Source organism: Pelodiscus sinensis, chromosome 4, assembly GCF_052426305.1.
Source record: "Pelodiscus sinensis isolate ZL-2025 chromosome 4, ASM5242630v1, whole genome shotgun sequence".
In the NCBI taxonomy this organism is placed as follows: Eukaryota; Metazoa; Chordata; order Testudines; family Trionychidae; genus Pelodiscus; species Pelodiscus sinensis.
The window spans coordinates 36649684-36793862 of NC_143055.1; the positions used below are offsets into that span (position 1 = coordinate 36649684).

Here is a 144179-nt window from a genome sequence, read left to right on the forward strand (position 1 = left end):
ATTATAAATAGCTTTATTAATGGCATTACCTGTTTTGGCTTGCTTGACTTTGGAACCTTAATAATGTTATCTTAACTGTGCTGTGTGAGCACTTGTTGCTGTGCCAGTCCTACCATCCCTTCACTAATCATTATCTTCCCTCTTTGGTCACTACTTAGTCCACTTTTTCTAAAATGATGTTAAGTCTACTTTTCAAAAGTTTCCAACTTGCTGCTGTGATTTGCTGACATTTTACCAGCAAGTCTTATTTTTGTACAACTTCTTCCTATAAGAACATGCTTATTTTTTTCTAGTGTTCTTGAAAAATCCAACCTTGTCTTGATTTTGCCTTTTTTCTCTAATGAGCTGTCATGTCCAGACTTCCTCCAGCAACAGTTTTATTTCTCCCCCTTCACCCATTTTTGCCATGGATCTTCACATGAACTCCAGTTCAACAACTTTCCCACCTTTCCCTTTTGCAAATCAATCAATTTGTTCCTTCAACTTCTACAGTTCTTTTTCAAATACAATTTTTTCAAGACTTCAGGCAATTATATTCTGAATTTGCAGCACCTTCCAGTTCCTTTGCTTAGCTTCTAGTTTTTTCTTCACAGTATAGTTTTTTCATGTATTCTTTTACACAAGTATATTCCTCAGAATTCTGCTGTTCCATCCAAGATTCCTCCCCTTCTCCTTTTTTCAGATCTGTTTTCAGATCACTGTAGACCAATCAGGATGTAGGATATCCTCACATCATATGAATGTGTTCAGATCACTCAATACTGACTTTTCACATGCCCCTGGCCTAACTGGGAGTTTGTAATTTTGTCTGTATGTTTTCATTGTCTTCTGAATAGGTGACTCTCTCTTTCCCTGACTTGGATTTGAATTTTATTATTCAGGATAGTTGACACTTTGTCTTGCACATTTTCATCCTTTACACATTTTGGGAAAGCTGAGTATGCTTCTGGGTAAAGGTACAGTCCATCACACATTTGGCAAGTGCTTTGAAAGCTAGTCATACTTCTTGGGACTATGACCTTATTTGCCTTTGGCGTGCACACAGGTTTAAAGTCATCCCTCACCCCACTGCTGCTAGAGTCCTCTAGGCATGTAACTCTTGCATTGCTCCAGCTCATTTACAGCTCAAAATATGTCTGACATGAGCTCTGGTTTACTAAGACCCTACACAGACTCTCTTAATAATGCACAATTTATATTTGATCTATACAGAGTCTCCTTAATAATGTACAATTTACATTTGTGTTTACCAATTCGTATAAGCTGATAAGGAAGCTGCTCAATGTTTACCTGGTTCTTGTCTCACTTGCCTGAAGATAATTGTCTCATGAGCCATGTTCTTACCTACAGAAAAGTGGTCAGCCTGAGCACAGAGGGCATTTTCAAGTGCATTTTTATTTCTGCCATGTTTTGTTGCTGAACAGTGACTCATAAATATCTTTTACATCATTGCCTAGATGGTTCTGCTGAAAACAAACTTGTCATATTGACTTCAAATTTTGAGTGCATCGAACATATTTCAGAATCTTCTTTACTGTTGCTTCCATGACTGTGCAACATCTCTGGCCTCGTAGGTAACATATTATGAGAACAGAGGCAATCCAAATACTGTTTCACATTTTATTTGTATTTACTTAGTTGTGGCTTTATTTCCCTCTCCTCAGATTTTATTTCAGTTTAACCTATTGCTGGTTTGTCCTCATAAATTTCCTGTAATTTTGTTACTGCAGAATTTATGAATTATTCCCTGCTAAGTATTTTCAAGTGCTTGAATGTGCCCATACCAACAATCTCACCAAAGATAACCAGTATCTTTTTGCAGTTGTAACAGAATATAGTTTTCTCCCTTTCTTCATTGTAGCCTGAACAAGTTTGTTCTCTTGCTAGTATTGGTACCCAATTGCAGATTAGTAGTATCTCATTGCACTGGTCTCATTCTAGTTTCCTTTGTACTTTAATTTCTTTTTCCATCTCCATCTATATCTTCACAACACAGATTCAGTTACAATCAGCTGAAATTTTTTTGAGGGAATATATCCAAACCCATATTAGTGTATTGTATTAGGTACACTGAGGCTGTAGTGGCAGGTCACTGCTAGTGTGGAGTTGACTAACTTCCAGCAATGCTGAGATTCATTTGGCATCATTTGGCTGTTAGGAAATAGCTCAGTTTCAGGTACACATTTATGGCAATGAAAAAGATTACTTATCCGAGAGCATTTTGGAAGGTCTGTCTAACTGTTGCTTCTGCAAGTTTGTCTTATTATAACTTTCTATGATATATCATCCCCAATCCTGTCACCTTACTGTTTGTTACATACAGGTCATAAGAAATTTATGCTATTGCAAGGATTCCTCAAGGATCGTCATGCTACTTAACACCATTACTAAGGAACAAAGTGAAGCATAAATTGTGTTTTTTCTTTCAAAAGTGACTGTAGAACTGGCACCTTACTCAACATAACTGCCATGACTGTATTTAGAATCAAATCTTCTACATTTTAGTGACTATAAGAGACACACTTACTGCTTTTTACTCCTGTCAGAACTATAAAGTCAATTGATCTAAGACTGATTGAACAGTTTAATCCTTTTTGCAAATTGTCATTTAAATCTTTCTCTTGGACCCTGCCAGAAGAGAGACAAGATTCCAGGAATGCAGTTTCATTAGTTTGCAATACTATGAAGTAACTCTTCAGGAAAATATACAGCAGTGCAGTAGCTGATTGGATGCAGATCACCTTTCCTTTGTAATTTATATCACCTGGTGGAGAGCTGCTGTCAGCCTTCCACCTAATTACCTTTTCCTAGTACCTTGGTTGGGACTCCACCAACCTCCCCTATGGATGAAGGAGAGAATTAAGTGGATGATGAAAAGGGCATTGTCTCTTTGCTGTGGCAGACTTCAGGAGCTCCAATCCTATTCCTCTAGGAAACACTTTCTGATAATCCACTTCCAAATATGGCTTATCAAGGAGCTGGACCTACTCTTGAGTAAGTACCTGCACTGGGCTCCTGCCATATGGAAATACTGTACATTTTAAGAACCTACACCCCCACCACCAGGTCATTGGTTCATAAGACAAAGTAAACAAATATGCCTACTCACCCACACTCTGCTCTGGCAGTGAGGGGGAAAACAAACTTCCCAGCCTGCAAAAAGGGACTAACAAGATATCCACAACAAGACTCACCAAAACTGCATTCTGTTCTAGTCCCAAAGTCTGGGGGGAGTGGGATTTTTATTCTTCTCATTGCTGAAAAACACTCCACATAGGGGGAAGAGAATATAAATACTCTATTTATGAGTGTAAGCCAATATGCTTTTTACGCTGCTCCTGGCTGATTGTCTGAGCAGAAAAGTGCCCCTCAGAAGTTACTTAAGAAAATTTCCCTCTCAGTTGGCCCCTCTTCCCACCTATTACAGTGTGCACCCAGTATTCATTTACAGTTCCTTAACACCAACACTGGGTCTGTGAAATGTTGGTGGGACTCACATGTCAAAATCCTCAGCAGATATGTAAGGTGGAAAGCTCCCTATGTCCTAGTCCACACAAAATAGTTCAAACTGTACTGCTAAACCTAGCTAAAGCCTTGGCCTCGATAGATAAATGGCATCTCTCCTAGTGCCCCAGATCTGGTATAATTGTGCATGCATTGAGATTTTTTGCTACTTTGACTATAGCAGTTTATGCAGCAAAGCTTAAGTGGAGATGAGACCATACTCATTTAATACCACATTTGTTGTAAACAGTTAATGCTTATTTCTGTTGTCAATAGATGATTAAAGGATCCCCAAAAGAGAGACATGGGCTCTTCCCCCACCCCTCCAAAATGTCCATCTATGCTTGTGTAAGCTTCTCTATCTGAAGGTCACATAGTTGGCAGTGGAACAGGATTTAGAGCAGTGGTGCCCAAGCTTTTGGGGCTGCCGGGCACCCGGGGGCGGGGCCGCGCATGCGCCGCACGCCTGGGATGCAAGAATGGCTCGGGCTGGCCCTGGTCACTACACGGGTGCACATAAATGCCCTGGCGGGCACCATGGTAAATACCATGGCATCCACGGGCACTGCGTCAGGAACCACTGGTTTAGAGCAATGTTTTCCAAATGGTGTTCTGCAGAACCATGAGGTTCTGGAAAGTGAAAATAAGGGTTCTACAAGAAAATTCCATTACAATAACATCTTATGATTTTAAAAAATAGTTAATATTTAATCATTTATGAATTTTATTGAAAACAATTTTCATTTGTGTGCCATGATAACTGTCCCTGTGAAATGCCAGCTTAGCTAGAGAGTGGGGACGATGATGTCACTACTCAGTGCTGTGTGCGCATTCAGTTAGTGGTGCAATTACCTGTTATAAACCACCGTAAATCCCTGTACTCACTCTCAGAGAGTGTGGGTCACATGGGTGATTGAGAACGAACATACTAGCACCGTGTTGGACAAAGTCAAATATTCAGCTGTCAATTCAGTTGCTTGTATGGGAGTGCACAGGCAGTGCTCTTACAAATACTTTACTTCAGTATAGTCCTGTGATTTCTTGTATTTAAAAATTTAACCATGACAAATATAAATTGACTATGATAGTTTCATCTATGTGCAATTAAACTAAATGTTAATCTCATGACCTTGTTTAGCATATGTTTATTATTATCCTTACTGATTTGTGGTCTACTTTTTAAGCTCAATATATAAGTCTGTTATTAGGGGTTCAGCAAAATTCTTGCAAGTTTAAAAGGGTTCTGTGGCCAAATAAAATTGGGAAACACTAGTTTAGAGAATCAAATGACAGTCATTCTACCAGGCAAACAGGTGGAAATAACGGACATTAACACCGATCTCTTCAGACTTAACTGCTCCCCTAAAACTATGCTTAGTGAGTTCAATGCAGGTTAAATCAGGGTCTAAATCTTCAAAGACTCTCCTGCAGAGAGGCGCTCTAAGGCACAAAGCTGTTGAGTGGAACAATGGAAATAGAGAACTTACTTGTATCAGTGCCCTGGGGGGGCAACATGAAGATGTCTATACTCTCAATGTATCATGCAAACAGGCTGTATTGTGTGTAGATGAATTGCTGGAGTGTATTATGACTTTCTGAGTATGACGAAAGTTTATTTTGAGGTTAAGACCTTAATTCTTTCTGCTAGGCAAAAACAAATTGTTTTTATTTTCAGTCTTCACATTTTAATTAGAGTAAGTCCTCCTGTATACACCAACCATTTACCAGAGCTACAACAATAAAAGTTCAAGTACAGAGATGTCTAAAAAGGGGGAAAGAACAAAGAGAAAAAAGGAACAATATAATCTACTTCATCTGTTCTTGGAAGTTAGGTTTCTACATCATTCTTCTACTTCTTCCTCCTTTTGGATATCACTCCAAGCAGTAGATAGGGATTCACAGGCTAACAAAGTTCAGAGAGTGCACCAAGTGCATTAATAGCTATTTGTTTTCTCCAGTAATTTTAGGCAATTATGAATAAAACCAATCAAAAAACTTGATGAGGCAGTCATTAAAACATTCCAGAATTATTTATTTAATATGCCATTTGGACCAAATTCACAGTACATTCAAGCCAATACAACCCTGCTGATTAAAATGGAGTTGAACCTGCTCATACCAGAAGTGAACAATAGACATCTTGCTATTCAAATCAATACAACAGATATCTTGCTAGGAATACATATTTAAAAGAAAGTTTTATAGATGAGAATTCTTTAAACTTAATTCTTTGAACATTAAACTTCATTTTCCAAAGCTTTGGGGATGTCACATGTGCTTCAGAAATATCCAGTGTTTTACACAATAGAAGGTACTTTGCACACTGTCTTGGAGCAATAAAATTATTAGTATCACTAGACAAAAAATTGACAATAGTTACTTAGCACCAAACAATGACTCACCAGGTGGTATGCTGACACTTCTCCTGTGGAGCTGTGACAGGGCACCTGCCCTGCACTGGCCCTTTAATACTCGGACTCCGGCCCTGAGCCGGGGCTAGCAGAGAGAAGGCCAGCGGGAGCTAATTAGGGCTAGAGAGGGCCCAGCTGGCAAAGATCCAGAGCTGCACGAATGGCTGGTAGAAGCCAGCTGAACCTATTAGGGCAGGGGAGAGCCCAGCTGGCAAAGATCCAGGAATGCATGCATGGCTGAGAGAAGCCAGCTGAACCCATTAGGGTGAGCAGGAGCACAGCTGGCTTGTGTGTATATATAGAGAAGCCCAGGTTGCTCAAGAGGAGAGAGGCCAGTGAGGGGCTGGCTGTGGAGGAAGCAGGAGCTCCCAGGAGGGAGACCTGCTGGGACTAGCCAGTTAGAGCTGGGAGAAGGCCGGCTAAGGCTACCCCGATGAGGGGCCGAAGGAAAGGCCCGGGCGTGGAGACAGGTGGTAGCCTGACTTAGGTAAGCAGGGCCACGGAGATAAGCCCAGATGCCTATGATGAGCAACCCATACAGACTGTATTCTGCCCTGAGATGGGCTATATGAAGACAGTCAGGGGGCACTGAGGTGCACGGGGTGCGGACCCCCTGACAGGAGCCTTCTCACGGACAGCTGTTCTAGTTCTGCCCTGGTCAGCTTCATCTTAGCCCTTTGGTAAGAACACTTATATTTCTTCCACTCCATCCTCCCTTCCAGAGTAACAGGCTAATGCCAGGTCTTCAGCCCAGTTTTTGGCTCAATAGCCACAATAGTCCACTGTATGAGGGGCTTTCAGATACCCTTCCTTAGTGCTCAGTAGGGAACCTCTAGCCCTCCTCCTTTAGTCTGAATTTGAACCCAGGGACCTATAAAAACTCCTAAAATCTGCTCCTGGATTCTCCTTGTGGCCTCCCCACACCATTTCCTACTTCTGTGAATCTCTAGGCCCTTTTCCAACTATTGTTTCTAAGTTGCTTTCCTCTGCAAGCTTTTCAACCTTTCCCATACTTTTCAGAGTTCTCTTTTGCTCTTGTACAGAACAATTACTCCCAGAGTTTTCTCCTATGGGGGCTTGCTTCTTGCCTGCCTATTCCAGGGTTGCCTTTCTGGTGCATGACACTCTTATCAAGGCTCTCAAGAGGAGCTTACATCATAGGTTTCTTTTCTCAGTGATTCTCCTAGCCCTATGCTAGAGTTACCATCTCAGAAGCATTAGCTTTACCCTGAAGTCCTTCCTCTTGGTCAGAAACACTCATCCTTCATTCACCAACCCAGCGTCTCCTCGACAGGGACTAATCTCAAACCAAGAGTGCTCTATCATATGATATACTAACTGCTCTCTAACTCCAGTTAATTCTCTCTCAACCCACCACACCTGGATTTTACTTAGAGGGAGATCCAGTTTTCACACTTTGCTAGAAATATAGAAATGTTTGACTCTAGATAGTAATCTAAGGGTATGTCTACACTAGCCCCGTAGTTCGATCTAGGTAGGCTAATGAGGGTGACCAAAATTGCAAATGAAGTACGGGATTTAAATATCCCGTGCTTCATTAGCATGTTCCCTGCCGGTCGCCATTTTAGAAATTGGCTAGCCCGAAGTAACTGCCCGCATCTACATGAAACGGGATTCCAAATTAAAGCCCTAAATCGAATTAGTTGGTAAAGAGAATTAGCTGGTATTCCTCTTGCAGTGAGGTTTACCAGCTAATTCAATTTAGGGCTTTAATTCAGAATTCTGTTTCACTGCCACGTGTAGATGCAGGCAGTTACTTCGGGCTAGTCAACTTCTAAAATAGCAACCAGCCGGGAACATGTTAATGAAGAGTGGGATATTTAAATTTTGGTCACCCTCATTTGCCTCCCTAGATTGAATTAGGGGGCTAGTGTAGACATACCCTTAGAGAATATTTTTGTTTGCACTCTTTCTAGAATATATATGGAAATTCACTTTTAGTTTACTTGTTGTCACATTAAAAAATTAGCTGTATCTTGGACATAGAACTAAGAGGCTAGTTCCAGTTCCATAACTAATTGTTTAATGCTCAGATCCTCAAAGGTATTTTGGAGCCTAACTACCACTGACTTGGAGTTAAGTTTCCCAATACCTTGGAGGATCTGCAGCTAGGAACTATGTATTGGCTGTGTTGCTCTCTGAACTACGCCTGCATATATAGATAGGGTGGCTTTCAGACTCAGATTACCAGTAGTATATGGGGCACCTAACATTGTTTATACCAATGGGAGTTATGCCTCTAAATAGCTGTGAAGATCTTGGCTTTAGTCTCCAAAGCAGTCAATCCAAATTAATGCATGTGTGTGGGGAGGTCTTCATGGTTCTATGGGTAAATTGGAGGACCTGCCTGGCAGATAATGCTCTTGCCTACTTTGTCCTTAAGTTCACAGCTAAATACATTTTTAAAAAATTACAAACTGATTTTTTTTTGCTTTTATGCTTTTGTTTTATTTTCTTTTGTAAGTCTCAGCTAGGGAAATCTACCCTTTTTTTAAATTAAGTCCAGAAGGAAACATTAGATCACTTGCAGAACCCAAGCCATACAACTTCATACAATCATGTCTGTATTAACCTATTAACTTGTGTGGGCTTATACTTCCTAACTTTCTTGATCTTTGACATTAGATAAACCCCTTGTCCTCAGTCATGTTTATTGTAGAGAGTTATATGTATTAGCCCTTTAAAATCTATTTCCCGTTTAGCCAAAATAGTCAAAATTGACAGATTCTGAAAGTAGTGTTAGCATTTGATTGGCTTTTTTGTTGTTTTTTTTTTCTTTTTCTTTTTCATAGTGGGTCAAAGTTCCAAGCATAAGATAGCACAATGGAAGTGTATGTAATAATCACAATTAAATGTAAACTAATATCAAAACAAGAGCAATTAAAAGTCCTTTAAATAACAGATAATGGGCATAGTATGGGTTACTGTGCATAAATTGTGTAAAGGGAGGGGCAAGAATCCATAGTCTAGGAAATTAAAGCTAATAGGAACAGAACACAAGCTTTTAAAATTATAACAAACAGCTAACGTAAAACCACTGCAGAGATTCATCATCAAAAAAGGGTGATCTTCAGGAAAAAGAGAGAGAGTATCCTGGAGATAGAAAAGCAACTGATTAGCTTCCACAGTGAAAAGCACTTTTGCTGATTCACATGATCCCGAATCTCAAATCTTATGGTACTTGATCATCTCCCTAAAGCTTGAGCACTTGGAATTATATGAATAGCTGATAGTCTGATGGCATGAACAAAAAAGAAGAAATCATGATTTTGATTGATAGGGATTAACAATACTGGGAAAACTTAAATGGAGGTAGCAGCCAAGATGGCAGATATCTGAGGGCCAAACAACCATCTCTCTCATTTGTCAGTAACAGTTTATCCCAGTGGTCTCAATCCTCCTTTTCCCCTTCCATGACAGCTGTGTAAATATTAAGGTAGCAATAGCCTCTATTGATCCAGTCATGAGAAGAAGGAAGATCCTAAGTCCCCAACCTAGGGACCCAAGATGCTGCAGACCCACTGCATACTACCTTAACCACTAACTTGATTGTTCTCTATATCAGTCTAGACATGTTTACGCAGTTATTAACATCAGTTATTTCAAAATAATGTAGTTCATGTCTACACAGCAAGGCAAATATTACAAAATACATTCAAAATAACAGGCTTCTTACTCCAACTTCTGTAAACCTCATTGTATGTTTACAGAGGGGTAAGGGAAGTCAGGGGAAAGAGTGCTCTTTTTTGAAATAACTGCTGTTTAGACAGTGCTAAAAGTCTAAATAAGCTATTTCTACTTAAGCTATGCAAATAGCATAGCTCAAGTTGTGTATCTTATTTTGAGTTTAGCCCTGCTATGTAGACATGTCCTCAGTCTGTTGCAGACACCTCTTCTATGGAAAGGGTTAAAGATCTGACTATTAATCTGTTTCTTCACATATCCTTTCTAGGATGAGCAGTTCGGTGCCCCCTTTCACCTCTAGTTTCTCTGCTCATATTATTGATGAGTGTCAGTTAGTGTCATTTACAATGGTGGTTCATTCTGATGAGGTATTTTGTTCACTAGACTGACACCACCTATGGGAAATCTGCTACCTCTAAGGCTGTGTCCAGACTCAGGGTTTTTTTCGGGAAAAGTAGTCTTTTTCCGAAAAAACTTCCCCTGCGTCCAGACTCAAGCCGCGTTCTTTCGAAATTAAATTGAAAGAACGCGGCTTTTCTTTCGATGGCGGTAAACCTCATTTCACGTGGAAGAACGCCTTCTTTCGAAAGTTCCTCTTTCGAAAGAAGGCGTTCTTCAATGTAAATAGGGCTTCTTCGAAAGAGAGCATCCAGACTCACTGGATGCTTTCTTTCGAAAAAGCAAGCCGCTTTTTCGAAAGTTCAACGTGCAGTCTAGACACTCTCTTTCGAAAGAGCCTCTTTCGAAAGAGGCTTGAAGTCTAGACATAGCCTAAATGTTTACTGCAAAAGAAGAAAAATGAGAAAGGTAAGTGACAAAGTTTAAACTCAGTTACACACAACAGCAAACTTTCCTGAAAATTCTGTAATGTAGAGCAAAGGTGTGATACTAAAATCTTTTCTTTATGGATGTCTTAATAGATTATATATAATGTGTGCAGTTGAAACACTAAAATAAGAATTTGCTTGTGGTGGAGGAGCTCACAACACCCAAGACTGATTTTGCATGTAAGATTAAGAAAAGGAGAAACGCTGCCATTTTCAAACCTGAATGCCTAAAGTAAGGCACTGAAGAAAATACACGTTTAAGTGCCTGACTAACTGCATTTACCATTGAAGACAAATATGCAGAACTGTCACGTAAGTCAGTGGTGCAGTGCCTCAGAAACTTGAGCCTCCTGCTTACATGCCAAAATATGGATTCCAGGACCCAGATATAGATACTCAAGTCTGAAAATTTTACGCTAATATAAGAAAAGTATTTTTAAAGTTTGAATGATGAAAAAACCCCAGGAATTAGTCACCACTTTATTTACATAGATTTAGACTAGTCTCTCCTTTATCTATATTTTAAATTTATATATATTTGTATTGTGTTTAAAGATCTTTAGGTATGTCTACACTACAGCGCTAATTCGAACTAACTTAGTTCGAATTAGCTAATTCGAACTAAGCTAATTTGAACTAACACATCCAGACTAAAAAACTAGTTCGAATTAGCGTTTTGATCATTCAAACTAGCATGTCCACACAGAGTGGACCTTGAACCGGGGTTAAGAATGGCCGGAAGCAGTGCCGGCAGGGCATCAGATGAGGACTTAGAGTGTGGAGCTGCTGTCTCAGGCTAGCTGAGGGCTGTGCTTAAAAGGACCCGACACCCACCCCGGACAGACAGTTCTCAGGGGTGCCCCGCTTGCAAAGCAGTCCTGGCTTGGATTGCCCGGAGTACCCACACTGGGCACATCACAGCACTCGGCCACCAGGGAAAGCTGGGGAGGGCTAGCCTCCCACTAGTTCGAATTAAGGGCCACACAGCTCTTAATTCGAACTAGTAAGTTTGAACTAGGCTTAGTCCTCGTACAATGAGGTTTACCTAGTTCGAACTAAGCGCTCCGCTAATTCGAATTAAGTTCGAACTAGCGGAGCGCTAGTGTAGTGCCTATGAAAGTTAATTCGAACTAACGTCTGTTAGTTCGAATTAACTTTGTACTGTAGACATACCCTTTTTGTATGTCACCTCAAATATTTTAAATAGAGAGGTGAACTCTTGTGCTAAAAATGAAATGTCGGGGATAACTTATTAATATTTCAATAAGTCCAATGAGTTTGCTGTTTGCTGCAAAGAAACAAAAATATAGATAATCCTTGCCTTGAAAGGTCTGCATTCTAATGACTCAATCCTATTCCCACTGATGTCAGTATCAAAGGTCTCATCAAATTTAGTGGCTCTGATTGAACTGTACATTCAGACATAACAAAACTCTAATCCTTCAACACATCTTATCATGTCTGACTTTAAAGTTGAGTGGTTCCACTTAATTCAATAGGGTATCCATACTCACATGCTTAAAGTTATCTATAGCTGCATTGCTGGATCAGAACCCAAGGAAGGATTAACAACAACTGGAAAATGTGGAAATTAGGAAAAATTATCCAATGATGAGCTTAGGCAAAAGTAAGCATGTCCAATTAGTTTTGTCAATCATCTTTGTTTGTCTGGGAAGAATTGGTGGCAAATGTAGGTTACAAAGAACTTATTTTGGTACTGAGAAACTTAGTATCCTGATGTTTTGAAAACCAACTATGACATGAAATTATACAAAATTTTAACTTAAAACAATTGGAATATAAAGCTAGAACTCAGAAGGTTGGATTGTATGCTCTAAAATTCAGCAAACACTAGAGAGTTCCTGAAATGCAGGGTCATGCAAGAGTCCAATTTCAGCCTTGTCTTTCAGGTTTTAAGTAATGTTTTGCATTCCTATGGAACTTCCCCATTATAATCATCAATTTTAGAAAATTGATACTCTAATAAAAAGAATACTCTTAATTTTCCCCTTTATCTTGTATATTTATCTACTTGTAAATAAACTTCAATTTTTTAAAAAGTACTGTTGATAAAGTCTTTGATAATATATATTTGTTCCTGTCAACTGAATCTAAAATTAGGATCCCGTCTAAAATGTAAATGGATACTTAGGTCACATTTAGGGAAGAGGGAATATTGTGATTTTCTGAAATGGATAGATCATTAATAAGAATATTATACATAGTATTTTAAACTCTAGTTATATATACACATATGTGTAATTTGTTTCTTGACAGGAAACAGTTTGATTGCATATTGAACTATGGGCACTGAGGTCATTTGTCTTTTATTGTAATGAAAATAAAACAAAAAGGAAAGTATGTAACTTTTTCTTTTTGTAATTACAATAATTACTGTAATTGTGTATGCGTGACATGGCTAAAAGGTTATTTTTTAAGTTCTTATAATGTAGTTTGTTCTATTTAATACCTGATTCAAAGACTGCAATAGTTCTTTGTGACCTTTAGATAAAGTCCCCAAAATACATCATTGACTTGTTGTTAAGATATTAATGAGACCAATTTTTTTTAAAAAAATCTATACAAATAATTTAGAAATGTAAAGTTTTGCTGGAGCAAAAAAATACAAAGTATATATAACACTAGAATAATTATTACATTTTATAGATACTTGTGTGTTCAGGTGAAAGATATATCCTAACTCTTGTGCAATTCCTACAATAAGTGAACAGTGTATAATTTGTGAACTGATCCCTTATCTGTTTTGATATTTTTACTATTTTTTTGGCAGTAGCCTCCTGACAAGAACAGGTCAGAAAATGTTTGTTAACAGTTTTCTGTCAGCAGGGCCACTGACCCAGGGAGGGAGGAGAGGAGGAGGTAAAGAGGACAGTCGCCTTAGGATTTGTCTGGACTGCTGCAACTGGAGCCCCATCCCTTTAAATCGCTATCATATCCCCACATGGCATGGTTCAGGTGGCACTGAGAGCTGACTGAGCGAAGTGCTGCAGAGTCTGGGCAGCACTGAAGGCTAGCTTCCCTTAGACCTGCCCCTTCTGCTCAAACCCCACCTCTTCTGGGCACCCATAACAAGCCTCCTCCCACCCCCAAACCCCACACAATGCCCAGGGACCAATATAATCTGTCACCAGATCTGTCTGTGAGAAACTGTCATTTGGTCAAAAACATTTTTGTGAAATCATATGTATTTCAATTATATTTTCATAGAAAAAGGTTTTTGAAATGACAAAAAAAAGAGTGATTTGGAATTGCTTTTTTCATTTAGGAGTGTTTCAAAATTTGGGGAATTGTTAGATTTTTTTTACATCTTTATATTTTATTATTTTTACATGTTCTGTTCACTAATGTTTGACATGCCAACACAATGTAAAACAATAAAAGCAAACAATATAATGAACATGAAAATAAAATTTAACACATTGAAATGAAATTTTCATTTTTAAATGAAATTTTGAAATTGTCTAAAATTAAATTTTCCAAACTGGATTTTTTTCCACAGATTTGGGAAAATATTTTTGTAATTAAAACAGATATAGAGATCAGTAGGTCAAATGTAACTGTCCTTCTTCAAACACATATTTGAGAAAAGAGTATATTTTATCTGACATATTGAGCTAAATATCATATAGGGGGGACAACATCAAGAACAATTTTAGGCTATAATTGAATAGAATGAAATTGTCAAACCTAAATAAAGGTCCAGACTATTCAGGTCACTATGAGCAGTTTAATCATCATTTTTTAAAACCTTCAGATGGATTTTCAGTTAAACTGATGCAGATTCCTTGAAACACTAATATGGACCCCAAGGAAAATCAATAGTGTGATCAAAGGAGCTTCGCATATTGTATATTGAGAGAACTAGATATTTGATAAAATGAAGAAAAATGTTAGTTTAAAGGATTTGTTTAGCCAGTGTCTGTCATGTTTGCTATCACTATCACTTCAGTCATTAAAAGGATGAAAAACACCCTAAGAGAACAGGTGACCAGGGAAGTTACAGCACTGAGCAGGAAAGTAGATTAAACGGGCTCAGAAAAAGATTTTCTGCAGCAGTGCTATTGCAATTTCTTTCTTATTCTTATTAAAAAATAAGAACAAGGTAATCCCCTGCAGTTCCTAAATGGCATTCTGACCAGTGATATTTGATACCTTATGGTGAGGTTTGATGTCTCAGAAGTTAGCCAATGTAGTATTGGTTTACAAGATACCAGTCAGAAGATAAAATTTAAGTACAAATTCTGACTAACTGATGTTATCTGATTAAAATAGGATTAAAAATCCATTATTGTTACCACTATAATATCATGGGCACAAATCTTATACCAAGTATGGCACATGGACAGAAAGGGGTAGGCATCTGCAGAGTCAATCTGATGGAACATATAAGAGAAGTATATAAAAGATAATTAGGGTAATTTAATGTAAGAATAGAACTTTGAAATGCAAACCTATGTTGTTAGAAGTATCAGCTTCATTTATCATGGAAACTCTAAGGCTACGTCTAGACTTCAATGTTAAATCGGAAAAAGATGTGCAATTTGCAGTACACAAATTGCGTATCTTTCTGATCTACTTTCAAAAGAGGCTTTTCTGAAATTTGGTGCATCTACACGATGCCAAATTTCAGAAAAAAGTACTCTTTCGACACATCACTTATGCCTCTTAGAACGAGGTTTACAGGGATGGCGAAAGACGCAGCCTAATTGATTATTCTTTTTCCATTTCCACCCCCTCTTTTCCTTTCACTTCCCATCCTCTTTCACTGCTATTTATTTGGAACTTGGACTTCTTAAACGCTATTCATCTGAAGAAGTGGGTTGTGGACATGAAAGCTCATGATACCATCCACATTTTTGTTAGTCTCTAAGGTGTTGCAGGACTATTTTTTTTTTTTCAATTAGGTTATGTCTAGACTACAGGCTTCTTTCAGAATAATCTTTTTTTTGGAAGAGATCTTCAAAAAAAAATTTCCGAAAGATTGTGTCCACACACAAAAGCGCATCAAAAAAGTGATCCGCTTTATTGAAATATAGAGACCATTCAGTGCGGATGCTATCTTGCATTTAAGCTGTGATTACTATGGATGAAGTGACCACCAGGGCACCTTGCTTTTTACCTCTTTCCTTTTCTTTCAAAAGAACTCCCTCTTCCCCATCCACACATGCCTTTTTCCAAAAGAGCTCTTCCAGAAAAAGACTACTTCTTCATAGAAAGATTACCAACACTTGAAAAAACCCTCTGTTCTTTCGATTTACTTTTGGAAGAATGTGATTGCAGTGTTGACATAACTCAGGTTGTTGGAAAAATGGCCATTTTTCTGACAAAACTCTGTAGTGTAGACATATTCTTATAGATTATCATGGCTACCCCTCTGAAACTTTTGAAATAATTTTGTGTTTGTATACCTCTAGATGCTAACGGTGTAAACTATAAACACCAAGTAAACTGTAAGCTGTCATCATTGTTATTGAGTTAAAGTGCTAAAGGGAGTATTAACATTTAGCTGAATCTTGGGTGAAAATTTCATTGTATATATGTCACTTTAAAGTTTGTGATAAAGTGCTTAAAGGATAAATTAATTATCTTACCCTAGTTCAGGTAGTTGATTATCATGATGTTTGGGAAATAGTGGGTTACCTCAAGTCTATTGTTTACCTAGGATTCAGGTTCAAGACATTCCTAGAAAACTATAAAAAAGAATTTGGGGACTTGATCCTTTTTATTTCAAATCTGCTTAAGATTTGATGCAGGAGAAGCCTAAACCATAAGGATTGAGATCCCATTCCTAAATTGGAACACTCCATATATGATGTTGAACACTGAATTATAACCTATGAACTAATTTTAAAAGAAATCTTCATCTACAAAGCTCACCATCTCTACTGTGAATCTAGTTTCAGAACTCTACTCATGCATATTGATCTTTTAATGAATACTCTCTTTTCTGTAGTAAATTTTAGTTTAGTTGATAGAATGGGCTAGCAGCATGCATTTAGAATGAGATCTGAAGTATTCATTAACCTGGGATTTAATGTGTCTGATTCTTTAAGATTTGGTAGAACTTTGTTTGACTTGCTGTCTGGGTGGAGGCCTGCGGCTGGAGGAATTTGCTTTGAGGAATTTATGCTGCTGGCTTTTGGATAACAGTTGACATAATATAGAAGTTGTTTTGAGTATATTTAGTATACTCAGTCTGGCCCTAATGGAGTTGGCTCCTCTGAGACTACCATCACACTAACAGAACAAATTTTCATTACTGTAGAAAATTCCAGCTTTGTCCAAAATTCAGATTCAAATCTTCTAGGCTGTGTCTAGACTGGCCACTTTTTCCGGAAAATCAGCTGCTTTTCCAGAAAAACTTGCCAGCTGTCTACACTGGCCGCTTGAATTTCTGCAAAAGCACTGATGATCTCATGTAAGATTGTCAGTGCTTTTGCGGAAATATTATGCTGCTCCCATTTGGGCAAAAGTCTTTTTCTGAAAAACTTTTGCGCAACAGGGCCAGTGTAAACAGCAGAGATTTGTTTTCCGCAAAAAAGCCCCAATCGCAAAAATGGCGATTGGGGCTTTTTTGCGGAAAAGCACGTCTAGATTGGCCACGGATGCTTTTCCGCAAAAAGTGCTTTTGAAGAAAAGCATCCTGCCAATCTAGAAGTGCTTTTCCAAAAATGCTTTTAACGGAAAACTTTTACGTTAAAAGCATTTCCGGAAAATCATGCTAGTGTAGACGTAACCCTACAGTATAAAGCTCCACATTAAAAAAAAAAAACAAACCTAATCTCCCGGCACTACCCCCACTTCTGCATGTGTAGGGAAGAGTAAGCATGTTCATATCAATCAACATTCTACCATGGAATAATATTTATGTTTTTGATACTTTTAAGTCATTTCCTGGATAAGAAATAATTCCTTAGCTCTGTTATCGTTTGCATAAAAAAAATCTCTTTTAAGAAATGGTGTTAATTATTATACTTCTTTTGATTTATGGCTAGTCCTAATTCGATGTCCCTATTTTCTGTCCTTTAAATTGGTCTATATACATTGTAGATTGCTCTTACACCTTGACCACTCTTATTTTTTCATGCTTGATGATGGTTAAAATCTTGGCTGCCTATAACAATTTAAAAAACAAAATCAGTCCTCATTAATGGACCTTAGACTCCTAGACTCATAGATTTTATGTCCAGAAGGGACCATCTTGATTAGATAGTCTGATCTCATACTCATTGCTGGCCACACACCCCGCTCCAGTAATAGACTCATAACTTCCGGCTGAGGTACTGAAATCCTCAACTCTTCATTTAAAGAAACCTCCACTTACTTTAATTCAAACCAACAAGTGACCTTTGCCTCATGCTGCGTGGAAGGCAAAACCCCCCACAAAAAAACACACACACTCCGCCAACCCTCAAGGTCTCTGCCTTTCCGACCAGGGGGAAATTATTTTCCCCAATACCAAATATAGTGATCAGTTAGGACTATGCACATGTGGGCAAGATCCCTGTGAAAGGATTCTCTGTGTAACTCAAATCCTTTTCCTTCTAATGTATCATCTCTGGCTACTAGGGATATTTGCCAAATAACATTCACAGCCATACCATCCACCACTTTAGGCAACTTCATATCATCCCTTCCACCTCCATAAAATTATCAAGTTTAGTCTTAAAACAAGTTAGGTGTTTTGCCCCCACTACTCTCCTTGCATACCTGATTCAAAACTTCACTTCTTTAATGGTAGACATCTTTGTCTAACTTGACACAAAGATAAATGGCTATAAAAATTTCATACCAAAAGATGTTGACTGTCGTTACACAAAAATGAAGTCTAACCCAGGAGAACAGTCCTTTGTCATTGAATTATTCCTAATGTCCAAATATCTCAAAGCCCATCTTATAGTACCATTGCCTGATCTATCTATAGATCATCATGATCTTGTTTCATTTACATTCTCCTGCTCTAGGGATAGGCAGAATCCCATTGAAGATCACCTGAGCCTCCATTTTGTTAAGCATTTTCCACATCCCAGTCAGAAGCTAGCAGTATTATTTCTTCCCACATGAAAGTGGATATCTACACTGTAAAAAATGAGTACAGGATCTTTCAAAATGGGGCATTTGTCAAAAATGCCCCATCTAAACTGCTTTTTTTTTTTCAAAAAGCCCCATTTTGAAAAAAGCGGCAGCTGCCATTATGCAAATGAAGCACAGCTTCTTTTGCACTTTCAATACGTCTAATTTACATTCCACTTCTGACAGAGGGGTATAGTTTAGACATAGCCTTAGAGCCCCATGGCACTGGGGAGGAATAACTTAGAATGGTGAGGGGCTATTTTGAAATAGCAGCAGTGGAGCGTCTACACACACCTTATTTCGAAATAGCTATTTTGGAATAGGTGTTATTCCTTGTAAAATGAGTTTTATAGATTTCAGAATAAGCAACCCGTTATTTCAAAATAAGAGAATGGCTGTGTAGATGCTCACATTATTTCAAAATAACGCTTGTTATCTTGAAATAGCAGTGCAGCATAGACTTGTTCCTCAGCACTATTTCTCCTTCACTCGCCATCCTTTTCCTCTTCCTTGTTCTCAGTCACATGCTTCCAAGAGCTCTTTTCCTCATCCAGCAATCTACCTTCACAGTTCTCTGGTCCAGCATGCATCCTGAGGTTTCCTTTCAGTCCTTCCTTTCATCATTCATTCAAATTCCCTTGGAAGCTTAACTATTGTATCCGGCTGCATCTCCAACCCTCAGAGCTTCTCTTCCATCAGATGTATGTATGAAGTGCCACCTAAAAGTACATTTCAAGGGTCCACTCTAGATGATATATACCTTGTAGCCTCCACATCCAGTGTCCATTGTCTCTTTGATTCTTCACGTCAACGCCAGTGATGCCTTTATAGCTTTCATAGCCTTTCCTCCTAAACTCTCGTCAAGAATGAAAAATACAAAACAAAACAAAAAATAAAAACCACCTAAACACCACACTATAACAGGACTCACCATCACAACACCTCCAGCCCATCACTATGGAAATTAGCTCTTTAGTGCTGGAGTGCCCCTTTTTGGCCAGTGTCTCACCTTCTGTAATGTCTACATTACTTTGTGTTACGTCCCAAATCCTTCCTAAACTGTGGCATCCTCCCCTCTGGGCCCTTCCCTGCCACAGTGACCCCACACTCTGGGGTCCTCTCCCTCTGTGATCCCACAACCCCCTAGGCCCACCTTGCCTCAGTGATACACTGCGGCTACGTCTACACTGGCATGATTTTCCTAAAATGCTTTTAACGGAAAAGTTTTCCGTTAAAAGCATTTTCGGAAAAGCACGTCTAGATTGGCAGGATGCTTTTCCGCAAAAGCACTTTTTGTGGAAAAGTGTCTGTGGCCAATCTAGACGCGGTGTCCGCAAAAAAGCCCCGATCGCCATTTTCACAATCGGGGCTTTTTTGCGGAAAACACTACTGTGCTGTTTACACTGGCCCTGTTGCGCAAAAGTCTATCGGAAAAAGACTTTTGCCCAAACGGGAGCAGCATAGTATTTCTGGAAAAGCACTGACTATCTTACATGAGATCGTCAGTGTATTTCCGGAAATTCAAGCGGCCAGTGTAGACAGCTGGCAAGTTTTTCCGCAAATTAGATGATTTTGTGGAAAAACTTGCCAGTCTCGACACAGCCACCCAGTCTTCACCTAGCTCTTTATCTCAAGGGCAAACTGCAGTCTGAAATGGCCACTCATCATCGGCAACCTGCTGCCTGTGCCTACCTTGGCTGCCTTGCTACAGCCCTAGGACTCTGAGGCCTTGCTTCAGGCTCTGCAGTCTGAAAGCTTGCCTGGCAAGAGCTCCCCCAGTTCTGCTTACTTTTCCACATCCCTGCTTTTCTGACAGCTAAGTCCATCCTGCTCTACAGCTAGGCTGTGTAAACTTTTCCGTTAAAAGCATTTTCAGAAATTTATGCCAGTTTAGACGTAGCCCTAGAGCAAGAGTGAGTCTGTCTCTTCTCCAGGAGCCTTTATTTATATTGCCCTCAGCTGGGTCCTAGTTAACTAACACCTGCCACGGCTGCTGGCTCCACAGCTCCACCACTCCTGCCCTCTCCTGGGCTGGGTTTTAACCTCGTAAAAGGCCAGTGCTGAGCAGAAGCCCTGTTACACACACGTATACCTTCCCTCAGCTTATAGACTTTCAATGACTCTCCTATTTTCAGCTCTGTTTTCTGACTTCAGTGCTGCTAGTTCACAGTCTTTGTTCACCTGCTGATTAGGTAAGCCCTCCTGCCTACTCAAGGTTCAGTTGTAACCAAAGACTCTGCTTCTTTTACACGACATTGTTCCCTACTAGAATTTATAAACTGGAGCTATTTTTTCTTCTATATTTAATCTACACATTGGCATTTAAACTCTTACTTATGGTCATGATCCTGCAAACCTTCTATATGCAGACTTCACATTAAAGTCTGTGGAAACTCAGTTTGGGTTCAGGTACTTTGTAAAATAGGTTGTACTATCTTCCATCCTCTCTCGTCAAGGGTAGATTTAGCTTGGTAAGGACTTTAGAATGCACCCCTGTTAATATATTAGGAACATATTTTAACTACAATGGGACTATAGTCTCTGATTCATTGGAAAACATAAGCATATATGTAAATTTATTTAATGAATCATGCATAAAATATATCACTGGATCAGAACATAATGTCCTATACTAAAATATTGGTTTTTTGGCCCAGATCCTACAGAAACATATACATATGCTTAACTTCTAATCACATAAGTGGTCCCATTGAGTTCATTGGGACTACTCAAAGGATCCAAGTAAAGCATATGCATGAGTCTTTCTAGAATCAGGATCTTAGCTTCCACATAGATCTGGGCTGCTTCTAGATTGGCATGATTTTCCAGAAATGCTTTTAACGGAAATGTTTTCCGTTAAAAGCATTTTCGGAACAGAGTGTCCAGATTGGCACAGATGCTTTTCTGCAAAAGCACTTTTTGTGGAAAAGCGTCTATGCTAATCTAGATGCGCTTTTCCGCAAAAAAGGCATGATTGCCATTTTCACGATGGGGGCTTTTTTGTGCAAAACAAATCTGAGCTGTCTACACTGGCCCTTTTGAGCAAAAGCTTTGCGCAAAAGGGACTTTTGCCTGAACGGGAGCAGAATGGTATTTTCACAAGAAGCACTGATTTCTTACAGTAGGAAGTCGGTGCTTTTGCGGAAATTCAAGTGGCCAGTGTAGACAGCTGGCAAGTTTTTCCGGAAAAGCGGCTGATTTTCCAGATAAAAACTGGCCAGTCTAGACACAGCCCTAATATATGGGAATTGCTTCTGAATCTGAGAAGAACATGTGATATCTAACCGTGAGTCTGTCTAAACTCACTGATTAATTCAAAACAGTTCTGTTTTAATCAACATTGAAATCCTGATGTGAAATGATATATGTATGGAAATTATAATTTGATAAATGGTCACATTTAGGTTCCATATTGAGTCCAGATGGCCACAAATTCATTAATATATGTATCAATTTGGCATTTGCACATTTTTGTATAGCAGTCCCCTCATTTCTGCTTAATAATGGATTGAATCCAAAAATTACAAGATGTTCTCCAGCATGTTAGCTTCTGTTAAGGGGACAGATAGTAGGATCTTTCTACATGGGGTCTTTTGTGCTCTCAGCAGACTAGCCTTCCCAGATATTATATGTTCGTTTTTGAGACAGTGTAATTGTTTATATCTCATATATAAGAAAACAACTGGATGATGAGGCTTTTCAGTTACAGAGGGAGAGGACTGACCTGATGTGACTTTAATAGGGAGATACTGTTATATCCCAAATATCCTCTCAATTTTATTTTAATTCAGATCCAGTCCTGTAAATGTTTGGAAAAAATTAAAGCTTTGCTATAATATTATACAGGCAGTCCCCAGGTTATGTACAAGATAGGGACTGTAGGTTTGTTCTTAAGTTGAATTTGTATGTAAGTCGGAACTGGTACATATTGTAGGGGAAACTCTAGCCAAACATTTCTCCGGAGCTCAGTTTTATTCTCCCACACCTCACTTCCCTCAGTCCTTTATTCTCAAGGTGAGGTGTCTGCTGAGAAAAGCCGCTCTGCGTCTCCCTGGTCTGCTGGGGAGGGGGGCGCTAGCTTCGCGTCTCCCTGGTCTGCTGGGGGGAAGCAGCTAGTGCAGGGTTACCTCACCCCGTTTGTAAGTAGGGATCCGATGTAAGTCGGATCCATGTAACCCGGGGACTGCCTGTATATCAAACTGCATGTGCTCCTGCACAACAGATGCAATTTTCAATCTGTATTTAAGTACTCAAGATCATTCATATTTTGTGTGAGGGAACAGAATCCCAGGCACTTGTTCCATCATTATGTCTTCTTGCTTCTGTTCCCACCAGCCCAAAGAATGTGTTTTTCCTTACTGCTGGAAAATAGGAGAATAATTAAATGGATTCCCACTAAATAATTTAATTCACTGAGATAAAAGCTTGTTCTTAGGTCAAGAGGTCCAGTGAGACATCCATTTGAGCTTTACTTTGCTAATGGAAGATATAGCATGTTCCCTAGGAATTGACTTCCTGATAGCCATAATGTAGGAAATTCTAAATGGCTGCCTTTGTGTGTATATGATAAATAGGAGCACTAGAGCTGTTGAGTGTTGAGTGTTTACTGTAATGTAGAATATTCTCAGGTAGATTACTCTACACTACAAAGATAAATCAGAAAAAGAAACACAATTTGTGGTACGCAAATTGCGTATCTTTTTCCGATTTACTTCCAAAAGAGACTTTTCTGAAATTTGTCCTGTCTACACAGATGCCTTTGTATGGAAAGGGAAGCTATTTAGGAGCCAGGGGAGGAGGTAAAGAAAAAGAAAAGAGCACTACTTGGGACAACACACATGGAAACCGTGATTAAGGAAATTGTTTCCTGTTGTTTGTTCCTATGGGCTACGTCTATACTGGCATGATTTTCCGGAAATGCTTTTAACGGAAAAGTTTTCCGTTAAAATCATTTTCGGAAAAGAGCATCTAGATTGGCATGGATGCTTTTCTGCAAAAGCACTTTTTGCAGAAAAGTGTCCATGGCCAATCTAGACGCGCTTTTGTGCAAAAAAGCCCCAATCGCCATTTTCGCGATCGGGGCTTTTTTGTGCAAAACAATTCTCAGCTGTCTACACTGGCCCTTTTGAACAAAAGTTTTGCGCAAAAGGGACTTTTGCCCGAACGGGAGCAGCATAGTATTTCCGCAAAAAGCACTGAATTCTTACAGTTGGAAGTCAGTGCTTTTGTGGAAATTCAAGCGGCCAGTGTAGACAACTGGCAAGTTTTTCCGGAAAAGCAGCTGATTTTCCGGAAAAACTGGCCAGTCTAGATACAGCCATGGTGTTCAGGGAAATAGAAATTTGTGTCTAATGTTTTTTCAATAAAACAGGTTCACAACAACAAAATGCATTTAATCAATTCCTGCTCCTTACTGGGGAAAAAGGACATGGGCCTGAATGTTTGCTAACAGCTCAGGCCAGAAGGCAGGAAGGGTATGTCTACACTACCCCGCTAGTTCGAACTAGCGGGGTAATGTATGCATACCGCACTTGCTAATGAAGCCCGGGATTTGAATTTCCCGGGCTTCATTAGCATAAGCGGGGAGCCGCCATTTTTAAATCCCCGCTGCTTCGAACCCCGTGTAGCGCGGCTACACGGGGCTCGAACTAGGTAGTTCGGACTAGGGTCCTATTCCGAACTACCGTTACTCCTCGTGAAACGAGGTGTACCGGTAGTTCGGAATAGGCACCCTAGTCCGAACTACCTAGTTCGAGCCCCGTGTAGCCGCGCTACACGGGGTTCGAAGCAGCGGGGATTTAAAAATGGCGGCTCCCCGCTTATGCTAATGAAGCCCGGGAAATTCAAATCCCGGGCTTCATTAGCAAGTGCGGTATGCATACATTACCCTCTAGTTCGAACTAGGAGGGTAGTGTAGACATACCCGAAGAGACCTGGAAGTCCTAAAAAGATGAATTATTTTCAGTCTTTGGCAAAAGGGAGCCAGTTGTTTGGTTTCTATTTCCAGAGAACATTATCCCAATCATATAGAAACTGGGGGCATAAACTATAAGGTTCTGAGCCCATACTAACACAACTATCTTTATAGTTTACACTCACAGCTTGCACATGTGAGAGCTACAGCATAGCAGCACTTTGTTGCACACTGCTATTCACATTTGCTTAGTCTGAACTGCAGGACAGCATAGCTATGCCCCGACACCCAATATGCATTCCTTTCTTAATATTCCAGCTGCGATGGGAAATATCCGAGCATTGTCATTTCATATTTTGCTTGACATAATGGTCTCAGCTTCACAAGGAGAATTTTTCCTGACATGTAAGTTATTTTGTGTCATGACACTGACACAGAATGAAGGCTTTCAGGACAAGAGAGGAGAAGTGAAGGGGAGGATTCTGTTAACAGAACCTTTGACAAGGTGCAGTGCTAGTTACCAGGGGTCCTGCTGTTTCCATATATTATGAAATGCTGTACAAAAGGGGAGAAAAAAATTTCAATAAGATAATTTGCTTACTTAGTGGAATGATATGCTTACTGGTCCATGCTCAGAGGCTTCATTAGATGTCTTCTGAAACCATCCTCCACATTCAACAGCCTCTCTTTTATGTCAATTCTCCTGGCAACAGGGGGAAAAAGGTCACATCCTGCAGAGAACTGTACCGAGGAGGGAATCCCCATATTACTTATGTAACCCTTCTGCCTGGAAGTAACCAGGGCTGGGTTCAATGTCTTGGGGTCCATCTCACACATAGAACCGGCTCGAGCCCGCACCCAGTAATCTGGGAAATTCACACATCCCTGGATGCCTCGAAGAGGTAATGCTTCCCCACTTCTGAGTGTAGGAAAGAAACATTTAATGATACAGAGAGAGAAGTCATAGGGCATTAACTTGGGGAAAACACCACAAACAGAGTTATTAACACAAACATGAGCTAAACCCTCCACCCCAGCCAAGAATCACCTGAAGTCCAAAGAGTCCGACACCCCAAAAGTCTCTGTCCTTGGTCCGTGCCACCCAGAGTCCCAAAGTTCACCCGCAGGGTTTCACCTCCCAACCTGGGTAGAAATGGGGGTGGGGGGATAGATAGGAGGCACCTTACGACACTCCGCCATGCTCCACCAACTGTCTCGTCCCATGCCACTGGATGCTCTGCTGGTCGCCTGCTTCCACTCCGCGAAACGCCACTGGTTGCCGCTCCTTGCCTGCCGCCGCTCCACGCCACGCCGCTGCTCCTACCAGCCACATTACACCACCAGCCAATGATTCCCACCAGCCACTCTGCTGGCCGCCACCGCTTCACTGGTTGCAATGGGTCTCACTCTCAGCCAAACCAGTGATTTTAGCTCTCAACCATTTCAACTCTTTAGCCACCAACTGGACTGGCATAGGAATCCAGCTTCCACTAGACTAGCAAAAGAAAAGACTCCTCAGGGAGTCTGCTTTAGGTCTGTCCTTAAAACAAAGGGGGAGGAGGAGGAAAGGGCAGGTTGGGCCAGTCTTACAGCTCACGGCTGGCAGGTGTGAAGCAGGCTGACTCAAACCTTTTAACTCTTCCCCCCAGCTCTGTTCACTCAACTCTGGAAGGGGGGAGGCTTGTTCCTCTGAGATCTCTTACCACGATGGTGGTGTCTCTCCTGGAGGCACTGGTGGCATGTTTTACAGTTCCCACATTTAGGGGTAGCATGATTAGTGACCCCCACAACAGTCCCAAATTATTTACAATTCTCCACATTCCATTCCAACACTGACCCTCCATCAGCCCTGGCTGAATGGGATTTACGTAGCCACACCTTGTATTCTCTCCTGAGCTGTATTTACATATCAACAGTTAACAGTTAATTTTCTTGCAAAGCTAAACAATTGTATTGGGCACACCCACCCCTCCTTTTAGCTGGCTGATAGCAAGCAGAAGTTCAGCCCCTGCTTACACTTATAGCAAAAAGTGTTTAAGCTGCATGAAAGTGAAACACTGCTATGCACAGAAATAGCTAGCTGTCATAATGGCTATCTGGATTACTGGTAGTTGGGGGAAGTTAAAACAGCCTTGATGCCCCACAATCACAGAAACACAAAGTTGGTTCACTCCCATATTTGTACATTTATCCCTGAGCTGCATCAACGAATTTTCATCTGCTGACTTGAGGGACTCTGTATCTGCCAATCTCAGCTTCTCTCTCAGACATTCTGGTGGTGGGGTGCCATACCAGTAACTAAACAACGAGACGGATCATTCTGATTACCATTTTGCCCTTTCATCCCAGTTCAGTTTCACCAATACACTCATTAACACTTAGACCAAAATATTTATGGTTTGATGCCATTTGAAAGGTGGGTTTACCAGCTCTCAGACAGTATTTAAGGTCAGTTATATTTCTAGTAATCCTTGAGATGGCAGCCACAGAAGTAAGCTGAAATAAAATGAACAGAAAGGGGAAAGTCTCAATAATGTGGTTTTAAAGTCTGATATCTTACAAAGCCCAGAACTATTTATCATGAGGAAGATGAGATTCCCTGCTCCCCAGAGTGGACCTTAGCATTAAAATCAACAGTTTCAAATTTGGGTATCTATAGTTACACACCCAGTCCACATTTAGGTAGAGGAGGTGCTGAAAGAACTAAGGCACTCAGCATCTCTGGAAATCAAGTCATTTTTATGTAGGTGCTTAACTACAGGCTTCCAAGCTTGAGATGCAGGATTTGGTTTCTGCTGTACCTGTTGTGTAACAAGATTTAATGGTTACTAGTCCCTCAGACTAAGGAAAAATACAGGTTATTACAAGACATATACTAGATAGGCCAGGATGCAGCAGTCCATTTCAGAAAGCACAGAAAACAAATAGCAAATTGATCCTGGGTCTTTTTTGCATACATGGTTGACAGAAAACTGATTAGGGAGCAGATTGCTTTACTATTCAGTTAACAAATTAACTTTATACACTGAGAGAAAGTTAGTCTCTTTTTTACAGTATCTGAAAAGTTTGTGTTGTTTTGCACATCTCTGGTGTCATGCTACCTTAATGTTATCAAACAACAATATCAAGATAGATGAACAAGTGTACACTGGATACTCCAGTTGCAACTGAGTAGAGGGAACAAGAGAAATTATTTATCTGCCATTTCACATTTTGCTGCAGCTACATTATCTGCTTCAAGGCAAGCAACAAAGTCTGAAACATTACAGAAGAATGGCTGCTTTACCATCAATCACTGTGACATCTGAGATAACTGGAGGAAGTGCAAGAAATCACTGGCCTTTAATCATTCCCTAGTAGACAATAGAGGTTTTAATAAGTCCACCCATTAAAGCTTTCAGGCTGCTTAAAATATTGAACTCTAAAATAAAATAAAATAAAATAAACCACTAGTTTTAACCCATCAACTGCCAGGAAATTCAGATAACATGTTTTTCATTTATCCATTACTGCAAGCTATTATGCCTAATAATTGCAGGATTATTGTAATTGGAAAGGGACAATTCTGACAGTGTCTTTTATAATTAATGTAGAGAATTGTAATTACAAGCTTCTGATATCAAACTTTTACCAAGACATGGAATATAAATGAGTGGATGCAGAATGCCTAAGTTTTAATTAGAACTGACTGAAATTATTTCATTTAAAAAAAACCTATTGCATTAAAATCCAGATTTTATGTTAACAAAATCATGTTAAGCAATTATCTTCCCATGAACCCTTTGGAAATTCCAGTCTTAGCTGATTAAATTTAGGAGCCCCCTTTTGAAAAAGTGGTCCAGAGGCCTTAATCCATATTCAGTGGAATACTGCAACAAGGAGTACAAAAGAGTATATGGTTACATGGGATTCCTTAATATAGACATTGACATCATAGATCACATCTTGGGACCTCTTTTTAAGTCTCTAAAGTCACAAGTTTATAATATAGATTGAAAGTCAGAAAGTTTTAGGGGCAGAATAACTTTTCAAATGGCTGTTCAACAAAACAGCACTTATTTCACTAACAAACTCCACCTGTCAACAAGGAGGATCAAAGTTGACCTCTTTCAAGCTAAATGTGTGAACCTTTCTCACATGACCGTAACCCAAGACTGTAGCAGCCTCATCAAAATTTAGTTGGCTTAGGCTACTAGGGGCAGATAGAATGCCACACAAAGCAGACATGAGTTACATATCTTCAAAACTTTGCTCCATATCCTGCAAAAATGCCCAAAATGCACAATGTAAATAATATAACTTACTTCTAGGCAAAGATATTTTATGTAAAAAAACCCAGCTATATTAACTTGCTAAAAGTGGGATTTGTAATAGAAACACAGTCAGAGACTTAACTAAAGAAGTTATAGTAAAAAACTCAGTAAATAATAACAATTTATTCTCTCAATTCTTCTTTATTGATTTTTCAAATTTCAAGCTTCCTGCAGGGAGAGGAGGTGGGAAGAAGAAGGAGAAAAGCTTTAAATTCAGAGCTTAGTGACAAATAATAGATAATAATATAATCTATTGCAAGTGCTGCTTCTATCTGCATTTTGGACCTTTGGGCTTTACTATATGGAGCACATTCTTCAAAATACAATGGAGAACACCAGATTTTCATTAGAAAGAAGAACGATTGAGTGAGCTTTCTCAAGGCATTCTTTATTAGGCAAAACAAGTGGAATGAGCAAGTATGTTTCCTGCAGTCTCTCTGCCTTGGGTTGTAATTTCGTCACATTTTTCAAGCCTGGCAGAGTCAAGCTTTGTCAGTACTCGGATGGGAGACCTCCAAGGAAAGCCCATTGTGCTACAGGAACTAGCATTGATGTTTCAGCAGGTGGCTCTTTTCTTTCTTGGTAATGATCTAGTGGCTTAGATGTATGTGGCATCTTTAAGATAAAGTGGAAGGTGAGACAGTGAGCTGTGATTATTGATCATTTATACTTTGCCATGAACATAAGTGAAATTTTACAACAGAAAAAGCAAACTATACGAAGAACAAAATCCCTGAATGGAAAGTGTGGGTTTTTTTTAAAAAAATTGGGCTCTGCTGAAAGGTGAATTTCTTTATAGAACTATATTTTAGCACTATATTTTAGTCACTCTTTACATTCAGAAACAGCTGAACTGTATTTCCTCAAATTATGGAAACAATAACAATTTTAGGTAGAGATTGCCTCATAAGTAAGTCTTTCAGAAAGTTATGAGAAACCGGGGAAAAAGTTTAGAAAAATAAACTGTTATGCAATTATAACTCTTGTGGTCACTGCCATTCTTGCTGCAATGCAGAACCTTATTGAACCTGGGAAGTAACTGAAGTAGGAGGAATATAATTTAATCATTGAAAAAAATCACAAGCTAAATATCTCTAAAACCAATATTTTTACCAAACTGACATAGAACCAGTTATTACAAAACAGGTCAAAGTATCTTTGTTTCATAGGGCTATCCATGAAGAATCTAGTATTTTATACTTAACATAACAAGAGTGAGATTTAAAAAGCAAACAAACAAAGTTTGTGACAACTTAAATCTGCCCCCACTGAAATACACTGGAGTTTTACCATGGAGGCCTATTGGTGCAGAATTCAGTTATCAAAATGAGATTTTTCCAAAGCTCTCATTAACATTCTCAATTAAAAACAATCAGCCTTGACAACTAAACAAGATAATTATATGAACAAAATGCCCTTGCTTTTGCACTAGATTTCTCTGCAGCTGAAATTTGAGGGGAAAATTTTTCCAACTCCACTTTAATTAATATTTAGATAATGGAGAACCCAGAAGCTTCAAGCTGTACCAGAACTAATCCTGTAGCACTGTCAAACCAGGTCCCAGTGGTGTGGTTGAGTTTTGTAGTATATACACACACTAGATAAATAAAAACCAAACAATCTTCCCCTCATAAAATATGCTTACTGGAAGGATACACCTTGACTCTACTATTTCTTATCATTCATAACACTAACATGCCAGAACCCAAACAGAGAGAGTGACAAATCAGGCTCCTCCTCAAACTGTAAAACACAACTCATCCTGCCTTACTAGTCTGTCTGAAGACTGACTAAACAGGACCCAGATTGTGTGATTCCTTATAGAGCCCCCTTTCAACCAGACTGTAAGGCAGGTGATTCCCACTTTGCATAGACATACTCACATAGCTTTCATAACTAATGCTCTAAAAACAGCAATGCAGTCACAGTAGCACAGGCAGAAGCAAATGGCAGCACAGGCTAGCTGACCTGAGTACAAACCCACCTGCATCCCATGGATATGCACTTGAGGACAGTAGCCTGTATGGCTGTTCACCTTGCCCATATAACACTCTTTTTAGCATGCTAGCTCAATGAAGGCTAGCACAACAAGTATTTCCATGTGAGCTGGGAATCATCTGTACAGCACCAAGGGACAACGCAACCTCAGAGCTACAGACTGCAATTTTAACAGTTTTCAAAGCACCACAAGTAGCACCTACTATTTTACGACTCCATTGTTCTGTAAAGATCTTCTGTCCGTACGATGCCTCATTCACTTTTTAAAACTCTAGTATTTATAGTTTTTATAGAACAAAGGATAAAGAACACTTAAGGTACATCTAGACAACGTGGCTATTTTGGGATACAGGAGGTATCCTGAAATAGCTACCCTGCGTCTTTTAAACAGACCTGTTATTTCAAAATATTTTTTCAAATAACGGGCATGCTATTTCACCATCTCTGCAACCCTTGTTCCACCAGGGTTAAGGGATGTGTCGAAATAGCATGTTATTTCAAAATCTGGTGCTGTATAGATATGACAAATTTTGAAATAAGCTATTTCAAAAAGCAATCAAAATAAGATATGCAATATGGATAGCACTAATTACGTATCTCATTTTGAATTTAGGGTGCTGTGTAAACACACCCTTGTTGGCAAGTATGATGACTGAAATACTATCTTCCACTTTTGCAGTGGAAACCTGCCTTCCTTCCAAAAAAGTCCACAATATAAATTTTACATTAGTTAATTTTGAGAAGTGTACTTTTTAATCATCCTGATATAATGAGTTATAAATGTGATAATCATGTAGCATAGAATGTGATGTAAGCTATATAAGGGTGTGTCTACACTGCACTGTAGCTCAAAATAAGATATGTGATTTGAGCTACGCAAATTGCCTGCATTATTTCGATCTTATTTTGAAATAGCTTATTTTATAATATGGTACAGTCTAGACAGTGCCAAATTCTGGAATACCTACTATTCTGAAATGTCCCTTACTCCTTGTGGAATGAAGTTTACAGGGACGTCGGAATAGTGAACCCAAAATAATGGGCTTGCTGTTAAGACATGGGATAGTTATTTCAGGATACTTCAGTGCCCCAAAATAGTGTTGCAGTGTAGACATAGCCTAAGAATCAAGCTATAAATAGCTAATATCTCATGCATGGAGGAGAAATAAAAAAGAACGACTATTCTCATTTTCAAAAGATAATCATTCAGGCTTTGCTCAAACATATAATACTACAGATGAAGATTTAATAGATATCTTCTATTCCATTCACAGAATAGTAGAAGGGTACAGAAATGATGATAGCAAAGAGAAGTAGTTGAAATTTTCTGGTTTAAACTTTACTCTTCAAAACCAGCATTTCTATGAAAAATTTTAGCATGATTTAATAAAAAAGTAAAAACTTGAAACCTGGGAAAAAGTTGAAAATCAAATTATTTTTATATTCATGTATGTTTACAAATTCACTTGAAATTCTAGAAGAAAATAATTTAACACATTTTGGATTATTGTGCATCTTTCAAGATTTATCAGGAAAAATCCTTACCATTTTCTGACTATCTGTAACTTGAGAAAGCCGTCTAAGTACCACTACATAGGTCAGTGAACCACTCTAGGGCTATGTCTACACTGGCGCGATCTTGCACCAGAGCTATGCAAATGAGGCTAAGCGTGGAATATCGCTGAGCCTCATTTGCATATCTAATGAGCCACCATTTTGCGTAAGAGGCTCTTGCGCAAGAAGGAGCTGTCTACACTGCCCCTTCTTGCGCAAGAAAAACCTTCTTGTGCAATGCCATTATGCCTAAAAATAATCTTCCGCAAAAATGGCGGCCATTAGATATGCAAATGAGGCTCGGTGATATTCCACGCTTAGCCTCATTTGCATAGCTCTGGCGCAAGATGCGCCAGTGTAGACATAGCATAGGTGTGTGGGTTACACTTGCACAAAATCCTGACCTCTGAAGAAGAGGCTTTTTAGTAGCCAATTAGGGTGTGTCTGGCTTAGGCAGCCCTGCGTATAAGGAGCTGCCCAGCAGAGAGAGACAGTTAGGCCCTGACTAGGGAAGGTGCATGACCTGGTTCCTGAAGAAGCACCTTTGGGAAAGCAGCATAGGGCAGACTTTGGAGGGGTGGGGGGTAGAAAAGGAAGGCTCCTGATACCTGCTAGTCTGCTGGCCTTGCCACTAGGGCCAGGAGGGTGTAAAGAGTAACAGGGGAAGGAAACAGAAGACCCAGGGAATAGAAGGCAATGAAGAGGAGTAGAGGCAGGTAGAAAAGGCTGCTGCCAGAGGGTCCCTTAGTGTGTGGGCCTGGGTCTTCCTCCTTCCCTTGCCACCAAGGCATGGATCATACAGATAGTGGCTTGCTCCTGTGACAGAGGGGCTGAGCTTGGAGGCCACAGTGGCAGTACAAACTAAGGAATATCGATACACCCTCCCCCCAGAAGGGGGATGGGAGATCATTGGGGTAGGCACTGCTGGAGGGCAGTATTCTGAAGAGGACACTGTGGTCAGGGAGCGATGTGATTCCAGACTGGGTGTGTGGAGCACAGATGGGGGATACGCTGCCAGAATTAAATGCCCTGCTAAGAAAGGACTAATTTCCCAGAGCTCCCAGCAGGAGATGCCACAGCAGTGAGTCCCACCCCCTAACAACCAGAAAGGACCAAAGTCTAAATTACTGGGGGCAAATTCCCTTGTTTTGGAACAATGTACTTATTTAAGGAGAAAGTTTTGCAGTCATAATAAATTCACTTTTTGTGCAAAGCTAGTGTGGCTTCCCAAGTTGCAGAAGGTTCTTGACTTGACCTCAAACTTCACAACACACCTTTGTTACGGTGTTATCAACCTAAAACATGCTTTGTAACATTTCCTAGGTTAAGAAATTAGATTTATAAAAACATATGCAAAATTTTCAAAAATCAATTATACAGCAAATACTGTTTTTGCAATATTAATAAAGCCCTAAGAGACAGCTCTGTTAAATTTACTCCAAATATAGTAAATTTATCCTCATGTATTATACATTGTTTAAATTTGTGTAACATAAATAATACATTGCAGCTAGTAATTTATTTATGAGAAATAAACATAATTTCTTTGCCTTTTGTAGTTCTAAGCCACATTGTTATTCATATATTTCAGGTATACCAATTAGCTATGCATGCTAAGAGTATGAAGCAATGTGTGCAAATTATAAAATGATTTAAGGTAACAAATCTTAACTTTTGACATCTATCAAGAAGTATTATGAACCACAGCAATGTTTTATTTAATAGAAGAGAAACAGGTTTTTTTATGCTATTGCTTATTCATATCCAGGACTTTTGCCCTGTTTATCTAGAAAAGAAAAGAAAAGAAAAGAAAAGAAAAGAAAAGAAAAGAAAAGAAAAGAAAAGAAAAGAAAAGAAAAGAAAAGAAAAGAAAAATGAATGGTAGCAAGGAAGCAAAAGTAATTAAAATACTGTTAAAATATTTTGCAGCAGGATGTTGATGGGGCAACAGGTGGAGATTTTAAGTTATGGATTAATTTCACAAAGTTCCAGGTCTGATTTGGATAAGTGAATGAAAGACCACCAGTTTATCCAAAGCTTATTCAAACTTATCTATAACTCTTTGGTTTGTAATTGGGGCTGTAAATCTTACAAAGACAGGATTTCTCATGAGATTTCAGTGTGTCTTTGTTTCATCTGAAACAAATACCCATGGTATTTCACTATTACTGGTCCTTAATACTTGACAATCAGGAAGTTTGAGAAGGATGCAGAATAAATGCGCAACATTTATCCTCAAAAGAAGCTCTGACCATATTTTTTTTTGAACCAGCTTGTACATTCCTTCTAAAGTAATGTAGACACCATAAGGATAGAGGTTAAATATCCAAACCCTATATAGATTTGAATCAGATCTAATCTATCAATCTGATTGATAGAGTAGACAGACTGAATGACAGTTATTTTTTGCTAGTACTCCACATGAAGTAAAGAAGATGATGCTATCTTCTCACTATGTAGTGTGCACAGAGGTTCAAATCTGCACAGATGAGTAGCAGCATGAAGCTTTCAGATAATGTGTATTATTACCACTTAAAATTAAATGGTCAGAAAATGAAAATATCTTTCTGAAAAAAAAATATATCTCAAACTTGGACAAAAATTCCTTAGAAACAGATTTCAAATAGAAAAAGTCCATTCAGGAAACCTGGAAAGTTACTTTTCAGCTATTTGTAAACTATTATCAAACAGAAGGAAAAGATTAACTTTCTGGCACTCAGGTTCCCCACTACTCCTTCAGATCTGGGACTAGAAAGACAGAGAGCTTCTTTGGACCTAGAACTGGGAGTACGAGGCAGGGAAAACATGGAGACTGCGAGACAACAAGGCAGAGGCAGTGAGCTCGGTTTTTGCAATCCTTTTGTGTAGTTTTGGTCAATTTCACTTTCTGCCAGCATAGGAAGATACTGACAAGAGTAAACAGCCAGGGATCCATCATTTCAATTTGCCTGGCAGAGAAGGTGCGAGGGAGAAGAGACAATTTTTTTTTTCAAAATGTTGATTTTGGGAAGAGGGGACTCTTAGACAGAAAGTCATTCCAATAGAAAATTCCCAACTCTACTTAAGACTCCACTCTAGCAGTTTGATGCTCACACAGGCTATGTCTAGACTGCAGGCTTCTTTCGAAAGAGGCTCTTTTGAAAGATCGCGTCTAGACTGCAGGCGGATCTTTCGAAAGAGAAATCCGCTTTTTCGAAAGAGAGCACCCAGCGAGTCTGGATGCTCTCTTTCGAAGACGGCCTCTTTACATTGAAGAACGCCTTCTTTCGAAAGAGGAGCTTTCGAAAGAAGGCGTTCTTCCTCGTGAAATGAGGTTTACCGCCATCGAAAGAAAAGCCGCGTTCTTTCGAAATAATTTCGAAAGAACGCGGCTTGAGTCTGGACGCAGGGGAAGTTTTTTCGGGGAAAGGCTACTTTTCCCGAAAAAACCCCTGAGTCTGGACACGGCCACAATATAGCCACAATATAGCCTTTTGTAGATTTGGTGAGGATGGGTACCTTGAAGCAAATACTATATATTTTTGATTCTACAGTGACAATTGCACTAGATCTGTAACTTCACCTCTCCCTGAACAGTGCCTCAGTATTGGAACTGACTAGGTAGACAGATAAATATTCTCCAGGGAAACAGTTTACTTTAGAGGAATCAGATATAGTATTTGGAGAGTAACTATAAGTACTCCTATGATAATTCTTGGTATGACCAAAAAACAGGGTCTGTCTAGCCATGGAATAGGAAAAGCACTTATCCTCCATGGATAAAAGTAATGAAGTAACTGAGTGCTTCTGTGGTCCACCTACCCATAAGGTCACACAATACTTAAATACTGATGGTATAATATGAAGCTTAAAAAAGCTTTTAAAAATTATGTATCAAATAGTTGAGTGCTAACTCACCAGCACCATATTTTTTGGTCAGAGGTAACACTGTTAAAGCTAAAATCATTTTAGACCACCAGTTTAACAAATAAAAGGTTAAAATACCCCGCCACACACAGTTGCCTATTGCTTCATTTTACATTAGTCTTCGAAAAATGTGATAGCAACAATCTTCATCATCATCATCAAATGTTTCTCACATGAGTTACAGTAGATGCTGCATTCTTAATTCTCTGCTTTGTAATGCAGCAGCAGGAGATGCATTAGTCCCCATGTTTACTGCTACATATCTCACATTTTAACAAGGTCCTTTAGTCTTTTTATAGCAGCAGGGGTGCAAGGACTCACACTCACTTTTCAGTCAAACACACTAAAGCCATGTGCTCTTGTGCCTTCTATGAACGCAAAATAAATTGCTATTGTCTTGGGATCTTGTGGCAAAACATATTTTGTAAATTGGCAAGACGAAGATGGTGGTGGGGTATTAGAAGTGTGGCATTTCATTTACATTTTTGTGGTTTGTTTAAAAACCTACAAATAAAATTCAAGTTTTAAAAATCAAAACTGAACAGTTTTCAGAAGGAAAAAAACATACTTGTCAGTTGCCAAAACCAACAAAAAATAAAAATCTTGTATTTCAATGAAAACCCATATTTTGAATAAAAATTAAATGAAAATGAAAAATGTTCCTTTCATAAGGAGGTTATTGTCCTTTTTTAAAAAAATTGTGGTGGAACTGTGAAATGCTTTGAAGATGAGGATGGAGCTGGGTCTCTGAATAATGTAACTAAAGGAGCAAAGGAAATTAATTAGGAAGGGAAGTGATGTGGTCAGAGAAATGGTCAGGGAAGATAATCCTAGAAGCTGCATTTAGAGCTGTGAAGAACGGGTGAGGTATGTTTTTAAAAAATAACAGAGCAGTGGAAATTATGAGTCTGAAGATGAGGTTTAGAGGTGCAAACAGAAAGAAAATTCACATCTTGGAAATGCAATAAGTATTATGTGTCTATATTTGGATACAGTTTGGACATGCCAGGCAAAAGAAAGGGAGGAGTCCAAGATGACTCCTGAATTATAAACCTGAATGAGAGGAGATTTTTTTGTAAATTGTGGGTGTAGATGATGCCTGGCCTTGCACAAGTGACAAAGAAGGCTAGATTGTGCAAGGGGACATTTTCAGTATGTAATTTCTGTTCAGGGGCCAGGCACCACATCAGCACATGCCTTCATACTCATGTATTTCTTGTGCTCTCTATCACCTCAAAAAGGTAGAACCCAGACCCGGTTTTAGAGGCCTGGAATTATAGGGGCTGACTCCATGGCTGCTCTGGGGCTCAAACACACACTGATAAAAAAAATAGGGCATGGTCAGCATTCATGAGCCATCAGTAAATGTCAGGAGCACATACACAGCACCCAGTGAAACCAGAAAACAGAAAACACTCACCAGTAAGAACAAAAGTCAGCACCTGTGCCTGCAATTCTGGTCTGTACTGCTCAAGGCAGCTCAACTATGGCAGCTTATTTCACTCCTTTAAAACTGAATGGGTCTTCATGTCCTGGGGCTAAAACGCGGAGTACTGGCTTCTTACTTCTCAAGCATCTCTTGACAGCTAATTGCTGGTAGCTCAATCCACTTACTTCTGCAGGCTTGGGGTGGCAGGTCTCTGAATCCCCAGGCCCAGCTGATGTGTTTTCCCTTTCAAGGAAGATGCTTTAATGTAGTGCTGAAGCACATATATACAAACCTCAAAACAGGGTGATTGCTGCTTCTTGCCATTAACTTGGCAGTGCCTGCCTCTCTCTTTTGCTCATCACTCTGTCAGGATAGTTGACTTGCAAAATCTGTGTCTAGATATGATGTATAAACCATTTACAATCCTAAAATGTTTAGACTTAATTATAATGAAATATATTTTAAAACCAACTATTTGAAAATCAGTTCTGCCAGTGCAGGAAATTGCAAGGAAGGAGTAGAAATCTCAATGGACAAGTACTCTTGGGTTGAAAGGATCAGAGGGGAGGCAGAAGGAGATAAGCAGCCCTAGAAATGAATGATTTTAAAGATTGAGACATTCTTTTATTGCAACTCATCTAAAAAAGGAAAGACAGATGTTGTGTGATTCATTTCTGAGGACCTATGGGAAGATTTCATTTATGTTCACTCTAATTTATTTCTGCAAAACAGCCCAAAGTAGAACACATTTCCTCTTATTTAGCTTTGAGCATAACACTAAACATTAGTATAGTTTTTCAGGTCACTAAAGGAAGAAAAATTACAGCTGATATGTGACAACATGCAGCCATGTTCAGTCTTCATGTAGAACTCTTGTAACGAGTGAGAAACATTGGGAACTCAGACATTCAGGAACTGCTGAGTTCCAATTATGTCTGTCTAATTGACTTCTTCTATATCTTTAAGCAAGTCACTTAGGCCAATGTTTTGAAACTTGTGTGCCCAAAATTTGGAACCTGAAGACATTGTTAGAAATCTAAAATACATGCAATGAAAAACCTTGCAGAATCCCAGTTCTACAAATGAAATACCACAGGAGCAGATGAAGAAAGGGAAAGAAACTGACTGTGGGGTCGGAGGACAATCTCAGAATATTTCAGACCCATACCAGGCACAGACTCAGCAAATCATGGTGTTCAAAGACAAAGTCTTACAGGGACTACTACCCCCAGAAATCCTAGCCCTGATAAATACCATGTAAAATAGTTATCGTCTGGCAGATACCAGGCCAGTCTATTATTTTGGTAGAAAAATAATAGCATAAAAATTTGGACTGAAGCTAGTATGTGTTTTATATAAAATACTATTTTAAGTCCCTAGTTAACAGTTCTAACTCTCACCAACCTTTCAATCTCATAATTCTGCCCCTGCATCTTGTGCTCTCTGGATTCCAATAACACATACCAGTACTTCTCTCACCTTGAAGGCTGAGTCAATTTCAGAAAAACAGTACATATAGATACAAAATTAAGGAGCTTGAAAACTCCAAGTTCTTAACTCTGACCTTCTATGATAATCTAAATGCTATTACTGAGTAATTGCATGTAAATTAAAATGCAGTCTGTGTCTTTTATCATCATGTCTCAAAATGAAAAATCCATGGAGGACACAGAAAATGCCAAATTCAAAAGAGAGAATGATGTTTTGTGGACAATTCTCTTAAAGCAGAAAAAGAGACTTCCCTTTCTGGTAAAGTTTGTGGTCATCTTTGAGGGTGAGCAATCTTGTACACTCAAAAGATGTAGATTTTTGTACTGCTTCATATCATATAGTATATCTGCAACTAGTATCTCTATGTAATATTTTTTTCTGAAATTATCTCTTCCTTCAAGGTACTTTCTTTTGGGCATCAAACAGCCCCAAAATTCAGCTATTGTTGAGCTCCCTAATTGTTGTGCTATCTTTCTGTGAAAAGGCTGACTTGTGATTAAGGCCCACCTGTGGGGACTCAGTACCATGCTCTGCCACAAATTTCCTGAATAAACCTTATAATTTAACAGACAACACGGGTTCATCTTTTAATATTCATATTCATATTAATCTTTTAATAGATGATTTTTTGCTGATGAGAGAGACACCTTTTTGAGCTGCACAAAGCACTTCTGTTGGTTTGGGAAGACACAGGTTGGACCTTTCTGGTCCGTACCCCTTGGGACATAACTAGTCCCACATGAGGGATTTTGCTGGACCAGGGGAAATAATATCCGGACCCCTTGTTACTGCCCCTCCCCAATCTCCTGACTGCTTCCCCACCCCTGCCCATCACCAGCCCTACTGGTCCCTCCCCTTTTCTCTGCTAAGCCAGGTAGACCACCTCCAGCTCAGCTCCCAGTGTGCTAGGCTCCCACCCCTCTGGGAAGCCCCTCTGTTGTGTACCAGGCTTTAGCAGAGAGTTTTGCAAACAGTAATCCTTTGTAATCTTGTAAACCTCACATAGCCTTTCAAAAGTGGTAAGGTATTCTTCAGTACAGTCTGATCTATTTCCATTTCCCATCTCTAAAATGGAGGTATGTCTTTCTTCATTCTTGCCAATTCTCATTTTAAGCCTTACAGGGCACTTGACTATGCATTTGCAGTTTCTAATATACTGGAGATATGGTTTCAGTTGGAGTCTATAATCACTATGGTAATCTCATTATTATAAAAATAGTGTATTTTTGACCTGGTGGTACTTGCAGTGAAATCAATGGAATTTTTGTCACTGCTTTCAGTAGGAATAGGACAGGTCTTTTGTGGATGTCATCCAATGGAAAGTCACAGACTACAATGGACAAAGTTATGGCATCATCTTTTTTGCTTGCCTCTGAAATATTTTTAAAAAGTTTTCTTATTACAATTACAAAACTTTTCAGATAAAATTACTAAACAACAAAAGTCTTTTTTTCATGTGAGGAGTCTTTTTTATGAGAAATCTCAGGAGAAAGCTCATAACTGCAGGTGCTGCATTCATCTGAAGGATAGAAAGAGGACAGACAATTGAAGGTGAATTCAGTGAGATTTCTAGCACAAACATCTGAATTAAATATTATAAGTGGCAGAACTGAAATGTTATAAAGGGCTTGTAAAGAAAAAAATCTAATTGTGTGACTTCATTAACTTACAAGTACAAGCACTTGAAAGGTTATGTGCAGGTTTTTTTCGTGGGGTTATTCACTATCACAGGTTCTGCTTTCATGGATTGAAAAGAGATTTTGTTGTACATATTTCATTGTGAGTTTTTTCCTTTTCAAAATATGTTTTGCAGAGATCTATTGTACACTGGTTATTGTTGTGCTGTTGTTAAGTTTCTCTCTTGTGAGAGCTCAAAATTCTGTCATCTTTGTTTCTCCAATGTCAAACATCTTTGTGATTTTTATTTCTTGTGATAACAATTACAAAGAATAGTTATTTGGAAATTAATATACACGCAAAAATCACACAAATCAATCAGTATTTTTTTTTTTTTTTTGCAAACATGCTGTAGACCATATGCCAAGTTATCTGTTGAGTATTTGTTTCCTAGCTGGAAGCAGTCAACCCATTAAGAGTTTAAATGTGAGGGGAAATGGAAAGTCTTCCTTCTTCACATTCTTCTTCTCCTTCCCCCTCAGAACAAACCAAGTATTCTATACACATAATTGGTATTTTAATCTAATATTGAAATTAATCAATTAGTCCTAGGGAAACATAGGCATGGAGACACTTCTATACTATTAGTTTATTTAACCCTTTAAATAAGGGAAGACAAGGACCTGAACTGAGGAGTTAGTGGTATAGGTTGGACCATCCCCTGCTTCTATTGTTCTGGGGACCCACTGACTCCACCTGTCCAACCTGCCTATGACAGGCTGTCCAGCTCCTTTCCAGCATACACATATAGACATGGGCACCTACAGCTGAGTCTGTGATCATGAGGGGATTTCTCAGAACAACTACGCATGTACCCTTTTGAGTTTAAATCCAAAATTACATTTTCTTGTATGTGCAGAGATCTGTAAAATGTAAGCTCATGAAAATTACCCCCTCTCTCAATGTAATGGAAGATATTCACAGCTTTTTGATCCCCCAGTTGTGAATTGCATAAACTGGGTTATAGAAAACAAAAAAAATTTATTAACTACACAGAATGCATGTTAAATGACTATAATGGATAACAAATAGAACACATCAGATTATACCCAAAAGATCCTGTCACACTTACATGCTAGGGATATGCTAGTATCTGGTGTGTCCCAAAATAGCTATCCAGTGTCTTCACAGCAAGCCCATTACTTTGGGCTCGCTATTCAGATGTCCCTGTAAACTTTACTCTACAAGGAATAAGGGACGTTTTAGAATAGCACTTTATTTTGAAATTTGGTGCTATGTAGACAGTACCAAATAATAAAATAAGCAATTTCAAAATAGCATCAAAATAAGATATGGAATTTGTGTAGCTTAAATTGCATATCTTATTTCAAGTTATGATGCAGTGTATGATGCAGTGTAGATGCACGGTAGAGCTAGGAATTAAAGTCATGTCTCCTGAGCCTTGTTACACTACTAGAAAATGCTTCCACTCCTTTCTGTCTTCATCTGTCCAGGGTATTTCAGGATGTATAGCTTTGGCTACCTCTGTACACCTTGACCTTGGTAACTTGGATGCAAGGGGGATTCTTATTCCCTGGTCTGGGTATGTAGTCAAAAGTCACAATCTAGCCTCTTGCATTTACAGTTTTCCTTACGTTATTTCTGGAACAGACTGAAATAGCCTCTTGGGCAGGAATTTAACTTTTTTTTAGTTCTCAAAAGCATAAGGGAAATCTGGTTCATCATGATGAAGTGCTGTGTACTTTTTACAGTGAACTTTTACTATTCATATCATATTTTGGACCTCCTTAGGCTTGCCAAGCTCTAATTACCTTCTAGTCACAAAATATGAGGAAATAAATGAGATAGTTTCATTTGGAAGTATAAAGCAGATGCAGAAATACAATTATATACTGAAAATATACAACACATACTTTGTGCGTAGATCTGTTTTGTAAGTGGATTACTATTTGACTAGCTAATCATTTCTGAAAAGATAAGATCACTTTTCGAATAGAATAAAAATAGTTTAAGGCATCATGTTTCACACTGTGCTGTAAAGTGTTGCCAACGAAGCACTATTCACCACATTCCTTGCATAATCCCATTACGTCATGCTATGTGATTGACATGACTTAGATTCATTTTGCATTCTCCTTATTTCAAATGCATGGATGTTACAGAGTCATTAAACTCCTTTCAGATTTTCCTTTGTATGCTTCCCACTGTGCCACATGAGCTTCAAACATCATTACTCAAGTAAAGGCTTCCCTAAAAAAATGTTATTATAGGCCATCCTCAGTTATTGAGGTGAAGCTCAGGAGACCCTGAATAACTATTTGGACATTTAGGAAACACAATGTCATTCGTAGCTGTGGTTTTTAGCAGATGATTATTTATGAAAGTACAAGAAGAACAATGTCACTGTGTATTGTGATCCTGCAGCACATTCATTAAACTGGGAGAGCATGAAAGTCTCAATGAGATGTCTGTTATCTAGAATGAAATAGAGCCTAAGAATAACATGATGGAAGAAAATTAGCCAAAGAAAGAAATGTTTTCTCAACATAGTCACCTAGATTTTGCACCATAGGCCAAAGGCAGACCTAAAGCCAGCCTCAGGATTGTCCTACTGAAGGAAGATTTTCTGGTAGTGTAGAGGCAGTGTAGCAGTTACATCTCCACCCAGATGCTGTCATAGGAGACAATGATGAAAGAAAGAGAAAATGATCAGGACTTTATCTTTTTCTAAATATTAACCACCATATGGAGTTCTTGAATCTGATAACAGCTGTTGTAACAAAGACGAGAATTGGACTAGAATGTAACTAGCAAACACAAACACAATCTTTTAACCTTAACTGTCCCTACTTCTTCTCAGCCATAGATGAGAATCTGGGCCTAGATAAATAAAAAAAAATACACTTTTATTTTAAGCAGAGAATTTTTAAGGAATAAGTTAGTTTTCAGTGACCCCAATTCAAGTATAGTGATCAATTAAACTGCAAGAACATAATTGTGTTTCTATAAAGCAAGTACTATATAATTGCAGGAGACTGATGACATGGAACAAATCTATCACCTTCAAAATAAACCAATGCATAATGTGATTTGCATTAACCTTTTAAAGTACAAAGTTATTTTTTCTAGCATCTTCAATAAAAAATATACATTGCATACAACATGCTTTCCTTAGCTCAATTATGCAACTGCAAAGCAAACAATAGCATCAGGAGAGAGGAATGCAGAGACATGGGCAGGGAAAGACATATACATTTACAACTGAGATTTAAAATGAATTGAGAAGGCAAGGTAGAGGTAGGTTGTTCAGTTTCTTATATCTGAAGAGGAGAAGATTTTTTCACCTATTGTGGAGAGAGTCAGAGAATAGGCCAAATTTTGATAGGGATGGGGGAAGAGAGAGCCAATAAAAATAAATATTATGGAATATTTAGCTATCAATACAGGTATGTCCACACTAAGCGTTATTTTGAAATATCTTATTTTGAAATAACTCGTCTAGACACAAAATGCATTTTGAAATAGCTTTTTGTTATTTCAAAATAGTGCATCCACATTGATTGGACACTGAATCACACTTAAGGCCAGTTGGAACTGGTTTCGGCAGAGCATCAGGTCAGAAGTTATCTTGTGGCCAGGGCGGCCAGCAGGGCACCCCGGGAAGGGCTGGAGGCCCCCTATTTCGAAATAAGCCTCGACACAGCACATATTTCAAAATAGCAGTTTCGAAATTGGCACTATTCCTCATGGAATGAGGTTTACCAATTTTGAAATAAGCCCTCTACTATTTCAAATTAATTTCAAAATAGCAGTTGGCTTGTGTAGATGCTAGGAAAGTTATTTTGAAATAACAGCTGTTATTTCAAAATAACTTTGCTGTGTAGACATACTCTAAGTGATTTCACACAGTTTTCTCAAACTTTGCTTCCATAGAAAATATTTCAAAGACTTTATCGAAAAGAAACTGTTTAAAAGCATTGGTGAGCATTAAAAGCAAACAAACAATATGTTTAAAACATATAGTGCATGATATGTTTGTAGTTTTTCTTTTGCATGATAAAGCCTCTATGTTAATCTTTGGAGTTAAAAAAATGTCAAAGTGGATGGACGCTTCAAAAATTACTCCTGAATCAAAAGTCAGAAAACATGCTCTTTCATCCATCCAAACATAGTACATTCTGATATTAGCAAGAACGAATGTACACAGGACATTTTTGAAATTTGTAGCCAAATTCATCTCTTGCCCATTCCTTTGTGAAGAATTGTGATCCATAATCTGTAACTGACTTGAAATTGTTAGTGAATCTCTAAGTCTGCAGACTGTATGAGAGGCATGAACTGCTTCACCATTTTCTCCTACTTCATGTCTTCATGTGAACTCCAAAACCTAAAAGATGTTAGCCCCCTTCTCTACCTCAACCTCTGGCCCAGTCTGCACCCACGGTCGCATCCAACAGCCCTCTCAGAGCATAAACTCCCTCCCAAATCTTGCACCCTACAACTCTCCCACACTGCAAACTGCTACTCCCCCCCAGCTCCAGCCTGGTGAAAGAAAGTGAGTGAGAAGGAGAGCGAGAAATGGGAGAAGGGGGCATAGAGTGAGTAGGAGGTGGGATCTTGGGGTGTGTCTAGACTACCTAGTTTTGTCGACAAAAGTGGACTTTTGTAGACAAAACTATACCAGCATCTACACTACCGCTGATTTCTGTCGACATAATGTCGACAGAACTCAGCAGTTTTGTCGACGCTGGTATACCTCATTTTACGAGGCATAACACCTTCTGTCGACAGAACTCTGTCGACAGAAGGTGTTATTGCCTGTAACATTGCGTCCAGACTACGGAGTTCTGTCGACAAAGCAGCTTGCTTTGTCGACAGAACTCAATGTGTCTGGACGCTCTTTGTCGACGGAAGTTTTGTCGACAGTATCTGTCGACAAAACTTCCATCGACAAAACGCGGTAGTCTAGACGTACCCTTGGAGAAGAAGCGGGACAGGGGTATGGGCACAGAGAAGGGACAGGTTTGGGGCCTTTGGGTTTACACGATTAGACAGTTGGCAAACCTACTGGATGAACATATGGAAGCCCTAGACGTGCCAAAACAGTGCAGCCAGCAGATCACTGGAACCAGTCAGCACAGGCACAGCACTGCCCAAATGTCAGGTTTATACCATCCACACAGGCACTGCTTTTCTGTATGTTGGAGGGTGGTGCCCCATTGACAGTTGTGCTCTAGGGCACTGCTTTGCACTCAGCGAGTCTGTCCTGCTTATACCTATTGTTGTTATACCAATGAGCTAGCAGCAATGGAGTAACATTGTAAATGGGCAAGTAAAGCCATTGCGGAGAAACTAAATGATTTCTTTGCGTTAGTCTTCACGGTTGAGGACGTTGGGGAGATTCTCGAATCTGCACCATCCTTTGTGGGTGATGAATCTGAGGAACTGTCCCGGATTGAAGTGTCATTAGAGGAGGTTTTGGAACAAATAGAAAAACTTAATGTTAACAAATCTCTGGGACCGGATAGCATTCATCCAAGGGTTCTAAAAGAACTCAGATGGGAAATTATCTGTGGTTTGTAACCTATCCTTTAAATCGGCTTCCGTACCTAATGACTGGAAGATAGCCAACGTGACACCAATATTTAAAAAGGGCTCTAGAGGCGATCCTGGCAATTACAGACCGGTAAGTCTAACTTCAGTACTGGGAAATTAGTCGAAACAATAGTAAAGAATAAAATTGTGAAACATGTAGAAGAACATAATTTGTTGAACAAAAGTCAACATGGTTTCTGTAAAGGGAAATCCTGTCTTAATAATCTATAAGGGTTCTTTGAAGGGGTTAACAAACATGCAGACAAGGGGGATCCAGTAGATATAGTATACTTAGATTTCCAGAAAGCCTTTCACAAGGTCCCTCACCAAAGGCTCTTGGGTAAATTACATGGCCATGGGATAAGAGGGAAGGTCCTTTCTTGCATTGAGAACTGGTTAAAAGACAGGAAACAAAGGGTAGGAATAAATGGTACATTTTCAGATTGGAGAGGGGTAACTAGTAGTGTCTCCCTAGGGTCAGTCCTGGGACCAATCCTTTTCAACTTATTCATAAATGATCTGGAGAAAGGGGTAAGCAGTGAGGTAGTAAAGTTTGCAGATGATACCAAACTGTTTAGGATAGTCAAGACAGAAGGAGACTGTGAGGGACTCCAAGAAGATCTCACTAAACTGAGTGATTGGGCAACAAAATGGCAAATGAAATTTAATGTGGATAAGTGTAAAGTAATGCACATCAGGAGAAATAACCCCAACTGTACAGTATGATGGGGGCTAATTTGGCTACGACAAATCAGGAAAGATATCTTGGAGTTATCGTGGACAGTTCTCTGAAAATTTCCACACAGTGTGCAGCGGTAGTCAAAAAGGCAAACCATAATTTTTTTTTTTTTTAAAAACAAGTGCCCACCCCTTCCTTCCAAACAGTCTGCCTGTCTTGACTTCTCAGCAGGTTCACACTGTGGCTTCTACATTCTACCTAATACTGTAAATGTGCTTGTCCATGGAGAGTGTAGGTCACTAGCCTATAGAGTACCATGCATACTTACAAGTGTATTAATAATAGTAATAATATTGATTAAAATCCCTGTCACTGGTTTAGGTGTCCTTTACTTTATAACAGAGTGAGAAATATAGATGACTATGTTACCCTCACACCCTCTTGATCCTGAAGCTAACTGCTTATACCAATGACTCTAATTTTGCACATAGCATCTGGGCCAGGGACTAAAAAGAAAGTGGCATAGGAGTCCCTGCACCGAGAATCTTCAGGGAGCTGAGCTACTTGGTTCATGGTACCTTTGGACAAAGAAGGGTAAGAACAAAAGCATGTTGCAATGTCCTACTACTAAATGCACAGGATATATATTCTTACTGAAATAGAAAATAATTGTAGCATGTAAAAATGAATTTCGACATCTAGGTCATGATCTTTCACTGAATATTCACTTTCAAATTTGTTTTGAATCTCCTTAGCTACTGTGCAACTGAAATCTCCATGTTAGACTACAAATAAAAGCTCTCTCATTATGGGTCAGATTCAAATACTGCTAAGCTGTGTCTACATTGGCATCCCTTTCCGGAAAAGGGATGCTAAGGAGACACTTCGGAATTGCAAATCCGCGGGGGATTTAAATATCCCTCACGGCATTTGCATTTACATGGCTGCCGCTTTTTTCTGGCTCAGGGTTTTTGCTGGAGAAAAGCGCCAGTGTAGACGCGATTTTCCAGAAAATAAGCCCTTATTCCTACTTTCAAGGGATCATCCGGAAAAGGGCTTATTTTCCGGAAAATCGCGTCTATACTGGCGCTTTTCTCCGGCAAAAACCCCGAGGCGGAAAAAAGTGGCAGTCATGTAAATGCAAATGCCGCGGAGGATATTTAAATCCCCCGCGGATTTGCAATTCTGAAGTGTCTCATTAGCATCCTTTTTCCAGAAAGAGATGCCAATGTAGACACAGCCTTACTGAAGATAACTAGACTAATGGGACTGGTAATGGATTGAGGTTCTATTCAATATGAATAAGAAAATCAGAATCTAGCACCACACAAAAGAGTCACTCGTGGCCTTTACAAATAGTTATCAACATTTCTCACTGATGCAAACACAACAAATTCACTCCAAGTCACTCCAAACTGAAACTAGTATAATTAATCTGCCTAAGGTGGAACCCATTTCTGCAGCATCTGAACACCTCAAATTCTTAATATATTTAACTTCATAACACCACTGTGAGGTAGGGAAGTGCTATTAACACCATTATGCAGATGTGAAAAATGACACACAACGGGCCAACACCTTTAAAAATCTGAGAAACTAAATGTCTTGCAGGGTTATAAAAAAAAGTCTATGGCAGGGAATTGAAATGGAGTCTTCAGTGTCTCCGGTAAGTACTCTAACCACTGAACTATTCTTCCACTACAGATATCCTTATGCAGAGGAAAAAAATATTGAACTCAAATATTTTGATTCTGTGCAAACAAATTTCCTTTCCTAACACCTCCTGTTCCAAAAGTAAATCACATATGCACTTATTTTAAATAGCAGCAACAGCATCAATTAGATGTTAAAAAAAGAAAACAAAATAAAACTATCCAAAAAGATGAGTATGTACAGTACTTAATTCCTATGAATTATTTTTTTCTAGCCCTGACACTGCCTCAGAAACAGAAATATTTCCCCTTTAATTGATTACAAGGAAGAACCCTTTATATTCAAGGTTGTTTTTTAAGTGGATAAATTGAAAGAAGCAATGATAGGATTTTGGACTAAAGAACAGCATATGCATCTTAAATTTCTGGATAAATATTAGCCCATTATTTGTTGTTTGTGTGAGAAAAACAAACCAGGCACATGAGGCCTTTGTGAAGCTTCCCTTTGAAAATACCAACCTAATCTATTTTTCCATTTATAACATTATTATACATACTTTTAGCATTTTGATCTCGAATTATTGGGCCAAATCTTTTTCTCTTTTACATTGGGATAATTTGAGAGGTGGAGGAACAAGTCCCAATGAACAATTCATTAGGCAATTTAATCCTTTTTATTCTGTTTGCAGAGAATCCAAAAAAAGAATTATGGTTATCCTTGAATATGGGTTCCAGATTTAAAATAACAGTGTGCTATTCTGACTGATAGAGAAAGACAAATACAGAGGCCACAATTGTTGTGTATGATTCCAACAAAATCTTCTTGTGCAAAAAGCCTGTAGTCTAGATGTAGCCTTTCTGTTCCTTCCTCCATATGGGTACGTCTACACTACAGTGCTAATTCGAACTAACGCATCTAGAACTAAAAACTAGTTCGAATTAGCGTTTTGCTAATTCGAACTAGCATGTCCACATTAAGTGGACCCTGAACCGGGCTTAAGGATGGCCGGAAGCAGTGCCGGCAGGGCATCAGAGGAGGACTTATAGCGTATAGATGCTGTCTCACGCTAGCTGAGGGCTGTGCTTAAAGGGTCCCGACCCCCACCCCGGACAGACAGTTCTCAGGGGTGCCTCGCTTGCAAACCAGTCCTGGCATGGAGTGCCCGGAGTACCCACCCTGGGCACATCACACCACTCGGCCATCAGCCCGGCTGCACTTGCCGCAGGCCGCCATCTGGGGAGAGCGGGCAATTGGGGGGCTGCAGGAGAGCTTCCACACCCAGAAGCCCGCAGAGCCAGCCCAGTCCTCCCCATCGGGGGCTCGTACCCCATTCCTCACTCACCTCCTTCCACTTACCCTTTCCTAGCCCCTTTTCTTGATGTACAAAATAAAGGACAATTGTGTTCAAAAATGGAATCTGTCTTTATTGAACAAAACTGGGGAAGACTGGGAAAAGGAGGTGGGAGAAGGGAAGAGAGAGGCTGGGAGAGGGGAGGGCAACTAAAATGATCAGGGGTTGGGAACAGGTCCCATATGAAGAGAGGCTAAAGAGACTGGGACTTTTCAGCTTAGAAAAGAGGAGATGTAGGGGGACAGGATAGAGGTCTCTAAAAGAAGGAGTTGGGTGGAGAGGGTGCATACAGAAAAGTTCTTCATTAGTTCCCAAAATAGAAGGACTAGAGGACACCAAAGGAAAGGAATGGGTAACAGGCTTCAAACTAGTAACAGAAAGTTGTTCTTCACAAAGCAAATAGTCAACCTGTGGAACTCCTTGCTGCAGGAGACTGTGAAGGCTAGAACTAGAACAGAGTTTAAAGGGAAGTGAGATCAAGTCCTGGAGGTTGGGTCCATGGAGTGCTATTAGCCAGGGGGTAGGAGTGGTGTCCCTGCCCAAGGTTTGTGGAAGGCTGGAGAGGGATGGCACGAGACAAATGGCTTGGTCACTGTCTTTGGTCCATTCCCTCCAGGGTCCCTAGGGTTGGCTGCTGTCGGCAGACAGGCTACTGGGCTAGATGAACCTTTGGTCTGACCCAGTACGGACATTGTAAGCTCAGGGCTCAGAGTCGGGGGTCTCAGTGGACCCCCTTGATTTTCATGCACACCTGCTCCCGGGTGGCCAGGCTGGCAGCTCTCCTGCCCTAGCTGGCCACTTTCCTGTGCTTAGTGCGGAGATCGTGTACGAGGTCCACGATGTCCGCACTAGCCCAGGCGGATGCCCGCCCCTTGTGTCCCGGGCAAGCTCCTGGGAGCCGCCAGCCTGGTCCCGGGAAGAGGGGGAGGGCTGGGGGGCATCGGGTGGGTGGCTCGATCCGTGCCAGGTGCAGGGTCTGCTGGCTGGGTGATGGCAGGCTTGTACCTGGCACGGGCACCGTAGTCAGCCCGTGCCCCTTTAAGGGGTCCGGGGCTGGGAGGGGGGCAGACGAGTTTCCGTTTTGTTGGCCAGAGTGGCCACCAGGGAAACCTGGGGAGGGCTAGCCTCCCACTAGTTCGAATTAAGGGTCTACACAGCCCTTAATTCGAACTAGTAAGCTTGAACTAGGCTTAATCCTCGTAAAATGAGGATTAACTAGTTCGAACTAAGCGCTCCGTTAGTTCGAATTAAGTTCAAACTAACGGAGCGCTAGTGTGCCGCCTATGAAAGTTAGTTCGAACTAACGTCCGTTAGTTCGAACTAATTTTGTAGTGTAGACATACCCTATGTTAGGGCAGGGCTTCTTAACCTTTTTATCTTCACACTTCCCCTGAAAGTGAACTTCATGTTCACACCCCCTTGGGAGCCATTTTGTGCACAGCCTAGTCCCGCCCCCTCACCTGACAGGAAGCTAAGGGGCGTGGCTAGGACTATAAGAACTCTGCCAGGGAGCTTAGTTGGGGCCCAGCCTCTGAGGGGGATAGAGGTCTATCTAAAGCTCCTGGCTGATGAGGCTGAGACCTGGCCCGGGCCTCCACAGCTGCCTTCCCTCAGGCTAGCAAAGGCTTCCCTGCCTGGGCCACTGAGGCCTGGCTAAGCTGGCTAGCAGGGCTGTCCTCTGACCTAGAGGAACCCAAGGCTCTCCTGGTGCCTCGTGATTCAGATGACCGGCCTGAGCTGAAGGCCTGGCTTGAACCCTGAGACCTGCCTAAACCCTGGGACCTGGCGAACCAGCTGGACACTGGGTGCAGCTGTCTGAGCTAATTCCCAAGTCCAATGGCTGGTGGTGCTGTGGAGTGAGCGAACCCTGTTACAATGCCTAAACGAATAATATGAATTTTTCACTTTGAACCTTTTCTTAACAAATTTATGTAATATTTGAAGAGGAAAGTTGGCAATGCTCATGTACTGTTATTGTAGTGTGTTGTCACATAGGCCTGATTGATTCGCTCTGCTATTGTAGTGTGCTGATCTCTAGACGTTAATAGGAAATGAATGTTTATAATTTTAATTCATAATATTAATTATGAAGAAATCTAAACTTTACCCAGTGAGAAGGCAATTGTGATACATTTTCTGAGAGGCACCTCACACCTCCCCTGTATCCTCTTCACACCTCCCCCGGGGAGGCACACCTCACTGGTTAAGAACCTGTGTGTTAGGGTATGTGTGAAACAAGAATTGGGGATTAATTTTATTAAACGTAAACATTACTATTTCAGTTTTTATTATTCTTTACTCAGCCTGGTGAAGAAATAAACAAGAGCAAGGAAAAACAGTAATCAAGAAGTTTATAAAATAATTGGGTTCATTGGTTTAATTTAGGGGGACAAAATATTTTTGTCTAAATAGGAGTGTTTGGATTCAACTTCTGTCATCTGAAAAATATATATCATCATCTCTAAAATAGATTTTGTTGTCTAGATGTTCTCTCACATCTGTTCAATACCATCCTTTTTCTGGAGGTTCACAAGTGTAGCTAACAATGATATTTTACCCTACACAGAGAGATTAGGAACTTTCCAATATTTCCATGTAGTAGAGATTAAATGTATTCATAGAGAGAGGTTCCCTTTGGAGAGATGTTTTCCATTTTTATGTAGCTGAAGACAGGTATTAACTCCAGTCAAATGTCAGTCCCTGAGGGTATTTCTACACTACCCTGCTAGTTCGAACTAACGGGGTAATGTAGGCATACTGCACTTGCAAATGAAGCCCAGGATTTGAATTTCCCGGGCTTCATTTGCATAAGCCGGCCGGCGCCATTTTTAAATGCCGGCTTGTTCGAACCCCGTGCACGGGCTAGATAGTTCGAACTAGCAAGCCATTCCGAACTATCTGTACTCCTCGTGGTATTTCTCTTGCTTTTTCCTGGTTATACTTTATTACAGATACAAAAAGGATATTACATCATGTCCAAAATTCCTGTAGACCTCAGTATGAAAAATCTTTTTACCCATCTACTATTTTACAAGAGGAGTTAACTTATTATGAAACTGTACATAAATCTAATGCTCTATCTTCTGAAGAGAATTGGTAACTCTTTATTATGTAAATAATAATCACTCATATCATGTAAATATGAATTAAGACAAAATATAAATGAATTTGTAAAGGAATTAACGATAGGAAGTGCAAAAATAAATCTTAACCATTGCTGTCAGTGAAGAAGGTCTATTAATAGGGAATATTATCTTAAAGGGAGAGCAAGTGCTCAAGAATGAAACAAGATTTCTCAAAAGGCTAAAAAAAAGTATAATTCTTCCATAAGGTGTTCATAATTAGAGTGTCCAAAACCATTCAGAGCTTCATGTCATTGAGTGGTATTGGCTGCAGCAAACAAACATCAGTATCCTGTGTAAAATGGCTATTTTTTCTGTAAAATGGATTTTTACTCTTATACAATAGTGCTGACAGCTTGATTGCTAGAGTAATTTTCTCATACTTAAAGTCAATGTTTTCAGACTTTGGGTACTAAAATACCTTTCTAGATAAGATTTATTGCACCATACCTTCGAGATTTACATAACTAACTGTTGATAATTATGGACTCAAGTCTGGGCACATTTATGCATAAGTAACTTGAAATCCATTGGATTTTTTTACTACAGGCAGTCCCCGGGATACATGGATCCGACTTACATCGGATCCCTACTTACAAACGGGGTGAGGCAACCCCGCACTAGCTGCTTCCCCCCATCAGACCAGGGATACGTGAAGCTAGTGCCCCCCCACAGCAGACCAGGGAGACATGGAGCGGCTTTTCTCAACAGACACCTCAGCTTGAGAATAAAGGACTGAGGGAAGTGAGGTGAGGGAGAATAAAACTGAGCTCTGGAGAAATGTTTGGCTAGAGTTTCCCCTACAATATGTACCAGTTCCGACTTACATACAAATTCAACTTAAGAACAAACCTAGAGTCCCTATCTTGTATGTAACCCGGGGACTGCCTGTATTTGGAAAAAAAATCACAAACTTCTTCCATCAATCCATCTTCAATTCACATGAAGAGGATCAAACTTTCCCACAAATCTTTCATTCTTCTACACTTTAAAACCCTGATCCTGCAATGAGATGTGTACTTTGCTTTTCATAGTGGAAGACTATTTTCATTGACTGCACAGTGTTAAGCCCTTGTATAAGTTCTTTGATAGGTGACTAAATAGAAGAAAGAAGGGGAGCTCTCACTAAATCTCATTTATTAAGAAAACTATTTAAAGGATTTTTTTTCTCCCTTCACTCCTCTCCTCCCCATAATGGCATGCTTGAGGAGATTAGGACAAGGAACTGGGAGAGGGGGAACTAAAGGATTGGACTAGTAGGGTGGAGAAGAAATACAAGGTGGGAAGGGCAGAAGTGAAAAAACAGAATTGGACAAAGGGGTGGGGATATTCGGGGTGGCTAGACAAGAAGATTGAGAATGTGTCATACTAAGCATCTTATAGTGACAAGGCTGTGTTAACACAGTCCTGTTAAAAGCTGGGGCTTGTAAATTCTGTTTGTTGGAACTTTTGCTGACAAAATACTTCTATTCCCCATGGCAGCTTTGGATTTGGCAGCAGGAGAGCACTCCTAATGACAAGGCAGCTTTTATATTTGCACTTGCCACGGCAAAGCTTTTGTCATTGGGGGAAGGGGCAAGATTAAGAAACTGTGAATGAGAAAAAATTTGATCACTTGCCAGTGTAGATATAGTCTGAGACTAGAAACCAGTGGAGAAGGAATGGGCGCATTTTCAGATAGAAATGAAGTGGTGTGAGAACTGTGATTGACTGGGCAGAGGCTAAGACTGAGAATCTATTCAGGTTAGGAAAGACAGTAGAAAAAAATCATGAATATAAAGACTGAATCATAATGCATATATGTACAAGGGGATGGGGAGAATTAAGATGGTATCTCCTTTTGACAATGCTCTAGAAAAACACACATATATGACAATACTTGAGAGATGATACATGTTATGTTGCATTTAGGGGATGACAGATGGAGAGCTGGTCATTTGGGCTATGTCTAGACAGCAGCATTGTTTCCAAACAGGCTGTCAAAGTTGGGCTTTCCAAGGAGCATTCCATTAAATGGTTGAAAAACAGCACTTTGATAATCAGACTGTGCACGTATCATGAGACTGATTGTTATTTGCATAGAAAAGAGCAAGAGAAAAGAGTGGAAGTTCCAGTTACACATTGTAGCTTATTCAAACAAACCACATTGCTGTCACTGAAAATCCTAGATTTTTTCCCCCCAAAATATTATGCTGTGAAAATGTCTGCAACCAAAATTAGTTTGGTTTTAACTATACTTGTGTATATCTTAAGTCATTTGGGGGTGGGAGTGGCCTGTCTTATTTGTATATTCTTTATTATGTTAATTTAGCTCTGGGGAACCATCCTGTACATCTTGAAGCCAATGAGCATTTTTACAAGAGCTGCAGGTCTGTATCCAAAATTTGTACTGGAATTGTTTTTAAAAGCAAAGAAACATTTCTTCTAAGCTCTATACAAAGTTGGAATTATGATGCAAAAGTAAATAAACCCCTTTCACAATTCAATAGCAATAACACCTCTGATTTCTACAAGTTTCTATAAGTATTTTTTCAATATGCGGTTTCTCGGTGGACCTAGTAAAATGAAAATGCATTAGAGAAACAGCATAGATTTGTATAGGTGGCTATAATAATGCTAAATGATGAGCTGCATTATTCACAATAGGCTCTTCCAATCATAAAGATCATTTTGAAACATCTTTATTAGCAAAACATGATTTTCATTTTTATGAAAGAAACAATACGCCTGATTATATCCATTGTCCTTTGTAAGCTATTAGACTCTTTCCCTTAGAACAACATTTAGAAGAGGAATTTCACAGCCTTTCAGTGTCAGCACCTATAGGTGCAAAGTCTCACGGATTTATTTAATCATCTTCTGAGTGCAAGCAGTAGTTTAGAGTCTAACATACAGTACTTAAACAGACTGTCCTAAATCAATCAGAGTGTTTGTAACTCTATCTATTCCGTTACTTTAACTCCCCTCAGGAAACTGTTTCAGTGTGCAGTGTGATTGAAGCATGCTGTGTGTGGCAAAATGCTCTGGCATTTTTTCTCCTCTTATTGCTCTATGTGATCAACTTAGAAGAAAGACTATAATTGTTAAAATCATAGGCAGGAAATGGGAAACATAATATCTCATTTCAACACTCTAGTATGTTGATACCACTATCTTATTTCCAGGAGACTTAAAAAAACCCCATCTAGCCTCATAGGCACACTGGATCCAGATTTCTGGATGGATGTCAGTTGAATTGGCTGTTTCTTTAAATGTTTAAGATGAAGTCATGCATCTGAGTTCTCATACAAAAGATAAATTTTGATTACTTACAGTTTTGAAGATGTGCTACTCCAGAGAATTTTGGATTAAGAGACAAGTGGATAATTATTTTTCCATTAAACACTTGAAGATATGCTATACAGTGAAAATATCCCTAATAAAGGCCAAAAAAACACTACTTGAGTCCACCACTGTTATAGCAGCGTTCTCTAGTTTAAGCACTGTTAACATTTTTTTAAAAATGTCTTTTGCTTATGACAAATCTATTATTTTTGCCCTTTTTGTGACTAGCCCAGTGTCTAAATTCATTGATTTTTTTCTTGGTGTAATTTGCTTTTAAACATTCTCCAAAGTTCACCTATTCATGATATAAAGAAATAGGTTTCAGATAAGGGATCAGGTAAATAAGGATTATTATACAACTAATGAAATCCTGAAAGAGTAGTAGTACAGCATAAACACTACAATGCTTTTGGTATTCAGTTCTTAGCGCTATCAGTTGATCCAGTTACAAACACAGTTGTGTTACAATGAGACTTATTTGAAAACACAGGCATTTGTTGTTCATGTTTGTAGCCTTGTGTTCTGAAAAAAATCTGACTGGCTATTCCACAATGTCTTTGCAATTGAGTAAAGAGCCTAGACCACACCAGTCACTAAAGGATCAATATATTTTAGGATTTCATTCTTGGCAGCAGTGGTTGCCAACCTTATTGGGCCCAAGATCACTTTGTGAATTTAAAGACAATACAAGATCTATCCCATCCATTACCTGATAACCTCTCCCTTCCTCAAAGCCCCTCTACACTCACATCATGAACCCACTCTCTGCAATTCCTCTCCTCTACACTCACTCTCATTCACCAGGCTGTTAGGGGGTTGGAGTTTCTGCAGGGATGCAGGCCAAGGAGTGCACGGTGTGGGAGGGGCCTCCTGCTTGAGCCTGGAGCAGTGAGTTAAGGTGCAGGATGGGCTGATGAGTGCAAGCTCTGGGAAGAAGTTTGAATGCAGAAGGGGGATTTGGGCTGAGGTAGAGTGTTGGAGAGCAGGAAGGGGTATGGATTGCTGGCTATGAGAGGGGTGCTAGGGCTGGGGGAGGTGGGCAGGTGCTTCAAGTCCAGGAGGGGGTTTTTGGTCCAGGGCAGGTGTGGGGTCCTGGCATTTAGAGGGAGATCAGGGATCAGGTTTGGGGTTCAGCAGATAGCATGGGGTGCTGATTACAGGAGAGGGCCAGGGGTTGGTATGTGTCTTCCTGGTGGGCAGCACTTACTGCAGGTGGTTCTATGTCCAGAGAGCAGTGAGGCTGAGGCTCCCTGCCTGGCCCCACACCACACCAAGGGACCAATGTGGATCTGTGGTCCTGAAGGCACGGAGCACAGGGCTCTGCATCCTGCACCTTTCTGCTGTCATACCTTCTTAGCTCCCATTTTCCAGAGTTCTCCCCTCCTAGACAACGGGAAATCTGGCCAGGCAGCTCTTGCAGGCAGGAGCTCCATGCAGAGACTCTCCCCTCCTCACTACCTCCTTCACTCATGCGGCTATCAGGCTGTGTTGGGTTCTTCTGGGAATGGACTAATGTCATGGGACTAGGACAGGCAGAGACTCTGCTGATTACGATCAACTGAGAGACTCCTCAGGATTCATCAGTAGATTGAGATCAACCAGCTGGCAACCATTGCTTTACAGACATCTGGGAAGAACGAAAGTGGGCCAGAATGGTTAATTTTATATAGATGGAGCAACTCACTTAGATTATACAAAACCCTTCACAGGAATTCATCCTGTTCTAGACTACAACTTTTCAGCTTAAAAAACTGTGAGCTATCAGCTCTTAACTGAATATTAACAATGTAGTGATTCGGTGCAAGGCTTACATAGAGCCAATGTTATCATAAACTGGTCACAAACTCAGTTCATGATTTATAATGCACATAATTATATATTAATTACATAGAGGAAAATCTGTGAGTCATCACTATGGTTTTGTTATTATTTCAATCAAATATAAGTAGATGAAACATCCATCGATAGGAATAAATGTTTACCAGAATGTTAAGATTTCATAAGAACAAAAGAATAACCATACTGTATAAGGCCAATGTCCATCTAGTCCAATATCCTCTATTTTGACAGTGGCCAATTCCAGGTGTTTCAGAAGTATTGAAGGGTATGTCTACACTACAAAGTTAATTCGAACTAACAGACATTAGTTCAAATTAACTTTGATAGGCGCTACACAGGCAAACCGCTAATTCAAACTTAATTCGAACTAGCGGAGCGCTTAATTTGAACTAGGTAAACCTCATTCTACGAGGACTAACACCTAGTTCGAATTAAGTAGTTCGAATTAAGGGTTGTGTAGCCACTTAATTCGAACTAGTGGGAGGCTAGCCCTCCCCAGCTTGCCCTGGTGGCCACTCTGGGCACCACCAGGGAAACTCTTCTGCCCCCCCTCCTGGCCCCGGAGCCCTTAAAGGGGCACGGTCTGGCTACGGTGCCCGTGCCAGGTGCAAGCCTGCCAGCACCCAGCCAGCAAACCCTGCACCTGGCATGGCACGAACCAGCCACCTGCTGCCACCCAGCCCTCCGCCTCTTCCCGGAACCAGCTCCACAAGAGGTGGGCGCCCACCTGGTCTAATGCGGAGATCGTGGACCTCATCCATGACCTCCTCACTAGGCACAAGAAAGTGGCCGTCTAGGGCAGGATAGTTGCCAGCCTGGCCACCGAGGAGCAGGTTTGCATGAAAATCAGGGTGGTCCAGTGAGACCCCCGACCCTGAGCCCTGCGCTTAGAATGGCCATATTGGGTCAGACCAAAGGTCCATCTAGCCCAGTAGCCTGTCTGCCGAAAGTGGCCAACACTAAGGACCCTGGAGGGGATGGACTGAAGACAATGACCAACCCATTTGTCTCGTGCCATCCATCTCCAGCCTTCCACAAACAGAGGCCAGGGACACCATTTCTCACATCCCTTTAAACTCTGTTCTAGTTCTAGCCTTCACAGCCTCCTGCAGCAAGGAGTTCCACAGGTTGACTATTTGCTTTGTGAGGAAGAACTTTCTGTTATTAGTTTGAAGCCTGCTACCCATTCATTTCATTTGGTCTCTTATAGTCCTATTATGGGAACTAAGAAAGAACTTTTTTTTATGGACCCTCTCCATACCACTCGTGCTTTTATAGACCTCTATCATATTCCCCCTCAGTCTCCTCTTTTCTAAGCTGAAAAGTCCCAGTCTCTTTAGCCTTTTTTCATATGGGACCTGTTCCAAACCCCTGATCATTTTAGTTGCCCTCCGCTTTCCCACCCTCTCTTCTTCTCTCCCACCTCCTTTTCCCAGTCTCCGAGTTTTGTTCAATAAAGAGAGTTTCTATTTTTGAACATACATGTCCTTTATTTTGTACATCAGGAACGGGTGGGTAAGGGAGGGGTAAGTGGAAGGAGGTGAGGGAGGACTGGGGTACGAGCCCCCAATGGGGAGGACTGGGGTGGCTCTGCAGGCTCCTCGGGATGGAAGCTCTCCTGCAGCCCCCCGATTGACACCCCCCCCCCCAGGATGGCAGCCTGTGGCAAGTGCAGCCGGGCTGATGGCTGAGTGCTGTGATGTGCCGAGTGTGGGCACTCAGGGCACTCCAAGCCAGGACTGCTTTGCAAGCGGGGAATCCCTGAGAACTGTCTCTCCAGGGTGAGGGTCGGGTCCCTTTAAGCACAGCCCTCGGCTAGCCTGAGACAGCAGCTCCATGCTCTAAGTCCTAATCTGATGCCCTGCCGGCACTGCTTCCGGCCATCCTTAACCTCGGTTCAGGGTCCACTCAATGTGGACATGCTAGTTCGAATTAGCAAAATGCTAATTTGAACTAGTTTTTAGGTCTACATGCACTAATTCGAATTATCTTAGTTAGAATTAACTAATTCGAATTAAGTTACTTTGAATTAGTGCTGTAGTGTAGACATACCCGAAGAGAACAGAAAATCACCTAGGGTATGTCTACACTACAGCGCTAATTAGAACTAACTTAGTTCGAATTAGTTAATTCGAACTAAGCTAATTCGAACTAACGCGTCTAGAACTAAAAACTAGTTCGAATTAGCGTTTTGCTAATTCGAACTAGCGCGTCCACATTAAGTGGACCCTGAACCAGGCTTGAGGATGGCCAGAAGCAGTGCCGGCAGGGCATCAGAGGAGGACTTAGAGCGTGGAGATGCTGTCTCAGGCTAGCCGAGAGCTGTGCTTAAAGGGTCCGGACCCCAAAAGCCCGCAGAGCCAGCCCAGTCCTCCCCATCGGGGGCTCGTGCCCCATTCCTCCCTCACCTCCTTCGACTTACCCTTCCCTAGCCCCTTTTCTTCATGTACAAAATAAAGGACAATTGTGTTCAAAAATGGAATCTGTCTTTATTGAACAAAACTGGGGGAGACTGGGAATAGGAGGTGGGAGAGGGGAAGAGAGAGTGTGGGAGAGGGGAGGGCAACTACAATGATCAGGGGTTGGGAACAGGTCCCATATGAAGAGAGGCTAAAGAGACTGGGACTTTTCAGCTTAGAAAAGAGGAGATGGAGGGGGGGGACAGGATAGAGATCTCTAAAAGCAGGAGTTGGGTGGAGAGGGTGCATACAGAAAAGTTCTTCATTAGTTCCCATAAAGAAGGACTAGAGGACACCAAAGGAAAGGAATGGGTAGCAGGCTTCAAACTAGTAACAGAAAGTTGTTCTTCACAAAGCAAAGAGTCAACCTGTGGAACTCCTTGCTGCAGGAGGCTGTGAAGGCTACAACTAGAACAGAGTTGAAAGGGAAGTGAGATCATGTCATGGAGGTTGGATCCATGGAGTGCTATTAGCCAGGGGGTAGGAGTGGTGTCCCTGCCCAAAGTTTGTGGAAGGCTGGAGAGGGATGGCACGAGACAAATGGCTTGTTCACTGTCTTCGGTCCATCCCTTCCAGGGTCCCTAGGGTTGGCCGCTGTCAGCAGACAGGCTACTGGGCTAGATGGACATTTGGTCTGACCCAGTACGGCCATTGTAAGCTCAGGGCTCAGGGTCGGGGGTCTCAGTGGACCACCTTGATTTTCATGCACTCCTGCTCCTGGGTGGCCAGGCTGGCAGCTCTCCTGCCCGAGACGGCCACCTTCCTGTGCCTAGTGTGGAGATCATGAACGAGGTCCATGATGTCCGCACTAGCCCAGGCGGGTGCCCGCCTCTTGCGGTCCCGGGCAAGCTCCCGGGAGCCGCCAGCCTGGTCCCAGGAAGAGGGGGAGGGCTGGTGGACATCGGGTGGGTGGCTCGATCCGTGCCATGTGCAGGGTCTGCTGGCTGGGTGCTGGCAGGCTTGCACCTGGCACGGGCACCGTAGCCAGCCCGTGCCCCTTTAAGGGGTCCGGGGCCGGGAGGGGGGCATAGAGTTTCCCTGGTGTTGGCCAGAGTGGCCACCAAGGAAACCTGGGAAGCCTTAGCCTCCCACTAGTTCGAATTAAGGGTCTATACAGCCCTTAATTCGAACTAGCTAGTTCGAACTAGGCTTAGTCCTCATACAATGAGGTTTACCTAGTTCGAACTAAGCGCTCCGCTAGTTCGAATTAAGTTTGAACTAGCGGAGCGCTAGTGTAGCGCCTATTAAAGTTAGTTCGAACTAACATCCGTTAGTTCGAACTAACTCTGTAGTGTAGACATACCCCTAGTTATCCATACCCCTACCATCCACTTTCTGCTTTTGGCAAACTAAGGGTAGGGACACTAGACTACGGTGTTGCATCCCTGCCCATACTAACTTCAAGAAGTTCCACATATTGGCTGTGCATTTTGTAAAGTACTTCCATATATGCTGCCTATTAATTCATTGTGTGAGACCACAAGTTTTAGTGTTATGCAAAAAAGTAAATAACTTTCCCTTATTCACTCTCTCCAAAGCAGTCAAGATTATATTGACCTCTATTGACTAGCTGCTCCAAACAACAGTGATATATGCTATCAGGAAACTTTATCTCTGCCGCTATCCTGAGGCAACATGTGCCTCAGTGGTATGTTACTGGACGGTATGATACCAGAGGGTACTTTGTAAGCCGATAGATGAAATCCTCTATTATTACTGAATGTGGGTTTTTAAAAAATAATTATAGCCTCTGTAATCACCTGGAGCATTTTACTCTCACCACAACTCTCTGGTCAGGTGGTAGATACTACTGTATTCTCATTATTCCATGTAACAAACATTTCAAACATGAAGTGTTAGCTTCTGAGCTGTGTGTGTGGAGTAATAGCATGAGTAGGAGTGCAATGGCACAGTATCTGGCGAGATGAGAAATACGGTGAAAGCTTAGTGTAGGTTGATGTAAGGGATATTACCAACGTGGCATGTTACACTGTTCCCAGGGCTTTCTCATTGTTTTATCATTGGACTTTGCTTTCAGTCTTTCATCTTGCAAAAAGGTTTACTCTATTTAAACAAGATAACATTTTACTCCTTCTGTCCCAATTACAAGATCATCCTGGATTGGCTGATGGATGTGTTGCTTAGCTGAGGTATTGCTAGAGGAAGGGAAGGGAATGAGAGAGAATCTAATAATATAAACTAGAAACACCCATTTAGTTGTCCTTCACTGAGATACAGAAGCCTAGATGAGATTCCAAAGAGATTGATGTATGTTCTATTAGATGTGCCTTTATATTTTACTTTGTAAATTTTTTCTGTCATCAATATTAATATATTTTATCTATTTTTCAGCACTAATGTGTCCAATCTACATTTTTTTTCAAATTTATGCTGTGTAGCATGCCCTAATATGTTTTGTGAAATAAATGTGTTATCTCTAATGCTCCTTGACTCTATTTTTTTAAGATAATAATTTTTTCCATATGTCTCTTGATGGTATGTTACAGGAAGGTACTATTTTTTTAATAATGGTCCTCATTAAATGGGATAAGAAGAGTGTATAGATTACAGAGCCAGTGTACAAGGTACAACATTTAAGCAGAAGGCAATGAGTTTGAATTCCAGCAAAACTTCTTGGGTGTCTAATACCCTTAAAATACAATTAAAAAGTGTATGTGTTGAATGAACACAGAATGGATGCATTTGGGAGAGAAGCATATGACAGGATGTATTGTCTCATAACAGGCACTAGTCAGATTTCCTCTGAGTTATTTTCTCATCACAAATATATTAAAAATTTATAGCCCAATATGGAGATCTTAGAATTGAAAGAAATTGCCCGAGCCCTTTCAATGTGACAGTTAATGCATGTCCTCACTGTATATATTACCTCTCATACATCACATAACACTATGCAATCCTGTCTTCACTGTGTTGAAACTATGGTTTGGTCTCCACCAGCTTGCTAATGCAAAAACTCATGTTTAGGTGAGAATGCTATAAATTATTTTCTATTTCTAGAGGGAAAGGGAGGGATGGACAACTGTAATAAAAAAGTAGTTTTATTACTACTTCTGAATTAGAGCTGCACTTCCATTAATCAAATTGTTTCCAGCCTCTGCCACTTCTCTTTGTACAGTGTGATAGCCACACTTGTGCCTCTGTCCATGATGTTAAACACACATTCAGCAGAATAGATCAGCAGCATTTTCAAGTTGTTCAGGGAACATACTTGTGGAAGCAGGCTCTTTGCTGGCCAGTCCTCACGCGCGTATTGCCATCCAAGCAAAAGGTCAACTTCCCCTTGATGAAAACCCTTACACTATGTAACTTAAAGATCAGCGACGAACAGGAACCAAAACCAGACCTAAAAAGTTCATGTAAAGTTCATGCTGGTTGTGCTGACTGTGCCATGCTCAATAAGGCAGAAAAGGAAAAACAGGAAACCATCTCACCCCCTTACCCCTGTCACTTAGCAGACAGGGTCTGCTAGCCTATCACAAAAAGTGCGCAAAAGCTCTCTATAGAACAGCTACCCCTTCTATATCAAATTGAGGAATCCCGAATAAACAGTGGATGGCAGAATACGAGCCAGGCCCAAGGACTGATCACACGAAGGCCACCTCCCGCTCACCAAACCAGAGTTCCTGTAGAGCGTAACGTATACCAACTATGCTGTTGTTGCTGTTGTACTTTGTGTTTTTTCTAAGTGTGAGTATTGCTATCTAAACTTAGTTAAAAGTTTTGTTAAGTAGTATTGTTAAGAGTTTTAGATAAGTAATTAGATTTATGAGTAAGATTAATGTAAACATAACTGTTGATAATCCCTGGTCCCTTATTGACAACTATTGGGACTTAGAAAAAGCTCAGGGAATTTTCATTTATTGTATTGCACTTTGCTTATTGCTCCTACTAATAGTTATTTGGCGGCCACGCATGTAAGAGACTAATAAAGAAAAACTATAATTGGAAGTATTCTAATAAAAGTTTAAAAGATATTTAGTAATAGTTTGCCTGTTTCTGTGCCTTCCTGGGACTAGCCACATTTCCGAACCTTTTACTTTAAACCACAATACTGACAACATGGACTCAAGAATTGTATTTGAAATGACAGAAATGACTGTAACATTCCCAAATAGCTATATAAATCATGCTAAACCAGCAGACAGGACTCCTGGACACTGAAAATGGGGGAATGCTTCACTTGCCAATAGTGCTGCTCCTTTGTTCTCGGGTATATATACATCTAGTGAAAAGAATTAACAGTTTCATAGATTCTAGGGCCACTGTGGTCACCTAGTCTGACTATGCCAAAGTGAGGCTTTTTTATTTGGTGAGGCTCCAGATGAAGTCTGCTGCACTAATGGAAATGATGAGTGTTAGTAATGCTTCAGGTATTTATTTGGAAGATGTGGCCCATCATGAGCCAATCCCATCAGTCCAAGGTGGTTGGGATAATCCATTTCAAAACCACCGAAAGTCCGAAAAATTGCAACTAGCTGTGGAAGACACATGGATCTATTCTTCCATGATTACAATTAGTCTAAGTAGCCTAAACAATGTGACTTTATTATTGAAAGAATCTATGCTATGAGATAGGTGGAAATTACTTTGGAAAATTGAAACTGACATTGGAAATGCCTAAGAATCTCCTCAGATATACAATTTGCCACACCTATAAGTTAGGGTAGGAATATTCTTTCTAGACAAAATATGAACAGGCATTTTCTTCATGTGGCTGGTTTATACCAGTTATCTGGTGGACCTGGTGCACATCAGGAAAAATAACCCCAACTATACGTACAGTATGATGGGGGCTAATTTGGCTACGACAAATCAGGAAAGAGATCTTGGAGTTATTGTGGACAGTTCTCTGAAAACTTCCACACAGAGTGCAGCGGCGGTCAAAAAGGCAAATAGGATGCTAGGAATTATTAGGAAAGGGATAGAAAATAAGACCCAGAACATCTTACTGCCCCTGTATAAAACTATGGTACGCCCACATCTTGAATACTGCGTACAGATGTGGTCTCCTCACCTCAAAAAAGATATTTTGGCCTTGGAAAGGGTTCAGAAAAGGGCAACTAAAATGATTAGGGGTTTGGAACGGGTCCCATATGAGGAGAGGCTAAAGAGACTGGGACTTTTCAGTTAAGAAAAGAGGAGACTGAGGGGGGATATGATAGAGGTCTATAAAATCATGAGTGGTGTGGAGAGGGCCGATAAAGAAAAGTTATTTATTAGTTCCCATAATAGAAGAACTAGAAGACACCAAATGAAATTAATGGGTAGCAGGTTTAAAACTAATAAAAGAAACTTCTTCTTCACACAGCGTGTTGTCAACCTGTGGAACTCCTTGCCAGAGGAGGCTGTGAAGGCTAGGACTATAATGGAGTTTAAAGAGAAGCTGGATAAATTCATGGAGGTTAGAGGGATAAAATGGTGTCCTTGGCCTCTGTTTGTCAGAGACTGGAGAGGGATGGCAGGAGACAAATCGCTTGATCATTGTCTTCGGTCCACCCTCTCTGGGGCACCTGGTGCTGGCCACTGTCGGTAGACAGGATACTGGGCTAGATGGACCTTGGTCTGACCCAGTACAGCCGTTCTTATTATGTTCTTATGACCTCTGGAGCCATATGGCCTTGTCCTGTATTTTCTTTCACTTGTAAAAGATGAGAATTTTCGGTGGCCTCTGTCAGTTGCTCTAAACAAAGGCTTTTTATGAGACCATGCAGTACAAGAAATGGTCACAACTGCATAAGTGAGTGGAATTTTATGGCTGCACAAAAAAAAATTAAATTTTAATTATGTAAAATAAAATGTTAATGTTTTTAATGAGTGTAGGTGTGGGCTTCTTTATTGTGATCAGAAAAAAAAGAACAAATTCCGACCTTAGTTGTATTTTACTGTAGGAATGGAAAAAGGCACAGGGAAATGGATTTCCACTTATTATTTCATATCTTTCCCTCTCATACAGAGTGATTGGTATTTAAGGTGACTCAAGCTCAATATGACCCATTTATTGGTTTGATTCTTCAGTCTCTAAATGAGCAAAGTGTCCACTGATGTCACTGAAAGACTTGCCTGAGAGAGAATAATAATCATGGATTCATTGTGTCCAAGCAGCACAAAAACATATAACTGTAGATTCAAATACAAAAGGCAGAAATCCACTTTGCATGGCAATGCAGATGGTCTCTCTAGGTTGCCTTTGCCAATCAAACATCAAGATAGTGGCCAAAAGGAAATCTTCTACTTTGGACAGGTAGAGAACACGCCCATCACTGCTGCACAAGTTAAAAGAGCAACTCATGTTGACCCAGTACTGTCCCAAGTTATGTATCTCGATGAATGGAGCATCTCTACGGAACTCTCAGGTCTCACCTGACCTTGTCCTCCACATGTCCAGGAGGACGGCATTATCAATGCATTCTGGGTACTTGTTGTGGGGAATTTGTGTCATTATTCCAAAAATACTGAGACAACAGATGTTAGAACAGGTGCATTCAGGTCACTGTGGAATGGTGCACATGAAAGAAATTGCACAAAGCTATTTTTGGTGGCCTGGCTTGAACAGTGCCATTGAAGAGAAGGCGAGAGCTTGTATTTCATGCCAATGTGTGAGGAAGGCACCTCATTTGGCACCTCTACACCCATGGGGCCGGCCTGAAAAACCATGGCAACATCTTCACATTGATTTTGCTGGCCTATTTGAAGGTAGCATGTTCTTGGTGTGGTAGATGCTCACTCCAAGTGGCCAGAAGTCTCTCTAATGTCTTCCACTACTGCTGAGAGTACTACCCAAAAATTATGGGGAATCTTTTGTCTTTTTGGTCTTCCAGAACAACTTGTGAGTGACAATGGATCACAGTTTGTCTCTCAGGAGTTTGGAAATTTTATGAAAGCAAATAGGATCCATCACATCATTTCAGTACCATACCATCCATCCATGAATGGATTAGCTGAAAGGTTTGTGCAGACATGAAACAAGCTTTGAAATTGGCTAGAGGACATTCACTCATGCAAAAGCATCTGGACACCTTCTTACTATCCTACAGAAACACTCCTCATGCTACAACCAAAATGTCCCTGGCTTTTCTAATGATGGGACATCAGCTGCACACTTGCTTTGATTTGCTGAAACTTTATGAACCCCAATAAATTGTGCAACGTCAACAGCAAGATAAAGTCATTAGACATGCATCCAGAGCAAAAGACTGAACCTTTAATCCTGGAGAGCCAGTTTTCACTTGGAACTATGTTCCTGGAGCTAAATGGGTCCCTGCCACTATTATTGCTCAAACTGGACCTGTGTCCTATACTGTCAGGACTGCAGAGGATCTCATCTGGTGGCGCCATATAGATCAGTTATTGCCAGGTTATGCCTGCTCCTAAGACACATCTCCAGTTGAGTTGCAGTAGCTCACCAGCAGAGGGGAGGACGGGCATCAAGAATCACCTACTCCTGACTCTCCTCCATCACGTCCTACAGCAAACATAAACCTCCTCCCTGAGCAGGCTGATCCAACAGCCTCACCTGTTTGCTCTTCAAGTTCCCAGCCCATTGTCAAGCCCGCACCCATAACACCTTCTGGTGCAAGAACGCCAGAAGTCCGCCATAATCCAACTAGAGAAAGAAGGCCTCCTTAATCGCTAGACCTTTAGTTGAGGTTCTCTCACAGATGGGGCAAAATAATCCCGGGATTAGCTGGGAACTTGAGGCAGTCTACCCTCATTCCATAGTCAGTGTTTGTTTTATTAAAGGGACTTTTTATTAAGGGGGGAGGAATATGTTGTGTATTGGGTTGTAGATATAGATCTTCTTGTTATAGTAACTGACTTAGGTCACTCGGGATCAGCCCAGCTGGTTTGGGCTGGTTCCAGTTAGTTCTGTATTATGCAATAAAATGGACACTTGCAATTATTCAAGCTCTCTGGCTGTGTCTACATTGGCACCCCTTTCCGGAAAAAGGATGCTAATGAGACACTTTGGAATTGCAAATGCCACGGAGGATTTAAATATCCCCCGCGGCATTTGCATGAACATGGCTGCCGCTTTTTTCCGGGCTCGGGGTTTTGCCGGAAGAAAGCGCCAGTCTAGACGGGATCTTGCGGAAAATAAGCCCTATTCTGGAAGATCCCTTATTCCTAACTTGAAAGTAGGAATAAGGGATCTTCCGGAAAAGGGCATTATTTGATTGACTGATCTGATATCTAAGGTCTAAGGCAAGTCAATTTATGATAATATTACTAATATATGACTACTTAATTTTCTAAATCAATGTTCTCTCCCCAATTTCTTGAACTAGTTTATAATTTTTAAAGTTGATTCAACAGACATTTCAAAAGTCATTCATCAGCCAAAAGCCTAATTCCTCTGGTCTCAACAGCTTGTTTGATCAATAAACTGATGCAAATTACTCCTAACAAATGATTCTTATATGCTTTAATCTGCCTTTTATCAAAGAGTTTGTTCCTTGTTTTTCATTGATGCTGCCGTGATGTATTTTTTTCAAACTCAGAAGTGAGATTGTAAGAAATTGACTTTTACTAACTCACTTTTTTTGTCAATTGATTCCTGTATACTACATAAAACAATTAGCTTCTAGTAACCTGCAGCCTTCCAGGTCTAACAACAAGGTTGGACTTTTAAAATATTGATTTTATAGAGATTTTCTGCTTGCAGGAAACCTAATGCAGCTAGAATCTGTACTTTCTCACATATTAAGCTTCTTGGGGTAATATCTTCATATGGGCTTGATAGCAAAGTACCCTACAAAATGTGATTCTGTCTAATTGAGACTCTGGACAATACCATAATACAATATAGATTCATAATGAAGTCATAATAAATTTAAATAAGCTAAGTTGTGACCACAGTTTGCACCTAAGTCTCCCAAAATACCTTAGGATACGTCTACACAGCAACATTGTTTTGAAATAACTTAGTCTGCATCTACACAGCAGGCAGTTATTTTGAAATAATGTTGAAATAGTGTCAAGCTGGAAGACTTCTTACTTCAATTTTGAAATAAGCTATGCAATTGACATAGCTCAGTTTGTGTAACTTATTTTGAGATAAGCCCTGTTGTGTGGATGTACGCTAAGAAAATTTTACATTGGGAATCTGCAGAAAAAGCTCAGACAGGGTTTAAAATTATTGAAATTCTCACTCTCAAGTGGATATAAAATGAGTGGTGTAATTTTCAGCACCCTTCAGCATGCTTAGACTAGTAATTAGTTTTAGGAATTAAGCTTTTATTAAATAAAAAAATAATAATAGAAAATCCAGTAATGGCAGCTACAGGGCAATGTAATATAAAAGGACATTTCATTTCCAGGGCACATATGGGTCCACTGTCTCTGACAATCTCACTTCCTGTAATTCAGTAATAAATTCTACTACCTGTAGAAAATGACTAAGAAAAACCCAGTTGTATATGCCCATAGGACATCCAAATAAGAAGTAGGTAAGGGATATCGACAAGTCAATTACGAAAACCCAATAGGAATGCACGGCAGCCCATAAGAATGAATAGGGGTGATGTAATTAGAAAGCAGGGTTGCATCATTTCTAGACTAGCTAGCATTCATCTAGAGGTCAATTTGGAAAGTCCATAGGAATACATAGGAGATAGGGATAAAGTAAACAGGAGATAGAATTAATCATTTCTGGGTGATGCAATCCAAGCATAAGACTGCACACATCCATGCTGCATCTGACAAAGTGAGCCTTTGCCCATGAAAGCTTATCCTCCAACACTTTGGTTAGTCTATAAGGTGCCACAGGACTCCTCGCCGCTTTTGCAGATTCAGACTAACACAGCTACCTCTATGATCCTGTGTAAAGTGACTCAGCAAAATCCCACAGAGATACATTGCAGCTCCATAGATGTCTATGTAGTGGGTGGAAAATTTCAAGTTGATTGATGGAGCTAGGATGAGCAAATCATATATAAGAGAGACAGCTAGCGGGCTAAACTCTGTGGTTGGAGGGGGATTTTGAAGAAGAGAAGATGCTGCAAGACTCCCTCAAGGAAGAAGATATCTGCACAGGAGAAGAAGCATCAGCAGCAATAGAACTCTGTAGAAAGGGAGCTGCATAAGAACAAGCAGCAGCAGCAACTCCAGAATTATAATGTCACCATGACACTGACTTCCTCAACAGCCAAGTTAATAGCATTTCTCTCCCAGAAGCAACAAGCAGCAGTGGAATAAAACAATAGGAATAGACAGATCAAAAATACCAATAGATGAATCTGAGGAAATTGAGAGAATCCAAGTCTGTCTATTTATTATGAAAGAGTGGACAGGTTTTGCCTGTCAATAAAGCTGGATGTCTGTGATCTGAATGAGATCTTCCCTTACCTATCTAATAATTGACTAATGAACACTTATTGGATGTTTAGTGTTAAGTATTTAGTATTATATATTTTTATTCTTATTATGTTACAGATTAAGTGAATGATTATATTGTTATTGCATTGATTTTACTATACCTTTACATCATTTCAGTTGTTATTGCACTGTATTGCTTTTATCTACCGTACTGCTTCAACCTCCTTTTTATCTGGAACCCTTTTTATTTCTATCTCTATTCTTTTATTATAATTATTCACTTTAAAAAACAAATATATATTTATTTATAAGATTTGCTGCTTGTTTATTCTTGATTCAAGTGCTGTATCTGTGTCCTTTCAAGGGAAAGCTAGTCAGCTGCAACTTTTCCTGGCAATTCTTAAATAACCAGACTAGATACATTAAGAATAAAATATTTTGAATTAAAAGCAGAATTGGCTTAGCATAATTGAAATCTTCTGATAGCAAAGTCACTGTATACTGACATTTTATAAACTGCTACCTTTTGCTAAGTTTACTTGTAGTTTTAATATGAACTCATCCTTTCAGCTTTAAGGAACAATTTGTGAAAAAAGGGAACTAGTACTTACAGAAAAGAGATGTTATTATTATAATTTGCTGAACATTCTGTTAAATTGGACCTTCACATGGGGATTGTCTCAAGAGTAGTACTGCTTCAAATGAGATTCTTTTTTTAGGTATCCAATCAAATTGTTATAATGGTGCAGTTTTATGAAAAACGAGTCTTCTTCATGTTGTGTTTTCATCCTATTTTTTTATTATTGCTGTGTTCCCTTAATTGCTCCTTGAATTCTTGCCTTCATATGGTCATATGGCAGAGCTATTTCTACTAAAAGACAGAGTATGAAAGGCAGGTATCTGGCACTTAAACAAAAAACAAAACCAGGGAGATCTAATTCTAGACAGATGGCATTCTTCAATCTGGGAAGGAAGCCTATATAGGAGAAGGAAAATTTCAGACCCCCCCATCCATTAGTTAAATGAAGTCTGGTGGTCAGCAGCAGCAGCCCCCAAACCAGCTAGCAAACAAAGTGTGAAGATTTTGGCACATAGTTCAACTTGGAAAAGGCCCTCCCACTGTGGTGTACATCAGGGATGCTGACCAGTATAGTGTAGCACATTTTCAGGTATCTAAAAGGGTGTCAGAAGGAAGAGAGAGAAAAATTGTTCTTCTTGGCCTCTGAGGATAGGGCAAGAAACAATGGGCTTAAACCACATCAAGGGAGGTTTAAGTTGGACATTAGGAAAAACTTCCTAACTGTAAGGGTGGTTAAACATGGAAATAAATTGCCTAGGGAGGTTGTGGAATCTCCGTCTCTGGAGATATTTAAGAGCAGGTGAGATAGATATCTATCGGGGATGATGTAGATGGTACTGGATCCTGCTTTGAGGGCAGGGGACTGGACTCGACCTTTTGAGGTCCCTTCCAGTTCTAGTGTTCTATGATTCTATGACAGAAGGGGTCTCTGTTGTAATAGGATGCTTGCATGGCAACCTGGACCTTCATGATATGATTAAGATGAAGAAGAAAATTCTTAAAGATCACATAAAATGTCTGTGTTGGCAGAAGACTAGAGCCTCCCACATGTATCCCATATCACTGTCTCTGCCTCTTACCTTCATTGAATTAAAATACCCACTTGCAATATCTCAGCCAAACAGCTGCATTTGCAGTTCTTAGTGACTGATGCCACAAAAAGTCACTTCACCAAGCAAAGTGTATTGTGAATTTTCTTTGTGTTCTTCTGAGCTGTAAACTTTGTCATTGGCAGGATACATTACACATAGTAAAACACATAACGTTGTTGTATTTTGGGTTTTCCCCTTTAAAGCTACATCTGCACTTCAATGCTCTTTCAGGATACCAGAGTATCCTGAAATAGCTATCCCGTGTCTTCACAGCAAGCCCATTATTCTGGGCTTCCTATTCCAACATCCCTGTAAACCACATTCTACAAAGAGAAAGGGACATTTCAGAATAGCACTTTATTTCAAAATTTTGGTGCTTTGTAGACAGCACTAAATGACAAAATGGAGCTTTACTTCTCTGTTTCCTCCCAATAGAACTCTCCTGCAGGCTCTAGGTTCCCCAGGACTGGGTTCTTCCCACACTAGAATCAGATGAACCTGCACACACACTCACTCACACTACCAGAACACATCTGAGAGGACCAGCTAATGAGCGCTCACAAACTGACCCTTTATATGTCCCTGGACTCAGTAGGCTTGGTTGCACTGTAATGCCACCTGTGACCCTCATGTGCCCTTGGACTCAGTGGGCTGTGTTAAACAGCACTGTAAATTGCCACCCTCATATGCCCCCCCCCAAGTTCAGCACCTCCTTATTCCCACTTTCATGCCACAACAATTCTGCTAGTAACCCACTTGATGAGCAAACGAATTTTGGACGCTACAGAGATCTTTCGTTTAAGTACAAGGAGAGTTATTGCAGAGCGATTGGAAAACCAAACCAATAGCCAAAGAGGAGAGAGAAAGAGGAAAAGAGAGAAAAGCAACCAGCTTAAAAACTAACAGTATTTATTTCTAGGTACTAACCATACAAGGAGAACCAACCAAACAAAACGGTTACAATACAAAATGTAACTTAAATCTGATTACAAATGTTAAGGTTAGCAAATCATAACAGAGCACATACAGCAGGGTTAGGAAGCTGTACCGAGAGGGGGAGAGAAAGAGGGCAAGAACGATCTCATCAGTCAGTGAAGCTTGAACTGATCAGGGCTCCCAGATGGTGATGGTATCTGTGGGTCCAGAGTGCTAGACACAGGCTGAACAGAGCTTCCCCAGCATGAGCGGTATGTTGAAAATGAAATCCCAATGGAACTGAAGCAGAATTTAGATCCAGGCATTTGAAAATTTACTTGAACATGGTTGTAGGTTTTTGTGGAAAAATAACAATGTTTTAAGGGGGACACTAGAATTATTTATGGTAAATAGATGGTTCAAGGGAGTATTCTAAAGTTGTTTTAGCCAGACTCCTTTAGCCCAAGTCAATGGGCACAAGCCAGTCATGGATTTTTTCATTGCAGTACAGACATACTTTCTGACAGTCACTGTCCTCCTGTTTGCTGCCTTTTATCTAAACTGTGATTAATCAGCTAATTAAGTAGCACCCATACAGGTAGCGGAGTATTCTGTTTATCCCTTGCAAGCTGCCACATTGGGTCTATTCAACCCATCACAACATGTTAGTATGGCATGGGCTACTTTAGGCCTTTGATTAGCAATAGCTGCCTCTGTAACATCCTGATTCTAGAAGCAATTCTTCACTGAACTTCAAGGTTCCTCTACCTTATATCATCTGCCCATGACTAAAATAGACTTCTCTATCAGCCAGAAATAGCAGGAGAACATGAGAACATAAGAATGGCTATACTGGGTCAGACCAAAGGTCCATCTAAAACAGTATCCTGTCTGCTGATAGTGGCCAATAGCAGATGATCCAGAGGGAGGGAACACAGCAGGTAATTCTCATGTAATCCCTCTCCTGTCGTCCCTTGCTTCTGTTTGTCTGGAAATGGATACCATTCCTACCCATCCTGGCTAATAGCCATTGATGGACCTAAACTCCATTAATCTACCTACCTCTTTTTTGAACCCCGTTAAAGTTCTAGGCTCCACCACATGCACTGGCAAGGAGTTCCACAGGTTGACTGTTAGCTATGTGAAGAAAAACTTCCTTTTGTTTGTTTTAAACCTGCTGTTATTAATTTCATTTGGTGACCCCTAGTTCTTATATTGTGGGAATAAGTAAATAAATGTTCCTTATATACTTTTTCCATACCAGTCATGATTTTATAAACCACTATCATATCCCCCTTTAGTTTCCTCTTTTCTAATCTGAAAAGTCCAAGTTTTTTTAATCAGACTTCATATGGGACCCATTCTAAACCCCTAATAATTTTTGTTGCCCTCTCTGAACCTTTTCCAATGCCAATATATCTTTTTTGAGATGAGGCGACCACATCTGTACGCAATATTCAAGATGTGGGCATACCATAGTTTCATATAGAGGCAATATGATATTCTTTATCTTATTCTCTATCCTTTTTAAAATGATTCCTGACATTCTATTTGTTCTTTTTGACTGCCGCTGCACACTGAGTGGATGTTTTCAGAGAACTATCCACAATGACTCCAAGATCTCTCTCTTGAGTAGCTGTAGCTAAATTAGTCCCCATCAGATGTATGTAGAGTTGGGATTAAATTTTCCAGTGGGTATTACTTTACATTTATCAACATTAAATTTCATTTGACATTTTGATGCCAAATCCCTTAGTTTGGTGAGATCTTTTTGAAACTCTTCACAGTCTACTTTGGTCTTACCTATCTTGAGCAGTTTGGTATCATCTGCAAATTTTGCTACCTCACTGTTTACCCCTTTCTCTAGATCATTTATAAAGAAGTTGAATAGTGTTGGTCCCAGGACCAACCTTGGGGGGACTCCACTAGTTACCTCTCTCCACTCTGAAAACTTAACATTTATTCCTACCCTTTGTTTGCTGTCTTTTAACCAGTTATCAATCCATGGAATTACCTTCCCTCTTATCCCATAACAACACGGTTTACTTAAGAGCATGTGGTGAGGAATCTTGTCAAAGACTTTCTGGAAATCCAGGTATACTATATCCACTGAATTCCCTTTGTTCACATGTTTGTTGACCTCCTCAAACAACTCTAGTAGTTAGGAAGGTATGATTTCACTTTACAGAAGCCATGTTAACTTTCTCCCAACAAATTGTGTTCATCTATGTGTCTGACAATTCTATTTTTTATTATAGTTTTAAATAATTGGATACTGACACTGATTTAAAGGACAGGTTATAAACCACGGTTACTAGTTCCACAATTTCACAGTTGAGTTTTCAAAACTCTTAGGTGAATGCCATCTGATCCCAGTGACTTATTATAGTTAGGTTGACCAGTTTGTTTCGAAACCTCCTTTAATGACACCTCAATCTAGGACAGTACCTCCAATTTGTCACCTAAAAGAATGGCTCAGGTTTGAGAATCTCCCCAATATCCTTAGCCATGAAGACTAAAGCAAAGATTTCTTTGAGCTTCTCCACAATGACTTTATCAGCTTTTAGTGCTCCTTTAGTATCTCGATTGTCCAAGGTCCCCACTGATTGTTTAGACAGATTCCTGCTTCTGATGTACTTACAAAACATTTTGCTATTCCTTTTTGGTTTTTCTTATTATATTTTTTACACTTAGACAGACAAAATGTATGCTCCTCTCTATTTTCCTCACTAGGATTTGACTTCCACTTTTTAAAAAGATGTCCTTTTATCTGTCACTGCTTCTTTTACTTGGTTGTTAAGCTACAGTGACACTTTTTTGGTTCTTGTCTGGTTTTTTTTATTTGGGGTATACATATAAGTTGGGCCTCAATTATGGTGTCTTTGAAAAGTTTCCATGCAGCTTGCAAATATTTTATTTTTGTCACTTTGCCTTTTAATTTCTGTTTAACTAGCATCCTCTTTTTTGTGCAGTTCCCCTTTCTAAAATGAAATGCTGAGTGTTGGGCTGCTGAGGTTTTTTTCCCCACCATAAGGATGTTACATTTTATTGTATTTTGGTCACAATTTCAAGAGGTCCAGTTATATTTACCTCTTGGATCAGATTCCGTGCTTCACTTAGGACTAAATCAAAAATAGCCTCTTCCTTGTGGATTCCAGAACCAGCTGCTCCAAGAAGCAGTCATTTAAGATATGAAGACATTTTATCTCTGCATCCCATCCTGAGGTGACATGTACCCAGTCAATATGGGGATAGTTAAATCCCCTGCTATTATTGAGTTTTTTATTTTGATAGCCTCTCTAATCAACCTTAGTATTTCATAGTCACTATTGTTACCCCAAAAATTCCCACTGGAGACCACCCAAGGTTACACTAGTATGGATTTATCAATTCGGGCATTAACACTCCACTATATGCATTATATGGTTAAACTAAAGAGGATACAGCTGCCACTAAAGGTTTAAACTAAAGGGGAACCAGCTATCTCTCTCTCTCACAAACACCTTCATTCACTCATTCACACACATCCTTTTCTGCCCACAGGCACTCACACACTTACACAGGCATATGGGTTGCAGAAGGAGCCAAGGCTTGTTGCACCTGGCGGGTTTGCTGATCATGGCTGGTGAGCTGGTCAGTAAAAGAAAGGTTTTTCTCAGAAAGAGGAACTTCTCAGAAAGAGGGCTACTGCCATGTTCTCTCTCCTTTTATTGCCTCTGTACAACTCCTGTGACTTATCCACATTAATCACCAGGGAACATGACTAGATTTCCCTTGATCCAGCAGAAAATCCATGGCTGTGTCTAGACTGGCAAGTTTTTCCGCAAAATCATCTGAACAAGAACACTGGCAAGAACACTAACGAGCTCATGTAAGATCAGTGTTCTTGTGGAAATACTATGCTGCTCCCGTTTGGGCAAAAGTCTTTTTCCGAAAGACTTTTGCGCAAAAGGGCCAGTGTAGACAGCACAGTAGTGTTTTCCGCAAAAAAGACCCGATCGCAAAAATGGCTATCAGGGCTTTTTGGCAGAAAACCGCGTCTAGATTGGCCATGGACGCTTTTCCACAAAAAGTGCTTTTGCGGAAAAGCATCCTGCCAATCTAGACGTGCTTTTCCGAAAATGCTTTTAACGGAAAACTTTTCCGTTAAAAGCATTTTCGGAAAATCATGCCAGTGTAGACGTAGCCAACGTGTAAAATCAAGTAATACCTTGGGTAAAGGCTTTATGAAACAACTATCACTGTCCTGATCAGGTGGGACAATCTGGGAGCACAGAGACAATCTGGTTACAGTTCCTATACTGGGGAAGGGTAGAGTTGTAGGGTACTATGCTTGATTTCCACTACACAAGGAGAGTTTCTTGCTGGCTTTATATCCCATTTGGGCCACACAGGGGCTTTATTGTTACAGAGAACTAGCCTTCATACTTTTTTGATGGGGAAAAAGCAATCTTTAGGACAATCTGAAAACCAATAAAAAGAACCTGCAGAGAAGTGTGAAGTGAGATGACATATAATGTAGAAAGAAATTTTTACATTAGCCATTTGGATTACTTTGCATCACCTAAAATGAAGTATGCAGAAAAACATCGGGAAGGGGTTTAATGTTGGAGAAATTATAATTGGCTTAATTGGACATAAAATGTCAGGACCCTTTAGAATGCTTGGAACAGTAATTAGTTTTAAGGGTAAGGCTTTAATTAAACTGAAATTAACAGTAGTTTAAAATAGAAAATCCATAATGGTGTCTATGGGGTGATGTAATAGAGTGGGAGATTCCATTTCTAAGTCCTATAGGGGTCCATTGCCAATGATGAAATAATTTCACTTCCTATCATGCAATGGAACTATCCACTTTGATTGGAAGATCTAGGGGTCACTCACACGTCAGCTAGAGAAACTCCAGAGGAGCACATGGGAGTCCACACGAACCAATAGTTATGATGCAACTAGGAGACAGTTCTGCATCATTACTGGAAGGGAATGACTCAGCAAAATCCCACATTGATACATTGTAGCCCATGGAGGTACATTGGACTTCCTGGGGCACACAGGTCATGTAACAATGAATGGCATGGCAGAGTTAGGAAAAAGCTGAAAGCTGATTGGCTGAGCATGAGTGAGGAAACAGTATATAAGGACAACAGCCGACAAGATAAATCCTAGAGTGGGATGGGAAACTTGAAGGAAAGAAGATGCTGCAAGACACCAATAAAGAAGAAGACACTTGTGCAGACTAAGCCAACTGAGATCAAGATGCAGAACTCTGCAAAGGACCAGTAGAAGAAACAGCAACAGCAGAACTCTAAATTTGTGATGACAATGGCTTCCTTAACAGCCCAACCAACAGAGCTTGTCCCCTAGAAGCAACAAATAGCACACAAGACTATCTATTCTTGTTTTAAGGGTTATGTGTGGGTTGATATGGTTTCGCATGATCTTCTTATCAATAAACTAGGCAAATACAACTTAGATGGGGCTACTATAAGGTGGGTGCATGACCATTCTCAGAGAGTAGTTATTAACAGTTTACAATCAAGCAGGAAGAGCATAAGAAGTGGGGTTCCACAGGGGTCTGTTTTGGGACCGGTTCTGTTCAATAATTTCATCAATAATTTGGATATTGGGATAGAGAATATTGGAAGATAGGATCATAATTCAAAATGAGCTGGACAAACTGGAGCAATCGTCTCAGGTAGTTAGGATGAAGTTTAATAAGGACAAATGCAAGTACTCCACTTAGGAAGGAACAATCAGTTTCACAAATACAGAATAGGAAGCAACTGTCTAGGAAGGAGTACTGCAGAAAGGAATCTAGAGGTCATAGTGGACCACAAGCTAAATATGAGTCAACAGTGTTACACTATTGCAAAAAACATAAACATGATTCTGGGATACATTAACAGGAGTGTTGTGAGCAAGACACGAGAAGTCATTCTTCCACTCTACTCTGCGCTGATTAGGCCTCAGTTGGAGTATTGTGTTCTGTTCTGGGCACCACATTTCAAGAAAGATGTGGAGAAATCAGAGGTCCAGAGAAGAGCAACAAGAAAGATTAAAGGTCTAGAGAACATTAGCTATGAGGGAAGACTGAAAGAACTGGAATTGTTTAGTTTGGAAAGGAAAAGACAGAGGGAACATGATAGCATTTTTCAAGTATCTAAAAGGGTGTCACAAGGTGGAGGGAGAAAAATTGTTCTCCTTGGCCTCGGAGAATAAGACAAGAAGCAATGGGCTTAAACTGTAGTAAGAGAGGTTTAGGTTGGACATTAGGAAAAATGTCCTGACTGTCAGGGTGGTTAAAACTGGAAATAATTGCTTAGAGAGGTTGTAGAATCTCTATCTCTGGTGATATGTAAGAGCAGATTAGATAGACATCTATCAGGGAAGGTCTAGACCAGTGTTTCTCAACCTTTTTTTATAAAGTACCTCTTAATATATATATATATATTGAAAATATATTAAAAATATATGTATACCCCCAGTACCTACAGTTTTCAGACACACAATTTTTTTCTACCATTGCAATACATTTGTCTAAACAACTTAATCATAGCCAGGCGGGTGATGAAATTTTGAAATTTTTGGGTGTAAAAAGTACAAAAATAATTAAACACTGTAAAACTTAAAACAAAAATTCAGTTTTCTCCAAATTTCAATTTTGTTGACGTACCTCCCCAGGCTACTCTGGAGTATCCCTAAGGGTACTCGTACCACTGGTTGAGAAACACTGGTTAAGGTTTCTAGACCAGTGTTTCTCAACTAGTGGTATGAGTACCCTTAGGGATGGTCCAGAGAAGTCTGGAGGGTATGTCCACAAAATTGAAATTTGGAGAAAACTGAATTTTTGTTTTAAGTTTTACAGTGTTTAATTATTTTTGTACTTTTTATACTCAATCATAGCCGGGCGGGCAATGAAATTTTTAAGTTGTTTAGACAAATGTGTTGCAATGGTAGAAAAAAATTGTGTGTGTCCAAAAACTGTAGGTACTGGGAATACTTATAATTTTTTTAAAGGGGTACTTTTTAAAAAAAGGTTGAGAAACACTGGTCTAGAGGGTGCTTGGTCCTGCCATGAGGACAAGGGACTGGACTCGATGACCTCTCAAGGTCCCTTCCAAGTTCTAATGTTTGATGAATCTATGTGTGTCCTTTCAATGGAAAGCTAGTTAGCTGAGGCTATCTCTGACAATTCTTTTGGACAAGCCACAACCTTGATAACTGGTTGACTTAAATTAAGAGTTAAGGTTTAAAATTAAAAGTGAGAACATTAACTAATCTATCTTCCATTACACTAGCCACCTCAAAACTGCTGAAGTTCCACTACAATAATATTGAACATGAAGTAATAATGGAATAATGGCTAAGAGACCTAGGTCTACAAAGAGATTCAACCTTTGTGAAGTTGAGTGTTCTAGTAATGCTTGTATTTTAGAAGCCTAGGAAATCATAACAATAATATGATCTACAAAGCATAATGCTAGGTGCCTAGGTTTCTATATAGGGAATGGAGAGAGACAGGTGCCTAAAATTTCCATCCACAGAAGCCAGAATGCTAGACAGGGAGCTATATAAACTAATCAATGAGAAATATTGACCAGAGCAGAGTATTCTGTGATTCAGCTGCCTTACAGTGCTAGGCACCTAAGCCTGGACTGCAGGGAATATCTTATCACTATTTGTGATCTACAGCTCAGAAGCCCTCTCCTGGAGGCAGGTAACTTAGGTGTTCAAAACCTTTCCTCAGAGACTGGACTAGGTTCCTTTCTTACGCCATATGAAACAATCATAGGAGGAATAATGTTCACCTTATAACTTTTAGTGTAGTAGATTAAAGCATTCACCCAAGCTGTGGGATACTTAAGTTTTATTGTCCCCTTCTACTTGGTGGGGAGAAAGGATCTACACACACATCTATCACCTCTCAATAGAGTAGTCTAGTCACAGACGAATGGGATATTCTGATCAGGGGGACTCTTTCAATCTCCCTGCTGAATAAAATCAAAGAGCAATTGGGCTAGAGCGGGGTGGGAAAAATCTAGCCTGCAGGCCAGATCTGGGCCACCAAACATATTGATCCAGTCTACCATGGCCCAGTGGGACCCTCAGGTGGATTTCCTGTTTGCCATTGCCCTACACATTGTTCAAAGCATCTAACTGCTGCATGCAGTGTGTGCTCCTCTGTACAGCATGTCCCTTGAGGAAAAGAGGATCTCTGCTGGCTTCCCTCATCCCCAGTACAATCCTTGCACCTACCATTGGCCAGAAACCAGGTAATTGGAGGTACGGGGAAGAAATGTGGGCATGTGCAGAATGCCTCCCTCTCCCTAAGGGGTGCCCCACACAAAGCCACACATGATGGCTCCAGCAGCCAGCCACTTTGAATGGTATGATGGGCTGCAGCAGACAGGCAGCCTGCCTGAGGGTTCCGCTGGGCTACCAGCTGGGAGCTGCTTACAGTAAGCACTATCTGCACCTAGCACCCTAGCCCCTCCTACACTGCAATCCAGCGACCTAAATCACAACCTCTAGCTGCATCCAAACTCTCTCCCAGACCCCATAATTCCTCCTACACACTAATCCCCTACCTAAACCTCCCTTCTTCACCCAACATCCATTCCAGACCCTACACTCCCTCCTTTAATATTGTAGAAAAGTGTGGCCTGTGACCACTTACCAAATTCTTGGATTGGGCCCCATCAGAAATGATTGCCCACCTCTGAGCTAGAGAGTGACAGAGTAATAGAAAGGCTCTATGTTTTCTGGTGGTCAGGGCATCTTTCTATATATGGTGGACCCTCAGGGTGTGTCTAGACTACAGGGTTTTTTCAAAAAAAGTGGTCTTTTTAAAAAAAAAAACTTCCCAAGTCTAGACTGCTGCTGCGTTGTTTTGAAATTAAATCAAAAGAACGTGGCAGTTTTGTCGACCACAGTAAACCTCATTTTACGAGGAATAACACTTTTTTTTGAAAGTGCTCTTTCAAAAAAAGGTGTTCTTGAGTGTAAACAGGACTTTTTTGAAAGAGCATCCAGACTGCCTGGGTGCTCTCTTTCAAAAATGCGGCTCGCTTTTTTGAAAGAATTGGTTGAAGACTAGACTCTCTCTTTCGAAAGAGGCTTGTAGTCTATACGTAGCCACAGTCTAGTCCTCCTTTCCAAAAGCTCTTTAATTATTTATCCACACTGGAGCACTTCAACAGAAGAGATTGAGGAAGATTGCCATGGGAGAAACAGTGATAACAAAGCAGAATTTAACACCAGGAGAATCAAAGGACTGGTCATATCCCTAGATGGGACTTTCTGAATACCTTTTTCATTATTGCAGTATTTAACATTCCTCCCATAGACTTCAGCTTAGCAAAATATTTGAGCTTGTGCCTAACTTTGACCATGTGGAAAGTCCTCTTAACTTATGCTCTACAGGAGACATAAACACTAATAATTTAAGAAAGCATGTGCAGACAACTTTAAAAAACCTACATTGTCACCCCATTGCCTTAGAACATTAAAATGAATTGATACTTAAACTTCATTAAAATATGAAGTTATTTGATAGAGCACTCATGTAATTTCTATAGCATTCCTCATGTTGATAGCCTGAAGCAAGCTTCAGGCCAATGACAAATTCCAAGAGGAATGTGATACAGAACAATTCATCAGTGAAAAGTCACCTATATGTGGAATTAATCAAATCCAACTTATGCCCAGCATAAACTGTGATTTATATTTATATTGGAATGAATTTACATGGCTCTTTTCTAGTGATATTTTAAATACTGAAATATGCTAATAATGACATGACATTATTGATTGTGTCAATCCATTTTAAGTTGTTTTAGGAAGGAAGCATTGTTCTAATGTACATAACTTCTTCCTTATATTTCCCTAAATTTTTTCAAAGAATGCTTGACACACTACATTTAAAATAGTCTCCCACAATTAAAAAGCAGAATGGAAGGTAACCCATAGCTATTTTAGTCATATGAGCAATACAGGAGTTGTGCAGAGAGTCTCACCAGGGTTGTAGTGAGCTGACAGTGTAGAGATGCAGCAATCCCTACATCGTATCTTGATAATCCATGACCCTGCATACCAGCTTCCAGGGTGTGAGAAACAGTAAGTGGATTTGCATATTTACAAGTCTGTTTGTATTCTTCTTTCTCACATGGACTGTCTATAACAATTTCTTGCTTTCTAGAATGCCTTGCTTTCTGGAGCTGCAGGTTCAGACCCAATTGCACACAAATAGTAACTTCCCCCGTCCACTAGATAAACTCAGTTAAAGATCAATATGGCTCAATATGGAGTGGAGGAGGGGATTAGATTTGCCCTTAAATGAATTAAGTGCTTTCTGCCTTATAGAATCATAGAACTGGAAGGACCCCCAAGAGGTTATAAATTCCAGACCCCTGCATCTTGGCAGGACCAAGCACCATCTAGATTCTAGACTGTTCCTGTCTGGTGTTTGTCTAACCTGCTCTTAAATATCTTCAAGGATGGAGATTCTACAACCTCCCTAGGCAATTTATTCCAGAGTTTATCCACCTTGACAGTTTGGAAGATTTTCCTAATCTCCAACCTAACCCTCCCTTGCTGCAATATAAGCCTATTGTTTCTTGTCCTATCATCAAAGGTTAAGGAGAATATTTTTTCTTCCTCCTTCTTGTAACAGCTTTTTATGTATGTATATAATCTGTACATTAAACTACATGACAGGAACAGTGGATGTTCTGCTGAAATCCATGACAGAATATCCATCAAATTAAATAGGTCAAGGATTTCACCTGTTATATTTGCAAAGTAAAGAACGCAGGACTAAGGAAACACCAAAGTTAAAATTGCCTGGAAACTTTAGCTTTGCCCTCTTGTGTTCTTGCTTTATGAGGCTGTCTTTAATAACAGGATCACATATAACTTTTCTCTATATGTTGAGGTTGTTACACTATATGAAGCAGTTTTTTTTAATCTGCATTGTTCAGTAGGGCCAGTATATAGGCCCCCGACTCTTTCTCTGCACACTGTCCTATGCACTAATCAAAATTAGACTAAAATCCTCTAAACTACTGCCTGATTCACCACTCATCCTGCTACTTTCATTGTCTAACCCAGGGGTGGGCTAACCTTGGCAGACCAGATCTGGCCCATGATTTCCCATTTGCCCTCCCTGGTTTAACCTATACAATGAATAAAGCAAAGGTTCTAGACAAAAAAGAAGTATGTGATTATAGATCAAAGACTGTTGCAATATGCCTTCTGCCCCCAACAAGCCAAGCAGAAAATGCACTGCAGTTTGCATGTTTTCAAATCCCCTTTTCTTCTACAGGTCAGACCTCTCTGGTCCAGAATCCTTGGGACCTGACCAGTCCCGAAAGAGTGAATTTGCTTGACCTGCTATGGCCCCCCCCAACCCACCTCCCCTCCCCCCTGCCAGCCCGAGCCAGCCTTCTCCCCCTCCGGGCTGCCGTGCTGTTTTATCTCCAACAGCCTGGAAAGCCACGTCCCCCGACCTGCTATAGGGGCTACTGCATCTGCTGCATTCCCAGCCTCAGCACCATTACCGGAGCTGCCATGGCTGCCACATCCCTGGTCCCACTACTGTGTCTGCTGCATGCCTGGCTGCACTATCAGGGCTTTGGCCCCAATCCCAACCCTTGCCCTACTAGGTTCTGATATGCCAGCCCTCTTGCCACTGGGGATCACAGCCAGGACTCCCTGGTTCAGGAACACCAGACAAGAGAATCCTAGTTTGGGGAGGTCCAACCTCTACTTAGTATTCTGTTCTTGCACCAGGAATGGCAGAACAGGAAACCTTCTTGACTATAACCAAGGCTATCTTGATTATTTTTTTAAAGGGGTAGTATGCTATTCACATGCCTCATATCAAAAATACATTTCTATTTTTTTTTTTTTAGGTATTTATCCTGGTTTCCATCACCACAGTAATAAAAATTGCTCACAATCATTAATGTATTTATTCTCAGAACACCCTTGTGAAACGATATTATGGATATATCTACAGATGAGTCACAATGAAAACATTGGGGTAAAGCTGGAATGCATAAATGGGTCACCAAAAATTAACAGAAAAGGGTCATGAATACAGCTGACAAAAATGAAGAAAACTGAGGCATTCCTACGGCTATGTATTTTTATATGGTGTAGGGCACTGCTTAGACTATAATTCTGTGCTAAAGAAAGAAGGGTTCATGGACATTAATTTGGGGGTAGGGGAAGATTATGCTATGAGAGTTTTGCAATCCATCCCAAATGAGTGTTGAAAAATCCACATCACTGTATATTATGTATATTACAGAGCCCTTCCACACATTTTATAAGTGTTTTGGCATCAAACTGTATGGGGATTAATTCCAATGTCATTTTTCTCTAAAGCCATGTAAATGCCTTTAGTTTCAATGAATCCAACTACAAAGAGATCACAAGGGGAAAACATTAAACTACTTACATTTAAAAAAGCTGTCTGTTTCTATATATAAATGTGACAGCTTTACAGTCTGATATCTTGGGACTTTTCAGGGCTAGGAGAAAGTGCTGTGCATTCCCAAAGAATTTTAGGAATAGATTCTTTGCGATGTCATAAAGCCATTTCGAGCTCTGCAAGGCAGTCAGACATTAAGCCTGAAATTTTGCAGGGTAGAATGATGTCAGTTCTAGGCCTCAGGCTGCTCAATTTTGTTAGAAATATTATGTGAAAGAGTGAATCATTTTTGTAATAGCTTGGGTTTTTTTATTATTATTAAAATGGTGGCTGACTAAAGCTTCTCAGAGGTTTGGAATGTTAGAAGCAGTTCCACAAGACATGGATTCAGTGGACAGAGTTCAGGTGAGGAGTTCAAAGGTGTATAACAAATGCAATTTATCATATGACTTCACAATATATCTCAGGGAAATTGACAGCAGAAAAGAGATGACGATATGAATTTTACGGTGACAAAAATCAAATGTGAATTTGCATAAAATGAAAATCAATTTCAGAATTTGTTTTTTAAACTAACAGACCTAAGCTCAGCTGCAAAAGGAAACCGTTTGCTTCTTTGAAAATGTCGTAACAGAAAGGGGGGGGGGAGAAGAAAATCTGAGCTTTCATATATAACAACATGAAGTTGACTTTTAAATGTTACAGTTTTCTTCATTTGAATTATAATAGACCAAAATAAGCATAGCCCAATTTTAGAAAAGGTTTGCAAAAGTTTTTTTAAAAGTAACATTTAAAAAAAATTGGCTTGCATATAGAAAGTCTTTGTTACTGGCAAAGCTTTAAAATAAAAGCATCCTCCCTGCTTTGGCTGCTTCACTGTCAGACTAGCTTCTCTCTGAAGCATATCAGGAGGAAAGGCATACCTGGATCTCAGTGCCCCTAAAGGGGTCTTCCCTACACAGTTGTGGGTCCTGAGGGACACTGGTAAGACAGGATAAAGAGGCCCCTGGTGAGCTCCATTTTAACCTGTATTCCCAGAACAGCAATCCCTGGATCCAAGAACCAATAGCTGGAATAAGCTTGATAAATACAGGGTAGAAATAAGGTGCCATCTGTGACATGCAGACAAATCAGATAGTGGCCATCCCCAGTCCCACCAACTGAAACTGGCCACTGTTCTTGCCTTCACCCCATAGCAGTTCCTACTACCGACTATATTTATAATTATTACTAAAATGTTGTAGAGAACCATTCTACAAACACGTAAAAAATCAAACAACAATGCAGCAAACCAAACACCTCCACAATGTGTATTTTTAGAAGGTTCCCCTCTCCCCCATTTCTCTTACCTTAATCTAACATGGCCACACAGGCTGGATTATAGGGGGTATGAATTATACAGCCTTTTCACATGTCCCAAATGGAAAAAAATATGCACACATTAAATCTTTTTAAAAACTGGCCAGGCTGTTTAAAATCCAACTAAGTGACACCCTAATTGGAAATAAGGTGCACATTCTTAACAGTGAATAATTAACTTCAGCTGAGTTATAATGGATTCTTCATCACAGGCAGCCATTCCCCTACAGGCTGTCCTTAATAAAGTTGACAGCCAAATACTGCTTTTTAAAAAAAAATTAGATTCATGCCCATGGACAAAATGGCTGCTAGTCTATGGTTCAGGGAGCTAACCAGGAAATAGGTCTGGTGAGGAGCAGCACAGCCAATGTGGAAGTTTGCTGAGGTGATTGAAGGGGAGCAATAAGCAAATTTAGATATTGCATAAGAATGGAGGATGGAAGGTGAGGATGTGAAGCAGAGAGAGGCATGGTAGGCAAGAGAAGAAGTTCAGAGGAGCAGGAGGAAGAGGAGAAATGTAGAAGTGCTGGCCAGTCTTGGGTATGGAGAAGGGGTGAATCAGGGAAGTAATGCTTTTTGCAAATAATATTGTTTTGGTTGTGAGTTCTCACTTATCTGAATGATTAAGTGCAAAGTTCATTCATATTTATGTTTGTAAATCTTCAATCATGAAAAGTAATGTGAAAGTGTGAATTTTATCATAAATTATATCAGTCTTAGTCATACTATTTTTTATCAATGCATTCTTTTATTAAAAGAATAACCTGGGAAGAGAAAGAGTGCAAAAGTTAAAAAGAAAGAAAAGCAGATGACAATTTCTGTTTTTACATGTGAGGTGAAAGTAAGTAGAGTTTCCATCTGCACAGTTAGGAAGAGGCATGCATTTTGGGCACATTAAAGATTAACTTTCACAGACACTGGCAGAAGAGTAGAGAGGAGTTAAAAATCAAAAGACAAATTAAAATCTTGATTTTAAGTATTTTTAAAACTTATTATTTATTTTGAATGATGTCTGTCATGGTCATAATTATTTGTATTTATTTATTCAATTAATGTAATTCAGATATAAGTATACAATGCCATAAACACCGAAGCAAAAAGTATGTACATTGTCATAAAGCCAACAAAGCTGAAACATATCCCTGACCCTGCACCTCTCACACACAAAAAGAGAGAGAGAGAGAGGGGACTGGTCCCAACAGGCAAAGCAAACTAGGTTATTCAAATACTGCTTTAATATTTGTGAAATGATATCTTCCAATATCAGCATACACCAAGAAATAAAAGGTTTATAACATAAGAAAGACTTTACATAAACTACCATACAAAGTACATTTATCAGTTTCCTGTTTTCAACTCCAAGGCTTTTACTGCAAGACTATTTCTCATTCATTCTCATTTGTGGAGTTCTGGTTTCCTTCTGGTTTCTCAGAAAGTAATATTATTTTATGTCATTTCTTGCTAAGATGAAATGACTGTATCAATAAGGATGACCGTTGAGAAATAAGAACAAAATAAATATATACATCTAATTATCCAATACCTTCACAGGAGATGTGGTGAGTGCATGAATTTACATCTGTCCCTAATAAATCATATCACACAGTATTGGTCCCTGCAAAGTGTGGGACGTGGAAAAGATACAAAGACTCTTTAAAATGTTTCATCTAGAAAGTGAACTTGGGAAATTGTATGTTTATTGACAAGAATAAACCAGTAATGTTCTGCATGTATATGTGAAGAATTTCTGTATGCTTTTGAAAGGCATTCTTGACAGTAAGAAGAGAACTCTTCATATACTTTAATTATGAAGCTAAAGGAAGGCTTGCAAAATGTATTGATCTTTTGTGAAGTATATAATATTTTGCACCATGTGTCAGTGTTTCCCGGACAAGGTCAGACCCTCTCTTCTACTCATTTTTCAAAACTTCTTACCACTGCTATTAGAGGACCCCTACAAATCTTACAGTCAGTCTAGTTCCAGACAGTAACTGTGGCAAGTGGTCCCTCTGCCTGTCTAGGCTTTTAGCATGCCCATCATTAAAGTATCTAAGCATTTCTCAAGGGACAAAGCATCAATATGATAGATCAATGCACAAAGTCTAGTTTTCCTTCCCATTTATTTCAAAGCTGTTAGATCTATGGGTTTTTTTTTCTGTAAAATGACGTCAGTTTAATGCTATACTTACTTCTATGCTGTAGAATGCAGATAAACTGTAATGCACACTGTTCTTATAGTCTCCTGTAATACATTTTCATTCTTTCTAAGCTATCTGACTTGTTTGTTTGGTTTTAAATACAGTTGTTTATCAAACTGTTTACATGTTGGCTTATTAATACTTTGGCTGTAGTGATAATAGAGTCATTCTGGATACACGCTGGTGCAAGAGAAATCAGACTCGGCTCAAACACAGGAAATCAGAAACAGATCTTATCCTTTCTGAATGATTCCAAGAAAGAGCTCATAGCTTTGATGAACAATGTTATACAAGAAACTGAAAATAGAAATCAAACTGGTAGAAACATTGAGGCCGTGTCTAAACGACACCTCTCTGTCAGCAGAGGGATGTAAATAAAGCACATCAAAAGTGCAAATGAAGCAGGGATTTAAATATCCCACGCTTCATTTGCATAATCACGTTCTGGCGCTGTTTCGAACAAGCACCATTTCGAAACTGAAACTGTGTTTTAGATGTGGTTCTGCCGACAGTGGTTCTGCCGACAGTGTACTCGTTTTTTGAGGAGTACAGGATCTGTCAAAAAATCACCCCACTGTCGGCAGAACCACGTCTAAATCACAGTTTCAGTTTCAAAATAGCGCTTGTTCGAAACAGTGCCAGAGAGTGATTATGCAAATGAAGCGTGGGATATTTAAATCCTCGCTTCATTTGCACTTCGATGTGCTTTATTTATATACCCCTGCTGACAGAGGGGTGTAGTGTAGACCTAGCCTGAAAGAACTGTTTTTTGAGGATTAGGATTTACAAGATTTCTAGGTTTAAGATGGAGAATAATGCACGCTGTTTAATTCACTTAAGACTTTTCAGGACAGTATTTTATATGAAACTAAGACAAGTACACATGGTTTTATATTATCTCCAGTACAAAACTGTATAGTAGCCTGCAATATCCTCATTTGTTCATGGAAACATTAACTCCATATATTTAGCATTTTTAAGGCTAGATAGTGATTTTGATCCCACCTGGAGCAAGAAGCAGTATCTCAGTTGCGTCAACCAAAGCAGCACTGTGGGTCAGAGCCCTTCCTTGTTTCAGAGGGTAGTAATATACTGCTGACATTCAAATACTGTCTTGGCTTCTCAGTCCAATACATTCAGATCACCATCATCTGTATCCATATTAGAAAAGGGATTGGGAAATACACAGGCATGTAGCGTGTTGCTTAATCATCTGAGTCTGAATGCAAAGTCTGGAAAACCTGCAGAGGAGTTCTTACTCTCACTTGCTCTTCAGTGTGGATGTGTAATACAAATTAAAATCTAGTTTGGATATTATTCAATAGATTTCAGAATTGCCATTCTGCTAAAAAAAGTTCTAATTGTTTGAATTTGATTTGACTCTTTTTACCCAGCTTTTATCTTGAATGGGTATGAGATGGTTAGAATTAGTAATATCACTTGGAAGTCTACTGGCTTTCACACATTGCATTTGATTTCAGGGGATTTCCCGGTCTAGAGAATATATATCTGACTGTAACCCAGGAAATAACATCCATATACTTGTTGGACAAATACTCAGGTAGTAATTAAATCAGATTTAATTCAGAAAAATATAATCACAAAAGTTATTTTAAATTACTTTTGTGTTCTGTAGTTAACATAATTCAGTGTATTGTCACATTTACTTCCTATACCATATTTATATCTGATTCAGAAATAACTTCTGGTTTGGCCAATATTCAACATTTCAAAAATGAATAATGCACATTTTTCTAAAGTATATATCAAAGCTCATAGTCAACTTTAAGTGTTATTTCCTATGGTCTGTCCATTTATGATAATAGGGCAGATTCCCTAAATTAGGTTGAGGAAAGAGCTATTTAATGTGGGTATTAATGTAATGCCTTGAAGCATTTGTCATGGATCAAAACAACATTCTAGTAGAGGCTGAACAAAAATTTATCATGTTTCATATAGTTTACAATCTAAGTTTTTAATATAATTGGGTTCATATAGCTATAGTATAATGGAGCTCACTATGGGTAGTTTACTTTAATTGATGTATGCTTTACTAATTTGTACTGTATTTTTTTCTTATGTAAGCCATACTATTTATATGAAAGACAATATAAGTTAATATATTGGTAAATATTGTAACAATATATATGCAATAATACATATGCCTATTTATATACATTTATTTTAGTTTAATTTTATATTAAATTCATATTACATTTAGGAAAATGATAATGTTTGCAAAATAAAGCTTTGTAGAGTCAGGAAAATCAATTACTTCCATTTCAGTAATTTAAAACTACTCTACATGACCCTGTGTTTGTACATATTTTCATGTTTTTTTTCTCCCCTCTTTCTGTGTAAACAGCCACATGTAACTAGGAAGACTGAAGCTAAACTCAGAAAAGGATGTCAAATTCACAAAACAGACAAACTTTATAAAGAAATAATCAATCTTCCAATCTCTTTTATATTTATCTTACATGTAGCAATATTAAGAAAGAAGAATCAAATATAAGTGATAAAGTGATAGTTCCCCTTTAAAATACTCTGCTATACCTCAACTCTGCTTCCTTGTATGAATTCATTAGCCCATGTACTTTAGTTAAAGATGTCATATGATTTTGTATAAGACACCTCCTCCTGCTCAGACTAGATGGTGCACAATCAATGAAGGAGCTGCTGAGATTTTTTTTAACCCTCATTATTTAATGAGTGAACCTTTATTTCACCCACTGGAAATCATTCAAAAAGCATCAATAGTGTTGCAGTCAGTAGAGAGAATGCTTGCTATGGAGATAAGAACTTAGAAGAATATACCTTACCCTTTTAGAATCTCATTTGCCTTTTTACACTGGGAAAGCAGCATTAGTATCAAAAACTCGGATCTACATTTTACTAGACCATTTGTAGGGAGAGAAGTTTTAAAGAAAAAAAAAGTGAGAACATTTCCTGAACTTTTTCAGTCCCTCGCCTCCCAAGTATTCTTTTTTTCCCTGATGATCTCTCAGTACTCCTTAGCCGGAGGTGTCACCCAGGCAACGTATAACCTTCATAATTCTTCTAGCTTCAGCATTCCAGAAGCAGAGTACTGAACCTTTTTAAAGAGAATATTTTCTTGATCTGCTATCTCATTACTTAAGTCACTGAGTACAATTAGTTCTGCACTCTCAAATATTTTCTAGAAGAAATTCAGAAAGATCTGAAAAAGTCATGGATACTAGCAGCATGCTATTTAAGCTAAAGTGAAACTGATGGCAACTTTATCTTTGTAATAACGCTGGAACTTTTCAACTCCTGGTCACAGACATTTTTGGAATATGTCAATCATGTGTGTCCTGCAGAATACTATATCGGATAATTCCATCCATTGTCAGGAGAACAGAATACATTCATTTACATTCTGTACTTCAGCTGCAAAATATATAGAATCCCTAATGTTAGTTTAAATTGATTGAATATGTTTAATTATTGAGGACCCCAAGTTTCCCTAACCAATCATTTACAAATGGCAAGAGATTTAGAATCATCTAACATTTAGGTTGTGTTTCTGGTGTCTGAGCTAATTATCTTCATGCTTATCTCAATGCATACATATGGCAGCAAGACAAAGCGATTCAGAAGTAAACATGTGAAATGCTTTTTTCATAAATATTTGGGAATGAGAATTCCTATTCTGTCTGTGGTTTTAGAAAGATATACCTTTACTAATGTTTAAATGCCTTACATACAGTGTACAACAATGAATATTTGTCATCTTCAGGGGTTGGCTGCTCAGTGGATACTGTCCCACCTTTGGCAAAGGAAAAATTCTACTTGGTACACACATCACATATGAAGAAAAATACCTAAGTTAGTGAACATGCATTTTACTCCCAATGATAAATATGGACCTTCTTTGCAAAACAGAAGTAGTGCAATAGAATTAACAATTAACTGATTTAAAGGAGTATATTTTTTAAATGTTGAGGCTTTTCTAGTACAGGTCACAGTCTCATTTGGACAAGTTACTCAATGCTTTAATCTTAATTAGCCGCAGTGGAGCTGACAGCCTTTGGGGTCCTCTTGGGCAAGAAGTGGGAGTACCAGCTCCCCGCTCCCTGAAAGGGGCAGAGCCCAAGATGAAAGGGGTGGGGCTGAGGGCAGCCATCCATCAATGCTGCTTAGAACATGTTGTGTCCCCCCATCAGCCCTTAATAATGTCTGGAGCACACAGCATAGCATTTTGGCAGTGGTACCAGCCAGACCCTGGACCCCTCTGAATCAATGGGCCCTAGAGCATTTGCCCCCTTTGTCTCCTCATGAGCTGAGAGAACTGACAGAAGATGGCTTTTTAAACAAAAGCTAGTCACAGGTTACAACAGGGAGGGTGAGTACTGAAAAAACAGCTCCATGTCAGGAGCAGCACAATGAGGAAAGGAAAAAGCCAGGACTGTAGGGGGAGTGGATTTTACTGTTGCACTTTTTCAAAATTGTGGCTACATGCTTACCAACTCCATTGACTTTTGTAAAACAGGCTAGAGCTAGAGCTTACTCTGGGGAGTGTAGCCATTGACAACTCTCTACTCATTAAAACCTTGCATTTTCTGAGTGCAGTTAGTGGAATTATGGTCAGGGACAGAGCAGCTTCTTTTGTGCACTCTCCATCTCCCCTACTTTTGCACCTATACAGAACTGTACACACTTTGGTATCAATAGCTGCCTGTGATTGAGCACAGGATTTAAAATATTTATATTATTTATTTTGAGTAACCTGGGGGTGGTTAATTGGGGCTATGTCTGTAGAAATCATGAATCACGACAAATGTGAAATTGTATTATGGAAAACTGCTGTATTATGAGGGTCGATAGACATGTGGGTCTACCATTACTGACAGACCCTGTAGCGTGCACACCCTAGACAGAAGAAAAGGGAAATACTTACAGGCAGTGATAGTAGTTAGACATCATAAAGATTATGCGAAAAGAAGCTGCATCCTTAAGGGGGAAACAGTTTAGATAATTCCTGTGCAGAAAATGGGGAAGGTGGAACAATAGAAACTTAGTGGGAATAGACAAAAGAGACCAAGTGGCCAGGAGGGGATTAAATGAAGAACTTTATAGGAATGTACATAAATAGGAAAAAGAAGTTTGGGACAGATGAGAGCAAGGTCACAGAAGCTGAGTAACAGGCACTGGGATAGAGACATCACCCATCATGAAGCAGCTCTTGACTATTTTACTGTGCCCAAATCACTCCAAGCACTCTCTGCAACCTAATGGATTTGGATCTCAGCCCAAAGAATGCCCTGGAGTAGTAAGGAAACTGCATTTAGCAATTTACATTATCTACTCTACTGTGCCTGACACAATTAAATATAAAAGACCATAAAGGTGTTAGACCCTGTGAAAAGTATGTGTTTGTGTGTCTTGCCTACTTCATAACTGCTGTGTGCCTTTGGGAGTGTTAGACTATAAATCAATAGCTCCTTACCTGTAGTGTGGAGCAGTGGGAGAAAAAGAGGGCTTAAGTAACAGGGGTATCTGAGATGTCAGGTCAGCATGGGTCATGAAGGCCTAGGGCAGGAGAAATGATGAGTTATGAAGGAAGAGTAGATGGAGTCACTGCCCAGGAATTGTGTCCTTGAGACCAAGGAAAGAACTGCTAACACTCTAGTAGCTTACTGCACCTCAGGGGATCCAAATCAGTCCTGGCAGGTTTGTATAATATTTCACGGTGCCCAGAATGGGTCCAAGTCCCTCCCTACACTCATCTGCCTTGTTAGCATATCCACGATATATTTGAGTGATTCTGTCTGTTTGCCTGTTCAAGAACACCTCCTACATGGTAAGAGCCAGGAGCAACAACCTTGGTATGCAGTTTCTTCTTTTCCTAACTTAAAGCAAGGTAAAGTTATGGGGGGAGGGGAGGGGTGGAACCCCCTCCCCCCCAATCATACAGATATGTATAAAAAGAGCTCCTAACAATAAAAACAAGGTATACAGCTTCCTCTTATCATAACTGAAAGCAAGGTTAGAATTTGGCTATGTGTGGGCAGGGGCTGAAGCTTTCCCTCCATGGATACAGGAACACATAAAACCATACAGAATCACCAGGAAGGTGAAAGGGACTGGCTGGGGTGCACCCACCCTGTCCAGACTCCCTGAATCCCAAGCCTCCAACTCCCAGGAGCTCCTTAGCAAGGGCAAGGGGTTTCAGATCCTACTCCAATTTGTAGGGTAACATTGTTGGTTGTTCCCCTTTGTCAGGGAGCGAGGGGTAAGTGCACAGTTTGCTGTATTTCTCAATGTCAGGAGTCAGATAATCCTGATTCTGCCTCAGCCAGGAGACATGCACCGACTGCCTGCTGGAGATGCAGCAATCATGCAGAGGCATTTCTCACCTGGCCCCAAGCTGCTGTGTGTGTGAGAGGGCTGGGGGAGTCCTCTCTCTCCCCCGGGAAGCCTGCATACTGAACCCCTCATCCCTTACCCCACTCAGAGGAATGATTTAAATGAAGAAAAACAAAAAATAATTGAATTAAGGACCTAAGCAATGCTGGGTAAATCTTCTAGTATATACACATACACATACACACACCATAAAACATGTAAAAATGGACTGCACAGAGCAAACATTTAACAGTTTCTCTATATTGTAGAATCTGGAAAAGTTTGGGGGGTGACAGCTCTGGGGTGGGCCTGGGGATGAGGGTTTAATGTGTGGGAAGGGCTCAGGGTGTAGGGGTGAAGGCAGAAGGATGGAGCTGTGGATGATGGGTTCAGGATGCAAGAGGAGACTCCAGTCTGGGGCAGAGACTTGAAGAGGGGTGTTGAAGAGGGCTCTGGTTGAAGCTGTGGGATCTGGGGTGGGGCTGGAGATAAAGATTTTGGCTACAGACAGGTTGCCCTGGGGCTGGGACCAGAGGAAAATTCCCCCCTGCCCTCTCCCTGGAGACAACAGCAAGCTCCGGGGGGGGGGGGGAGGGCTCTCCCCACTGGTCCACACCCACTGATGGGGGGAAAAAGGAGCAGTTGCCCAGGGACCCCAGGCTACGTCTACATTGGCCCCTTTTCCGGAAGGGGCATGTTAATTTCAGCGATCGTAATAGGGAAATCCGCGGGGGATTTAAATATCCCCCGCGGCATTTAAATAAAAATGTCCGCCGCTTTTTTCCGGCTTTTAGAAAAGCCGGAAAAGAGCGTCTACACTGGCCCCGATCCTCTGGAAAAAGCGCCCTTTTCCGGAGGATCTTAATCCTACTTTGAAGTAGCGCTTTGAAGGGCGCTTTTTCCGGAGGATCGGGGCCAGTGTAGACGCTCTTTTCCGGCTTTTCTAAAAGCCGGAAAAAAGCGGCGGACATTTTTATTTAAATGCCGCGGGGGATATTTAAATCCTCCGCGCATTTCCCTATTGCGATTTCAAAAATTACCATGCCCCTTCCGGAAAAGGGGCCAATGTAGATGTAGCCCCAGTGTTCTAAAAGGGACGGGGAGCCCTAATTATTGCTTTGACCGATCTACCTGGTCTGGAGAAAATTGCCTCTTGATTGAAAGATGCTTTTGATATACCACAGCCTCAGCACCTACATGAAGCATATTAAATCATCTTTCAATCAAGTGATGCTGTGGCTTTTCCCCAGAACATAGTGGATCATTGTAATGTGGCTATGGCAGTCTTGGGTCTTCTCCTGGCATGGGTGGAGAGGGGGCTTGATGTTTCTCTGGGAGGGAGGTGGACTTATGGCCCTGTCCCAGAATTGCTCTCAGTGAACTTGCTGCCAGTAGCACACTCACCCCACATCACACTGCATATGATCCTAGGGCCTCTCTCTGCCAGCTCTCTGGGTGCTCTGTGCATGCTGGGGGGTGAGGGGAGAATGCACTCTGTCACCTTGTAACCTCACTGATGAAAGGGAAGACCTGGGGGGAGGGGAGGGTCAGCTCACCTTGCTCTTTTATAGCTGGAGATGCAGAGCAATGCTGTTGGGCACAGCATGAAAAGAGGCAGCCAGCAGAAAAGGAATGCAACACAGGGAGTGGTAACCAGTTGCTTCCCAGGCCTCAAAGATGCTGCAGAGTGTGTGTACAGAGGTGGCATGAGGAGCTAAGAGATAGGCACAGCCCCAATCATTGGTGGAGCCAAGCCCCATGTTCTGAATATTAGTGAAACACAGTCACAGGAGGCCCATACTACTTGTCGCCTATGCCAACAGGAAATGCTTGCTAGCATCTGGGATATCTGCATTGCATTTGTGACTGAACATCTAAGTATCCTTCATACATAGAAACTTATTTTATTTTAGCTGCTTTAGGTGCATTGCACATAAACACTGTAAAAGTTTTCATTTGCATGACACTTAAATACTAGTGTAGGAAAAAATTCTATAAGGCAAAGTTTCTGATCTTTCCCCCACTTTTCATATGCTGAGTATAAAGGCATTTGACGAGCCTATTAAACAGACAAAAACCCACATGCTAGTTTTAAATAGAAACTTTCCCAGTTTTACTTTAAATCTTCAAATGCAAGTCATTTTAAAAGCTGAAGCTGTCTAAATAATACTTTATATAAAGTAACATTTTAAGCAAATTGATTTAATGTACAGTTAGAATCAGATAGGGCATCATACAGTGTGAGAGGCAAAAGATATTTTCTTTTCTTTTCATTTTATCATTTCTTACAGTGATTTTTAACAACTATCCTTTGGGATAATATGTAGCCCAGTATTTAAATAGAGTTAACAGCATGCCTTGTTGTCAAAAAGAAAGAAATGAAAGCCTCTTCTCTAGAAGAGATAGAGTTATGCATATAAACAACTATTAATAATATGTAGATATTGCATGAATGAGATATGGACCTAGGTACACATAAACTTTAGCCAAAAAGGTAATTATATTCATCAGAAGGTTCCATTACAGACTAGCATATATTATGTGATGGGTTATACATTTGAAACTGTTTATTAATGTTTTCAGTGATTCATCTGGGTAAATATATATTTATGGTCATCTTCAAAATGGTATTTTAGACTGAGCAGATACTATTGTCTTCTGGGGATTTAACCATGTGAATCTTTCTTACTTCAAGGATCTCTGAACAGATGAGAGGAACTTTAAGGCTAGAAATTACCTAAACATTATACTGTAATTTTCTTAGCAGTTTGCTTTCCATAAGAAATTGCTTGCTCACAAAACCGATTCCGATCATCCATCTATCATTGGCTTCCATTTTCCACTGGAATGGGCTAATTTATCACTGTCATGCTGATGACAGTTGGCTCTATCATTATCTCCTGATTCCTATGTGGCTGTTATCATAGCTGGAGAAAATTCAAAATCACAAATTGCCTACAAACTGAATCTTTCTCAGATTGGGTTTATTATTAATTAGTATTCTTCTTTCAAATGATGTTGCTGCTCTGGTGACATAAGAGGTTAACCTTTCAAGTGTTAGTACAGGTTCACTCTCTCTAGTCCAGCATTCTCTGGTCCAGCAACATCCAAGGTCCAGAATGATTTTAGTTAGCCAGCTATCCACTTATTGTGGATGTTGCCTATGGTCCCATAAAGTTTGTGTACAGCCACCAGTCCTGGCTCCAGTGTTCTGTTCTGTTATTTAGTTCTCATTTACCCCTAAATATCATCTAAGACCCAAGTAAGCAGTGGAAGTATTGGCAACTCTGCTAGACAATTTTGACTTCCTGTGGTTTGGTAACTTCTCTGGTTTGGCACTGATTAGGTCCTGAGGATACTGAACTAAAGGGGGTTCAACCTGTACATACTTGGGAAAAATGAGGCTGTGTCTACATTGGCAAGATTTTGCACAAAAGCGGTTGCTGCCTGTCTACATTGGCCGCCAGTTCTTGCTCAAGAACACTGACGTTCTAATGAAAGAAATCAGTGCTTCTTGCACAAGAACTATGATGCTCCCGCTCAGGAATAAGCCCTCTTGCACAAGTGTTCTTGCGCAAGAGGCCAGTGTAGACAGGCAACATGGATTTCTTGCGCAAGAAAGCTCGATGGTTAAAATGGCCATCGGAGCATTCTTGCGCAAGAGAGCATCTACACTGGCACGGATGCATTTGCGCAAAAGCACATCTCTTGAGCAAAAGCACATGCCACTGTAGATGCTCTCTTGCGCAAATACTGTCACGCAAAAACTCTTGCGTTAAAGAGTATTTGCAAAAATCTTGCCAATGTAGACTTAGCCTGACTGATTGAGATTTGTCTTCCACCGCCTACTCTAGTGTGAACTGAAAGACATAAAGGGATCCCATTAACATTACTAAGCTTTAGTTCTTTGAGGGAGAATTGGACTGTCATTTTCTGTGATTGGACAGCACCTAGCCAATGAAATAGTGATAAATTTTATAGTGCTGGAGCTCTGAGGAAGTGTCAGAAAGCCAACACACATTTATTTATGGGCATACTGCAGCCGTTCTCCTCAACTAAGATAGCTTTGCTGATCAATCAGGTTATTTTAGACCCAGCAAAATCAGTGTGGCAGATTCCAGGCATAGCAACAGCCACTTGCAAAAGAGCAAATCACAAGGACTATGTCCCCACCAAGGGCTCAGTATCTTCTTCACCCATCCCACCCCAATTAACTTGTGGTGAAGACAGCTCAAAGTATGCACACATGAGAAAATCACCCCATGACACCATCGAGATGTTGAGATGCTTTCAACCCTTGGGCCTACAAGTAAACACACAAAAATCAACAATACAACCCACACAGCATCTGGAATTCAAAGATGCTCACGTTGATTCCATGACAGCCACAGCCTCCCTTCTACACCAAAGTTTCCAAACCATCACCATACTCATATTCTCCTTATGGATGGCTCCTCAGATTATGGCACAACAATGCTTGGAACTGCTAGGTCATATGGCAGCATGCACCACTGTTGTCAAACACACATGACTATACATGAAACTTCTGCAGGGTTGGCTTGCTGTGGTGTACAAGCCACACAAACATGTATTGACATTATCACTCACAATTTCCCCAAACTGAAGGACTCCCTTATATGGTGGCCACATCCATGAAACCTCTGCTCTGGAATCTCCTTCAATCAAGATCCACCTGCACATATTAACAATATCGATGCCTCCCTCATGTTGCGGGGAACAAATATGCAACATCATATAGCAAAGGGTCTTTGGTCCATGACTGAGCAGAATCTTCACATAAACATACTGGAACTATGAACAGTCCAATACACTTGCCTCCATTTCCTTCCATGTATTGTGGGCACTATGGATTGGGTGCTCACAATGTTCCATTGGCCTTCAACTGTGGAGTTGGTGTATTCAGCACAATATTCATTTCTCAGTCACTTACCTAGCTCCGTTAACACCACAGCAGACAAACTCAGCAGACAGTATCCCACAGACCATGAATGGGAAGTAAACAATGCCATCCAGCATGCCATATTTGACCAATGCAGTTAGCCAACCAGATACATCTTTCCATGACCAGGAACATGAAATGTAAAACCTTTTGCTGCAGAGTGGATCTCACCAAACATTTGATGGATGATGGTCTCCTCCTCAATTGGTGCCCATACTGGGCTTACTTGTTTCTACCCATTCCAATACTACACAAGGTAGTACACAAAATCCAAATTGAATGGCCAACAGTTATTTTAACAGCTGAAGCATGTTCCAGATACAACTGGTACCCTTACCTCCTTCTGATGTCCATCTGTCCCCCCATCATACTACCCTCTGATCTACCCACCTGCTCACAAAACAACCAGGCCAAATCCTACATGCAAACATATGGATGCTTCAGCTCAAGGCACACTTTTTGTTTGGCTATCGGACTCTGAATTAGCGTGTTCAACATAAGTCCAGAATGTCTTTCTACACAGCAGGAAATGATCTACCCGTACAACCTACACACACAAAATGGAACAGGTTTAATGACTGGTGAATTGCAAAACAATTCCAGAAGGAAATCACTTTCTCTCATTTTAGACTACCTCCTAGACTTAAACAAGCTGCCTTTCCCTTAGCTCCATGAGGTACATCTAGTCACTATCACTGCATTCTATGTCAACATATTCAATAACTCCGTATTTACCCAATCTATTACCCATCATTTCTTAAAAGGTATCACCTATACTGATATCTCTCCCAGTTCACCTCCATGAAACCTGAATCTAGTCCTCACAACTCTCTCTCAAACCATTTGAGCCACCAGCCACCTGCTAACAACTGCACCTATTCATGAAAGTCTCCTTCCTTGTGGCAATCATATTCACCAGGCACAGTAGGAAGCTGAGAGCACTTACAGTGCACCCATGACACAATATTTTTCAAGGACAATGCTATCCTGAGAACCCATTCTAAGTTTCTCTCTAAGGTTTGTAGTTCTTCTTTCACATTAATCCTTAATACAACTGCCAGTTTTCTTCTTGAAGCCACATAAGAGTGCACTAGAATCCCCCATGAACACCCTCAATGTCAGAAAAGCATTGTCACTCTATTTGGAAAGAACTAAGCCATTTTAGACCTTGCAGAAACTTCTTTGCCTCAGTTGTTGAACACTGCAAGGACAACTTTATATCCACACAAGCACTCTCCATTTCAATAGTGGGATGCATCAGGCTCTGAGATCAACTCCAGGGAGTGCAGCCACAACAGATAATATGCACACATTCTACCAGAATGGTGGGCACATCAATAGCCTTCCTATGCATTGTTCCCTTGACTGACACATGTAAGGCAGTGACATGGACTTTTCAACACACTTTTACCCAACCCTATGCAATCATCCAGGCTTCTCAGGTGGACACATCCCTGAGCAGACTGGTACTCTTAACAGGCATTCTGCCAACTCCCAAGTCCCTCCATCCTAAAGGAAGTTGTTACTAAATTGCCTAGAGTGGAGCACCCAAGAGGACAGCTCTCAAAGAAGTGAAGGTTACTCACCTGTACAGTAACTGAGTTTCTTTGAGATGAGTGTCTCAGTGGGCACTCCACTATCTGCCCTCCTACTCTCTACTTCAGAGTTATGCTGCTCCATAGTAGAAAAGGATCTCAGGGTCTGGGTCTCACATGTGACTCTTTAAATGAAGGGAGATAGTGAGATGGACCCTTTGTCCATGCAAGCTAGAGGGACACAGCTGCAGAAATCTCTGTGCAAAGGGTTGCACCCACGCCTAGAGTGGAGCATTCATGGAGATACTCATCTTAAAGAGTATCAGTTACTGCACAGGTGAGTAACCTTCACTTGATGTCAGAAACCTCCAGCTTTCTTTTATTGGTAACCAAAAACTAGATTACTACAGAGGCAGGAAAAGTTAAAATGCTACTTTATTCAGGACATTATGATGCTTCCACAGATGCAATGGAATAGTGTTTTGGGAAGAAAAGGGTGACTATGTATTGTTCTGTATTTGGATCATATTGTCTTATCTTTTCCTATGAAAACATAGATTTACTTCCTTATATGTAAACTGAAAGATATATGTTATGGTAATTATGCTAGTACCCTTATTCCTTTAGTAGTTTGCTTTTGACAGGAAAGAGATAATGAGGATTATAGCACAGAATTTGCTTTTGAAGTGGTTTCTTGAAAAAAAAATTCAATAATATTGATCTTTTTTCAAGTCAGTTTCCAAGGCTTTGGAGGAGGTGTGTGGACTCATAAATCCATGTTATAAAGATGTATTGGGCTGGCAATACAAACTTCTATGTTTGTGCAATTGATTACTATTTAGAATATAACACATAATGCAAAACTTGGAAATTTTACATCACTTTCAGAGTTATATGTATTAAAATGATTAAAAAGTAATTAATACTTTTGGGGGGAGGGTTATTTGTTAGTTGCATAAGCCCCACATTTCTTAGTTGCAATATATCTACCAAGTAGAGTGATTTGTACTTGTGTTTATAATATTTTATGTTAGTGATCTGTGATGGTATGTGCTTTAATTGCCTTAAATTACTGATTGAAAGAATTTCTTAATTTTCTTAATGATATTTAAAACTCATTTGTGTAATTACTTGCACCTTGGATCGTTACTTGAATCAGTAATTGTCCCTTTGGAAATACAAAATTAAACGAGATCAGATTCATTCAGCAGAAGCCATTCCTGTCAATCTAAATGTATCACATTTATTAATTTTGTAGTATAGATAAGTATATGCCCAAAAGACTGAAATATAAGTAATGTTCCCATCCAACATTTGTAGTAAAATGGTCCATATTCAAACTACTAGTTTATATCTAAATGTGTCCATGAGTTTACACTTATCCTGTGTTCTTTACCTCCTTGCCAGCTAATAGAAAGTGAAGGGAATGAACACATTCAATCCAAGCATGGCTTGGATCCACTGTTAGGGGCAAGGATTTATAGTACCTATTCCTTTACATTTTACAGAAGTAGCTGCAACTTAAACTTTGGATTGGGGTTGAAGTTCTAAGCTAAAATCTAAAGATAATTAGGCATTTAACACCCATTTTGATCATAAATCTCTATTTTAGGCATCTTAGGGTGTGTCTAGACTACAGGTTTTTTTCGACAAAAGTGGACTTTTGTCGACAAAACTATACCTGCATCCACACTACCTCTGAGTTCTATCGACATAACGTCGACAGAACTCAGCAGTTTTGTCGATGCTGGTAAACCTCATTTTACGAGGCATAATGCTTTCTGTCGACAGAAGGTGTTATTGCATGTAAACTTTCCTTTGCGTCTACACTACCATGTCGACAAAGCAGCTTGCTTTGTCAACAGAACTCAATGTAGTCTAGATGCTCTTTGTCGACAGAAGTTTTGTCGACAGTATCTGTCGACAAAACTTCTGTCAACAGAAGCCTGTAGTCTAGATGTACCCATAGAGATCCACAGAACCCCTGCTTGGCTGCTGCTTAGCCCTGTTAGCACCTAAATTCTTTCAACACATACATTGTCATTGTTAAAGTTCCCTGGGAGCCTATATTTCTGCATCTGGATATGTGCACTGCTGCCTCACTGCAGGTGTCCAGACACCTAACTTCTGCCTAAACCCATATGTGAGCCAGAGAAGATAGGAATTTCTGCATCAAGATCGGGGATGAGCAATAAGCTGCCTGTGGGCCAAATGTGGGTCACAAGGATCAGTTCCTGGCAAGCTACCAGATGCTTTATTTAGATAAGCATCTTCATGTACGGCTGCTTGCAAGTCCTGTTGGCCATAGTTTGCCATTCATGACCAATGGCGTGACTTCCTGAAGCTCCCATTGTCCAGGAAAAGAGAAACAAAACCTCCGGGAGCTGTGAGAATCCATACTTGAGGACATTGAGGTAAATAGAGCATCTGGTGGCCCACCAGAGGCTAAGCCAGAAAGAAACCACATCTGACCTAGGGGTTAGGGCCATAGGCCATACTGTTCACCCCGACTTACATTGCCTTTGGGGCCTGATCCTGGAAAGGTGCTCAGACGTTACCTACTAGATTACATTCTATTCACAATATGTCCAGGAGAGAAGGCTGAGGAAGGATTCCTAATCTTATAATATTTAGCATAGTGGTTACAACACTCACAGGTTTGATTCTCCTATTTGCCTGAAGGGCATAGAGGATCTCCTGCCTTTTAGGAGTGTTAATGAACAACTGGGATAGGAGAATATTCTAAGGATGGGCTCCCTCCATTTCTCCAGTTGAAGCTGCTCCATTTTGGAATGAATAATAAATAGCCACTGGGCTGGAGAAAGAGAACGAATGACTTTATAACCTGACAACTAAGGCAGTTAGGCAGGTAGGAGAACCAGGGTATAGTCTTATCCTTCTGCTTTGACTCCTTAATTATTGAATCACTACAGCAGGTGCAAAATACTGGGTGTCCAGTCTCCCAGATGAGTTCACCAACTGCTAGGTCATACAGTCTTCTTCTCTGGACCATGACTACTTAATTATTTAATTAAAAGTGAAACAACTTCAATACAAAAGATTGAGGGAGGTCCCTTCAGAACGTTTCTCAGTGGTGAAGAACTCTCCTTTAAGACACAGAAGAGGCCCTTTTCATATATTTCCTTCCCTTCAGGTAGCAGGGAGAATTGAATCTGAGCCTCCCACATCCTGGGTTACTGCTCTAAGCAGAGGCCTAAGAGTTATAATGTGGGCACCTCTTCTATCAGCTGCTTTGTATGGAGTGAAACTGATACTTTATTCATTCTCACATCAAAATGACTTAGCTGCCTAAGCCACCTGCCTCCAAGAAAAGTTCCTGGTTGTGCATCATAAGCATAGATAGATGTCCCACCATAGCCCAGAGTTAGGTACCCAACACAAGGGGAAGGAAATTTTACAGTGAAAGCTTTGTTATCTGGCACTCTGTTAACCAGAACACTTCGTTAACCGGCATTGCCCCCAACCACAATACTGTCACATCTTTAGGCGCACAGGATTGGCTTGGTTTACCATGATTGGTTTAACAGTTTTTTATTTAAGAAGTACTAATCATCTTTAACTCAAAATAGAAATGTGAGACCAACTGCCTCACACTACAAAACTACCAATATTAAAATCTGAGTTTTACTATTATTGTCCATTGGTTTTTCTTAGGTTGATGGGACTCTCAGATAACTGGAATTTTTAGATAACCAGAACACCCTAATCCCTGAGCATCCCGGATAACACAGGTTTTACCGTACTAGAATTTTTTGAAGGAGCTCAACAAAAGTGTGGACAAGGGGGAGTCTGGGGCTATAGTGCACTTTGATTTTCAGAAAGTCTTTGACAAAGTCTCTGACCAAAGGCTATTAAGCAAACAAATCTGTCATGAGATAAGGGGAAAGCTCCTTTCATGGATTGGTAACTGATTAAAAGATAAGAAACAAAGAGTAGGAATAAATGTTCAGTTTTCAAAATGAAGAGAGTTAAAGAGTGGTGTCACCGAGGAGTCTGTTCTGGCACAGTCCTATTCAATATATTCTTAAATTATCTGGAAAAGGGATAAACATGGAGGTGCTGAAATTTGCAGATGATACAATACTACTCAAGATAATTAAGTCCTGAGCAGACTGAAAAACTGCAAAAGATACCTGGAAACTAAGTAACTGGGCAACAAAATGACAAATGAAATTTAATGTTGTTAAATGTGAAGTAATGCACAATGGAAAACCTAATCCCATTGGGTATGTCTACACTAACCCGCTAGTTCGAACTAGCGGGGTAATGTAGGCATACCACACTTGCAAATGAAGCACGGGATTTGAATTTCCCGGGCTTCATTTGCATAAGCGGGGCTCCACCATTTTTAAATCCCCGCTTGTTCGAACCCTGTGCCACGCGGCTACACGCGGCACGAACTAGGTAGTTCGAACTATGCTTCCTAGTTCGAACTACTGTTACTCCTCATGGAAGGCTTCCTAGTTCGAATTACCTAGTTCGTGCCGCGTGTAGCCGCGTGGCACAGGGTTCGAACAAGCGGGGATTTAAAAATGGCGGAGCCCCGCTTATGCAAATGAAGCCCGGGAAATTCAAATCCCGGGCTTCATTTGCAAGTGCGGTTTGCCTACATTACCCTCCTAGTTCGAACTAGGAGGGTAGTGTAGACATACCCATCTATATTTATAAAACGATGGGGTATAAATTAGCTGTTACCACTCAAGAAAGAGATCTTGGAATCATTGAGTGTATTTTTCTGAGAACTATCCACAATGTGCAGTCAAAAAAACTAACAATGTTGGGAAAGATTAAGAAAGGGATATAGAATAAGACAGAAAGTATCATAAATCCATGCCCACCTCTTGACTACTATTTTGGGTATGGTTACCATATTTCAAAAAATATATTGGAATTAGGAAAGTTTCAGAAAGGGCAACAAAAAATATTATGGGTATGAAATAGTTTCTATATGACTCGGGGGCTATTCAGCTTGGAAAAAGGGGGATATGACTGAAATTTATAAAATCATGACTAGTGTGGAGTAAGTAAATAAGGAAGTGCTATTTACTCTGTCTCATAACATGAGAACTGAACTCAACAAATGGAATTAATAGGCATCAGGTTTAAAACAAACAGAAGGAAGTATTTATTCAAACAATGTGTAACCCACACACCTAGGCTACGTCTAGATTGCATTCCTTTTTTGTAAAAGGGATGCAAATTAGACGTATCGCTATTGCTAATGAAGCCGGGATTTAAATCTCCCCCGCTTCATTAGCATAGTAATGGCTGCCGCTTTTTTTGGCTCAGAGCTTTGCCGGAAAAAAGCGCCAGTCTAGACGTGGATCTTTCGGAAAATAAAGTCTTTTCTGAAAGATTTCTTATCCCTTATTTTAAGAGGGATAAAATAAGGGATAAGGGATCTTTCGGAAAAGGCTTTATTTTCCGAAAGATCCGCGTCTAGACTGGCGCTTTTTTCCGGCAAAGCTCCATGCCGAAAAAAAGCAGCAGCCATTTTTATGCTAATGAAGCGGGGAAGATTTAAATCCCGGCTTCATTAGCAATTGCGATATGTCTAATTTTCATCCCTTTTACGAAAAAGGGATGCAATCTAGACGTAGCCCTAGTGTGGTTACTGAGCAATGCAAGTGGCACTTAGACCACAGCAACAGTTAAGCTCAAGAGACCTCTACTTCATGGGCGAGCAACCAGCTGGCTTTTAGCTCAGAGGGTAGAGGCTCCTATAGTCAGCTCCTGAGCTCCCAGGTTCAAATCCACTGTGGTGGTGGTTATAAATGCATAGTCAACCTGTGGAATTGTTTGTTAGAAGATATTGTGAAGTCCAACATCTACATACAAAAATAGATAAAATTCACAGATTATACATACCCTTAGGCTGCGTCTAGATTGGCATGTATTTTTGCGGAAATACTTTTAACCACCGGGCTTTCTTGTGCAAAAAATTAAGGTGTCTGTCTACACTGGCCCTCTTGTACAAGTATGCTTGTGCAAGAGGGCTTATCCCTGAGCAGGAGCATCAAAGAATTTGCGCAAGAAGCACTGAATTCTTACATTAGAACATCAGTGCTCTTTGTCAGCTGATGGTCAGGGCAGTGTGTGTGTGTGTGTATGTTACACCCGAGTCTTCACTGCTGGGACACAAGGCCCCGTCTCAGTGGGCAGTCTAGGAGAGACTGACGGGCACCCCGAGGAGTTTAACATCCGTGTCTTTGTCCGCTAGGATCGGGATCCCTTCGCAGAGGGCAGCCAACAGGCTGACAGACGCCCCAGAGTTGATAGGAAGAGCTTATTACATCTCAGATTTTTAACTGCTAGGATACAGGATCCCTTCACAGCAGGCAGCCTAGGAAGACTGAGAGATGCCCCTACGGATCTGTCCTCTGGAAGCGACATGATCCAAATGCCCCAGCTCTTCCTGTATCTGTCCCTTATGACCGGAAAGGGGTGCCAATGTAGACACAGTCTGAGTGGATGTTTTCAGATAACTATTCACAATGACTCCAAGATCTCTCTCTTGAGTAGTGGCAGCTAAATTAGTCCCCATCATATTGTATGTATAGTTGGGACTCTTTTTTCCAATGAGCATTACTTTACATTTCAACATTAAATTAAATTTGCCATTTTGTTACCCAATCACTTAGTTTGGTGAGATCTTTTTGAAGCTCTTCACAGTCTTCTTTGGTCTTAACTATCTTGAGCAGTTTAATTTAGTTTCATCTGCAAATTTTGCCACCTCACTCTTTACCCCTTTCTCTAGATCATTTATAAATAGGTTGAACAGGATTGCTCTCAGGACAGATCCTTGGGAGCAGTACCATAATTAGCTCATTTTGCTCCTGAGGCAAGAATATAAAATTGCTCCTCCTCATGGAAATGGTGCCCCTAAGGATCGGTTGACATTGGCCATCCTTGGCGCAGCCAGGGGTGCTGACGTGGCACGAGGCACAAGCGAAGATAGCTTAGTAGTTGTCTTAAAATCATTAATTTTCTATATTATTTTTCTGTGCCCCCTCAGCTATTTGCCCGAGGCATGTACCTCACTTGGCTCACCCTTGTTACGGCCTTACTTGGGAGACCCCACTAGTTACCTCTCTCCACTTTGAAAACTTACAATTTATTTCTACGTTTTGTGTCCTGTCTTTTAACCAGTTATCAATCCATGAAAGGAACTTCCTTCTTATCCCATGACAACTTACTTTACCTTATGCTCTTTTAAAGGATTTATCTCAAGAGTTCCTGCAAATACATGTCCCACTGACTTCAATGGGATGAAATCCTACTGAAAAGTCTTTCCATCAACTTCAATAGGCAAGAGATCAGACCCCAAGGATATAAAAATCTTCACATGGTGCAACTATTGCATCAATGAGGTCTAAACATAAAAATGCATACAGACTGCAAAGTCAGTAAAAGTGCAGGACTTATAAAGTAGGTTTACTGCATTTTTAAAGTGCATGTAAAGAAACTAGTTTCATATAGACATTTTAAATCATTTTAATGCATGCTACATAGTTCTCAAATCCAAATCTTTAATTAGTTTTAATTGTACAAGTTTTACAGACATGCTTTTACATTTTACATTATGCTATTAGGGGATGTCTAGACTGCATCCTCTGTCGGCAGAGGGATGCAGATTAGGCAGGTCGACATTGCAAAGGAGGCAGGGATTTAAATATACCATGCCTAATTAGCATAAAAATGGCTGCCACATTTTGCCGCCTCCTCACTTTATCAGCAAAAAGCAGCAGTCTAGAGGGGCATCTGTTGAGAAAGAAAGCCTTTTTCGACAGATCCCTTTTGCCTCCTGCGAGGAGGATCTGTCGAAAAAGGCTTTCTTTCTCAACAGATCCCCTTCTAGACTGCCGCTTTTTGCTGACAAAGTGCTAAGTCGGCAAAACGCCATAGCCATTTTTATGCAAATTAGGTGCGGGATATTTAAATCCCTGCCTCATTTGCAATGTCAACCTGCCTAATCTGCATCCCTCTGCCAACAGAGGAATGCAGTCTAGATATGCCCTTCTTGTCCTCTAATGCAGGGAAATATCATTTTATATCATATTATAATTTAAAATTAATAATCCTTTCTTTAACAAAGGGCAATATTTTACAACTTTTCAAATGATTAAAGATTCAAATGCTGCACAGGTCCTGGTGTTTCTGTGTGCTCTTATGTAGAAATTGTGATGTCTCACTCCTCTCATACATTTAAAGCAAAAAGAATAAATCAAATATAATGAAAACGTATTTCAACTAGCAGCACAAAGATTCAACTATGAGTTGATCAAGACTGTATGTTTACCTTCACTTTGTGGCTGAACATTGCTATGAAGCAATTTTCTAATTCATAAGTCAAAATTAATAAGGCATAGGAAAAAGAATACATCAAGACAAAAATGACCTTCTGTTTCCATACACTAAACTGCTCAACCTCAAGTTTTCATCCGAGTACGGGGTTAATTGTTCAATTAAATCTGAACTACTTGAGTAGAAATAACTTCATTTTTTCAAGGCTAATTCTGCTTCTAATTACCAGTGTAGATTAGGAGAGCTAATACTCAGCTTGAATCATTTAGTGACTACTGTACTTTCCCTTTGCATTTAAGCTACACATATTCTTCTGCTGGTTTTATTTCTTTGTTGCATCTTTCAGTAACATGTAGTGTTTGTTCATATTTTTCCAATTACCTGTTATTGCATTCAGCAGATTGAGCTTTTTTACTTCCTTACATTATGTTGCATGCTTTGACAGATTGTCATCTGTTGTGGTGTTATCATGAAGAAAAAATGGGGTTCCCCCCCAATTTTGTATATAAACTTTAAGATACCATAGATTCATGGTTTATTTTCAGATAGCAAAATATCTGTGGAAGAGTTTTAAGAGAGTTGGCTGGGACCTGGACTGTTAGTATTGATTTTCAATACATTTTAGAGAGCCATGGAAGTTCCAGTACACTAGAAAAAAGCTAATGTACAACTATTAAAAAGGTTACATGTGATGATTTGGGCAATTATAGACTGGTTAATCTATAATAATCTCTATGCAAGATAATGAGGCATCTGATACTAGACTTGATTGATAAATAATTAAAGGAGAATAATATACTTACTGTCAATCAACATGGGTTTATATAAAATAATTCCTGTGAAACTAACTCATCTTTGTTGATGGTATCACAAGTTTGATAAATATAATAGTTTTGATATAAAAATTGAGACTTTGCAAAGTGCTGCACAACATTTTGATTGAAAAACTAAAATAGAAAATTATCAGGGAACACAATAAAGGGATAAAAAACTAGCTATGTGCTGTATTTCAAAATATAACTGTGAAAGGGGAATCATTATCAAGTAGGCTCCTGAAAAGATCAATGCTTGACCTTATGCTACTTCAAATTTTTCATCCATGTCCTCGAAGAGAACATAAATATCAGTAATTAAGTTTGCAAATGACTAGGGAGCAGTAAATAAAGAAGAGGACAGGTCACTAATGAAAAGCAATCACTTGGTAAACTGGACACAAATATTGCCCTGACATTCTATAGAGTAATTTCAGACAATGTCATGGAGAAGCTGAGCACAGCAGGCCAGCAGCAAGAGGCTGAGCAGAGCAGGATCCAGGTGGTTCCAGCTCCTGCTTCCACACTGACTGTGGAAGGGGGTGAGGTAACCCGTGTTGCCACCCCATGCCAGGCGATCATGTTAAGGCAGCTACTTGGGGCCCTCCAAAATGCAGTATGTGGATTGGACATCTCTGCACATGAGCTTTTCAAATATTTTGGAAAATATAAGATGACTGTTGTGGGGTTTGGATTTTTAAAAGATTAAAAAAAGTTCACTGAAAAGACAGAAAATGTTCACCTCAGAATAACTCAAAAGAGTTGTCTTTAATGTTATGCAACAGATCACATAATTCAGCCATTACAACACATTTCTACTCTTCACCTAATAGCCAGTTGCTCAAACAAAAACCCTTAGCACTCCCTTTTCTTTGAATGATCATCTTTGATAAGTCTGTTGTACTCAGGAGGGTGGTAACTAAGTGATCAAAGGAACCACAGTACTCAAAGCTACTTGTAGGAACACCCATATATTCTTTAGTTTGTTGTATTTTGGTGACATGCATGTCCTGATCTTTTACTTTTCTCTTTTATGAAATAGTAAATCTTTGATCTCAAGGTAAAGGTTCTCTTCTTTGAGATATACCTGTTCAAACTGAGCACTTATTGTCAGCTCTCTCTTTTGGTTAAAACTCTAGAAAAGGGACATTCATTACAATGCAGGAAACAGAAATTCTTTAGTTCCAGTAGTGATTATACTAGTATTTTTCTTCCGCGGTGATAGTACACATTGGCCAATTTGGTTGCAGTTCAGTATTTTCATTTATTAGTGAAAGAACCATTTTTAAGTCACATCAAATTAAGCCAATTAAAATAAAAGTTATAGGGTGTTTTTTTTCAAAAGTTATTAGAAATGTTGGGTGCCTCAGTTTTTGTGAGTCCAGCTTTAGATACCTAAATGCTTAGCACTTTTCCTTCTAAGTCTTTACAGATACAAAAGTAATATCAGTAATTGTCATTTCACTTGGCTAAAATATTGTTTGATTAAACCCTGCAGAATCTTAGAAATGTAACGGCCGCTCTTTATTCAGGATAAATGTAAGAAAAATTGTAAGCCCCTTTGTAGAACTACATAGCCAAGGCAATAAGACCCTACAATGAAAATACAAATACAGGTCACTGCCAAAACAAAAAGCACATGCAAATCCCATCAGAAATAGAGCTACGTGGACAATGGGGGATTCAATGGGTACTGCTTAATGTGGGCATGTGTAATATGTGAAAGCAATGCAGAAACAAGAGAAGCTGACAATTGGGCTTCCAGTGCTTTCGATACATCTCCTTGGCCAAATGCTGACTGGAAAGGAGGCTGGAACTGTGAGCAAAGAAACTGTCATTGATTCATAATGTGTTTAAAAAAAAGAACTTTATACATCAACAGAATGGCATCAAAGAAATACCTGAATATCATCATCCTTTTTATGAACTACCCACAGGATCCCTAATGCTGGCTATTCATGTCAAAAAAAGGACTAAAACCAGTAAGACCAAAAGACAGATAAAACTACAGGTTGAACCGTCCTGATCCTGTACCCTAGACACCTGACTGTTCCTGAACAGTCCAAACCAGAGGAGGTCAATTCCAGCCCCTCTGACTGAGCCTCACTCCTGACAGACAGGCACTGATGCCGTCCCCGGACACTGGCCTGCTCTGCTGCTTGGCTTCCTGTCCCTTGGCTGTTGGCCCATTTACCTTCCAATCCATTACAGTCAGTTGGAATGGGAAAGGAATCCTGGATGTGGTTATGTAAATATACTTCAGTTGGTTGCTCAGGCCTGGTAGATGTTCAACTGTTAGAAGGTGCTTTGCCCATTGTAACCAGTTTGGTTGTTGTGGGGGTCACAAACTGTGTTAAAACTAAATGCAGGAATTGTAAGATATGACCATCTATGCTTGAAGTTATTGTGGGAATGCACAATGGAGAAAGTCCGACTGAGTTTAAATCAATTAAGAGAAGAGACCCTGTCAGTGTAAATACACTTGGATGAATAGAGACTGGTCTTTCAGAGACCTATAGATTGAAGTGTGGAGGGAGGTGAGTCAGCAGGCTGCCTGCCCTCCAGGCATGAGCTGTAAGACTGGCTCAACCTATTTCTCCCCTATCCCCACTAAAGTTAAAGAAAAGTACCATAAGGACTCCATAAGGAGTCCCTTTTGTATGTAAATTTACTCCAGTGAATGCTGGAATCTCTTGTGGCTGGACTGTGCTTTGGACCAAGACCTGAAATCACTGGGAGATGAGATCACTGAGCTTACATCACTAGGTCTGAGCCAGAGCCAAATCCACCACAAGGCAGCAGAAGATGCGATGAACAGCCAGCAGGGGGGTGATGGAGAAGCGTTAGGACTGGCCAGCAGTGTGGGGCAATGAATGGCCAGCAGGGCGGCGCCAGAAAGCAGCAAGCAGGTAGATGTCAAGTGGCCAGCAGAGTGGGTGAGATGATTCTTAACATCCCCCTGCACTCAGGATCGGAGGTGAACTCTGCAGATTGCCTTTGAACTCTAGTCTCCCCTGACCAAGGGCTGTGACTGAGTGGAGTGCCGAAAAGTGTTGGGCATGTGAATGGGACACTTACATTCCTGGACTTGAGAGCTTGAGAGGAAAAGGACATTGACCAACCTACTTGAGCTGGGATGTTTACTGTGGGTTTGGTTTGAACTGTGTTTGTGGTGTTTTCCTATGATTTCTGTTTGTGGTGTTTTCCAAAATTAATGCCACATTGCTTCTTTCCCCTTTTATTAAAAGTTTTTCGTCTACACTCAGACTCTGTGATCGTGAGTGGGAAAGCATTGCCTCCCAGAGGTGCCCAAGGGTGTTTTGTGAATTTTCCAGGTTACTGGGTGGGGGCTGTAGTAGTTTAGGATAGTGATACAATAAATTCAGGATTCACTGGTGTGACATCCTGACAGATCTCCTGCTACGTCAGTGATGATAAACATTCAGTTGCATGCATTTTCATATGCTCCCTCAGGATATTGTGCCCATTCTATGCAGGTAGCTAGCATAACAGGTTCACAAGAGCCCCCAAAATCCACAGACTCTGATAAGATATGAAGGCACCTGAGTCAGGTTTATTGCCGAACAAAGTACATTAATAGTTGTCGGTAGCCAGATGGCCTCCGAGCCCCTATATATTTGTACCCAGGACAATGGACATGGCTCAATTAATAGTATGAATTGCATTATCGCCCCCAACCTGGCCAAATAATTAAGTCAAAGTACCCCAATATTTATAGACAGAAATGAACAATCTAGGGTACACACTGCACATATCATCTTACACATTAATGACATGTTTGGTACCTCCCCTTGTACTTTCCTGTAAAGCATTCATACCCATTGTTATGTCTACGCTCTTGTTGTTTCTAACAATTTTATCATGTACTCAGCTGATTGTTCTTGTACTGTCCTGGTGGCATGTATTTACATACTTCATGTGCTTTTATAAGTGCTAGTAGTTTTAGTACCAAGACACATTAACTTGCAGGAAAACATTTGCTTTTGACCTGGCCTGTCTATTACTCATAGTATAATTCTTACTTACATTGGTTCAAGCACCAGGCCCATGCTTCAGACTCTTTCTTTCTCCTACAGAGGCTCAAGACAGTTCTGTGTTGGGTGCATGGAGAGGAATTCCTAGATATTGACCCCGGCCCTGGCTGCTGCTGCTGCTACTTGGCAGAAGGGTTACAGGCATAATATTAGCTGCTCCAAGCTATACAATCATCTTTATGTGAATAGAAAATCATGAAAAGATATTTTCACACCCGAGTTTTACAAAATAGACAAAGTTCACATAAAAATGTCATAGGAAAAGCTAAGTTATAGGAAATAACTGTATTTTTTCTGGATTTATCCCAAATTGAAAATTTGTGGCCTGATATTTAAAAGTGTATCTTCCTAATTAATATAGAGACAGATACTTATTCCGAATTACTGTCATCACATCCAAAAACTGTAATTTACCACATTGAGAAAACAATCCTAATTAGAGTGGACTGATCAGAATAATCATTTTAAAAATGAAATGACAAATTGTGTCCATTTATCTGTTTTATGGGCAACATTAATTTATAAATATTTCTTTTTCTTATGTTACCCTGACTCACATCATTTAGTTTGGACCAGGAAATAAAAGATGGGTTTCTCACAAATCCTCTACTTTTATTATAGTTTATGGAAATTACTTTGAAGGATTCCTTTCTTTATATTTCTCAGGAAGTGTGTCATTACTTCCGAGGTGTTTGTGTTTTATGAAAGGAAATCAGGAAGTTGTGAGACTCTGACTGTTATTACAACCAAAAGCAAAGCAAAGTGACACTCTCCCAATCTCTTGCCCATCAAGAGCAAGTACTCTGTCAACATCTTGAAACATAGAAGTCAGGCTCATGACTGATATATTTTTACTCTGACATTTACAATAAAATCATGGCAGTGGGCAATCTACAAAATTTTGATTTTGAACAGGAAATTGTTAATTGCTAACAGTATTTCCTTTAGCTCTAGTCAAAGGGATGTAGCACTTCTAAAGAAGAATGTAAGTTCTGCCTCCATCTCTTCCTTGGAGATCAAAATGGTGATCAGTGTCACACCGTTTGGAGTGACTCACAACTGTGAGTGCCTATTGAATCATTGAACACTAGAACTGGAAGGGACCTTGAGAGGTCATTGAGTCCAGTCTCTTACTCTCATGGCAGGACCCAATACCATCTAGACCATCCCTGATAGATGCCTATCCAACCTGCTCTGAAATAGCTCCAGAGATGAAGATTCCACACCTCCCTAGGCAACTCATTCCAGTGTTTTATCACCTGACAGTTAGGAAGTTTTTCCTAATGTTTATCCTAAACCTCCCTTGCTGCAGTTTAAGCCTATTGCTTCTTGTCCTCTCCTCAAAGGCCAAGGAGAACAAGTTTTCTCCCTCCTCCTTGTGATACGTTTGTAGATACTTGAAAACTGCTATCATGTCCCCTCTCAGTCTTCTCCTTTATAAACTAAACAAGCCCAATTCTTTCAGTCTTCCTAGATAGGTCATGTTCTCTAAACCTTCTCCAGTTTCTCTACATCTTTCTTGAAATGTGGTGCTCAGACCTGGACACAATACGCCAACTGAGGCCTAATCAGCGCAGAGTAGAGCAGAACAATGACTTCTTGTCCTGATTAACTTCATCCTATTTACGTCAGACCATTTCTCCAGCTTGTCCAGATACTTATCAGAGCATACTATTAAAAAACAAGACAAATACCCCAAACTGCTGATGTGTTTCATAATTAGATTTCATCAAGCCAGTAACAAATGTGAATTCCTTCTACCACAGAGTCAAAGAGGCCTACCATGGAGTCAAAGAGTCCCCATACACCAGTCTATCTTGCTACTCAGATAAACTGAACTTTGTAATAAAAGATAATTCAGACCAAAAATCCACACCACTTCATGTTTCTTTCAGTCCCAAGAGACCTGTCACTTTCCTCAGGTCAACTGATACTCCAGATCTTATGCTAAAGACAATTCTGCTAGCCAATTCTATAGTAAACTAAAGATCTATTCACTAAGAAAGGCAAATTAGTTACTGAGATTGAAGCAGATAAGATGTATGTACAAATAAATTACAGTTTGTAACTCCAAATGGTGAGGATAATGTAATGAATTGCCAGTTTTTCCCACAGTCTTTCAGGATACCCATATTGGTTTTTTTGGGATTTCTGCTTTGCATCTGGTACACTTTGCAGTAAGTGTCCTAACAATCCAGAGATAAGGGATTTTTCTTTGAATCCATTCTCATCTTCTGGTAGAAAGTAACCTGTGTGTGTCTTGGCCTATGTGGGCTTTTTCTTTTGACAATGAATGAGGAATGCACGATGAATCTGACTTCTGTTCATTATACAAAATAGTCATTTGCTTTGTAATTAGCATTTTTTTCTAATAAAGTCCTTCATTCACATTCCACAAGGGTTCTGAAATGACTGATGACCTATTTAAATACAGTATTATTTACAATGGAAATGTCTGCTACTGAATAACAGAATTCAGATACAAGAAAACAATGCACATAACACTCCATTAGTTTTATGAAGTTTAAACACTTAATACTGTACATTTATAATTTAACAATCAATTTGACCTATCTACACAAATATGACCACATAGAACTCCTCTTTTATCATCCAGCTCCTTAATTTTCCCTAACATTATCAGTTTATCCCTCCTACAGAGGGGAGAAAAAGTTACTGTCTATTGAACTTCCTGGATGGAATGATGAGAAACAGTTGGTGACCCTCTTCTGAAAAGAATTGTCACTGTGGCTTTGTCAGGGAAAAATAAAAGTAGCCGTTCTTACTATCCATCTTTCCTTCCTTTGGTGCTCTCTAGGATGTCAGATAAAATGGTCCTGATGTAAGACATGAGCTTGTCTTTAGGCATTTTAATTTCAGCCAGTCAAATAAAGTGGGGACCGTCTGTCACTGTTTGTGACTACTCTTCACTAATCAGTATAAATCCTATAGAAGCTGCTTAATCAAGATGTCTTGTTAGTTACAATTACAGCTCATTTAAACAAAATTTAACAGTAGTTAACATTATAACCAGATGTCTCCAACTCATTCTGTTCAACGTAAGCATTTGTGACTTTAAAGCATCATATTAACACCCTAACTGTAATAGACAAGGTAATTTCTTGGTTGTCCTTGTGTGAGACAGACAGAACACTACCCATTAACTCATTTAATTGCAAATGGCAGGACAATTAGATAGAAAAATCATCCCAGCAAAGCGGTTGCACAATTATTATTGTCCCACTACAGCAAAGGAAATCTTATTCAATTTAATAGGTAAGACCTAATTCTTTAAAGTTTTGCAGCTAATATAGCTTTCCTAATAATCCATGTCCCACTTCTATGGCCTTGATTGCAGACCCATATTGGTAAAGTTTAATATCCATTCTGAACTGTGAAATCAACATTTTCACAGTACTGTCTTCACAAAAATATATGTGTTTGTGTGTGTGAGTGAGAAGCTAAAATCCCAATCGTCACTGAAGCTTAAAGCTGAACTGACATCAGCATGTATACTAATTACATGGTAACACTAATCAGAGCTAAATAATGAAACTAGAAAAAGAAGATATAGCTAGGAAAAAGCCAGAATATTTTAAGCTTGATTTAAGTTCAGCTCCAGTAAAAAAATAAAAAGACTTTAATTACATATCCGGTGCTCAGCCTGAGTAACTCGGTTGGCAATTGGAAGAAATAAAGAAAATCTACCCCTAAAGCAGAACAAGTTGCTACAAACTAACTCCCAAAGGGTTACTGTAATGTACTCATAGTGCTGAAGTAGCCCCCAAAGTTTTCTTGTGTCTATATAACCTATCACCTCTCCACCTGTCTCCTGTCCTGGATCTTCCCTATCCTCTGCTACAGCAAAACAAATTTTCGGCATATTCCTCCTAAATATTCCTTGTTCACAAGAATGCCACCTGGATAGCACTCCCCAAAGGCAGGGATATAATTTACCGATTGAGGCCACATTCTGGAGTCCTTGTTCAGGTGAATTCCTATTGTTTCGTAAAGTCCTCAGAATTTGACAAAGCATGCAAAACAAATGAAGTTTGGTTCTTTTCTGCAAATGTTTACCTATCCTGATTAAAAATTGATCCTACAGTATATGGTATGGCTTAGACTTTATGGATCTCACTCACCATAGACAATATTTTAACTTCTCTATCAAAAAATTGTTGAAGGTAGCATTTTAATATACATTCACTTCTTGACTGACAACTTGACAAGGAATATCAGTATTGTGAAAATTTAAGAAAACTGTCATATAGGCTATCTGAATCTAGACAAACAATAGTGATATTATAAAGAAGGTCACTTACTGTGATTTTTGGAATTAAAACTTATCCAACAGTGTACCCATTCCACCAAGTATGGTGAAAGTAATTTACTGCTGTTTTTCAGTATTGGAAAAGAAAAAGTTCATGCTGTCATTGATTGACCTTTAAAAAGAAAAATGTTGCTGGCTTATGGGTAATAAGAAAGCAATGATTTTTTCCCCTCTCTCCTCACTAGTAGACTTTCGCCATTAGGGTTCACCGCTTAGTTTCACAACACTTTTTTAAAGTGTGCCAACATAAATCAACTATGAATCTGTCACATAAGCAAAAAGATAGGACTGTATAAACAGTTGATTAACAGTAATGCTGCATGATTTCCATTAATTTTCTGATAAGCATTAAATGGCTCTGTTCTAGACAAGTTTGTGGAAGATTACTGTAACAGCTATTGTCCACATTTAAAGATAATTTTAAAAAAAAGCAAAACTGATCACTTTGCTCAGACACAATAGTCACTAAATTTCTGATCTTTCATTTTTCTAGAAAGTATGAATATCTGTAAAATAAAGATTGATCATCAGGTTTATATAATAAATGATCACAGCCAATAATTAATCTTTCAACTCTACTGTTGCATGATTGCCTGTTGAGATTTGGCAGGTTTTTACTATTTAATCTTCTCATCTGGAAATAGTATCTCTTCTACTGCAGATCATACTATGGTACTATTTCTTTATTTTAAAAGTCAACAAAACAACATACTGCAATTCGGCCATAGCAGTCTCTCAGTTCTAGAGCAAAATAAATCAACATTTCCTGAAGGCAAGAATTATCTATTTTTTTATTGGAACTTAGTGTTAATCACTAGAATTCATTCTTCAGGAAGAAAATCTACTACTGCAGGGAAGGTGGACATGTTAGAGAGTTGGGACTGTGTACATGGCATTAAATCCGGAACTAGTGCCTGATCACACTAAATCAACTAGAACAAAATTATATATAAAATATAATCTGTTCCCAGTGTTTCCATTGGTGGGAAGAGATTCTTTAATTTATGGCTCCATATATCATTGCATTGTACCAGACATATAGATAAGAACCTATAAAAGAACAAATTGTACAACAGTCATGTTATAGAGAAGAAATTGATAAATGCACTCTTTTGTGCACATACAATTTGTGTTCCATTTCAAAATATGTATGGGCACCACTTTGGGAGCAGAAGAGCTAAACTGGCTTGTGCAAATATAGTGTCCGTAACCCAAACTGAAGAAACATCTCTCTTCTCAGTGATATGCAAATGTTGTAAGTGTGTCTATAAACTGGTACACAGTTAAACAGCCACATCTTGCACATACACTTCATGGACAGTATTGCTCAAGGATCCCCTTTGCCTAAAATATAATAATCTTTATAATATACCTTAGATAATTATAGAAGTGTCCAAGAGGCACTTGGACAAAGAGGTATATAGAATTTCTTTTAAAAGCTACTATTACTCCTAATAATGAACTATATTGATAGTAAGATAGCCAGTTGTATTTACCATTGAGAGGTTTTCCAGTGGGGCAAGATCTCTCCCTACCAGTTTAGATTGATTTGTTTTGTTTATAATAGAAGAACTGAAGATACTTGGAAAGTCACATTTTTAGGAAGGGAAACAGTCTTCCTTTAGCCTAATACAGGCAGTCCCCGGGTAACGTACAAGATAGGGACTATAGGTTTGTTCTTAAGTTGAATTTGTATGTAAGTCAGAACTGGCTCCAGATTCAGCCGCTGCTGCTGAAACTGACCAGGGGCTGACTACAGGAAGCTGGAGGCAGAATTGCTCTGCCCCCAGCTTCCTGGAATCAGCCACTGACCAGTTTCAACAGCAGCTGAATCCAGAGCCTGGGACAGAACAGCTGGGCGGCCAGGTAGGTCCCTGCAGGACCAACCCGGCAGCACCCCAGCTGCTCTGCCCCAGGGTCCACAACAAAAGCCTGGTCTGCTGGGGGGGGGGCGCGCCCCAGCAGACCAGGGACACGGGGACTAATGTGCCCCCCCCAGCAGACCAGGGACACGGGGAGCAAAGCCGCAGCGGCGGCGGGGTGCCGCGCCTCTGAGGCTTTGCTCTGGCAAAGCCTCAGAGGCGCAGGACCCCGCTGCCGCTGCGGCTTTGCTCCTGGTGTCCCTGGTCTGCTGGAGACGGTCCCCAGCAGACCAGAGGCACTGGGAGCAAAGCGGCAACGTCGGCAGGGTCCTGCGCCTCTGAGGCTTTGCTCTGGCAAAGCCTCAGAGGCGCAGGACCCCGCCGCCACTGTGGCTTTGCTCCTGGTGCCCCTGGTCTGCTGGGGACCGTCTCCAGCAGACCAGGGACACCGGGAGCAAAGCTGCAGCGGTGGCGCGGGACCCCTCCACCTTCCCGGCTTTGCTCCAGGTGTCCTTGGTCTGCTGGAGATGGTCCCCAGCAGACCAGGGGCACCCGGAACAGCTTTTCTCACCCCGGAGCTGCCTGCGAGCTCCGGGGCGAGAAAGCCCTGTTCATAAGTGCGGATCCGACGTAAGACCGCCTATACTCTTACTTTATCTGTTTTAAGCAGGTTTGGAACAAATCCTGATTACACTGAAGTCTAAAGCAAATGTCCCTTGCTTTTTTATCATTGTCTTTTAAATCATTGTTAAAAGCACCGTATAAAAACGTTTCCCAATTAGTTTCATTAAATGCATTGTGTTTGTTTTGCTGACCCAGCCAACATAGCCTAAGATGTAATATTGATGTGTATTCCATCATGCTGTGCATAATTACCAGTAATAAAGATTTTCTAGTTCAAATTATGCCCTTATTTTCACCTGTGATACCACATATAGTACTTAACGCATCTATTGGTAGTTAATGAGAAAAAGTTATTTTTGAACTTTGACACTTCTATAGTTGTTTAAGGTATACTATTAAGATTCCAGCAATTCATACAAATCAGTAAACTAACACGAAGAATTGCTTTGGGAAAAGAAAGGAAATTAGTGAACACTTTTTTTTACTGGAAATTCAGTTCAAATGTGTTTATAAACATTTATATAAGTCCCAGAGGGTATGTCTACACTATAGCACTAATTCGAACTAACTTAATTCTAATTAATTAATTCGAACTAAGCTAATTCGAACTAGTGCATGTAGACCTAAAAACTAGTTCGAATTAGCATTTTGCTAATTCAAACAAGCATGTCCACATTGAGTGGACCCTAAACCGAGGTTAAGGATGGCCGGAAGCAGTGCCGGCAGGGAATCAGATTAGGACTTAGAGCGTGGAGCTGCTGTCTCAGGCTAGCCAAGGGCTGTGCTTAAAGAGACCCGACCCCCACCCCGGACAGACAGTTCTCAGGGGTTCTCCGCATGCTTGTCTAACTCGATGAGGGACAGCAAAGCAGTCCTGGCTTGGAGTACCCTGAATGCCCATACTTGGCATGTCACAGCACTCAGCCATCAGCCCGGCTGCACTTGCCTCAGGCTGCCATCCGGGGGGGGGTGTCAATCGGGGGGCTGCAGGAGAGCTTCCACTCCGAGGAGCCCGCAGAACCACCCCAGTCCTCCCCATCGGGGGCTCGTACCCCATTCCTCCCTCACCTCCTTCCACTTACCCCTCCCTAGTCCCTCTTCCTGATGTACAAAATAAAGGACACATGTGTTCAAAACTCTATTTATTGAACAAAACTCTATTTATTGAACAAAACTCGGGAAGACTGGAAAAAGGAGGTGAGAGAGAGGAAGAGAGAGGGTGGGAAAGGGAAGAGGAAATCTGGGAGGAGGAAGCTGGAAGGCGGAGCCAGGGGAAGAAGGAGGAGGGGAAAGTATCAAACTATGGTACGCCATATCTTCAGTACTGTGTACAGATGTGATCTCCTCACCCCAGAAAAGATATTTTGGCCTTGGAAAAGGTTCAGAAAAGGGCAACTAAAATGATCAGGGGTTTGGAACAGATCCCATATGAAGAGAGGCTAAAGAGACTGGGACTTTTCAGCTTAGAAAAGAGGAGACTGAGGGGGGATATGATAGAGGTCTATAAAAGCATGAGTGGTGTGGAAAGGGTGCATAAAGAAAAGTTCTCCATTAGTTCCCACAATAGAAGGACTAGAGGACAGCAAATGAAATGAATGGGTAGCAGGCTTAAAACTAATAACAGACAGTTCTTCTTCACAAAGCAAATAGTAAACGCGTGGAACTCCTTGCCGCAGGAGGCTGTGAAGGCTAGAACTAGAACAGAGTTTAAAGAGAAGTTAGATCAATTCATGGAGGTTAGGGTAGAAATGGAGGTTAGGGTAGAAATTAGTTGGGGGTGGAAATGGTGTCCCTGGCCTGTGTTTGTGGAAGGCTGGAGATGGATGGCACGAGACAAATCGCTTAGTCATTGTCTTCGGTCCATCCCCTCCCGGGTACCTAGTGTTGGCCACTGTCGGCAGACAGGCTACTGGGCTAGATGGACCTTTGGTCTGACCCAGTACGGCCATTCTGATGTTCTTATGCTCTAAGCTCATGACTCAGGGTCTCACTGGACCACCCTGATTTTCATACAAACCTGCTCCTGGGTGGCCAGGCCGGCAGCTATCCTGCCCTAGACGGCCACTTTCCTGTGCCTAGTGCGGACGTCATGGATGAGGTCTACGATCTCCGCACTAGACCAGGCCAGCGCCCGCCTCTTGTGGCCCCAGGCAGACTCCTGGGAGCCGCCAACCTGGTCCCGGGAAGAGGCGGAGGGATGGGTGGCAGCGGGTGGCTGGCTCATGCCGTGCCAGGTGCAGGGTCTGCTGGCTGGGTGCTGGCAGGCTTGCTCCTGGAACGGGCATCGTAGCCAGACCGTGCCCCTTTAAGGGCTCCGTGGCCGGGAGGGGGTCAGAAGAGTTTCCCTGGTGGTGCCCAGAGTAGCCACCAGGGAAAGCTGGGGAGGGCTAGCCTCCCACTAGTTCGAGTTAAGTGGCCACACAGCCCTTAATTCGAACTAGGCATTAGTCCTCGTGGAATGAGGTTTACCTAGTTCGAATTAAGTGCTCCGCTAGTTCGAATTAAGTTCGAACTAGCGGTTTGTATGTGTACCGCCTATTAAAGTTAATTCAAACTAACGTCTGTTAGTTCGAATTAACTTTGTAGTGTAGACATACCCAGAGTTATCAACTGGCTTGTCATCTGGAATATTATATATGGGAAGAAAATAGCCTAACATTATTTAATGATCAGGACAATAGATTTCAAAAAAAATCATTTAACTAACATGAAAAGGGAACTGAATATACACATTGAAATAGTTTTGAAGCCAAAATGCTGCTGGATTTTTGGCTCTCTTGTCCATCTTTGAGCACTGGTTAATTAAAACTTGATTCTCCTATTATGATTTTGTGAGTTTAGTTTTATATTTTTAACTGTGGTTTCTTTTATCCCTTGGAACATAAACTTAGTTACCCTTTCATGTTTATTGATTGAAATGGTTGTTGTTGGTTTCAGAATAATCACTTAGTACTTTTATTTAAGAAGGATCTATTAGTTGGATATATCTGGAATTCTATCTATGATCCAGTCTACACGATGATCCCTCCCTCGTCGATCTAACTTACACAACTTCCGCTGTGGTTTGTTCCACATAGTAAGTTCAGTGGGGGCTGCTGTCCTGTCAACTCTGGTTACTCTTCTTGCCCTTGTGAAGGACTGGAGTTTATAGGAGATTGCTGAGGTCTATTTATTGCATCTAAGCAGACACAGTAAATCATCTGCTGATGGATTGATCACTGCAGCATCAATCCACAGTGTAGTGAAGAGAAGCCCTAAGCATTTAACGTTGCCCATCATTGACTATCTGAAACAGCTTCTGCTTGAAATTGATAGCAACAGCCATATCCCTCATGGATTTAAGGGAGACTGGGATGTTTAAGTTAAAATTTTTCAGGGGCTAGGCTTTTTGTTTTTGGGTTGGTGGCAGTTTAGGAATACAAGGAGATGTTAATACCTTGAATGCCATTCTTATAGTGGAAAGAATTATTAAAAAGGAAGGTTTTTCATTGCTTCCTAAATCTGGTTTCAGTTAGTGTGTTTTTTTGTGAACTAAACAAAAAACAAACCAACCCCCCCTCACTATTTTTTAGTTTACAGACCAGGCCTTTCTCTTGGACAAGCACATGAACATGCAAGTGGTATCAAGCTAGCACAAATCTGCTTATGTTTCCATACTATACACAATAATCAACATTTAAGTCAAATCCCAAGTAATCATGTATTTGTTTGTTTGTTTGAGATCTGCACCGCAGAGCTAATGGTAGAATTTCGCTTTTAAAAATGGAGAACATAAAAGCAAGAATCCAGATTATTATACATAGGTAAGGACCTAAACAAATTTAACATGATTGACAGGAGACTGACTGTGGAGTTATTTTTATGAAAGGCATTGAGTTTGGAAATATTTTCACATTCTCATGAAAGTGCTTTTCAAGACAGTGTAAGCTATAAATTTAGGAAGATGATTAGGCAGTTCTAAATCAATGAGACAGTCTGTTTGTTTGTTTAATGGACCCCTATGATCTATCCTCAGCTTCCCATAGACCCTGAATTTATGCTCCCTTCTCCCCCATCAGGCTTTCATAGTTAAATAAAATGCATAATTATGAAGATTTCAGAGTTTTAAAATATTATCTTACTGAAAATTACAAAACTATATGAAGGAAGAGTGATTTATTTTTAAACGAAGGCATTACTCATAAATTTTCTACTATATTTCACTGGATTCTCATGGTCATATTGGAAAATTAGTCTTGCAAGCCCTCATAAATGATCCTACTGATTTGCTCGTATGAAGACAATTTGCATGAGGGTTAGCAGAACCAGGCCTTTCTCTGTACTAATTAATCAGTTGGGATTCAAAAGAGTATAGCAGAGGGCAGAATCTGACTTTAAATCTCTCAGAATTCCTGTGAAAAATGTTTATTATTTAAGCAAGAAACACAACAATAACTATCATCAAACAAAACAAAGCAAATTACTTAATTGAAAAAAGAATGTTGCATAACGAAATTAAGGAAATACAATTCAGATGGAGCTGCTATATATTTGGGGTATAAGTGATTGGAAAACTATTCCTGGAGAATATTTATCAGTGGTTATCAGTCAAGTTGGGATGGCATATTGCAGAGAACCTCCGGCCCATGGGCCTGATGCAGATCACTGTGGATAGCCCCTGGCAGGCTGCCAGATGCTTTTTTTTAACCTGAGAATCCACAGGCATGGCATCTTGCAGCTCCTATTGACTACAGTTCACTTCTCCTGGCCAACAGAGCTGCAGAAAGAAATGGCCCAGACTATGCAGCTTCCTGCAGCTCCCATTGGATAGGAATGGTGAAATATTGTCAACAGGAGCTGTGAGCAGCCATGCCTGTGGATGTTCAGGTAAACAAAGCATCTGGCAGATGACCAGTGACAAACTCTGGTGAACCACCTCCAGTCCAGATGCTGGAGGTTCCACACCCATGGCACATAGAGGATATATTCTGAGTCCAGTTCTGTTTAATAACTCCATCCCTCATTTAGAGAAAGGAATAGAGAATAGACTCAAAGTTTTTCAGATGACACCATGTTGGGAGTGGTTGCAAGTGCTTTGGAGTGAGGATTAAAATTCAAAATGATCTGGAGAAACAGTAGAAATGGTCTGAAATAAACAGGATAAAATTCAATCAGAACAAATACAAAGGAATCCACTTCGAAGGAATAGTCAGTTACATTCATACATAATGGCAAATAACTGCCTAGGAAGGAATATTACACAAAAGGAGCTTGGATAATAGTGGATCACAAGCTAAATAACATTGTAACGCTTTTGAAAAAAGAAGCAAACATTAGTCTGGGATGCATTAGCAGAAGTTCTGTAAACAAATCACAAGAAGTAATGTGGATCAATATGGGAAACTCCAGAGAAAGACAACAGAAATGATTAAAGGTGTGGAAAACATGAGCGATAACAAAGGATTGGGAAAGGGGCTTGTTTAGTTTGGAGAAGAAAAGACAGAGAGGACATAACAGTTTTCAACTACATAAAAGATGGTAACAAGGAGAAAGGAGAAATTTTGTTCTCATGAATTTATGAAGAGGGGCCAAGAAGCAATAGGCTTAAATTGAAGAAAAGTCCATTTACTTTGGATATTAGGAAAAAAGTACTGGTCAGGATACTTAAGTACCAGAGTTACTTAATTAGTCAGGAAGTTTACGGAATCATCATTAATGGAAATGTTTAAAGCAGACTAGGAAATACCTGCCTGGGATGGTCTAGTTGGTACTTGGTTTTCTCATGAGTACAGATGTAAGGCAGAAGTGTCAAAATGTAGATTTATTTGAATGTAAATGCAAAGGTTTGATATATAATACTCTGTAAAATATGTAAACAGTGCAAAAGGACTGCATAATATATTTGTCAATATGAACTTTTATTATAAATGTCTGTATGTTTAGAATATGCTAAGATTTGCCATATTTCAAGATGGAGTCTGAAACTCCATCTTGGATTTAGAAGCTTCTGATACCATCCATATTAGCCATAGGTTCTGTCACGTCCACAGGTGACTGTTGAGATTTAAAACATCATTCACCTGCCAGTTGCCATTTGCATAAGCCATGAATATTCAGTAGCATTCCTACCAGCCAATCATTTTGAACCATGTGTAAAGTGCATCCTTGTAGTATCCAATCAGTTTGAACTACCAAGGTGATGAATATGCCTGAGATCTAGCTATAAAGGTTCTGATCGAATGATGGTTCATTCTGGTCGTCAGGCTTAACCCGGGATCAGGGCGTCGCTTGTCCATCGGGTTTTAGGAATAGGCTTAGATTGGAGCGAAAGAGAGCGAAAGAGGTCGTGTACAGTCTCAAATGGTACTCTAATTACCTTTTCCTTTAAGGAGTCTGACGGAAGGTCAGTTCTCCTATTTTATAGTTTCTAATGGCCCTCTAGTTACCTTTTCCTTCAGGGAGCCTGATGGAAGGTCAGTTCTCCTACTTAGGTTAATTAGTTAGTTAGGTAGTATTAAATAGTTAGATCTCGTCATCGTGTCTGTACGTTAGGTCGCGTCGGTCAACGCATGTCGGCCGTCGTCGAGTATGTTTGTCGGGCGCGTCGAGATTAGTGTAGGGTTTTATTTTTAGGATAGGATTAGGGATAGGTAGGGCACAGAGTCATCCATCGTCTGTTCCGGTCACTACCGAAGCACGAGAAGGGAAGCCGGCGAGCAGAGATTCAGTGCAAGGTGAATCGTCGGTCGTCGAACCCAACTCCAGCGACGAGGGATCACCTGGCTGTTCCTCACCCGAGGCTCTAAACCAGCCAGAGGCTAGTAGGTCGCCAGCTCCAACCGTCCATCGTCGAAAGACTCTGTCGTAGGTATAGGGACCTTAAGGGACTGCCCCTTCTGGTCTAATTGTAGTGTAAATGGGGACTGCCCCCCGATGTTAAATGGAGGTATTGCTTGTAAATTTAACTTCGCATAATATAGTCTTGTGGTTATCAGTTTAAAACCCAGATTCAAGTTTTCATTTCAATGCGCCACAAACACTCTAACCGGTGATTAGATACGGGAAAGAGGGTCCCATCCTGAAATACCATCCCCAAGCAGATTGGTCGGGATATTAAATTATCTCTCTGGGAAATGTCCTTAAATACCCTTGATATTTCCTTATTCTGTTTGACATACAGGTAACACAGAGGAGTGGACATGATGACCTGTCAAGATTCTTCATAAAAGGATTCTTTGAAAGTCAAGCACTCAAATTAGGAATAACCAGAATTAAGACTGCACAGACAATTTAATTTATCTCCTTTGGTCATACGCATTATGATTCAGTCTTTAATTACAGAATAGCCTAGTCTCTAGAGGGAATTTTATTGGGGGCCATAATATCATGACTGATGTAGAAAAAGTAGATAAGGAGTAAATAGCACTTCCTTCTCATCACAGAAGAACAAGGGGTCACCCAATGGAATTATTAAGCAACCGGTTTAAACCAAACTAGCTACAGGCATAAAGAGAAACAAGAAGACATTTATAAATATATTAGAAGCAAGAGGAACATCAAGGACAGGGTAGGCCCATTGCTCAGTGAGGAGGGGGAAACAGGAACAGGAAACTTGAAAATGGCAGAGAGGCTTAATGACTTTGTTTCGGTCTTCACCGAGAAGTCTGATGAAGGAATGCCTGACATAGTGAATGCTAGTAGGAAGGGGGTAGGTTTAGAAGATAAAATAAAAAAAGAACAAGTTAAAAATCACTTAGAAAAGTTAGATGTCTGCAAGTCACCAGGGCCTGATGAAATGTACCCTAGAACACTCAAGGAGCTGATAAAGGAGGTACCTGAGCCTTTGGCTATCATCTTTGAAAAGTCATGGAAGTCAGGAGAAATTCCAGTTTAATTTCTGTTACTTATCCCAGGAAAGATAATGGAGCAAATAATTAAGGAAATCATCTGCAAACACTTGGAAGATAATAAGGTGATAGGGTACAGCCAGCATGGATTTGTAAAGAACAAATCATGTCAAACCAATCTGATAGCATCTTTGATAGGAAAACGAGTCTTGTGGATAAGAGAGAAGAGGTGGATATGGTATACCTAGACTTTAGTAAGGCATTTGATATGGTCTTTCAGGGCTCGTCTACACTGGCCCCTTTTCCGGAAGGGGCATGTAAATTTCACCTATCGTAGTAGGGAAATCCGCGGGGGATTTAAATATCCCCCGCGGCATTTAAATAAAAATGTCCGCCGCTTTTTTCCGGCTTTTAAAAAAGCCGGAAAAGAGCGTCTACACTGGCCCCGATCCTCCGGAAAAAGCGCCCTTCAAAGTAGGAATAAGAGCCTCCGGAAAAGGGCGCTTTTTCCGGAGGATCGGGGCCAGTGTAGATGCTCTTTTCCGGCTTTTTTAAAAGCCGGAAAAAAGCGGCGGACATTTTTATTTAAATGCCGCGGGGGATATTTAAATCCCCCGCGGATTTCCCTACTACGATAGGTGAAATTTACATGCCCCTTCTGGAAAAGGGGCCAGTGTAGACGTAGCCCTATAATATTCTTAGCAATAAACTAGGCAAATACAACTTAGATGGGGCTACTATAAGGTGGGTGCATAACTGGCTGGATAACCATTCCCAGAGAGTAGTTATAAACGGTTCACAATCCTGCTGGAAAGGTATAACAAGTGGGGTTCCGCAGGGGTATGTTTTGGGACTGGTTCTGTTCAATATCTTCATCAACAATTTAGATATCTGCATAGAGAGTACGCTTATTAAGTTTGCAGATGATATCAAGCTTGGAGGGCTTGCAACTGCTTTGGAGGATAGGGTCATAATTCGAAATGATCTGGACAAATTGGAAAAATGGTCTGAGGTAAACAGGATGAAGTTTAATAAGGACAAATGCAAAGAGCACTACTTAGGAAGGAACAATCAGTTTCACACATACAGAATGGGAAGTGACTGTCTAGGAAGGAGTATGGCAGAAAGGGATCTAGGAGTTATAGTGGACCACGAGTTGAATATGAGTCAAAAGGGTGATGCTGTTGCAAAAAAAGCCAATATGATTCTAAGATGCATTAACAGGTGTGTTGTGAGCAAGACACAGGAAGTCATTCTTCTGCTCTACTCTGCACTGATTAGGCCTCAGTTGCAGTATTATGTCCAGTTCTGGGAGCCACATTTCAAGAAAGATGTAGAGAAATTGGAGAAGATTCAGAGAAGAGAAACAGGAATGAATAAAGGTCTAGAGAACATGACCTATGAAGAAAGACTGAAAGAATTTGGCTTGTTTAGTTTGGAAAAGAGAAGATTGAGAGGGGACATGATAGAGATTTTCAGGTATCTAAAAGGGTGTCACAAGGAGGAGGGAGAAAAATTGTTCTTCCTGGCCTCTGAGGCACTGTGGCAATGGAGGTTTAGGTTGGACATCAGGAAAAAATTCCTAACTGTCAAGGTGGTTAAACACTGATATAAATTGCCTAGGGTGGCTGTGGAATCTCCATTTCTGGAGTTATTTAAGAGTAGGTTAGATAATTGTCTATAGGGGTGATCTAGACATGGTCATGGTGTTGGTCTTGCCATGAGGGCAGGGAACTAGACTCAATGAACTTTCGAGGTCCCTTTCAGTCCTAGTAATCTATGATTCTGGAAGGAAGTATTTCTTTGCACAATGCACAGTCAATCTGTGGAACTCTTTGCCAGAGGATGTTGTGAAGCTCAAACTACACTAGGTTTCAAAAAAATCTAGAAAGAATCATGGAGGATATATCCATCAATAGCTATAAGCCAAGATGTGCAGGAATGGTGTTCCTTGTCTCTGTTTGCCAGAAGATGGGAATGGGTGACAGGTGATGCATCACTTATTCTGTTTATCCCTTCTGGAGCACTTAGCACTGGGATTGTCAGAAGACAGGAAACTGAGCTATATTGACCTTTGGTTTAACCTAGTATAGGCATTCTTTTGTTCTTTTTATGGAATTCCTACCTTATGATTATGAAAGACACATCCCTTAAACTTTGTCAGGAAGGTCACCATAGAATATGTCCCTGTACAAAAGCATGGCAGTACTAAAATTTTGACAAATTATTTTAAGATTTTTTTTAACATGGATAAACATTTATCTTCTTTCATTTTCTGAAATGGCTTAACAATTTTGGCTGAAAGTTACCAAAATACTTCACCTGACGCCCATACTAGATATGAGAAATTTTAGTCCAAACATTTCAAGGTTGGCCATTTATAAGCAACTGAAAACAGGTCCTTTTAATGGAAAGTGTCACTCTTAGTAGCTGTATAGTATAGCTACAAAACTTAATTATAGGTGACAGTATAGGTGCTGCCTATAGTACCCATTTTACACTGAACCCCTTTTCAGAGATGGGTTCTCTGAAGTATAGAACAAATGATTTATCTCAGGTCACATAAGGCTTGATTCTGCCCCCTTTACTCATATCGAATAGTATTCTAATATACAAGATGTTCTGCTGGCTGCTCATGTACCATTCTTTGGGTATGTCTACACTGCCTCCCTAGTTCGAACTAGGATGGCTAATGTAGGCATTCGAACTTGCAAATGAAGCCCTGCAATGAGGAGTAACAGTAGTTCGAATTAGGAGCTTTAATTCAAACTACTTAGTCCGTGCCGCGTGTAGCTGTGGGCAGGTAGTTTGAACTACGGGGCATTTAAAAATGGCGGCGCCTGGGAAAATGCAAATGAAGCCTGGGATATTTAAATCCCGGGCTTCATTTGCAAGTTCGAATGACTACATTAGCCACCTTAGTTCGAACTAGGGTGGCAGTGTAGACATACCCTTTGGCTGTGTCTAGACTACATCCCTTTTTCGTAAAAGGGATGCAAATTAGACATATCACAATTGCAAATGAAGTGGGGATTTAAATCTCCCCCGCTTCATTAGCATAAAAATGGCTGCCGCTTTTTTCCGGCTCGGAGCTTTGCCGGAAAAAAGCGCCAGTATAGACGCGGATCTTTCCAAAAATAAAGCCTTTTCTGAAAAATCCCTTATCTCTCTTAAAGTCCACTCACTTGTACTATTGGGGTTTGCTTTAGTGTTCTAAAAATAGTGGTGTAGACATTGCAGTTCAGGCTGAGAACCCTTTCTGGTGGGCTTACAAAGCTATTTTTGAGCACTAGTACTAGAGTTTGCCATGAGTGGGACGAAAATGAGAATGAAAATACTGATAATGACAATACTGTATCATTTCCTGTTGAATCCCTTCCAATATTTTTTTCAAATGTGCTTTTTCAGATTGGCTTAATTCTTTTATCTCACATTTTTTTTTGTTTTTTATTCTTCTAGTGCTGCTTCTACTGGGAAAATTGTATTTCAAACAAACAGCATGTGCTTTTATGTTGGGGAAGGTGTGAGCTGTATAGTGCCTATGGACTGTCAGCCAGGAGCAAGCAATAACAACAAATAAATAATATATTGCTGAGTTGGTAAGGGGATAAGGGAGCAAGTACTGCAACTTTAACAGATTGTAATAGCTATTTTTGTTGCTGGCAGAAGCTGCCTTTTTATACTTCGGAAGAACAGCATAGCCATGTTCCTCATCATTTCTCTTTCTGTCTCTCATAGCCAGTGAAAGGACAAATTGTATTCTGCCCAATAAGTTATAGTATCACCATCAGTAAGCAAACAAATATATATCTATATTTAGTTACGAATGATTTTGTTTTTCTGTACTGGAAGTGTTTGATTGGGATAGACATAGTCCCTTCTTTACCTGTGCTAGGTGCAGTTCCTGTTGTGAGAAACCAGTAGGAGCCATTCCTCAGACAGGAGTTATTTACTTCATTAATAACATCTGGTTTGACCCATGTGTGGCAGTCTAAAATAAATTTTATTATAGTTTGTTACTTGTTTCACAGGAGTTGGCAGAGCTCTAGTTTCTGCAATGTGACATTTTTAGTTTGGTGACCTTTATCATTCAGAAATAATTATAAAGTAGAGAAAAGGCTACTTATACCTACACAGGTAAGAACAGTGTGTGAAAGCTGGTGGACCAACTCACTAGCTCCTATGCTGAATAATCAGTGTTAGCTCAGCACAGTACACATTTTCCCCTGACTTTATAGTGCCTCTCTGAAATCAAGCTCTTTCTAGTAAAGCTTCTGTTTCCTGCATATGTTTCCCACCAGGATGTTGAGCAGACTCCTTGCTGATTCTTACCCTTAACTTACATATCTTTCTGGCCATATAGTTTCCACCTTCTAGGAAACTCTGCCTCTCAGCTGTCTATGCTACTCAGGGTATGTCTACACAGCGACATTATTTAGAAATAACAGCCATTATTTCGAAATAACTTTACTAACATCTACACAGCCAAACTGCTATTTTGAAATTAATTCAAAATAGCGGAGTGCTTATTTCAATTTGGTAAACCTCATTCCACGAGGAATAAAGCCAAATTCGAAATAGCTATTTCGAAATAAGTGCCAGGTAAACACTTATATCAAAATAGGGGGCCTCCATCCTTCCCAGGGTGCCTTGGTGGCCACTCCAGCCTCAACCAAGAACACTCCTCTCCCTTCCCCACTTCCTGGAGCCCTTAAAGGGGCAAACTCTGGCCACAGTGCCCGTGCCAGCTCCAAGCCTGCCATCCCAGAGCCAGCAGTCACTGCCCCTGACCCAGTGGCCACAAAACATGAGCCAGCAAGCCACTGGCAGCCAGCCTTCCACTATTCCCCAGGAGCAGTCTGCCAGCTCCCAGGAGCCTGCCAGGCCTGGAGAAGGAGGGCGCCTTCCTGGTCCAGGGTGGAGATCATGGACCTTATTCAGGTTTGGCGGGGATACCCCAACATCCATGATCTCTGCACTAGATGGAGGAATGTGGCTGTCTACGGCAGGAAAGCTGCCAGCCTGGCTAGCAAAGGCCACATGCAAACGCAGGAGCAGGTTTGCATGAAAATCAAGTTGGTCTGGCGATACCCCCCAACCCTGAGCCCTGAGCTTCCCCTCCCCCTTCTTCTCCTTGCTTCCCCCTTCCAGTTCCCTCCTCCCAGGTTTACCCCTCCCCTCTCGTACCCTCTCTTCTCCCTTCTCCCACCTCCCTTCCCCAGTTTCACAAGAGTTTCATTCCTCCCCCCCACCAGTTTTGTTAAATAAAGAGAGTTTGTGTTCATGAAAATACATGTATTTTATTTTACTTCAGGAAGGAGGGTTGGGGAGGGGTAAGTGGAAGGATGTGAGGGAGGAATGAGGCACAAGGCCCCACTGGGGCAGATCAGGGAGGATCTTAGTGTTCTTCAGGGTGGAAGCTCTCCTGCAGGGCCTCCTGGATACTGACAGCCCCCCGATGGACCTCCCGGATGGCAGCCTGTAGAGAGTGCAGCCAGGCTCACAGCAACATGTCCATGAGAAGCACCAGAGTGCCCAGGGGCAGCTCCGGCTCCAAGTTGCAGAGTGCTGTGGCGTCCTGAGTGAGGGCAACCAGAACGTGTGTAGACAATATGCTTTACTGTCCCTCATCGAGGCAGGCAAGCAAGCAGGGAAAGCTGAGAACCAGCTGTCCAGTGGGGGTCCCTTTAAGCACAGGCTTCAGATAGCCTCAGGCAGCAGCCACACAAAGTAACTCCTGACCAGATGCCCTGCTGGACCTGGTTCTGGCTGGCCTTAAATGTGATTCAGCGTCCATTCCGTGTGGATGCGCTATTTCGAAATAGCAAAATGCTATTTCAAAATGCATTTTGTGTGTAGATGCATTATTTCGATATAACTTATTTCAAATTAACTATTTTGAAATAAGATAACGGTGTATTGTAGACATACCCTCAATTACTGAACTCAACCCATCTGCCAGTGTCTTGAAACAGGATGCATGCACTCTAGTATCAGTGGCCTATTACATGATAATTTTCTCTAATCCTATAGGAGTAGAATTTTCTTACCTATATAAATATAAAAGCCATGTAAATATCTGCCCTCCTGCTATGAGGGCAGGAGATGGGATTCGATGTGACCTCTCAAGGTCCCTTCCAGTTCTAGCATTCTGCCTAATCTCTGCTTATCTAAAGCTGCAACGAATAAAAATCCATGTGCTAATGTACAGTATTTACTCCATAATTGCAGCATGTGGACAAGGGAATATGGAAAGTTATGCAAACCTACATGATTTATAGCAGTTGCCCTCAGCATTCTTAGTCACAACCAAAACAAAAAAGTCATCAACACTCCTGCCATTTCCACACTTTCTATTATTGTTTTTTCCCTTTATATTGAGTAACAGGGCTACCCTGTCCTATGTCTTCCCCTTCCTTATAATGTATTTGTAGAATGCTTGCTTGTTGACCTTTATGTCTCAAGCTAGTTTGAGCTCATTTTGTGCCTTTGCCTTTCTACTGTCCCTGTATAGGCCTTTCTAATGCTCCTGTATACTTGTGGGCTTTTAAAATATATTCATCCTTTGTTATTTGACCTAGTTTCCACTTTTTGTAGAAGTCTTGACTTTTAGATCTTTCAAGATCTCCTGGTTAAGCCAGGGTGGACTCTTGCCATACTTCATATTTTTCCTATGCAGTGGAATTGTTTGCTTTTGTGCCTTTAATAATGTCCCTTAAAAAACAAACAAACAAAAAAAAAACCCTGCCAACTGTCTTCAATTGTTTTTCTTTGTAGACTTGCTTCCAGTGGGATCTTACCTACGAAATCCCTGAGTTTGTTAAAATCTTCCTTCTTGACATCCATTGTCTTTCTTTTGCTCTTCTCCCTTCTATCATTCCTAAGAATAATGAAATCTGCCATTTCATGATTATTTTCACACACTCTATGTTCCACTTTCAGATTCTCAACCAGTTTCTATTCATCAAAATCAAATCTAGAACAACCTCCCCCCAGGAGCTTTTTATGCCTTCTGAAATAACACTTTAGCCAGTGTGCTCAAAAATAGTGTAGCTGGGTAGCATGGACAGTGGTGAAATGGACTAGTCACCCCAAGTACAAACCCAATCAAACTTCATGGATAGGTACTCAGGTGGTTAGAGCTATGCTGCTGCACTGCAGTTACACAAAATTTAGTGCACTATCTGGGAAACATCCTCTCAGTTCTAAATATAGATATACCCTTTGGGATGCTACCTGTCTCACTATCCAATGAAATGGATATTTTGGTAACATGCATATAAAGTAGATCTAGAAGAAAAAAGGAAATCCAATTGGAAAATATGAGGAGAAAATGGGGAGGAGAGAGCCAGAAACACACACACAGAGTTTTTAGAACTCTAGGGTGGCCACTTTTTTAAACATGAAATTTTACATGAAATCTGTTAGTTTCATTTCATGCAGTTGTGCACCACCTTAAATGTTGCCTTTATGTGCAATTTCAATGAAAGTGGTTAGTTTTGCAATGACAGTATCTACGTTAAAGAAAATATTAACATATTTTTTAGACAAAAATAATCTTTTCTGGAAAAGTGAGCTCATTTACAACTGGAAATTGGCTCGTCAGTTTTGCAGGCCCTCTTCCCCTTTCACTTCAGTGTTTTCTATACTACTGGAACTATTTTTACATTTATAATAATTAAACCCTTGCATTTTGAGTAGATTTTGCTACAAACTTAAAACTTTTAAAAACATATGAAAAATAAGCCTAAACATATCCAGTTAGTATACCATGGCCATTCTGCTTCCCCATTGATCTAAAAGTTCAGAGCAACAAGATGTTCTACTCTCAGTTGCCTCTAACTCATTTCCCAAACTTTTGAAAACGGTGCCCCTTTCAGCTAAATAAAATTGATGCTGGTTGAAATGCTTTTGACTGAACAATTTTCTGCCAGAAAACGCAGTTTCGTCAAAATCAAAACACTTCACAGGAATGAGTCAGTTTCAATGACATTTTCAACAGGAAAATATCAAAATGATATATTTTGATTCTGTTTGTTTTCAATAATGTCAAGACATTTCATTTTGATAAGGTAAAATATTTTGTTTAGATTATAATACTTATTCAATATGAAACACAATGATCTGGCATTCTAAAAATGATACTTTTCAGTGTTTGTCTCCTTTATTATTTTTCTGTTCTGGAATAATTTTTGACTTTTGTTTAAATTTGCAATGATTTTTCTCCCTGTAAATGTCAGAATTTCACAATGAACAAAATTATGTTTTCCAGTCAGCTCCAAATAATCAGCAACTCCCTGCCTCCCTTTTCCCCTCACACCAGGTAAGAACTTTAAAAAATATATAAATGGCCATTTCAAATACTCTAAGTAGATCTTCATAATATGTAAATTCAACTCCTTTCTTGTATACTATATACAGTCAGGTCATACTTTCCAAGGTTTCTTTTGCAACCATTGCAGCTGGAGATTCATGTGTTTTTAAATAAAACATGTGACTCTTGGGAATGAGACTCTCAAGACCTGTGTGCATACCCCTCAGCTCCTGGAAGGTGAGCCTCATTCTTAAAGAAACACTGTCTTAAGCAAGCATGTCTGCAAACTTTTAGGTTACAAATATAATTGGTCTTTTCTAAGAAAAAAATGTAATTAGCTTGAAATGTAAATGGACAATGTCTCCCAGGCACAATCATTTCAACTATATTACACTGAACAACACTGAGTCTGGTTTACCACAGTTACCTACTTTTGGATTCTTTAGCTACCAGTAACAGCCAGTTAGTCTCAGGCAAAAATATTCTTGATTCTATGAGGGAGTTCTGGGTCATGGAGACAAGCAAATATTTTCAAGTATTAAAGAGGTGAGTCACAGAGAAGTTGAGAGAGTAACTGAAAATGCAGCTTATGAAACGTGTAAATTCTGGAAAATGGAAATGTGAATAATAATCAAACATCAGCTTTCACCCTATTTCTTCTATACAGCTGAATAGTAAAAGTAAACTAACACAGGAAATCATTTCTACCATAATGAGGGTATTCTGAGGTACTTGGCAAGATCCATGTCAAGGAAGCCCCACTCTGAAGAATAATGTATAGGACTAGACATAAATTAGTGTTACTCATTTAAACTTCTGCTGAGTTACACCAGGGATCATTTATGATCAACAGGCTATAACCATAATAGTAAAATATATACCAGGAATATAAATAAACTAATGCAAAAGATTAAAATAATCTCTGCAACTAATGGCATCAATTAATGGCATCACTCAGTCCAAACATGAGCCATCCTTTTTCCTGATCACCACATCCCAAGTTCAAAATGGCTACCCACCCAGATAAACCATCTAACCTACCTAGCCTTAGGTGAGGCTTGAACCAAAAGCCATTTGTGAGTGAGCAGAGAAAGGAAGTCCTGTAATCCTAGGGGTTAAAGAAAGCCTATGGGCCCAACTAGACCTGCTCTGCTTTACCTGCAACCAGCACCAGGCCTGGAGGGAAGAGAAAAGGAAGGAGCCTGGCTCAGTTTGGGTCTGACTAGCAAGGAGGCAGGAGCTTGGTTCAGTGGTCTAAAGACACAAAATAGAGCCTTTCCACCCGCAAACATGGGAGCAAATAAGCCCCCTTACCCTCTGGGAAAAGGGGGGAACCTATTGGGAAGCCCCATCTGGATGCTTGAAGCCACACCTCAAACTTAAGGACTAGATTAGGGAGTTGTTTAGAGTTCCTGGGTAGGGAACAGAGGGGATCAGGTGGACAATGCAAGTCTTTCCCTCCTGTCTATTCAGTGACCTAGCCATTAGGCTATACAGCCTCCATGAACCTGGCCACACCATTCTTTGCCTCTAAAGGGGATAGAACCATCACTGAGCCAGACCTCAGACACCTCTGTCAGTGGGACATTTAGTCCAAGTGACATGCTGAACACCATGATTCTGGAAGGTGTAGACCTCAGGGGTTATCATTCATAACTTAAAACACAAGGAAACTTGAACACATTTTTCATTTGACCTAAAGCAAAAAGTCAGTTGTTAGGCAAGTATAGAATATATAAGGTACATCATCAGAGAGAAAAAGATAAATCAGCTGTCCTAAGCCCTGCCCCATAGAAGATTGTGTGGGAAAGCTTAGCATTACTTTAAAGAGGCTGAAAGGGGCATATATATAACTGTGCTCCTCCTCAACTCAGTTTTAAAAGGAGAAGGAGCAACTCATTTCTCCCTAGCTAGAAAAAGGGATTGTTACATTCAAATGCATGACAAACAAAGCGGAGAGATGGTTGAACTCTTGTCATCTTTCCAAGGAACCCCACTCTTCCCAAGAAATGCAGTTATCTACCACCCCACCAATCTTTGATTCTCTGGAGAGCAGTGGTGCAGATGGAGCAGCAAAAGCTAAGGGTATGTCTACACTAGCCCCCTAGTTTGAATTAGGGTGGCTAATGTAGGCATTCGAACATGCAAATGAAGCCCGGGATATTTAATTTCTGGGCTTCATTTGCAAGTTCGAATGCCTATATTAGCCACCCTAGTTCAAACTAGGGAGGCAGTGTAGACATACCCTAAGTTATTGAAGTGAGCCCATGATGCATTTTCAGTTGACAGCACTTGAATAGGAATTTCTCCATCTAATGAAGTACATATTCATCACAGGAAGTATCAGCCTAAGCATATTCATACTGCCTGATTAATGTGCCTCAATCTGGGCCTAGGAAGGCCATATTTAGCCTAGTCCAGTTTGTAGTCTGCTATGTGAGGTTGTCAGAAAGGAGATCAGATGATGGCACTGGTAACAGTTGTTTGTGTTACAGTCACCAATTTAAAACTGTAATTGGACTAAGGCTAAACGAGCAAAATAGTTCACTAATTACCTTTGGTCTGCCAAAATGAAGATTTGTTAACTATCTGCAGGATCAGCAAAAGCCACCTTCACCCCCTCTCCACAGACCCACATTTCCCCTGCTTTTCTCTTGTTTTGATGAGGTTGGTTGGTACCTTTGAGAGCACTCTTGTTCTTGTTTATGTTGTAATTCTTAATGAGTAAATAGATTAAACTCTGGATATCACAACACTTGTGTTTCAGAGTTCAATAAAAAAGTCTATATTGAAGTTGAATTCATACCAAGAGATATTGTAACCGCCACCACGTGGATTTGAACCTAGGACCTCTGCAGTAGAGTACAGAAGCCTCTATAATCTGAGCTAAAAGCCAGCTGCCTCCTAGCCCATGCTGTAGAGGTCTCTTGGTCTTTATTGTTACAGTGGTCTAGGTGCCACTTGCATTACCCAGTAACCACACTAGGTTAGTGGGTTACACTATCACAAGACAACTTCCAATCAGTTACTGGAGCTACTGTTTAAAATGTTATCTAGATGTAAAAGGCAGAGAATGCACTAATCCATGAAGTATATCTCCTCCCCCCCCCCCCCCAATTTTTTATTATAACCATAATTTTATTATAAAATAACTAAATATTCTGTCAGTTGGGGAACAAAACTACTGTAACATTCATTTCAAGGAAGTTCTACTTCAGTGTGCCAGGCACCAGGATCTGCATAGGCTTGATCCTGAGACAATTGTAAATCAATCCTCAACAATGACTTCAGTGGTTAGTGATCAGGCCCCAATGCAACTAGCAGACAAAGCTGCTGATTAAAATATAATTTCAGTAAATATCTAGTGACACCAACATATTTAAGAATGTTATGGCGTATAAAATATATTTAAATTGAGCCAATACATTTGGCTGGTGCTGAATCAATAAACCAAACTATGTTCTGACTTAGGAGAAACCTCCCACCCCCCACTATAATTAAAATAATGGATACATGCCAAATTCTATCCTTAATAATGCCAGCAAATTCAGTGAAGTTATCTAAGACATAAATAGTGAAACACAGTAGAATTTATCTCTGGTACATAGAATTACAGGTTATAAGGATATGACCTCACTGAGGCTACGTCTACACTGCAAGCTTCTTTCAAAAGAAGGTTTTTTCGGAAGAGATCTTCCAAAAAAACTTCTTTCGAAAGAGAGCATCCACACACAAAAGCGTATTAAAAAAGCGATTTGCTTTTTCAAAAGAGAGCATTCAGACTGATTGGACGCTCTCTCACATAAAAGGCCACCCAGAATCATTTCAGGCAGGGCCTTAGGTTACCAGTTGCATCTGAGTGCTGATGCAGGAACCTTACAGAGACACACGCTTAAAGGGACACCGCCACCGCCCACCCCCAACCCCTGGACAGCCATTTTTCTGCTTCTGCTGCATGCTTGCCTGCCTCTTTGAGGACCAGCAAATCTCTTGCAGTGCCTGCTGTGGTTGCCCCACTTTTTTGAATGCCACAGCTTTTCCCTTTGTGCCATGGAGCTGGAACTGCCCTTGGGCATGCAATGGCCCTACATGGCCATGCTGCAGTTTCTGCAGCACTTTCTGCCAGCTGCCTTCCTGGTTCTGAACGAACTCGACAGCGAGCTCATTCTTGAGACCTTCTCCCTGGGTGTGGGAGCTACACTCTGGCAACCAAACTCCACAGGTGGAGAGGCATTTTTGGAAGCTCGACGCCAGTTTGGACTTGTGGGACTGACTGGTTATGGAGTAGTGGGATGACCAGCAGTGGGTCCAAAACTTCCACACGTGGAAGGCCACATTTTTGGAGCTATGTGCCTGGCTCGACCCAGCCCTCTGAAGACGCAACACCCACCAGCGGCCGTCCCCCTGGAGAAGTGGGTCGCAATAGCCATCTAGACGCTCGCCATTCCTGACAGCTATCGGTTCATGGGCAACCAGTTTGGCGTGAGTAAGTCCACTGTCAGGGCCCTCCTCATGGAGGTAAGGCACTCTGGGGCTACAGTCCCTGCAGGGGGAGGAAGTCCTGGAAAAGGAGCACCCTCGGGAAAGGGGGGCTGGAAGTGGGGGTGGAGAGGAAGCCCCGTCCCCAGTGGGTTGTGCCGTCCTACCCTCACACAGCCCTGCTGTTGCAGGAGGAGGGAAAAGGGGTGTTGAGGTGGTCTCATAAGGGGTGGCTCCTGTGGTGTTTGGGGGGAAGGGGATGAAAGGGGGGCAGGCAGCTCCCAGGGGTTCATGTACTCCCTATCTCATTCTCTGTTTTGTGAGTTTGTCTCTTTCTGTGGGTTGCGAGGGCTATTAACTCCATCCTCCTACACTGGGTCATCTGCCTGGGAGACCTGGACCCAATAGTGGCCGGATTTGCTGCCCTGCAGTTCCCAAATTGCACTGGAACTATAGATGGGACCCACATACTGATCCACGCACCTGAGCTTTGAGCCTATATTAATAGGAAGGGATACTTCTCCATCATGCTGCAGGCCTTGGTCGACCACTGTGGACAGTTCATGGACATTTTTGTTGGGTGGTTGGGCAAGCCACACGAAGCCTGCAACTTTCATAACTCTAGCCTGTAGAGGAAGCTAGAGGCGGGCACGTTCTTCCCACACTGTGAATGTGCTGTTGGGGTGCCATTGTTCATTGTGGGCAATGTGGCCTACCCACTCATGCCATGGCTCATGAAGCCTTATATAGGATACTTGGACCCCAGCAGGGACCGATTTAATGTCTGCCTGAACTGGGCCATGATCCAGGTTGAGTGCACCTTTGGCTGCCTCAAGGCACATTTCAGGTGCCTGTTGACCCACCTCGACATAGGGGAGCACAACATCCCCGAGGTGGTTGTGGCATGTTGTGTCCTCCACAACATTGTGGCAAGGAATGGGGAGGCCTTTCTTCTGGGGTGGGGG

The 144179-nt window shown here is 40.4% G+C and overlaps 1 long non-coding RNA gene across 1 annotated transcript; it reads right to left on the minus strand.

Moving 5' to 3' along the window:
• Positions 1–29155: 29155 nt before the first annotated feature.
• On the minus strand, positions 29156–86282 carry LOC112543866 (uncharacterized). Its single transcript, XR_003087145.3, has 3 exons — positions 86194–86282; positions 43339–43455; positions 29156–29383 (listed from the first exon to the last, which is right to left on the minus strand). It is a non-coding gene; the product is annotated as an uncharacterized LOC112543866 (long non-coding RNA).
• Positions 86283–144179: the final 57897 nt, after the last annotated feature.